The following is a 144,179-nucleotide window of genomic DNA, read 5'->3' on the forward strand; positions in this document are numbered from 1 at the left end:
ACTTATCCTGCTTCTTCTCAACTCCCATCTGTTCTACTAGACTCCCCGTATCACATTTCTTGTACCAGTGTCCAGTTCTGCTTCCCATCTGCTGCAAAAGAACAAGTTGTAGAATCTTTTTCTATAAATTGTAAGGGAAAGGTTAAGCAGAGGACAAGACTTACGTTAAGGAGAGGGAGAACAGAAGATTTCTACCTGAAAAAGATGACAGGTAGACAGGACAGCGATGTCAAGTTATTGCTGCTTCTGAAGTCCATATCAATATATTTGAACTTTGATTGGTGTAACATGGCAAAGAGATGGAAATTAGTGAAAACATAAGGACATTACACTACAGGTTACCATAACTCCAGGCCCATTAGCTTATCTGAGAATGCAGATTCAAGGAAGAGATAACCTTCCCACAGTTTGAATCACATGACTATCAGCAGTGCTGGGAAAGCAAATCACTAGCCCAAAATCCAAACTCATAATGAAGCCTTCATAAAGCACTCAGATTGTACCACTTCCTTGAGATGGAAGGCTGATGAAGAAAAGGCTAAAACATTTGTTAAATTGAAATACTGATGGGCTCTGGCAAGTTGTACTATTCATGGTAGACTTCTGCATCTAAAAGTCCATTGGCCTAAGATCATAAGAGGCCTGATAGAAAAATCCTTTTTTTTTTTTTTCCACCAATTATTCTCACAGGCAGTAGGCCGAGCTGCTACTGAGTTATAAATGGTTGTGTTTATTTTTTTTCCCCAAACCAAAGTTACAGTTTTATAAAATCCTAGAACTACTACAGTCAATTGTGTGTGTGTGCGTTCAGACACCTTCAAAATTAGGGGGATTAAAAGAAATTATACTTGCACAATAGATACCTTCTATGGGCCTAGTCTTTGATTTGTGACAGTAAATACTGGTCAAAGAGGAAGAATTATTTGAACATGGAAGATAAATTTGACAGGAAACTGAAGGTGTTTGGCAGCAGCAAAGAAACTAAGAATGAAGCAGTAACAAATAATGAAAAGCATATGAAATGCAGTGTACCTACACAACATTTATCAAATTACCCAAACAAAGAAAATTACAACAAGGACAATATGTACAACAAGGACTATATGTAGCAACAAATAATGTAGCCTCCTTTCAACAGGATGGGGAACACCTTCCCAGGAAACAGTAACTGGAAGAATTACAGCAGTTAATCAGCTGAATACGAACTGGCAGTGGTCAAAGGACTAACGTAATCTCTGAATGTGTAACCAAATATATCTAACTGAGAAGCTATATTACTTGAGTATTTGACACTGGGGTCACTCATACTGAAATAGTGTTGCTAGTCTGATAATCACAATTCAAACAGGACACTGGTAAAATGGGGAGGATTCACAGAACACACTTTAAGTATAATTAAATCACTGGAAAACAGGCCTGACAGTGAAAAAAGTAAATCTGTTCTGTTTACCAAAGAGAAGATTATAGAACGATTTAACCACAGTCTGTAAGTACCCAAATGCAGGGCAGAAGCTTAACAATAGTATTTTATTCCTCCCTCCCTATCTCTAAGAAAGGCATAACATCCCGGAAAGCTGAAGCAAGACAAATTCAGATTAGAATATAGAGACAAGGATTGAACACTGAATTGCCATCTACTATACCAGGTTACAGAGGGCTACAATGGATTTTCCATCACTGGAAGTTTTCCCTCCCTTTATCCACCCCCCTTCAGTGAGATCAGCTGTTTTTCTAAAAGATAGGACTTAGTCCAATCTTCACTGGCCTTAAAGCAGAAACTGAAGAAGTCCTCAGCACAAAGGAAGTCATACCCAAAGATTACAGTAGCTCTTTACAGGCTTAAAGGCTGCTAATGTAGGACAAGAGCTCAAACTTCTTTTAATCCTTTATGCCTTCAAGATACACTCATTGCTAAGAAGCACCTGTCACGGACCAAGACTTAGCTCTACTTGGTGCTGTACAAACAGAACAAATAGGTAATCCCTGCATCAGAAAGCTGAACTTCTAAACACATGACACAAGACAAAACAGGTGGATTCAGAGGGGGAAGGAGAGAAAACAATGAAACAGTATGGGTCAGCACAAAAGGCAGGAGCCCTCATATCAGCAGTCCATCCATTGTCGTATTTTCTTCAGGCAACACAGCAAGGGAGAGTTTTAATGAGGGTTCTGAAGTTGGACGGATATAGACCAAAAACAATTTTTAGTAGTGAGGAAAATTACCAGTAGAGCAAGTTACTAAGGGCTGTCATGGGATCTCCATCACAAGTATGTCAAACCAGTGATGATTTTTTTTTCCCCTGAAAGATACGCTCTACTTCAAATAGGAATTAATTCCTGAAGTTGTTATATAGGTACTATTATGCTGAAGATCCAACTGGATGATCACAGTGGTCTCTTCTGGCTTCACAAAACATGTTTTCCAAGTAATTCTCATCCCTTAAAAATGTATCATTACTTCATGTTAAACAAAATTATCAAGAACAGTTAATGGAGTCCCACAAAAACAATAAAAGTACTTATAAGATGACAGAACCATTCAAGCACTCTTTTGCACTTTTGTTTTGTTTTGGACACAAACTAAGTAAAGACAGAGAGAAGTAGACTTCACTAAGTCCGTGCACCCGCTGTGTGCATTTCCACGCTTGAATGAATTGTCAAGCTCCCTAAAGAAAATCATAAATTATTGGGAGAAAAAAATGACAATATCTCACTCTTACTACACAACTTATTTTGCCTTAGAGAAATGCAATAAAACACATCGAAAGATAACCAAAGTCTAGAATACTGACAAAGGAGGAAATCTGCAATCCTTCCATTCATAAAAGATGGAGACCATTTGCTATCAGACTACAATAACAAATATATCTAACAGGAAGGAGCATAAAGAAAGACTCATACTGTCTGTGTTAAAACATCAGTTGAGTTCTCAAGCTAGCAAGAGAGCCTCAACCATGCCAAAGAGCTTTTAGGCAGTACTTGGTCAGTCACAAAATCACAGAGTAAGTGAGGTCAGCAAGGACTGCAGTAGGTCCCTAGTCCAGTCCCCAGCTCAAAGCAGGCTCAGCTATGAGATCAGACCAGGTTACTCAGGACTATCAAGGGGTCAAGAATTTAATACTCAGCTGAGGAAAAGACAACTTAACATTCCTGATAGAATGACCACAGAAACCTCATTAAGCATACAAGCAAATAGGTTTGTTACAAAATAATTAGTTTTTACCATCTGCTCATTGACGTGTTTGAAAAAAACAATGTGAGCATCCTAAAGCTATCAAGTGGGGAAGGCTTTAGTCAGTCAAAATACTCCCTTTCAAATACTACTATATGTATGATTGCACACAGGTTTCTTTTAAGACAAAACTTACATTGTTGGCTAAATTTCAAAATGATTTCAACAATATGACTTCGAGCATTGCAGTGCCTATCTTTCCAATAGCAAAACATTGAATTAATCAGACATGGTTGGCATCTATGAAATCCCCAGAATGTAAAAAAAAAAAAAAAAAAATTGGTAAATAAAAAAGTCTGTAAGATAATGTTTTGTATGACAGATGTTTTATAAAGTGTTTTAACCAACTGAAAAGGCATTCATTCTGATAAACAACACGTGAAGAGAAGAATAATGGGCAAGGTAAAAATATAACAGGAAAATTAAGTCCTGGACAAATAGTTTAAAAGAAAATGGAAGGTACCCTATTGCATTTGCATAAAAATCCACATTTCACTAGAAATATAGATTTCCTAATAGAGCACCATATTGCAAGCATAACAATTTAGCATTCCAAGGTGTACTCTGTAGGTCAAAACAGAAATCGTCTTGGACTACTTTTAAAGTTTCTTTTGCATTTTCACTAACACAGACATAAAATATAATAATACAATTAAAGTTGATATGGTCAACCAACCCTTGTAATGCTCTTCCAAAACATTTTTGAGGCTGCTTTGTCAATATATACATTTGTCTTGTGACCAGAAATACACTCTAAAGAGCTTTTACCTTCTTAACATTTGTAGAGAATTAGAGAATGCACACCATTCCTCATGGTTGGCATGTGTCTGTATAGACAAGTTTGTTTAGTTGTTTTCAGTTTTTAAAAATCTTAAGATAGGCATCTTGAAGTATTAAGGAAGACAGAGGAAGGTGGCAAGTGAACACATACATGGACTACATACCTGAAAAATCAGTAAGAGTCAGCTTTTCATCTTTAGAGTAATAAACCACAACCACATCAATCATATCATTGGTGATACCTAAGAGTAACCTAAAACCATTTATTCTGAGGTAAATACGAAGAGTCTTTCACCTAAGCAAAACTCCTTAATTGTTATACAAACACATCAGCTCTGGATGCCTTTGAAATTGTGTGACGTTTACTAAGATTCGTACCGGATTCCAGGTAATCTGTGATGAAATGTCATTGATACAGATATTTGACAGTGACCTATTGACATATCTTGGGCCAGAACTCAGATTAAAAAATCGTATTTGTGGCTACCACAGAACTTTGGCTCAATTAGCAATTTTAAGACTCTGCACAGAGATAGCTACTTTGTATCTGTGGCACAGTCTTGGGATCCACCTGAAGAGACTCATCTCATCTACACACACACACACTCACAAAAACTATCAAAAAAAAACTTCTTATGTTGAGGGAGTAAAGAAGTCTGCATGAAAGTATGGAACTTTGGAGAAGGGAAAAGGAAAAAGTTAAAATAATTTCCAGATTACAGAAAGTATTAGAGACCTTTTTTTTTTTTTTTGAAAGAATACTATACTGAGAATATATATGTATCTGCCAATCTCTTAGTAGAAGAGCATTCTTGCGACCAAGAATGGTAATTTCTGAATATAACCATCTGTACATATAAACACAGGTCTTTAACATGAGGCTGAACAGTAGGATAGCTTTCCCAGGCACGTTGTAAACTCTCCATACTTCCAGATATTCAAGTTCTGACTGGTTAAGGTCTGGGGCAACCAACAGCCTTGCTTTAGAAGGGTGGGTGGACTGCAGGATGTTCAGATGTCCCTTTCAGTCTCAACTATTTTGTGAACTTCATGGTAGAGCGCTAAAAGAAACTAAAGGCTTTAAGCTCAGGTATCCTAAGTACTAGACTTGCAACCATTTGTGGAATTGACTTAATATCTCAACCACATATTTAGGGAATCTAATGAATTGAAATGTCGGTTGGTATTACTGGTAAGTAGACCAGGCTCAAACTTGCAAGAAATCTTGAGTAACTCACCTATGAGCTACTGAAGACTGTTTGGGACAGAAGTCTGCTTCAGATGAATAGATGAGAACAGTAGACTGGAAAGACTGTCCATTTCACCAGTCTGTCCTGGAGAGGTGTCTGCTACTGATGTTCCCTCCAGTGAAGAGAGTCACCTAGCATTCAGAATGTAAGGCAATGAGACTCACACTGACTTTTGGCATACTCCCAGAATTCTGTATTAGCAGATCCTCAAGGAGAGGCAGCAATCTCCAATTATTTGATGTAATGTTATTCATCTTTGTATCAAAATTGTCTACACTATCCCAAGTGACTGATCACCATAGCTCTTCCTACTTTACCACTAGAACATTTACAGGGACAGGGAAAATGTATATATCATTTTAGCTGCCCAAAGAAATAAGAACAAATACAACAGAGAATAACACCATCCAGAAAAGGCTTGAAGGAACAAAACCTTTTGATACTGTCTGAATTAAGTCACTGAAAAACACTGAAAAATTTCTCCCAGGGATATCAGACAGAAGTCTCCCGCCCATTAATGGTGCCTCAGGGTGAACTGACTCAGCTCATTGGGCAATATGATCAGGACACCTCACAGGTAGTACCAAACACCTTGTTCTAATACCTTGTACACCACTGCACCATTTGAAGAACTTAACTACTTCCTAGAAAACAGAACTCATAATAACTTGCCATAGTACACCTGACAGTTTCTCACTTGCACATGAATGGGATGGCCTTGAGGAACAGGAATGAAACTTCTTGCAAGCATGCTGACTTGAGCTCCACGATCCCTGAAATACTGTCCATCCAAGTGGAGAAGAAGAAAATGCTTTTACTTAGAAAGAAATCTGAATGGGAAAGGAGATATGAAAGGGCACCTTCCAAAAGGCACTGGAATTAAGTAGTAATATTTAATCTGGAAGCATGGTTACCCTTAGACTACTGTGTTCAGTTTTGGGCCCCTCGCTACAAGAAGGACATCGAGGTGCTCGAGCGAGTCCAGAGAAGGGCAACGAAGCTGGTGAGGGGTCTGGAGAACAAGTCTTACGAGGAGCGGCTGAGGGAGCTGGGATTGTTCAGCCTGGAGAAGGCTGAGGGGCGACCTTACCACACTCCACAGGTACCTTAAAGGAGGCTGTAGCGAGGTGGGGGTTGGTCTATTCTCCCACGTGCCTGGTGACAGGACGAGGGGGAATGGGCTAAAGTTGTGCCATGGGAGGTTTAGGTTGGATGTTAGGAAGATCTTCTTTACTGAAAGAGTTGTTAGGCATTGGAATGGGCTGCCCAGGGAAGTGGTTGAGTCACCATCCCTGGAGGTCTTTGAAAGACGTTTAGATGTAGAGCTTAGTGATATGGTTTAGTGGAGGACTTGTTAGTGTTAGGTCAGAGGTTGGACTAGGTGATCTTGGAGGTCTCTTCCAACCTAGATGATTCTGTGATTATCTTCATAGATAGCATCCCAGTCTAGTATACATGTCCACATGTTTTTAGTGGCAAAGTCTGGTATGATGCATTCTAGTGCTGCCATGTATTGTCAGGACTTTGCAAGGGAGAAATACAGTCCAACAGTTGAGTCCCCCATGACTAGAAGTGCAGCCTTAGCAATTGTCAGGTGATAAGCATATTCAATAGAGTACAGATGAATTCAGTTTCTTCTTAAGCAGAGTCAAGAAGATTTTGAAGTCCACTTTATGAGAGTCTCAGGAACAGGAAAGATGAAAGAATTTCTTTTTAAAATAAGCAAAGAATATAGCCTTAGGTAAAAATCAATCACTGAAAAACCTTCAGGGATGACATTTGAGAGTCTTTGAGCTCTAGGAGGTCAGGAGAGAAGATCCAGGAAAGTGATCTGTATTTGTCATTTTTCCTGAGACTTCACTAAAATGATAAAAACAAGATGTTTTAAAGAAGGAAGGACAACCATGCCATCTGGGTATCTGGCACAGAAGGTGGCTTACCAGTACTGGGTAGTAGACTGACAGTCTTCAGGATTATATAAATATATATATTCCAGAAACAGAGAGGACAAGAAAAGGAAATTGATCAAGTGTAACTCTGTATCTCCTCTTTTTTTTAAGTCTCATGGATCTCCACACATCAAGAAGAAATATCTAAATGAGAGACCACAATAGTGGGGTTGCCTCAGGAGAAGCTGATATCCTTTTTCCACTATACTTTTTTGGCTACTAAGAGCAGAATAACTTACTCAAAAGAGGTTTGGTCCAGTTTCCATGCCAATTACTTTGAGTGACTTCTATTCTGTTCAATTTTGAGTACCCCAAAGTACTGATGAATTTAAAATATTGCCAGGAAGTTAGGTTATAAAAGAAGAGACTAGAAATGAATGTTGGAATGAATTACGTAAGTGCACAGATTGGTTACACCATGATCTGTCAAGAATATGGTAATAATCACCTACTCCTTCCAGTTGCACAGAAAATACCAAAGAGAAAAAAAAAAGGAAAAAAGAAAAAAAAGGAAAAAAAAAAAGAAAAAAAAAAGAAAAAAAAAGCTATTTAGGTTTGTTGAAGCTTGTAGCTAACTACAGGAAGATCAATCAAAGGAGGAATTTAAAGGCAGTACTCCCATACATATAAAACAACAAAGAAAAAAATGAGTCTAAGCAGTCCCAGGATAATATTAACATTGAAGAAGGCACTTTATCAGAAAATAGGCTCAGGAAACTACTGAAGAATTAAACCTGTATTTGAATTAAACAAACAAAATGATTTTTGAAAGGTTCTCATAGATTCCATCTACAAGTTTTCACAGTACTGTGTGACAAGGAAGCACAGAGGTTTTGCAGATCTAGCTAAGCAAAAAAGATGGGCACAGGATCGGAAGAAACATTCTGAGTTGCCATGTGTAATCTTTTGCTATTTAAAGCAATTGTATCATGCCAATTTTGTTGAGACACTTCTCAGAGCCCCTCTCTGAAATCTCCTGCCATCTCCCTCACTTGAATGCTTGGTTCTGTCTTGAATGCTCTGTCTTCCAGCCAAAATTTATCCAGGGCTTGTTTACACTCATTTGTAGGTGTTCTAACAATGTCCCTTAGCTTAAACAGATATTTTCTCTCCCTGATGTCTTCTCTGCCTTTCTGTAACATACTTAGAAATATGAAAGAGAAATCATATCCTCTCTCAGTTTTTGTTTCATTAAGCTAAACATGTCACAGTTTCTTAGTCTCATCTTACAAGATAAGCTTTCCATTTCCTGATCACCCTCGCAGCCCATCTCTGTTGCTGTTCCAATATTAATTCATTTTTCTTGGAGGGAAAAAAAAAGTGTTAAGGCTAATAGCCTGTTTGTCCCTCCCAGTTCATGACTATCCTCATCATTCTTCTGTGTAATGTCCCCAGAGTTACAGTACAAATTAAGGTAGTGTCTTCTTTACACTAAAGTTATAAAAAATAATAATCATAATAATTGCAGATTACATAATTTATAAATACTGATTTTGGGAAACAAACACACAGTGCTCATTTGTATTATATGCCTAAGTACTAGGCAATCTTTCACAATCAAGTGACCAGCATGAAATTAAAGCCTACTTCTTAGCACTAAAATAAAACATATTCATTCTAGTAACCCACACATTTTTATCTGCAAAGATGCTGTGAACTAAATTTTCTGACTGCATATACGTATGCATTCCAAGAAACAGATTCAAGCTCTCACCATAGATTGTTTAGCTCTGTTACTTAAAGCAGATCTTAAATAACAAGCTGACCTGAACCAAAACTTGTTTCAACAATTTAATTTATGTCACATTACTTTCAAAATGAGCAAAGAAAGAGTTTGAAGTGTGACAGCGGACAGCAGTCATGTTTACTGCACGTTCCTCACTACAACCAAGCTCTACAACTAAAACATGTTGGGCATTGGAAAGAATGCACATGCAGGTACCTTTGCTTGTTCCCTTTCTTCTCTGGGAAGTTTCTCTTTAATTTCTCATAACTGCCACACAAAGAAAGTCACAGCAAATCCCCAAAGATGAGGCAAGGGTATTACCTTAATGGCAGCGTCTTACACTGACAGTCCAGAGAGAAGTACCCTGTCTACAGTTTGAAGAATTCAGGCATCTAACTTTCATTTCCCTTCCTGGTGTCACCTACTACCAACAACCATATAAGCAGCTCCTGACTCAGTAGAGACAAACATTCATACCATGCAAAATCAATAGCATCCACATACAAACCTGTGTAAAATACTAATTTACACAGTTTCAACCCCTGTCAATTTTAATAGATCACTAAAGAGTTAAGAGTTGCTTAGAAAAGTGATAGTATCATTGCTCAAAACAATAAATATCCTCCAACTAATTACTGAAATGAATTACATGTCCAAAAGTCTGGAGTCCTGAATATAAATGATGTTTAAACATTTAAGACTTGCAACAAGCATCACATCTCATACTTGCATGTATATGAATATTACTAAACCTTACCCTCCCCCAAAACAAGATCCTTATTACGACAAAATACTTAGTCTTTGTTTGAAACAGACTTTTAGAAGACAATGTTGTACCCTCTGAATATTTGCAGTTACAAAAAATAAAAAAAAAACAAGATGCTGTTCTACACACACACTCAGAGAGTTATGAAGATATTCATCCATTAGCTTGAGCAGGAGCAGACACGTAACAAAAGCAAGTTGCTCAACTCTGTACAGGCTATGCCCTCAATCTTACTGCTGGTAGTGAATATGCTTGCTGAAATAGTAGTTATTAACTGATTCACAGATCAGATAACAACCCATCTGTTTACCTCCAGATGTTCTATCTAGAAAGCGCTCCATGAAGAGAAAACTCACTAAAAAAAAAAAAAAGTAAACAGTCCCTTTCTGAAAGCTTTCTAACTCTCAGATAGAGCTGTACAGATCGACACAAGCTTATGTGTATTACTATTACATTACACTCCAGTGAGATTTTTTTTCAGTCACTTATTACACACTCTTGTTTTTTAAACTCATGAGAAAGAAAACACTTCTATATAAATTATATTCTTCCTAACCATAACCAGTATATTTCAGCTTCCAGCATGACAGCTTTCATCAGCTAAATATGAAAACTGGGCCCAAAAATCATAATTCATAGCACAAATAATTACAGAACTTATGATTCACCCAATACAGAATGTGATTTTTATCACCATAAATACAATAGTTTAAAACAACAAAACAGCTTTTCAATTATTATTTTCAAAAAAACATAAAGGACAAAATTAACTCAACAGTAATGCTTCAGAACTAATAAGTCTAATTTTTAAGTGTATTGAAGCAAATGGATACTTTTGTACTGATGTGAGTAATTAAAGTACAAGAGCTTCACAGACTCAGAGATGTAATGCAGCCCTTTTATCAAAAGCAGTCACTCTATCGCGGCCTGACAGTTAACAGCATATGATCTGGTAAACAAATACTTTCACACAGTACAAAAGTGCCATTAAAGGCCAGAACTGTCAACACAAATTCCATTCTTACAAGAGAAAAAAATATATAAACTGTTGATCACCTCTGGTTGCCTTAACTAGCATGGAGGTTGTCATGGAAACATTTCTGCGAAGTTCACAGTGATGAAACACAAACACTTCCAGTTTAATTGCTATTAGGTTTAGCATACCAGAGTTTATTTATACTCAAAGAGCATTATGATAAAATGCAGTAGAAAGTAAAGCTAGTAATGATCTGGCATAGCAAAGCCAACAGATTTAAAAGAAAAAAAAAATAAGGAAAATAAAGCCAAATATAGAAGACTTTTATTAGACTGAAACAAGACCCCAAAAAAAATGAATTATCCTTTTCCCAAAAATATTAACAGAACTTTCAGCTAGAACGTGACTTGCCCATGACAGTTTTAATGCAACTATATTAACATACTGATGTGTGAAAATACTAAAGAAACAAAACATTTTCAAAGCTCATTTGAGCTACCAAATACAGCAGTATCTATTATACAAATTCAGAACAGATTCTTAATAAAAATTACAGCATATTAACTTTTGTAGCACCCTTCTATCATGTGAATATTCTATTTTTCAGATAGAATAGATCTAGTCCTGCTATTTTCTTACCAGCAGAGCTCCCACAGCATAAATGACAATTCTGTTGTCCTTACAGACAAATTGAGCCCAATGAGATTTCAAGTTATAGTGCTGACTGACTACATGAATACAAGTCAGGAACAGCTTAGTTTTATTCCATTACAGTTAATGGAGATTCACTTTTATTTTATTAGAATTAAACAAAATTTATACAGATGCATGGAAGTTACTAACCAAAATCTGCAGGTTCCTTTCATTATAATCCGATTTCATTTTTTAATAATACTACATTCATTCTTAGTGTATGAGTTAAGTTAATGCAAAGCTTTAATAAATTCCAGTGACTTTTTATCTGTTTTCATTAGCAGAAGTTTACTCAACTCTGCTGACAGCCTGCAACACTCAGAAGCTGAGCAGAGGTCAGGGGGTTGGAAGAGGGAATGGAACCAGTTTGTGCGTGAAGCGCGCAAGGCACAAGTACAGAACAAGGATTCAGACGGGGTGCTGCCGGAGTCTGCTACACACAGACGGGGAGCGGGAAAAAGAAATCAAGTGGGATACATTGTGCTTACTTTACAGACACCGCCAAATTCCCGGCTGCTGACTCTGGCATACAAGTATAAGAACACAATCTATGGCCCACAACCTGCTATTAATTTCTTCATTCATATGAGTTATGTTTTGAACAAAGGTATGCAAAGGAAAATATATCATCTATAACACAATAACTATATTTTAATCATTTTCCATTATCTGGTTGTTATGCCTAATCTCAAAGTAAAAATGCATTCATCTTTATGATTACCATATTTATGCCTCTTAATTCTTTTTTTTTTTTTTCCTTTTCACATTTGCCCATCTCACATTTATTCATTCTCTACTTCCCCTCTTGCTGATGTTCCTGCCAATCCTCATTCTCCCCTTCCCAGCCACTGAAGCTGCAATAAATTAAATTGTTAATGCTGAATTTTAAAATCCACCATTAAGTTTAGAATGAGTACCTTAAAAAGGATTAATGAAGAAAGAAGAAAATGGAATAAGGATAGACTTAGTGTGTTCCAGATTACTAGCAGACTCAGGAAAATAACACTAACAAGTTTACATTCTCAAGATTATAATTATTACTGCTACAGGAATATATGGATTTGAATATATGCTTAAATCAGGAGCAATTTGAAGAGCACCACATTTTTGTCAAGTAGCCCCACATTCATCACGTGATTTCTTTCACTCTACTTTTTTTTTTTTTAGCTAGCAATATTTCATCTCAAACTACGTAATTTACCATCTAATATTCTACTTCCTGTTTATTAATAATATGCTTCTGATCTAAATGAACATAGTTTTTGTGACAGTTACTGGAAGACAGCAGCTTCTTTAACCCCGATGCATGGTTCTGCAGTATCACCATGGTCATTACTGCAGAATCTGAATGTACCCAGTACTGTCACTGTAATGTATTTTTCTTCTGGTCCTCTTCCCACAAGGGAGAAATATGCAAACGAGTGCCCTGTTTTGTTAAAGCCCTTTTCTACTTCTCTGAGTTATTTTGTCCTGAGGGCTATTAGAAAGTTAGTTTGTTCTGTGAAAACACATAGAAATAAGTGTATTCGTGACAAAGAAAAAAATAACTATTTTAAAAGTCTTGGGATTAGAAGTGAAATAGGATGCAATTTACGATGTTCTTCAGTTCCTCTTTCTCCAAGGCTTGGACGTATCCCTGAACAAGGTCCCTACTCTGCACAGAGGATCTTCAGCCTTCCTGACACAGGGAGCTCCCCTTCTCTGGAGAAGCGCAATGAACGCAGGCTTCATTCCCAAGCTCGTGTGGAACCAGGCCAAGAACACTGAAAATAAATACTAAGACACCAAACGACTTCCAAAGTCCTGTGAGGATATGGCAGACAAATCAGAAGACAGATATATTTAACTAAAGACAGCATGTACTTCAACATTTTCAATTTCTACATCTTCACATCCTGTTGTACCATAACGGTGGTACTAAACCAACAGCTAACAAAAAGATACAAATAATGATAATTTTATCACCCGTCAAGACAGTGAAGACTAGCTTACAGAAAGTCTTACAATCAGATAATTCCCCATGCAAAGATACTTTCTGGAAATTTTATGCATCCATTGAACAAGTGTGTCAAAACTGTTTGCAATGCTTCACAAGATTTATGAGATTTTATCATTATTCCAAGTGATACTGAGGTGAAACCATCTGAACCTGGTGTTTTGGGAGTGACAGGACATAAAATCTATGATTATTTCAATCCCACCTTCATCAGTGAGACACCTTCTCATGCAGTTTTCTTAGCTGAAGCTCGTTCAGAAGAGGTTAAGCAAATGCCATTATGTTTTCAGTTCCACCTGGAAGCACACGGTGGGAGATCACAATGCCATTTAGTCTCAAATACACCCTACCCAAAAGCAGGCTCATTCTGTTGGCAGCAGGTCTTGCAGTAATGAGCATCAATGCTCCTTCACATTGCTTTGTGCTGTCTGCCATGCCTCTGGCTGATGTAGTGCTTTCTTGTACTGAAGATTTCAAATTTGGCTTCTTCTGGTCACTTTCTTTATTTCCTTGTGTTGTTCTTCCCAATTCAAAATAAGGCAACTAGTGGAACAGATGGCATCTAGAAAGAGCTGGATGGGAAGATATCTCTCTCTTAGCCTTGGGCAATGTCAGGTGAAAGTCTGGTGAGCTGATGAACTGACCTTGGGGAGCTGTAATCATATTGATTACTAAAGTGAGGGTAGCTGAACCAGCAGCGTGACAGTGACATGTTTCAGTAATGACAGAAACAAATGAAGGAACGAATGAACACAACAGGAACAAAAGCGAAAAGAAGACCCATTGCAGTCTTTGGTAGCCCATTTACCTGAAACAAGCTGTCCATGCTGCCACATCCTCCTGGATGCCATTCTCTGTTTTGACTGGAGAAAGCAAGGAAAAAGGAAAGGAGGAACAACCAAACACTAAGCAGTGAGTTAGACCTGCAGCATAACTTCCTGATGAAGAGGCCATGCAAGTCAAGAGGAGCGGGGCTGGGAGTCCAGGTCTTTTCATGAGAGCATTGCTCCCTGACAGCTTTCTACTTGGTGGTCCCTGTGAGAAAGGTGAAGGAGCTACGGGGGAAACCCCACCTCCCTCTCAGTCTTTGATAACCTTTCTCTTTTCTCTTTCCAGTTCCTCAACAACAAAATATGAACCTGGGTGCACCAACACCGCATCTTTTCTAGAACAAAAGGGTCACTCTGAGCCAAACCCAGAGCTCCAAGTACCCTCAGCAATGTAGAAGAAAGGAGCAAGAAGAAGAGAGAAAAAATCCTTCTACCAACTCTCAAGATCCCTGGTTATTTCCTTGCTTGGTAATAAAAAAGAAAATGAGATACACTGAAGATCAAAGAGGAGCATCAGACACACTCCAGTATGCGAAGCCTTAAATATGCTTCAGTACAAATGAGAAAGAAAAAAAATCACACTACAGTAGTACTGTCTAGAGCCTTGTATCACTGTCCCCAAGTGATTCAAAGCCATCAAACTTCAGGCATTTGTTTCCCAAGAGATTACACATGTAACAGCACAAAAGCTGTTAACATTATGACTGTTTACTTCATTGGTGGCAGCATCTTCACAGGTGACAAACACTTGCACTTAAATTCATTCTCTCTCTCAGTAGAATGACATCACAGAAGAGAGAGGATGGCATCTTTTATTTGTTTATTTTCCTTTTTTAAAAAATAAAATCTGCACAATAGCAGTCAGTTAATGGCAGTCCCAAGAAATAAAATAAAGGGAAAAAAAAAAAAAGAAAGAAAATAAAACTCTGAGAAAAGAAAACATTGCATTGATAAATTTAAAAATAAAAATTAAAAAAATTGCAATGCTGTTAAATTGGCAAAGAGATAGTAGGAAGTTTACAGCTGATGTGTTCCAGGCTACACCAAAATTATGTATGTGTAAAATGTTCATAATAGAGTATAAAAAGTCTAAAATTTATTAAGGTTTCATGCTGATCCTTCAGTCTGGCAAATGTTTGTAAAAAGAAAAAAAAAAAAAGCAGTGTTAAGTAAACATTTCAGACCTCAACCTTCTTTATATGCCTTTGAACCTTCGCTTTCATGTGCAATACCTGACAGCCCACTGAGAATAAATGCTGAAAGCCCCAAAGATGGGTAAAACAGAATTTCTGACTCAGGAAATAAAGATCAGCTGAATATGATTCCCATATGGCAAACCAGATCAATGGAAAGCAAGACCAAAATTTACAATATCTATACTGTGCAGTACAACATGGAGGTTGTCTTTTATTGCTGGTAGTGAAACTCCCAGTGGCCGAGAATAAAAGCAGACACAAAGATTATACATCCACTAATGGTGAACTCTAAAAATACACATTGATACATTTTGGAGAAAAAAAAAAAAAAAGGGAAAATAAAAAATGTTGAACCTTTATTTAATATTACTGAATACCTAACAGCAATTAGAGCAATCAACTTCCAGCACAAAATCCAGGATTATTAATATAAAGGCATGTTTTCAAAGCCAAGAGAAAAAGAAAAAAAAAAAAAAAGAACAGCAGATCGGATTACCTGATATGAAAAGAAACACTCTTTGCTGTAAAACTAAAACAGCTTCAAGGCTACTTTTGTGATAGCATGTGTGGCTGAATGTGAGAAAATGTATAACAATATTATTACTTTTATTTCAAGATTTCCTGTAAAACCTCAGGTCATGCTCATGAAGACTTCCTTAAAAAGCAATGATAAATCTGATGAACAATTTTTAGAACTTGAAAGAAGGACAATTGGAAGGGGGGAGGTAATCAAGCGGACCTCAACAACGGAACCGACACAGCAACACTGACTTGTGTTAGCAGGGCTTCTCTGCCAGGAATCCCAAAGCAATGCACCTAGCTATCTCTGGTGGTGTCTCAGAGGGCACGTATAGTAAGAAGTCTGTAAGTAAAGGAAAAAAACTCAACTTCTCGGATTCTTCTAATACAGTTCAGATGGAAATACATAAAAGGGAAGAAAAGAAGCTGACAATTCATTTAGTAAATATAAACTGACCAAATTAAGAAGACATAAATCAGCTTTCAAACTTGAGGAAAATATTTGCTCTATTCTAGTAGCAAAGTCTCAACAAAATAAAACTCCTCTACGGGGCTAATAAGCTCTCTCCTTACCTTCTTTCTTGGGCAACATTACCATTAGTTTAGGCCAATAATTCAGGCATCATCTTTGACTCATTCTTCACACACGAGCACCTCGGCGCTGTAGACTCACATATTTACAAAAGTTTTATATGTAAGTATTATAGGATCTTTACAAACCCCATTCTTAAGGTATGTCTCTCCTCTCAAACCATACAGCTAATATTCCCATCCCTCTTATTTCACATCTTGTTCCTCTCTTTTGTTCTAATCTTGACAAATGCAATCTCGTTCCACTGACATAAATCCAGTATCCCATTATATATTAATCACTTATCTTCCATGTCAAAGCCTACCTATCATCTCTCATTCCGTATCTAGAAGTAAACTCCCTTCTCCTTTAGGTCCAGGCTGCCAGCTTCCATCATCTATGTGTTATTTTTTCAATTAAGTGTCTTTAGGCTTTAGGCTTTTTATCCAGGCTGACACCTCACAGATCTGTGAATGTCCACAAGGCTAACTGATTAGCGTCTTCCAAATTGCTTTGGCAGGAGACCTATGGAAAATTTTAAAACAGATTATTTGCTGATATGCTACAATAACTCCTTGTTTTCTTGTTCTTCCTTGTCTGATTCTACCTGCCGTGTCCACTTAAATATTTAAATTGTCCAGTTTCTGGGGTGGGATTCACAGTTGTTCTGTGTTTGTACAGTACCTAGTAGTGGTGTTACGGTCCATCCCTGAGACTCTAAAGGAGTGTCAAAGGACAAATATGGAACTAATGAATACTGATATGCCAATAAGCACACTAAGCACCCTCCTGCTTCCTTCAAAGGAAAAATCAGTGGTCAAACTAACATTCATATATATCATGGTTGTAAGGGATTGCTGGCATAATTCCTTCACCAAACTTGAGCATGTGTTAGAAAAGCCCTTAAATCATAATTTAAAGTTTCCCAGTGAAAGCTACTTTGAAGTCCTTAATAATGTCTTTTTGTGAACAACTACTCTCAGTGTTAAAAACTGCTCTTCTCCTACTGGACTTTGTTATGCCTTTATAAAGTAAACTGGAAACTCTCTATTATCAAGTTTCTCCTCTATATGTAGTCCTATTTTCCTTTTTTTTTTTCAGAAAGTATCCAGAAACTTTTCTTTTTTTTTTTCTATCCAGAAACTTTTTTCTTTTCCTGATGCCAAAAAAAGAAGGAAGGAATTTAGGCAGAAACATCTAGCTTTGTTATTCCCATTTAAGATTTATTTGTTTATACACCCCAGAGTATAAATTCCCAATTTAAATTTAAAACATCCATACTCATCTGATCAGCCAGCATAAATGTCCATGTCTTTTCCAGAGTCACAACTCTCCTCTCTGGATACAGACCCCAATATTGAAAGCAAAGCCTGTAACATTGTCTCTAATTGTATGACCTTGTATTTGCGTGTACTTAGATACTCTCTTACTATATTTGATCTGGGCTCATTTGCTGATCACATTGCTAAGTATCATTCTCTGTCCTCTTAAATTGATATATTTACTCTCCTTTATTTTTTTTTAATTTCACAGAACTAGCAAATTACAAATATTCATGACACCTCCAAGCTATCAAAAAAAAAATTCCTCAGAAATATCAGACCATTCTTTCCACCTCTCATTATTCTGTATTACTTTCTTATAATTTTAAAAAATATTTTCCTAAAATCAAAGTTGTTGGAGGAAATAAAGCAGTAACACTCAACAGAAGTAAAAGACAAAGCAAGAAAACTGTTATCATGTAACACACAACTATTCAACTCTCACTTATGAATCAGATCTTCAGAGATTTCCAATACCTGAAAATACAGTACATGCTTCTCTTGTATTTTTATCCCTTTGATATAAAAATAAAAATAAAGGCAAATTAAAGACACATCTCCAAACTATAAACTGAGCTTGCTTTCTGTCCCTCTCGCTCGTTCACAAGCAGAATTGTGTTGCTACCAAACCAGCTTCCCGCACAGCATGCAAGATCAGTGCGGCTCTAGCGTCTTCCCTGATGAGCCCCAGCTGTGGAGGATGGAAATCTTGCACGCTGCAGAACATATGGGGTACCAAGTTTTAATAGCCTGATTCTGCAACACTCAGTTCAGGAAGTTTTTACACATCCTATTAATTATAATAATATCAGTGAGGCTTACCCAGCAAACAAGCCAAAGCAGCTGAGCTCTGCAAGAAGTTTTTCAAAGGTATAATGGAGTTAACCAAAGGGCATTAGTAAGTACTGAAGGAAAAGGAGGGGAGATAATAAAAACAGGCAATCAGCTACAAAACATGAGATGAGACTTGAAGGCTACTATTCCCTCTTTCAAGCATAAGATTGATTTTCTACTGCATCCCTAAGCAAATTACTTGAATCTTTAGCCTCACAGAAATCAGGTTCCACTTTAACTTTCTCCTGATACATCTGACATTTCAGCTGACATGAAGCACTTTCCATACAACGATTTCGGTAAAAATGTGATGGTTTCTTGTGCCACCACTGTATTTTATGCAGCTTCTTCACCTTGCAGTATTCCTCTAGTTAGATACAAGTTTTAGGATCCTTCTTCTTCGATGAAATCATTTTTTCTTAGAATCATCTCCTCCATTGCTAGGATCAACTTTAAATAGGCATGAGAGGAAAGAAAACTGAAAAAAAAAAATCATAATATTTTGCAAGCAAAAGCAACCAGAACAATTTCAGAGCTACGGTCTCCAGAATTAGTGGTGCTGTTGAAAACTTCCAAAAGGAAAGATTAGAACGGAGGATTATGGTGGAGGAAAGTTTTCTCTGTCCCATATTCTGGCCTCCAGAAGTAAGCATCTCAGCACAATCACAGGGGCACGCTCGCTTAGCACCTCAGCCCTGACACGCCGTGGCCGCAGCTCTTGTCCAGAGCTCTGTCCCTGCCATCCAGAGAGCTACAGACAGAACCCTAATGCTCTTGTTTCTCCAAGACCCTAATATTTACAGCTGAACACGAGATGAGTTAAAGCATTTTGGAAAGCTAGGAAGCAAGTTATGCTGTCTGAATAGATATAACCCTTGTATTTTCTGAGAGTTCTGTAGCAAAGAGAATACACTGTAATCCCAGAAGCTCAAAAACCATAACTAGTCTCCTTTAAAAATGGGGAGGAATGGAAGTTTTCCTCCTCTCTTCATCTCTTCACTATCAGCAGCATTATTTCCTTTTTTGTTTGTTTTTTAATTTGTACGTATTTTTTATTTGTCTGAAGATTTCAGAACTCTTCTGTCTGTCCATTATGCATGCACGTGAAAATTATTACTCTGCCATCCACAGCAGGCAACTGATACGTTTTCCTTTATATGGACAAATTCACACATAGCGGCAGCACACGCTTTTTCAGTCAACCACTTAACTATTTGTGAGAAAGTAGAGGAATGCAAGGCACTAGGACTCCTAGTTTCTATTTCTAAGAGTCACACACTTCCAAAGATGAACGAAAGCAGCATCTTCCTTGGCATCATCTGCAATGACTGGGTTCCACCCTGCACATGGAAATCATGGGCTCCTACTTTGGCCAAGTTAACCAAGTCAATTATCATTAAAACACTAATCCCTTGTAGAGAGGGTCACATTGCATTAATGTGACTTACCCAACCACTCAGAGGGGTGTACGCTTTCTGAAACACAATGTGGCAAAGCAGATGACCCATACGTCTCCTAGACTACGGATCCGAATTTCAGATTTTTTATGAAGTGACTTTAGTGCCAACATTCATCCATTCACTTTCCATATAAGATAACTGAGAGTTATCTCCACTAAAGAAAGAGTAGTTAGCCTTAATGAATAGTAATTATCAGAGAAGGCATACTCACTTTAACAACACCCAATATAACAGATAGGCCTATTCTTGTTTCTATCTAAATCTGCCTTAAATAAAAAAAATACTTAAATGAAAACAAGATGATCATCTTCTTTTTCTAAATAAATAAAACCACATAAAAGCAAGAGCTTCCACAGCAGAGTCTACAGGAGGTGCAGAAATCATGCTTCACGAAATAAATTTGCACTACTTAGCCTTTGTCTCAGTTTGCAGTGGTTTGTTATTGTTTTGAATCTTATTTATTTGTTTATAAAATACTTAAGTTATTAGTGGTCAAATCTACCATCCCATACAAACATGCAACCATCAACAGAAGATTAAACTAAAAAAAAAGAGTCTGCATGAGATTATACTGAACTGCAAACAGTGGCAAAAGCAATTAATCAACCTTAAGCGAGCAAAAGCCCTAGATCAACAATAGTGCTTAAAACAAATTAAAACTTTGCAAATGGTCACAGAAATGGTCTTTTTTATATCAAGTATATCAAACTTTTAGGAGGCTTCAAACTGTTTAAATTGCAAACCAAAGACAGAAACTTTGCTTCTGTAGTCACTATATATATACATATTGCTAGATTATTTTTTAACTTCTTCTCACTAACAACAAAAATGCAGGCCTTAAATGAAGTTTGAAGTTCTGGAAGAAAAAATGCCTTTGATGTCATACTGCAATAAACAAATTGGTCAAGTCAAGAAAACATTTCAGAAAATGTTGATTTGTGGTACAGCTACCAATTAGCCATTTTTTGTTTGTTTTTACTTTTGTAAAGTTCACTAAAACTGTATTTACTGCCAGTACTAGAGATTTGCCAAGTGGAAATCAAAAGGTATGGTTTTAATTTCTGCAAAACATGTTATGTGGGAAACGGATGCTAGAGCTGGAAGTAGTTTAAGCACAATCACTAGCTATTTTACACAGGCCTTATTACAAGATGCACACACACGTGTGTGTGAAATAAATTTAAATTACAGAATTTTCTTTAGAGCATTATAAAACTCCAGTATGAATTATGAATACTTATCTAATAGCTAATTCACTTTCTCTCAGATCTTCTATGACAAACTGAACAGTACAAACTACTGCCGCTGTACCCAAAATGTCCAGAACGCTTTGCAATAATGGAATCTAGTTGATCCACTTCAGCAATGGTAAGACTTCATCTTGTAAATATCACATTCACATTAAGCCTCTAGATGCAGGGTAAAAAATATCGAGAAGACAAGTCTCTTACAGGAGGTTTTAAGAGGCCCATTCTCACCTTTCCGTAACTGATGCAAAAAGTGATTTGGGGGCTAATTCAACAAGAACTGTTTTCTGAATACTCATAATCACTCATTTTTTTTCATTCAGGATTTTCTTTTGCTGGATATGCATGGTAATTTCACCTTGAACTAAAACCCAAAACAGTAACGCAAGAGCAGGAAAGAGGCTCACTCAGCACCTGACTTCAATGCTTCACAAGGAGGAAGAAGAGGAGCTCATGCTCTCTTACCCCAAGAGAGTCCCTACCAGCCAGTTGGAGAGGCCGGGGAGGATGCTTCTAGCTGCTCCCCTGGCTGCAGCTGGGCCACAGCAAGAGAAGCACAGGGAACACCCATCAGGAAGCTGAGTATGGAGCTCACCTGTACCTAAGCACTGGCAGATGTCAGGGAGAGGCCCTGAGCCTTTCTCCAGAGATCACTGGCACAACATACTCATGTCCACGGACAGAGTGTATGAAACAGCACCAGACCAGGAGAGACAGACTGAATCCAAGACCTCTGCCTGTCACAAAGCTTCTCCAGTTACGTTACTGTATTTCTTGTCCACCTCCATCGTGACTCGAGTCCATTTTACAGCTCAAAGGATTACACTACAGTTGAGATAGTATTAAGCAAATTAACAGAATGCAGTGCTTTAGATAAAGAATACCCTACACAAAGAAATAACCTACTGAGAAAAAATACTGACATAACCTTAAAGTAAGTCAGAATATATTTTCACATGTATTTCCATTCTTAAGAGCTCAGGTTAAGAGTGTAAAATGAACACTTTCCTCATACAGTTAAAATACCCTTTTTTAGAAAAGGCTAATTTCAGAGGTATCTAATTTCTCTCAGAAATAGTTTCTGCACATATTTAAATAATTCATAAGAAAAAATCACTGTCTAGTGAGAGAATTATAACGTTGGCTTAGACCAACTAAAGCCAGGTTTGAGCAATACTGCACCACCACCAAAAGAGATGGTTTTGGTTAATTCTTCTCATTTGGACAGGATCTCTTTCATTAGGTCATTAGATTCTTCATTTTTCTTCTGCCTAAGTGTAAGGGCCACCACAAGCCGGTACAGAATCCAGGCAGTTAGTAAGAAACAAAATTATCTCTGAACATGAGAGGCAACACAAAAACCTGCTTCTGCTATCCTTTGTCCATACAGTCTTAACTTGCATTGAGGATATTTTTTCCCTTCTAAGAACACGACTCAGTTCACGCAGTTGCTATGCCTAGAGTAGGACTAATTTCTCAGTCTTGAAAGCCTTTCAGCAATGGAATGGGAAGCGGTAGATAGATTAAATTAGAAGATCAGAGTTTACAGTCATTGAGCTTCAGAAAGCAATTTACTGGCATTCTCTATTTAATTATCTCAACACCTCATAACCATTAATGAATTTATCTTTACTGCACTGAGATTAAGCAACTCTACCCTAAAGTTCCACGAGAAGTCTATATCTGAGCCAAGAATTACACTTATAAATTTTAGGATAGCACTTTGTCTATATCACCATCATTCTTCCCAATGCTAAAAGCAGTTAATTTCAGCCTCATGAGCCGTGACTGCTGCCCCCCTCCCCCACCTACTTAAGATAAAAAATAATGTTTGTTTCTCTTAGGGCCATTCTTGCCCACTCCATCCCTACTGCTGTGCTCACCCCGACAACAGTTTATTGAACCTAAGAAAAGCAAGTATTTCTCAGTTATAGGCTGATAGCCTGATGTGCAGAACTTGCTCCCCCTCTCCAACCCACAATGCCCCCTTGAGGCAAAAGGGAAGGGAAATGAAAAAGTTATTTTTTAAAAAATAAATAAATTGAAAAAAAAAAAAAAAGCTGAACTGCAGTAAAAGAGCAAACCGGGGAAAAAGAAAATTGAAAACCACAAAGGCTGTCCACACTTATGACACTCATCTTATCTTCCTCTGCTTAAGCAGCCTTTTTTTTTTTTTTCATGACCTCTTTTCTGGTGTGAAACTTCATCCTCTTCACTACTGTTTAGAGCAGTTTAAAGAAGGTTGCAGTTCTGAAATCCTTTTCACGTGCCCTAAATGCTACATGCACACTTAGGTATCTGGTAAAAATAATTGGAGAAATACTTTATTTTAACTTAACTCTAATTAAACACACATTTCTATAAGGCAAACAAATGCAGGGAAGTGAATAGCCATAGGTATAAGAAAAAGTACTAACTTTTGTTGTTTAGAAAATTTAATCTTTAAATCTGATATAGTCCAGTGATCCCCTACAGATCCCCAATAGGCATGGCTCATCCCTGTATATCAAGAGCTAAACAAGAAAGTAAAGATTTCTGGTGGGCTTTCAAGTTTGTGCCTGAAGTCTTCCGTTTAGTTAGCTCTAACTGAAGTGTAAAAAAGAAAGAATTGTAGTCTATCTGCTGTACCTGATACTTCTGATACTTATTTTTTTTTTGTATTTTTGTATACATCAGAAGTACAAAAACCTTCTGGAGTCAATGATTTGCATGAGGTTAATAAATACTGGTAGGAAAGGTAGTGGAGAACAAATCCAATTCTCTCAATATACTCTACCATCTTCTGTTAGCAGGCACATACAAAACACAATGAGAACAAATTACATTCAGATGGTACCAGTGTTCAGGATTTTAATATCGCTCTCCTCACTACAACTATATAAAACTCTCTGCATAAAGGTTACCTCTAACACATCTTCCAACTCTTAAACACATTAAAAAACACCCTTATTACACTGTACATTTAACCACAACACAAGAAAAGGTTAGTTCCCAATAATAACCTTATAAAGAAAGTACGGTATCAGTTAAATGGATTTTAAGTAAGGGTCCAAGATCATATTAGGCAGCAATTATAAGCTACAAATTGTATTTCATATCTTCAGCAAGAGTTAGCACAAGTCTTGCTGAGTCAAATCTCTGCTATAAAGCAAAGCCCCTTGACGTGTTTTAAATGCTGCAAGCAGCTGAGCCCTGAGGGGTTAAAGCTAATGCTAAAGCTAGGCTTGAAGAGTTGACCAGGTAGCTCGTGGCCATAGATCTAAGCATGTCAGTCACAGGCAAGTGTACTGTGCTCTGGTCACGAGTGAAGGCCAGAAGTAATAGATCAAGTTCATCAGCTGCTGCGGAGCCTACCAGAGCAGCAGCAGGGCGAAACATTAGTTTCACTGAGCCTACAGCCATCTGAACAGTAAAGGTGACACTGGATGGTGACTCATTATTTCCAACTGTCAAATGAAAGTAAATGTATTAAAAGAGTTTCTCCCAAATAGTACATCCTGGCAAAGACCCTCTCAGTGTCAGGAGTAAAAAGAAACAAAACACAGGACAAAAGAGCCCATCCCCAGCAGAAGACCTCAGAGGAGAAGCAATCTGTTACCGCATCGCCTCAGTGTAGCAAAACAGTAGCCTTTGCAGCCTGACCCAAGGCATCACCTACAAAAACCACAAACCACCACTCTCTGCAGCCATGCTCTAAGCACTCACCTTGCCTCATCTCCCCGCTTTTCCAGGAAAGTCCCCCTGGCCCACAACAGAGCAGGGAAACCTAGAGGACATGCATCGTGTGTGTCGGGGACTTCCCCGCTGAAAGAGGTCCCTACGAGGAGCAGCTTCCTCCCTCCCAGCTATGCCACCCAAGGCTTGGGTCTGTGTTTTGTTTTGCTACCGAAGCATTCCAGTGTGTGTCAGTTTGGATTGCAACATAAATATTGTGCAACTGCAGACTCGTTAGTTCCAATTATGGTAATATTGCAGGTGACAACGAGAAAGATTTTTTTTATAGTCTGTGGTCATATTCTGCTCCCAGTCATCTATGACTTAGATGAAGAGAAATTCAGCTGGAGAAACTGTTGTTAGTAGCTGAATTTAGATAAAAGTGTACGCCTAGCATTGACTTGAAAAACCGGCAGCTTCCCCATTCTGGTAATAATTTAGTCATAACAACAAAGAACTAAAGAGCAGTCACTGGGTATAGAAAAAATATTTATAAAACTGTATTTAAATGATACATAGGTATAATTAGAGGTTTTTATATAAGCACCATTGATTCACAAAATGAACAGGCGTCTACATATAAAACAGTGAGCAGTTAAAGTTTAAAGTTTTATTCTAGCTACTGAAGACATGTACTGAGTAAGAGGTTAAAACAGCACTGTAGTTAAGTCCAGGACAGTAGGTTCCATTTTTACACACAATCACATAATTATAATTGTATTCTTTTACTGAGTCACACATGAAGATTTAAAGTATGAGTGCCCAGTCTGCAACCTGGGAGGCCCAGTCAAGCATCATGCAGTTTGCACCACCCACCACTTTTCTCAGACCTTACAGCAGCTCTCCTCTCACACAACAAGCAAATGGCAAGTAGGGGAACTCGCAACAAATGGCAGTAAGGAGGTACCACCAGAACACTGCCCCACTGCCTGCTCCTTTTCTGCTCTGGAGAAGCCTGAAAGAACAAGGTGCCTCTTGGAGAGGACGAAACAAAATGTATAGGCAGTCCAACCAACCTATAGCAATACCCTTCCTAGATAAATACCTAGGGAATTACAGTTGTTCAACCACTACATTGCTCGAGAAGCACGGACATAGCTTCTGGGAACTTACTGAACAGATCCCATAGTAGCACAGATCACACAGCACACAACACAGCAGCACCATGCAGGGCTACCACGCTTCACTGAAAAGGATGGACACCACTGATTTAAAAGAAGCATATGTGTTCATTTTTTAAGGAGCATCTTCCTCGTATGTCTGGATCTTCACCAATGATGTACCTAACTGCTGCACTTTTTCGGATTCATTTAATGAACAAATGGAAGTGAACCCTTGAAAGTGTTTAAATATAAAAAAATCACTTTGAATAGGTGATTTTCGTCTTAGTGGTAACTTGATCAGAGCATATAGGTCCAAGAACTTGTATTTAAAGAAAAACCAAAAACACTTGGACTTGGCAATTTTCACTGGTAACGTAAAGATCATCTCTGGGTTGTGTTTTGAAACTTGCTTTGTCATCACGATTTGTCCCTCTCTTTTGCGGGAGTAGTGGAGACAACACTATTTTGGTAAGTGTCACCAGGATTTTTGATACTGCAAAAATTAAGAAAAAAAAAAAAGAAGCCAGCAAGACACACAGTCTTTTGGATAAACAGGCAACTGACAAGGAGCAGTCTAAGGAGTCACCGTTATCTGTTTCTTGAGACCTGTCATCGGAGTCCAGACAAAAAGGGATAGGGGACAGGAAGTTGAATTCATAATTAAATATTCAGTTGTGGAAAAACTATGGGATTAAAAATAATACTCCCTCAGGAAAGAAAAAAGTCTTCCTTGCTAATTTGTGGAATCTTGCTTTCCTTTGCACTGGTATGGCTTAGCCACACATAAGTAATCTGTCACCAGTCTCATCCTAGGCAGTTCTGAAGAGCAACCAAGTAGCCTCAGAAAAACCTCAGACACTTGTTTTGCACATGAACATACAAATACATCTGAAGTATCAACAAATCTCCATGTCTAAGCTGAAACTCTGAGTAAACACAGGCAGTCTTCATATCAACTTCAGAAAATTTTGGATGCATGCTTCTTTAGAATGTTTTCTGTCCCATAAACTGAGGTTCAATAAATCTACCCAATGGATTTTCCCTTTGAAGCCTGTAGCTTTCTTCCTGGGAAGCTGTTGATGGATGTGGGTGCAGATGCAGACACACGCCACTCCCAAAGATGCACAGCTCCACACCCACCACAGACACTTTTCAACCATCATCAATTTCCCCACCAGTGTCCTACAAGAATACACGAGTATTTTGGCTATGTTACCATTCTCCTGGCTACTCAGTGATCACTTGAAGATCCCAGATGAACGAATGAACGAACGAACGAACGAATGAACAAAAGAAAGAAAGAAAGAAAGAAAGAAAGAAAGAAAGAAAGAAAGAAAGAAAGAAAAACAAAGAAAGAAAAAACGAACGAACTTACATTTTTTTAAAACTTGCCATGTGAAAGTTCAAAAGATATAAAATTCCAGTTGCTCTGGTACACTTCACACCCTTTCCAGATCAATCATAAACAGAGGCCCAGGAACAGACTGGTCAACACTTCCAAGGTTAAACACATCTCCCACAAAACTCTTCCACAAGACATCATTCACTTAAAATAGAATTAAATACCAAATATGTCCAAGTTTCTGTCACAATACGCTTTAATTCCTTCTTATTAAGCACAAGAATGTGCAAGGATTTATGACATTGTGTGAAACTTCTTCTGCATATTCAACATAGTTATCTTATGAACTACTGACCACATATATTCTTCAATGTACACTGACAGTTACTGTGTACTGAAAACAATTTACAGGCATCATCACAACATTAAAAGTAATTTAAATGCATTCAAGACTGGTAACAAATGAGTCTGAGTGAATTTCTGGGCAAAACATTACATGATCTTTAGCAAAACAACATCCTAATATTTACACAGCTTTAGCACCCGTATATTCCACAAATTCATTTTCAATTGAAGAATCATTTTTACCACATACCTGGGAGTCTTCAGCACTCTGTCTCTTATGTTTACTGTGCTGTACATAGGATAATAGTTTATTCCTTATCTGAATTAAGTATCTGCTTACACTAAGACGAAAACATATTGACACAAGTGGAAAACATAACAGTTCATCAGCTATGCGCATCTCTGCAGTCTGTGCACACCTGACTGCATTAGGTTTTTGTGTTTTCATTTTTAGGTCATGAGAATACTGTAAGTACTGTAATGAAACCACAATTCCGTCTGTGTTCTCTCACTGAGTAGTGCCTTGAATCATAAATATTTCAATTACTGTGTTTTAGACTCCAAAAGATACTAGCCTCTGTTTTCTATATACTTTTCTTCCCCTTTATCTTCAGAAGAGCTCTGCCACACCGGGAAAGTGATGCTTAGCACTGCACTAATTAAACATCAACTTCCAGCACAACAACTAATAAATAAGTTTTCAAAGACACACACTGTAACACACACTGTAAATGACAAAACCTAAGTATTTTTTGAAATAGCTTACAGCACTCTTAAGGCCCAAGCTTTGACGAGCGTCAACTGACATAACTCCTCTGTGCCTGCTAAAACTGCGCCTGACTGCATGCAGAACGCTGCCATGGAGAAAGTTGGTTGCTCCTTCTCTTAGATGTAGTTACGGTGAAAAATGCATTTCAGATATTGGCCATCAGATAAAAATCACGCTGCCTTTTCTCCTGCAAAACCACACTTTCCTAGCGGCTCCCCCCTCACCACGCTGGCTGGCTCTGTCCCAATCACTTGTTTTCTCTGGCCGCTTTCCACAGCACTCCCAAATCTTCATTGTTTTTGTGTTGTCACTCTCCTTTCCAAAGCCCTTCGTGGCTTCCCACAGCTACCCCTTAAAATTTCCTTTACATTATTTGTAAGTGGTAAAACTTGACAGTTTCTGATCTAATTTCCAAGCAGATAAACGTCAACTGCAGGTTTTACTGCATATGATTACCCACAGCTTTTTTTTTTTTAACCAGGTGGGTTACAATGCCAGAAGAACATCGAGCCTCCTAAATATTAACAGTAAGAGTTACAGAAAGAGAAATCGACAAAATAATTGACAGCAACTTTTTTTACAACAAGATTTAGCTTTGATTGAATGCTGGGGTTTAAATGGTGTTTAGGGATATATTCACCTTTTAGCTTTTCTCAGCCGTTCCTGGGCAAATTAAAATTCAACATCTGATAGATCCTTAGCACAATATTATGCTTGAAATAACTCAGCAGCTCGGAGACTACCCCTATGAACACAGGTTCCTTAGTTTGCAGACAAGAGTTATCCAACTTGGCCTTGTGGGAGAAGCGGTGCAGCACACGGAGCTCGTACAGCCATTCCCCTTCCTTCCCCCAGAGGACAGACCACCAAAATAATAGTGGTTACTTCTGTTAAGATCACAATGTTTTAACGCCTGCATGTGTCAGATACATAATTTGTCAAATTATCTCAAACACACAAATTCAAACTACCTCAAATACACAATCCACATTTTTAAAATATGCACCATGCTGTTTTAGGCTGAAACCCAGAAGCTGGATAATTTAATAAATCGGTATTTAAATTTTTGAGAAATTCTGATCAAAGTTGCAAAATACGCATCACGTTGTGAGAGCAAAAACAAGTGACTTTCAATAGGACTGTTCATATTCCTTCAGCAAAACATCAGTCTTATGAGGTACAGGCAATTTTTCATAAAAATGTAAATACTTACCCGAAGAAGCAACGTGCTTAGAAAAAAAACTTCCTAGTTATATATAATGATATATCATCTAGCCTCAAAATGTCACTCTTCAAACGCATTTCCAGTTTGGGGCCCAACAGCAGAGAGGACAGGCTACCTCCCAGGGGGACGGAGCTGGCACGGGCCTGCTGCAGTTGCGCCTTCCTCACAACATCCTGCAGGCAAACTAGCTTAAACGGGGCTGAACTGAGCAATTTGTCGAAATGCTTAATTTGATGCAATTTGCAGCCATGGTCTGGGGCATGCAAAGGTCCAAGGGCACGCTGAGCAAAGGGTCTGCGGCCACCAGTGGACCAGAAACTTCTCTCTCACTACAGGGGGTGGGTGGGGGGACGGGGAAGCAAACACCCCTCCCGCCTGCTGAATGAAGTGGCTGCCCATCACTTCAACCTACCTGCCCGTTCCCACGCACAGCCCCATCAGTCAGAAAGTCACCTCTGTTATCTACAGCCCCAGCAAAGCCCTCTGCCGCCGTCGGTGACAGGCATCCAAACTTCGGGCCCGTCGAGCGTGCTGCTCACGGCATCCAAGGGCTCGGCTCAGCCCGCAGCAGCAAGCCTGACTAGCGCACATATTTCAATGTGAAACCAACTGCAGCGAAACCCTTTCCAGCTGCAGCTGTAAGGAGGAGGACGTGTGATTACTATTTGCAGGAAGACGATATAGCTAAGTGAATGGATAAAAAGTTAAGCCTACAACGCTCTCGTTCCCCCTTCTGAACAACCTTTACAATTCACTAAAAATGCTTAATATAGTCGGTAGTATAATACAACGTGCTTAACATTTCAATTTAATTTGCCTTAGAATGGGAACTGAAAACATGATATTAAATGCCATTCCACGCATAACTCACTCTTCGGAGCTCAAACTTTACTTTCTAGCATTACCCCAAACTACATTTTGGTGCACCGGTGAACGTTGAAGCAACTGTTCATTAAAAAGATTATTTTCAGCTACTTCACTGATGACAGCACAGACGAGCTATTGCTGGCACTTTTAAATCCAGCTTCCTGACACAAAACATTGTCTTGCCCTTAAAATGCAAATATAGCAGAAATGGAAAGAAAAAAAAAATAGCAAGCAGAAAAGCCAAAACAGATGCAAATCTTGCATCAAAGGATACAGATGCCTCTTATAATTTGAAGTATACATCTTGGAAGATTTAAAAAGGTAGTAAGTGTCATTAAAAAGGAGAAGAAAAGATTATCAGTGTTAAATGATACTTGTGGGACTGCTCCTTGTTTTTATGCCAATCTAGCAGTTTTGAAATTTGAGTTTAAAACTAGCCTTGGAAACACTCGCACTAAGGTAAGTATGTTCATTCTGTGACAGAGCGAATGTGGAAGCAAACCTCCAAACAAATAACGCTGAACTATGATACTGAGGTTACTTTACTGTAGCTAACCTGTTCTATAATTTCATTTTTTTTTTACTCAGTTTTTCTGGTGCCACTAATTTACACATGCAAACAAGAAAGATTTCAGATCAAAATAGGATGGATAACGGGAATCTAAATGACAAGCATTCCTTTTAATGAGGATTAGTTGAGAGGTATGCTACAGTGGCAGCGAAAAAATAGATAATTCGCATTACTTCTAAACCCACTAGCTGCCACGAAGTTTAAAAAGAGTAATCACTTGAACTGTACCAAAAATTAGTATTTCATAACCATGTTGATAGCATTTTTGAGTTTCAGGGTGATTTGCAGTTTTCTCCAGTCAAAATCACTCCATAAGTACTTCTCAGTGACCTATGTCCTAAATCATTTTCAATCCCTACAAGCAAGTGACCTCTTCATGATCTGACTCACAAAGAAAAAACATGGTGACTCCCACCAACCATTCTTTTTTAAACCACTATCGGAACTAAATTTTTCCAAAATAAACCTGGCAAAAAAAGAAATGGAAAAAAAGGGCCCTCAGAATTCAAGAAATATTAATTAATCACACTATCAGAAAGATAGATAAATACCAGTCCTCACATTTTGACGATGAAAAACAAAGAGGCTAAGTGACATTTTCAATGACACATAGCAAAACACTGCCACAGCACGGATCAGATCTCAGAAGTTTTCTATTGTTTTCAGCCCACTAGCCTTGAATAACTCCTGTGCATGCAATGCTGAATCAGGTATATTCAGAATATAAAAAGCTTATTCTAGTTCATGTAAACCAGTCCAGAAAACAAAGCCTATGCTACAGTAATATTTTAAAATACATTAAAGTCCATGAAGAACATTTCTGAGAAAATATAGCCTTAATCTTAAAATGATAGTTTTGGTGCATCTTATTACAGAAATCTTAAAAATGTATTAAGCAACAGATGATTACTAAAAAAAAAAAGCAGTCACTTCAAAAATCTCTATAACTCAACACCTAGCTATGGTACAGACCCTACTGAGGTTTAAAAATAGTGCCATGGATTGATTAATTAAAATAGCCCAAGCTCAACATACTTGCTTTACTCTTCCTCACACTCTGTAAACACTAATTAGGTTGCTCCTTACAGAACCTTTGGTAATTTTACACAAATTTACACTAAAGAGAAAGCTACAAAACATTTAATTTTTCTCCTCTCCCAAATGTTACCAACACTTTACTCAAACATAGGTCTTGTGACAAAACCTAAGAATCCCTGAGGTTAAACTAAAAACAAAGAAATACCCAAATATTTATACAATTGATTCTGCTCAAGCTTGCAGGTTAATGTTCCTGTTACATCTTACAGCCTACACTAGTAAGGCCGCACATGAAGCAGCCTATTTCAGGTCCTAGGTATTAAAATAAATCAGAATAGCTAATTATGCATCACTTTGTATGTCACTAAGTGACCTATGAATTGGCATGAAGGTTACTTTATGTATTTTGGGAATGCTCTGTTTGAAACACTGTTTCCTTTCCCTCAACTGTTTAGTAATTTACTATTCCAAACAGTTAAACAAATGATTTAAGTATACAAAAATGCTACAGAACACTACTGTTTTGAAAGAATAACATTAAAACAGTGCTTAAGTGCAAAATAGGCATATTTTCTATATCTATACTAAATATGAACAAATTACAGTCAGGGAAAGCCTTAAATTAAAAATAAATACTAATTTGAACACTAAAATCTATATCTCACTCGAAAGGGTTTAGTGTAGCATTAGAGAAGCGGATTTAATAATTAATCATATTTTCTTTAGAGTAATATTACTAGCAGTAATGTTTTTCCTTAATGGTTTTAAATTACCTAGCACAGGAAAAAAAAAATGTGTCAAAATCTCTTAAACTTTATCTGACTTCTTTTTTTCCCCCCCACAAATTAACATGGGAGCACAGACAGAGCGCACAACTTCCTAGTCCCACATTGGTAACGAAATTTGCAAGGGCCTGATCCAAGGGCATCGAGGCAACGAAGTGATTCCCACTGATGTCAACAGAAAGCTTCCTGCTGACTCGAGGGAGTTTTGGATAGGGGCTTTCATGCAGGGAAAAGACCAGGGGAAATCCTCTTTGGAAGGGGACTGTCCTGGTTCCAGTTAGGACAGAGTTAAGTAGCTCATAGTAGCTGGTAGGGTGCTATGTTTTGGATTAGGATGAGAAGAGCGCTGATAACATGCTGATGTTTTAATTGTTGCAGAGCAGTGTTTACACCAGGCCAAGGACTTTTCGGCTTCTCGCTCTGTCCTGCCAGCGAGCAGGCTGGGGGTGCAGCAGGAGCTGGGAGGGGACAGACCCAGGACAGCTGACCCAAACTGGCCAAAGGGGTATTCCATACCATCTGACGTCATGCTAAACAATATATAGGGGTGGCTGGCCGGGGTGGGGGGGCCGGCTGCTCGGGAATAGGCTGGGCATCGGTCAGCGGGTGGTGAGCAATTGCATTGTGCATCACTTGTTTCTTACACATTATTATTGTTAATACTATTACCATTATCACTATTATTATTATTATTGTTATTATTATTTTCCTGTCTTAATAAACCGTCTTTATCTCAACTCACAGGCTTCACTTTCCCGTTTCTCTCCCCCCATCCCAGAGAGGGAGGGGGGAGGGTGAGCGAACGGCTGTGTGGTGTTTAGCTGCCAGCCGGGTTAAACCACAACAGGGACCTTCTGTGTTTTTTCTCTTTAAGAAAGTATATAAACAAATGAGGCTTTGTCAAAATAGAAGCGATTCCCAGGTAGCGATTACCGCGTGTGCTTCCATCTGCGGCTCTGCACTATGTACGTACAGACGATGATAGAATAAATTTAGGGACTTTTGAGATTATTTTTCCCCTGGGAATAGAGCAGCCGCGCGCCTTCTCTCCGGACTGCTCTTGCGAGGTCTGAATGAACGCTCTCCTGCCAACAAACCCTGCCCGCACACAACCCAGCCTGCACCCCATGCCAGCAACCCCATCCTGGGACCTCACCAGCGCCCAGCCAGGGGCTGCGCTGGGAAACGGGCCCGCAGCCTCCTGAACCTGACATCTGCGGGGTGAAAAAAAAAAAAAAAAAAAAAAAGTCGCCTAGCGGGCTGTCTTTACCTTTGCCATGCAAGAGCAGCTGGGTGGCAGCGGCTTTGCGGGCAGAGGCCGAGCGCTCCGCGGGGCGCGCAAGCAGCGCGCTGCGGGGCAGGGGCAGGCGGCGGGGCGGGCACGGCGCTCGCCTCTCCCTCCCCTCCTCGTCCTTACCCCGGCGCTCCCGACTTGAAAAGCAAACACCTCAGGGCATGCCTCACCGCCGCGGTCTCCCTTCTCCGAAAAAAAAAAATAAATAAATAAATAAAATAAAAAATTAAACTTTCAAAACTTTCCAGGTCCCGCGGACCTCTTGAATTTCAAGAGCCAATTTCAAGGCAAGGCCCCCACGCACCAGCCACGGAGGCCGCCTGCGGAACTCCGCAGCTCCAGGAGCATTATTTATTAATCCTTGGTTTTAGGCTTTTTTTTTTTTTTTTGTCTTTTTTTTTTGGGGGGGTGTATAAGGGGAGGGGGCGAAAGCCGTCGGCAGGCGCAGGAGGCCCCGCGGTTCCCCACCCGAGCCAGCGGGGGCGCCCCGGGGTAGCCCCGAGGGGGCGGCCGGCTCCGGGAGGGGGGCCCCGGCCTCCCCTCCGCGCTCAGAGGACGGGAGGGAGGCGGCGGAGCGGGGGGGGGGAGGCTGTTCGCTTCTCCCTCCGGCAGGCAGGCAGCACACAAAGGAGAAACGTGACACGTTTCTTCACCCCGGCTGTCTGCTGGGGAGGTCTTTTAAAAAAAAAAAGGGGGGGAAAGAGGAAAAAAAAAAAAAAAAAAGAAAAACAACACAAACGGGGAAGCGAGGCGAGGACGGCCGAGCCTCCCCTGGAAACGCTCCCTGGGAAGCCCGGCCCCGAGCCCTCCCTGCCTTGCACTTCTGGCCCCGCACGGGAAGGCTACAGGTTGTTTGGTTTTAATTACGCAGGGGGGGCGGCCGGGGGGGCGCGGGTGCGGAGCAGCGGCGGTGCTCGGCCCCGCAGCCCCGGGAGATTTGGGGAAAGTGGGGCTGAGACCGGAGGGGGGGTGCAGAGAAAGGGACCCGGGCGCAGCCCAAACTCCGGCTCAGCCCAAACTCCGGCCGGGGCAGCGGCAACCCCCCCCCCCCCCGCGGCTCAGCGCCCCCCCCGCATGCGGTGCGTTTTCGGGAGCGGTGCCCCCGGGCGCCGGGGGAGCTGACACATGTCACCGGCCAAACTTTCCCGCGGCAAGTGAGTGAGCAACGGAGCCTGGGGGTGGGGGGGTGGGGGGGAGAGAGAGCGGGGGGAAGCAGCGAGTCACACCGGATTGCGGGGGGAGGAGGGGACGGGTGTGTGCGGGGGGTTGGCGGGGGGTGGGGGGGGGAATACTTACCGGGAGGAGACACCGTGCAGGGCGTCCCGACGAGCTGACACCGAGAGAAAAAGGGCGAGCGGAGCCGCGCACACGGGCGCGCACATGCAAAGTCTCTGCGGGCGGAGCCGCCGCTGCCGCCGCCGGGCCGAGCGGGCCGGGAGGTGGGGGGGCGGCCGGGGGGGCCCCTCCGCGGGTGCGGTGCCTGGCGCCCCTCCCGCAGGCTGGCGCTGCCTGCCGCTGCCTCGCTCCCTCCCTCCCCCGGCGTGCGGGGGTCTGGCTGTGTGCGGAGTGTGCCGCCTGTGTGTATGTGTTTTGTTGGGAATGCAAAAAAAAAAAAAAAAAAAAAGGGAAAGGAAAAAAAAAAAAAAAACCGCCGCACACACACACCGACTCCTTCGGAGAGAAAAAGAGGAGTGAAGAGGGAGCCCTCACATGATCGCGAAGTGGCCTGCACAGGAGTGCTAATAATGCGCGGGGTGGTGGTGGGAGGAAAGGGGGGGGGGGGGGGGGGGAGATGGCAACAGCCAAAAGTGCGGCGGGACGAGACGGGACGGGACGCGCTGCGCCCTGCCCTGCCCTGCCCTGCCCCGGCCGCCGCGCCCCGCTCCGCTCCGCGCCTCCCCCGGCCGGGCCCCGGCGGCGCGGTCGCTGCGAGCCGCCCTCCGCCGTCGGGTCCACCTGCTGTGTAAACAAACCGTCGGGGAAGTTGTTTGCTCTCCCCTCCCCGCCCCCTCTCCCCCCTCCCTCCCTCTCTCCCTCCCTCCTCCTTCTCCTCTCCCCCCCCCCCCCTCTTTTTTGCTCCGTTAGACACAACGAGTTTAGCAGACGGGGAGAAAACAAAGCCGGGTGTTGTGCTGGCAGTGCCGAGTGGCTGCAGCCTGCTGGCAGCCCTCGACGTGCCGCGGGCCGAGCACGGGGGTAGGGATCCGCGTGGGAGGCGCCGTGGAGGGGAGGAGGGATGAGGATGCGGGTGGGGGTCCCCCCCATTGCCGCCGCACCCCCCCCGCATCCTCGCCCCTCCGCTTCCCGAAACTTTCTCTCCCCTCCCGACGGGCCGCGGCAAGGTGCAAGAGCCCCCCACCCCCACCCCCCCCGAGGGAACCGGCCGCCCCCGGGATCCCAAGGGCGTCCCCGCGCTTTGGGCGAGGATGGGGTTTGGGGGGCGGACACCAGTTGGCAGCGTGGCCAGAAGCGGGAGGAGTGCTGCGGGCCCCCGCGATTGCCGGGCACTCGATGCCGGGCACTTAATCCCGCTGCCGGCCCGCAGGTACATCAGCAAATTAACAAAGCGGGCTGCGCTGTAATTCAAGCATCCTCCCGCTCCCAGCGCCCTAACCTCCGCCCGGCACTTTTCGCATTCGAAAAGCTCTCCTGCGTGCACCGCCGCTCGGCGTTAACCGCGGGACGAATTAAAAAAAAAGAATTATTATAATAACTTCGCTTCGGCTGCTCGCTCCCGGCCGGCCCCACCGGGGGCACTGCGCCCCCCCACCCCCGGGCTCCCGCACGGCCGCTACCGCGGGGGCGGAGCCGCCGCAACTTCGGCAACTCCGCGGGGGCCCCCCGCGAACGGGGCCGCCCCGGCTCCCTCCCGGCCCCGGCCCCGCCGCCGGGAGGGGGCCGGGGCGGCTGCGGGGGGGCCCGTGCGGGGCGGCGGCGGGGCCGGCCAATGGGGCGAGCTCGGGTTCGGGAGGTGAAAGTTCACCGCCGGGGCAGGCTGCCGCGGGGGCGCGGCGCTGCCGATGGGTGGTCGTAAAATATATTTATTTGCTACTTGCAACTCTTTTGTCTCCCCCCCCACCTCCCGCTTCCCACTCTCCCTTACCCCCCCCCCCCCCCCCCCCCGCCCTCAGCCCTATCTCACGCACACCTCGCCCGCCGCCGTTGCCGCTAAACCCCGGCCGCTTTTATTTCTCGCCAGTTTGCCAGCGCAACGGTTGCGGGGGGGCGCCCGCCGTGCCCCCCGAGGAGCTGGGGGCTGCGGAGCGGGGTGGTCGCGGGCAGCATCCCTCCGCGGCCCCGGGACGGTGCGGGGCGGGGGGGACCCGTGCGGGGCGCTCCGCCGCGCTCCCCGGCGCCTGCAAACGAAATCGCCCCCCGCGGGCTCCGCTTGCCGGTGGGATGAACCGGCTCGGCCGCGGGGCTCCGCGGAGGCGCAAGTTGCGCGGGCCCAAAGCCGACACCCCCTTCCCTGAGGCGGCGGGCGGGCGCCTTGCGGTCCCCGTGGGGAGCCGGGCGGGTTTCCCCGCAGAACCGGCTGCGGGGGGCGTCCCAAGGCTGCGGCCGGAGAAAAGGGGCGGCGGGCACAGCGCTTGGCGGAGGGGAACCCGCGGGCGGCGGCGCGGCCCCGCAGCCGGGCGCCGACGGCTCCGTCGGGCGCCCCCGCGCCGCGGCTGCGGAGGGCCGGACGGGAGAGGAGGTGCACGGCGGCGCCGGGGCTGCCCCGGGTTGGGCTGCCCCAGGTCGGGATGCCCTGTTGTGCCCTGCTCTGCCCGGCCCTGCCTTGCTTTGCTCTGCCCTGCCCGGTCCCGGGCCGCCGCCGTCGAGCCGGGCTCCCTCCTCTCCCGCGAGCCGCGGTAGCTCCGCAGCCCCCGGCAGCTCTCCGCTTTGTTTCAAGGCGAGGTAAAAAATCCCCCCTCGTTCACACGGCCGCCGCTGACAGCCTCTCTGCCTAGCGGGTAATAACACGCGGGGAACAATACGACGCTTGGCTGCTTAAATTAGTCGGCGTTGCTCGGGTCTGAGCGGCTCGCAAGTGCCACGAAAAAGGAGGGCTCAACAAACAAACACTTCGCCGACTCTTTTATTTTTACGGCGGTGGTTACGGCGGAAAAAAAAAACACAACTTGGCTTTGTAATGAAAAAGGCTGGTGCGTTTTATTTGTTCCTGTTTACGGTTCGAGATTTCATCTGCACAGTTGTATTGTATTTCTCGCTTCAAATAAACCGCTTTGAAACCGTCTTCCTTTAATTAATTTAATGTATTTTCTCTGTGCAGCTGGCAGCGTTAGGTGTCTATCAGATTGCCATTTTCAATTAGGATTGTTTATAAAGCGACCGAGAAAACAGGCTCCTCTTCTAAATAGGTTTGTTCCCCTTCCTCCCCGTGCACGGCTCCCGAGACGGTTTGGAAGGAGCAGAAAATGTTGGTTTTAACCGAAGTCCAATCGAGGAGAATCTGTATTACAACATCAAAGCGAAGGGAGACGTTACAAAATTGGTGGAGTTACACCACCATCTGTCGTTAAGCGTCGGGACTACAAAAGTTCAGACGTACAATAAATCCTAATGAGAGCTGGCAACTTTTTTTATATATATATTTTCCCCCTTTCCCTACGGCTCTCGCTTTCCCGGCGGGGCTGGAGCTGGGAGCCCCTCACCGTGGTGTCCGGCCTCTGCTGCTCGGCCTGGCCCCCGGCAGCCCAAGGATGGTGGCCCTTCCGAAGCGGCCCGGCACCCACACAGCTTCCAGTTTTCAGGAGAAAGTTCATCAGAAAGCTAATGTAAGCCAAAAAGGTTAAATTAAGTAAAAATAAAGAGTTCTTGTAGCTAGGTTGCCGGCTGTGGGATCCCAGTTCCGTTCTGCGCACCCATCCTGCGATGCTGGGTCCTGAGAAGGAACACAAAGAAAACGCACATAGAATAACATAACGGATGAGGCTGGTGTGTCCTAATGCTACCTCTCAGTCCTCCTACAATGTCAAGAGCTGTAAACAGATCCTCAGAGGAATCACAAAATGCTTTTGCATTACCCGGTGTAAGCACTGTACCTGCTTTGTGTGGCTGACCAGGTGAGAGCTGCCCTCACACTTCAGCCCTTTCTCAACTCTTCAGCTAACAGGCCTACAGAGTGCTCATTTGCCATCAGTAGTGAAGAACCAAGAAAGATGTGCTTCCTTTAGGATTTTCCAGGTATTCCTTGAGTTTCAGAGGTCAGTTGTTACTCAGAGTGGGGTAGGAAGGGACATGCAAGTGGGTGGTCACAGACCCCTGCGATGAAAACCATCAGGCTTATCATTATTTTACCACAGCTCCTATTTTAAAGCATGTGGCGTTTGGTAAGGATTGATCCAGGTGGGTTTCGGTATGGAGTGCTTTATCATTAAAAGTCAGCTTCCAGGTTGTTCTTCAGCTGTGGAAATTCGCGGCTTTTTGCCCGTCTTCAGCCTGACATTTTGCAAGTGCTCACCGGTTTTATCCTGTAATTAGCGGTCGGCATTTTCCAGTGCTGTGGCTATTGTTAGGGGGCGATGGCAGTTTAACACGCTCTTACAAATCTTGTTTCCCTGTCTGATTCCTCATCCCAGTGAAACTCAAATTTCCTCTGTCCTACCAGTAGCTGTTGATGCTCAGGATGAGGGTCCCCCCTTTAGCTTCTTGACGTGTTAAAAGAGCAAAACCCCTTTTCCTCTAAGGCTATATGTCCACTTTCTAGGCTATCATGAAACGTGGGATTACCCTGCAGGCAATAAACACTTTCAGTATTCCTTTGTCTAACAGCTATTTTCACATTATTCCGAAAAAAATACTTTCCACCTTCTCCGTAGTAAACTAAGCTCTCATAAGCAACTAAGCTCTTTGAGTCAACATTAAAGGCTAAGGTTTCTGAATTGGTGAGAGAAGTGTTTAACATTCCTCTGGCAGAAATAAATCCTGTGAAATGTTCTCTGCTTTGGGAAATGGCTGGGCCACTGCTACCAATTACTGATTTAGGAATGTTTGGTAAAAAACTTGTGTCCAAAAATTCGCAGATCATTTCAGTGTTTGCACTGCCTACAGCTTTAAGTGTGTTTTATTACAATTTCATTTTAAAGTTACTCAATAAGCATTAGAGCAACAACCAAAATTAAAAATAAAATAATTAGAGTTGCTGGAGAAAAGAAAAACAAAGCAGGATGCTGCCTTATGTATGCTGTCTTAACAGTGCTGCCCCAAAAGGAGGGGGTTGCACTGTGATAGTCTTCCCTGGATTCTTTGATACAGAAGAATCATAATAACAATAAGCTGTGCAAATCTTCAACCATTTCATGTATTGGAAAAACATGGCTGATTTTTTTTTTTTTTTACCTTATATTTCACATCTATATATAAAAGCTTGACCTACAGAACTTTGTGGTTTCTTTTCCTGTTTTGTGTGGCCAGGCATGGAGGAGAAATGTGCCACACTGACCTTTCAGGTAAAGGTCCCAGTCCCCAAAATTTAAGCGTGTATACAAAAGTATTATTCAGTCAAAGGTGAGGAAAGTTTTAAGACAGAGACAAGTTTCCAAAGGACAACCCTTGGAGCAGTATCACAAACAAGCATAAGCAATAGTTCTCAGTGTGTCCCACAAACAGCTCATGGCTTCTGGAAAATTTAGCATCTGACCTGTAAAGTTTAGATATTGTAAAAGGTGCTGCTAAAATGTAGGCTCCTAAATCCAAGCTGCAATCTTCAAAATCCTTCTTTAGCCCTCTGATGAGTTAGCATTGCTAAGGTGACACTAAAATCCCTTTGGCTCCTAAGATGCCACTTCTGCTCGAAATAACTGTCACAGTAGGGTTGAAAAGCTTGGCATGTTTCCTAAACCAAACCAACCTCCTAAAACTAGGCATCCTCTGTGCAGCTGAGCATTAATTTTTAATTAGGTAAAATGCCCAACCAGTCCTTAGAGCCTTGCCTGACCCTAGCCTCCCCTTTCCTCTGTAAGTGTCCTACCCACTGGGCTGTGTAATCACACTTCTCTCACTGCTCTTGTCCATCTTCAGCCTTTTTTTTTTTTCTGCAAAGTGACACTGCATCCCCACTTTGGGCCAGCTGAAAGCAAGTGCTTAGGTCACGGGAGCTGACTGATGGTTTATGCCTGAGGAAGGTCTAGGAAACAATTAGAATAACATAACTTATTTATTCTATTAAGATATATATATTGCAGCTACTGCAAAGATATTGCAAAACTGGAAGTTTTAAAACAGGTGAGAACACCTGCTGCTTTTATAAAACAGACCCCATGAGCACCATGTCCAAAAGAACACAACATAACAACATCTGAGTCACAACATAACAGGGTATGGCAATCCCAAGAAGGTCAGCAGTTGAGACAATACTGTCTATTCTGTCTCTCAGAAAAGTGACAGCTGCAGATTTCCCTGTGAGATCCCTGACTTCCTCGCCATGACGGCCAGGCAGCCCAGGCACCTCGCTCGAGGTATAGATTACGTGGGATTGCTTTTAGGATTCAGGTAAACAAAGTCAGCAAAAGCAGTCTCAGCAGTGACAATACAGTGCTGGCTATAAAGCACTGGGTCTTCACAAGTTCCACCAAGATCTGTGGTCTGGCCTTTCCTTTTCTATCTTGTGATCGTTTATCTGCATTTTTTTCCGTTCTTGGTTTCCTCAGAGCAAATCATAACACAGAGACTTGCAGGAATTTTTCATTAAAGCTGACAGAAGTCTTCCTAACAGGAAGATTTTCTGCTTTTATTTGTTGTGTTGCTTCCACTCTCCTCTTCCAGCATGCAAAAGTGTCCCTGCCCCAAGCTACAGGGCTGCGGGAAGTGTCACCTCCAGATGAACTGCTTCAGCCTCACTCAAAACAAAGTGCATGGGCTGGTAGAAGTAAATGAGCGGTAAGGCAGCACAAGGCCTCTTACACTTGTCCCATGATGTCTTCATGTAGCATGTATTTGTTGCCCATGGACTATGACTTGCTTTCACAGGGTGGAAATCCATCTGTCAGAACCTGAAGTTTGTGGAGGGAACACACTAGGTTCAGCTTCACAGAAGAAAACAGGATTGATTTTGTTTGCTCCCAACCCCAAATATGGTTTTCAGCACTGATATTAAACTATGATTTCATAATACCAAAAGAGCACAAAGTTTCTAGTTCTTTAAGAAAAAAAAAAAAAAAAAAAAGCAAACATTCTTATGTTTAAGGAAATATATTTAGTAACTAAACAGCAATTACAGCTGTATCAGGAAACTGCTTTACTTTGGTACCAGAGGCACAAGGACCACATTAAAGATGCAAAATTGCATTCAGTTTCATGGCATTTACACATCTGTAACAACATTCCTGGCATTCTGAAAATTTTGTCAGTATTTAGGGGTAGGGGACAGAGCTGTCTTTTTAGAAACCATTTCTATGTCATGCACACAAATTAACATGTATTAAGTAGTCATCTTTCCACCCACAAGCACTTGTGTAGAATTCACGGGTTTGTGAAGTAAATTGAAAGCAGACTGTGGATGTTAACAATATGGTTAGATACAGGAGTTTTACGCTAGTTGAACACTAAATAAACAAGCCCATTTTTTAGGTTTATTTAAGGAGATTGCAGGGACACAACCTTAGAATATATATTCTAAAGCAATAGAGTTACTGTCTTGTAGATGTGAATTATAGAGTTCTGTGATATAGAAGCAGTAAAGTAACTTGTTTTCCAAATTTGTACAAAACTATAATCAGATAAAAGACAAAATACTACTTTCTCCCTCGGCATCCTACTTGTCACTTTCCTTAAACAGCAAAACACGCTTTTTATTGCTACAGCTGCACAGCCAGTAGAGCTAGAAGGAGAATCAGAGAAATGTAGAATCACGCACAGTCAACACAATTGGATATCACAGCACTGCACTTTAGTCTGTCAGCTATTTTACTCATTGTGTAAGAAGCAAAGCAGTAGGCAAGGATAAGTGACTCAGAAAAAACAGCACTTTTTAGAACAAATGATTTGTGAAGAAATGAAGTGTTATCTGTAGCCTTGGACATTTGTATCGAGGCAAGAGGTTTAGCAATTTTATACCCAATCACTTAATAATTACAAAAAAAAATCTTTTAAAAGGAATTCTTTTTATTTACATGGTCTTTTTTTTTTTTTTTCTTTTCCAATATTAGACAACGTCTTTTCATGTTCTCAAACTGCAACTACTCCTAAATCATTTCAGTAACTCATGGATCCTGATTCCAGTTCAAGGCAGGAACGACACTAGCTCCGATGTTCCACATTTCCAAAGATGCGGCTCTAGCCGAAGCTTACTTGGACATGTGGAAAGCATGTTCCAGAGTCATCTGCTCAAACCATATGCATCTTCTTACCTCAGCCCAACCATCCAGCAGTTTCGTGTACATTCTCTGGAGTGCTTTGTTGGTGGTGAGAATCTTAGGCTTGGACATCTCATTAAACAAATGGCTCTTCTACTCATGAGTACCCTCTGTGTTAGATTTTCAGAAGTCACCAGAAAAATCACCTTTTAAAGGCATCAGATTATTGAAAATAATCTTGACAATAATCTTGGAAATCTGACAATTTTGTCTTTAAGAGTACTTAAATCAATGTTGACTTCTTAAAAAATTGTTCCAGTTATAGAATTATAGGTACTACACACATAAATTCTGGTATTTTTAGTTTGTCGAAAAAATAAATAAATAAATAAATAAAACCAACAAAATAACACACTTGATTTTGGGCCCATATATATCCATGCTGAAGAAGGCAAAAACAATAATTGTCTTTTTGAAGAATTACCTGTACTGCCCATATGTCTGCATTCTTCTTACTGTAATTTATTAAATTTAATATAACAGGTGAACTGGCACTACTTGCTGTAATAAAGGTTTAAGAGGGATTATTCTAGGAGATGATCTGCTAGTTTATCCGTGGATTTTAATAGGGCCTGCTCTGGTCCTAACATAAGCATTACCTGAAAGCTTACCAGACGCAAGTATTACCTAAAATCTACAGAAAGACTGCTGGTTGCACCGTGACTCTGACCAGCTAACTACAAAGTATATGGAGACTAAATAAATAAATATCAAGGTCTTTAATAAATAAGAGCAATAAATCAGCAAGATACATCTTGTATTCTTTATATGTGAAATTAAATTAATGTTACACTGCTATATGTTAATCCGTGTATCGCTGACCATTTACAAGGTGTAGCTACAGTCTAGAAATGGAGAAATAGTTTGGTGCTTCAAAAATGTAAAAACATCAAGGATTTTGTTGTTGATGTTGTTATTCTGAATTAAGATTTAGATTCCTTTGGGCCAGACAGGTCTGAAAGCACTTTAGAATATTGTGGAGAAACCTTAGAATACTGGTTAACCACCAAAACAACCCTGAACCGTTTGTGCATTGTCCATTGCTAGCATCTCCCTCTGTCTACACTGGTACCAACGGATATGTGAACAACTATACTATGAAACTTCATCAGTGAATTAACCCTCATATCGGAACAGAAACACTGAGTTTGTATGAAATTCAGGTATTGAAAGTAAAGCAAAAGACCAACATCTGTAAGTGTCTGTACATCAGTGTTGGTAGCCTGAATGCTAAAGAACAGAAATTGATACTGTTAATTTATGAGCTGAGTTTGCCTTAGCTGGGCTGAAATCTGATGGGAATGTGTATGTGTGATTGGATTATTAAAATGAGTGTTCTAATCTGCCCAGGAAAAGGCAGAGAGAAGCAGAAGTAAGAAGGAGAGAGGTAACCAAACAACTGAATTGTAGACACCTCCTTACACACATTTTATGAATGACATGGTTTCTTTAGGCTTCTCCCATCTTAGAAGAGACGGGAGATTCACATGGATACATTGAATCCCCTTGGTATCTTTCAACTGAGCACAGGGAATAAGAGAAAATAGCCTTCTAAATTAAAGACTTATTTTGGATAATATGTGCTATAAATACCCCCACTGACTAGAAGAATTACATCATCTGTTTCCACGTCACAACACTTTGCAAACAAACACTCATGCATGAATGCCCTCATGGAGGAATAGGGGGTGTCCAGAGCAGAATATCGAACTGTATCATTTGGCAATACCTTAACTACCTATCTGAAATGACAGAGGAAGGAAAATTGTGTTAAAATGAGGAAACTCAACCCAAACTTAATAAAATGGGTATTTAATATTGTCATTTCCTAACTCAAAGAGTTGCATCCACCAAAAAATGGAATTAGGTGGCAATATCATATAAGGAAAACCTGACAGCAGAATTAAAAATTATAAAGATAAAGCAGAATTTTTTGATCATAGACATAGTGAATAAATAGTTTTGAATTTTAGAGCAACAAAAGAGGACAATAAGCTGCAGTTACAAAAGCTAGAGTTTTTAAAATAAATAGACAGATAATTGACATTCAAGAGTCTTAAAAGAGTGGGATGCACTTCTTGCTTTACCATTAATATGGATTTCCAATAAATCTTGGAAAACAAAGCAAGTTCCAAAAAGAATGGAAGAATGCAAATGCTTTAACTGTATTTCTAAGTGGTAAACAAGACAGTGTGGATGGGCTTGTCAATCTGATATCAATCCCAAACAATGAATGAAATAGATGCTAAAATGATACATGGGAAAAGGGAATGCAAAACGTGCACTGGATACTTGTGCTGGGAGGAGCTGAGAGTGAGACAAAGGGCCTGTGTTGGAAAAAAAAAAATATCTTCTAAAAACCCACAGGGATCATGACAATCAACTGAGCAAAATCTTTGCTCAGTTCTCAGTGCAATGATCAGAAGAAATGTATGTCTACAGTTCAAGAGAGATGATTAAAACTTGGAAAAGGTTAATGGGAGAGTAACAAGAATTCAAACACATTTTAAAGCATGTATCACAATACCCACAAAGCAGTATATTTTGATAATAGAGGGGTCCTCACTGTTACAGACAAAGTATAACAGATTCCAGAGGATGGCATTTGCAATGAGACAAATTCAGACTACAATGCAGAGGAACATTTTTAACAATAAGACCATTCTCGAATAATTTCTTACATACTGTCATGGGTTCCTCATCACAGGAGTGAATATTTTCCTATGTATATACTATCATTAAGATAAAAATTAACCCAGGAAAAATTCATAGCATGTGCTGTATACGAGTTAAAGTTCCATGATCACAACAGCCAGGTCTGGCTATGAGCCCTGTTGAGGTCAGAATTGTAATCACGAGGCTTTTAACACCCCACGAAGACAAATGGGACCAACCACACCATTCCTTACAAGCTTCTGTTTCAGGCAGTTTAAAAATTCGGGAACACCACTGTATGGGATGGCATGTGGGAGGATGTATTCATAAACAGAAAGGAAATGTCACTAAAGGAAATGTCTTATAATTATTAATATTTAAGATTTCAGTTTCAATTGTAGTTAACACCTGCACATTGAGGACAGTGTTGTACCATGCATTGTAAAAAAAAAAAAAATCTATTTCAGTTAGTTTGCAATGGATCTTGCAGCCCAATTTGAGGACAACAGTAATTTGTAGCCAGGGAACAAGCATAGCCATAGCTGTTGACAGTATGCATCCTATTACTCTGAAGCACTGACTAATTCATGCTGGATGCACCACTTTATTATAGCATGGAAAAAATCTGGGTTCAAAGCTTAACTGGCTTCTGTCTTGTAAATATTGTTCCTCTTTTATCAATGTGCTGAAGCAAGTGTGAAACACAAGTATGAAAGCACTGACAGCACATTTTCAAGTACATTGTGTTTTGTTTAGCTAAAAAATACTCTAAGATGAAAAATGTACAATTTGGTTGCCCACAAAATATCTGCGTAGCAGATAGAAATCTGTTGTTTTCTTATTTGAGTTCTCCATAACATCATATATGAGAGGAAAATTTCACCATGAAACAGAGTCTAGCCTCTTTTGTAAAGGAAATTACCTTCCCCACAAGCGAAAAGTATTAGTATTAAAGAAATGTACATCTCTTCTTTTTCCTGTTCTTCTTTGATCAATTTTTGATTGAAAACTTGAGTACTTGGTGCAAAAATCTCAGTATGAAGAAATCTGAGCAATCTCTGTGTTCGCTTAATTGCTTTTCACCATCTTGTCCAAAGCACACGTTGTAAGGCATAGCTGCATGGACTATGATGTAATGAGATCTTGTTAGCTAAGCAAGACCAGACCTCAAGCTTAAGCAAAATAAATTCAGATAGGCTCTTTGCCCCTTGACCCAGCTGTTTTGCAGTCTTTGAACAGTAAAGAAACTTGGAATCTGGTCACAGATGCCAGTGTAGAAATTCCCCTGGCTGAAGTGAACTGTTGAATGGTATACAACCAGAGGAGCTGGTTCCCACTGCTTTCTGTCTTGTCCAAAAAAGCATGTTAAGCAAAAGAAAGATTGGGAAATTCAGAGGGAAGATGAACTGTGTCTTTATTGTGATGATTTCTGGCCAGCATATGGTCCCTTAGGGACCAAAGCCAGCTTCATAAATTAGAACCATATAGAGTTCACAAACTTATTTTATGTTCTAACTTCAGCTGAGGAGCAAAGCAAGACAGGACAGGGCAGGCTGAGAAAGAAGAAGCTGTAACTAGTTCTGACAACAATTCCTCTGAGCACATTTCAGAGGAGGGACAAATACGTCCTATTAAGCTTTGTGCAAAACCAGAATTGTTTGTCCTAAATATCTACAATAATCAATCTAATCTCTGAATAATACATAGAAAAACGAGGACTGCAAAATGGAATTAAAGAAGCACTTATCATATATGTAACATTTCTAATAAGAAGTGAAATTGACCTATCCTTTTCTGAAAGGGAAAATTCCACTGAAAATTCCTCTCTCTTCTCATTACTTAATGGTTTTTGCTAACTATTTATTACTTGAGAAGAGCTGGAGGGACAATGAGTCAGTGAAATCTTGAGATTATCTAGATTATCTAAAGTCTCCTTACTTTAAATAATAATAAATACCTACTGATTCTGTAAAATCTGTAATTCTTTGTAAGACTTGTTTACATAGCATCTTTGGCTAAATATTTGTTTCTTTCAACCAAACCTTATAGCTTTTTGTTTTGTTTTTGTTTTTTTTGTGACAGAGCTGTAAATTTTAGAGGTAGTTTTCAATTAAGACTCACCATATTATGCCATATTATGAATTTCTTTAGTTAAGAGGTAAGAAAGGATGTTCTAACCAGTAGCAGGGGGAAGGCTAGTGTTTTCACTGGCACCGATATTATATAGTTTAGAGAGATTTAACTGAAATTTTTAGCATTACAGAGATAATGTAAAAATACTTTACCCATTCTTTGCATATGTTCTCATAATACAAGAAAAATGTTAACACAGTATCAGTGCCAGGCTAATGTAAAACAAAGGAATGACAATTCATCTTCACTCAACAAGGTCTTCAACTGTGGTGGTGTTCTATACCAAAAGATGGTACTGAGCACCTTTATTTTAAAAGGTCTGGATAGTCTCTGTTCAACAGTAACTTGCACGTTTATATCTGGTGGATGAAAGGAGATCATCTTCCTTGCTTATCTCTGTTGAATTCAGAAAAGCATCTTAGCAAGTCCCAGTGGAGAATTATACAGTTCTCACAGGATCACATTTTGAAAGAGTCTTCCTCCATCAACTGGAACTTTAATCATTGACAATTGCTCCAGCTGGATCGCCAGAGATGAACCATCAGAGCCTATGTTTGTAAACATAAAAATGACTGGAGGACTCTGTCAACACAGAGGCTCATCACCAACAGAGAGTAATCAAATCTCTTCCAAACAGTATAAATATTAGTATGGTGAAATATATTTAAATAACTAAAAATCTAAGAAGTAGCATTTCAGCCTGTAATTAGATATTGTATCCTCTGTTCTCGAAAGCAATACTTCTCGAAAGAGTTGGGGATCAGAGTTCATAGTCATCTGCATATAATTTCCCAATATGACACAGTGCACCAAATGTCTAATATGAGTTTAATAAATAGGCATCAGAGGAATAATGAATGAAGATAGGTGTCGAGAGTTATTACACTGTTGTTGTATTTAGCGCTGATGAAATCATTATTGAAATATTTTGACCAGTCCTGGGGTCCATGGTTCAAGAATATTGTTGAAGAAGTTCAGAGAAAAGTCACAAGCATGACATGGGGACTGTTAATCATGCCTCAGGGTAAAAGACTCAAAGAGCTCAATCCGTTTATTTTATCAGTTTAGAGTATCACAGATTGATTTGAAACAACTTCTAAGCTGTTACCATGGGGAATTTTAAAGGTTCTGTTATGGACTCTTAAATCTAGCAAATATATTAAATTAACAATAATATGATGAAATAGGAAAATCTGGACAAATTCATGCCGGAAATGAGGATACATATTTCTGCCAGTTGGAGTGAGCTACTTCCTAACATCCTTAATAGCAATTGTAACATGCTTTTCTAAAAGACAGTTTGTAGCTCAAAGAATTAGTGTAGGCAACTCTAACAGTCTGCTCCATACAAGAAGCCGGACCATATGATTGTGGTGGTACTTCTGGTTTTATATTTTGCAAAGCTCTGAAATGACCAGGCTGAAACACTGAGCTTTAGGTACCTTGCAGCCATCTAAGCAAAAGACTCCAAATGCATCAGTACAAAACATTATGATCCTGAGTAATCAAAAGAGACCTTAGTAACGGTGTATCTTTCTCTGAACCAGGCTTGTAGGAGATAATGTATTAAATAAAATTCTGAAGAAACCATAGGTATACCATCGGAAGTTGTTTTACAAACACAACTAGTTTGTTAAGTGTACACTAGTATATAGGATACTAATAAGTGCATGAATAAAACTTGGCACTTTTATATTGCTTTCCAGCAAAAAGACTTGTAGCTTTTTACAAAAATTAATAAGTAGAATCACTCAAAAATCCTGTGAAGTCAGTGTTATTATTTCCTTTAAACAGAAGACAAATTGAGAGACAGGGAGTGCCCAAGTTCACAGAGGAATTCTATGAGTTGTCTGGGAATAAAAGAAAAGCCTTCAGAGAGCTGTTCCTGTGCTTTAATCTATTTATTTATTTATTTATTTATTTTAAACCAGGCACGCTGGAAAAATCCTGGCAGGTGACATTCCTGTTCTGGTGTCAGTATTGATCCAGCCCTGTGTCCAGTGCCAAAAGACACTGATGCTGAAAGCATTGTCTCTCTCCAATGACATATAGAAAGTTAAGTCTTACCCTGTGACTTATTCTTCATTGCATTGGTATAAGGAAGTGGTGATATTGATTTTAGTGTCTTGTCAAAATTCCAACTTGGGTAATTAGTTTATTCTTATCTAAACTCCTTGATTTTCTGTATAGATGGTACTTTTCATATGCCTCCCCGCAGAAAAGAGTGCCTGTACTATTGGAACAGAAAAGTTTGCAGTATTAAATGAACCAAACCAAAGAACAATATAGCATGTCTGCCACTTTATGAAATTTTTGTAAAGGATTCTGCAGTAAAACCAGTTAGGGGTGCACAATAATTTTAAAAGGGTATAAATAAACTTAATAAAATAAAATAAAATAAAATAAAATAAAATAAAATAAAATAAAATAAAATAAAATAAAATAAAATAAAATAAAAAAAGAATCTTAATGCAGAACTCTCCTTTGTTCTAAAACTAAGACTTTAAAAAACAAACAAACAAGCAAACAAACAAAAAACTGTTTTTAGAAAGTTTAGGAATTACCTTAATAATAGCAAATGCCCATTATTTGGATATGTTACGGGTGGAAGACATGATGAAGTTCAAAGAAAAATGGTGAAAATGGTACATATTAAGCAACAATTAGTTTACTGGACTTAAAGCAAGAAAAAAATGGACTTCTAGCAAAAAAAAAAAAAAAAAAGTTCCATCTGTTACCAGCATTGAACAAAATCAGCATAAAATGAGGCAACATTATTTTGGTCTTTGATCTCTTGGATGCTTTATGACAGAGGTCATAAATCATGTAATTATTATCTGATATCAAGACAGCTTGAATTAACCTCTTACATTCCTGAGGCAATGAGAGACCTCAACGCACGTCAAAGTCTGCTTGTGTGGAATAAGTGATGTTACTGGGGGAAACAAGTCCCTTTCCTCCCATTTTAGTCTAATCTGGACTTTTGAAAACTTTAGGGGGACAGAGACGGAAAATATCACACTGAAAGTCACTGGATCATAGACATGTCCTATTTGTTTCTGAAAGCTGCATCTCTGATTTGTAAATCACATCATCTCTTGGGTTCTGGCTTCTTTTAATTGTAGACTTCCTCTTTCCTTCTACTCGTCTTCATCAGGAGAGGTCAGCTCAAGATGCCTCTATGTTCTGGCTGCTAAGATCCAGGAAAATACAAAAGGCCTTTAATTCTGACATTTCATTCCTGCCATTGATATGAAACAGCCTGCATTTGACTAGCCCCAGAAAACATAGCAATGAATAGTATACATTTGGATTTTCTTTCCAGTTGGCAGTATTGAATGAGATTAGGGATTTTTTTGTTGTTGTTATTTTATTTTATTTTATTTTATTTTTTCCTCCTGTAATAGAAAATTTCCAGGAACACCAGTACTTCTTTTCTTCTTTTAAACTTTTTTTTTTAAACTTTTTTTTTTTTAATCTGTAAATTAGCCAGCAGGAATGATGGGCATATTATGATTAAAACACCTTATTTTTATGTATACAGCAGATAATCATTTGCAGTAGGTACCACACATATATATTGTGAAAAACAGGCACACAATAGAAGGTCTTTCACAAAAGAAATGTACTGTTCCAAAGGAGCGATATACCTGAAATACTTTATAACAAAAATACAGCAGCTAGACTAATAACATCAGAACCAGGTCACACAGAACCATGAGCAATAATTCAGCATTTCGAGTACCAGAAGAAGAAAAGAAGACAATATGTAAGCTTCATAATGAAAAACATAGCAGAATAAACAGAGAAGATTCTTTTAGTAGCAACACTTGGAGCTGAAAGGGAGATGGGCTGAGTTACATGCACATCCTCACAGGAAGGGCACTGGATTAGGTAGCCCATAAAATGATGTACTTGAAAAACAGTTATGTACCGCTTTGGCTCAGCCAGATGGCAGGTCCTGTTTTCAGGCTGCTCTTGCACTGGATTCCCCACTGCTGAAATGAAAAGTGCAAATTTGAGAATCAGTCTGGTTTTTTTTTTTTTTTTTTTCCTTGTAACATGCCACTTTCACTATGTCAGTGGCTTCTTGAAAGATTTAACCAATGTTACTATCAAGTGTGGCCACCCACTTCTTTGCTCCGCTCCAAGGAAAATGTTTGCTTTTCACTATGCATTTATGGTGCATCATTATTATTTCTCTATTCTTTTTAATTTTGGACTTATGGTAATAAAGATGACTGTTCAAATTTCTGAGTACTTAGCCGGGATTTTATGCAGATACAGCCATCTTGAAAATGATAGGCTCCCTGGGCTTCTGTCCGGTCAGATGCTACAAACAACCCAAACTGACACGTAAGCTGTGCAGGCTGAGCTCCCACAGGGACAAAAGCCTTGACTTAATATTTCAGTATAGGTATAACCAGAATCTGAGGTGCTTTGCAGTCAAGGCCTGAAAAAAACCTTTTCTGCAAATACCGTATTTGTCATTGCAAGGGACTTGTAAGATTTGAGGAAGGCTCCTTTTGCCCTTTTGTCCTGCATACACATGCAAAAGATAGGGACAGACACATTCAGTTTGCAAAGCATCCGGACTGCAAGGCATTGTGTAAGAATAATACATCTGATTACTTGTCTAGTGTATGTGCAAACAAAGACTTGCGCAAGTGAGCGGGCACAGTTCAGTATTTTGATAACAGAGATAGCAAAAGGTTTGGAGATTTTCCATGCTATTGAAAGCATTTTTTTTTTTACACTGATTTAAAAAGATAGTTCTGAAATGAAATTTGGAATCTTCGCTACTTCCTGACTTAGTGCTCCTTCCTCCTAACAAAGGAAGGGCAAGCCAAGGTGCAGTATGACATCGGATCAGGCATCAATCCTATACAGAGCTATTTCTTTGAGGATAAAGTTATATAAAGACAAACTGTACAAATTATACCATACTATATAGTTTATTATAACTAGTACTTAAATGGACTCACAAAAATACTGAAATCTTTTAGCAGGAATGAACAAAAAGATTTTTGAAAAATCCTACCAGCACCATTGTCTAGACAAGACTTAGCTCTTTTGAGCTAAGTCCACATTTGACATATCACTATAAATTAGGGTGAAATCCCCTGAAATCAGGAGAAAGATCCTTAAAATCTTCTGTAAAAGATAGGAAAATCCTATTTAGGAGTAGAGCCATGAGAGAATGTAGTAATAGCCATTTTGCCGTACCTATTAAATGTTCCAATCAGGCTAACATTTATTGGTGTAACATCTTCCTAAGTTCCCACAAATCTTCACAGGGTTGTTTGAAAGTTCTTAATTTTGCTATGCAGTCTATGATAGAAAAAAAATGCTTAGGCACTGTGTATTAGAGTCTGTGTAATGATAGATCTCACTGTGGAGTGTGATGCATGAGAAGCACATGGCTTTATGCCAGATTTATGTTCTCTTGAAATTGGGGTTGACCTGAGCTTCAAGTCAAAATAACTTATCCTTTATGTAAGTCGCATTTGGTATAGCTGTGAGTAAAAATGAGACTGAGAACTGCATTGCTTTCTGAAGAAAATAGTTTAGACTCTTATCTACCTACTCAGTAAATATATATATATATTTATATTGTGTAAACTAAGTTGCAAATATGCAGGAATTTCAAATCACTGCATGCTCTTCTAAAGAAGATAAACACAGGGCAGTCACTGTCTCACGATTAGAATAAATAATTACCTGAAAGCACAGTGTAAGGTCCATAGAAATCAACAGGAATCTATTGACTTTGTGGAATTTTAGACCAGACTCTTGAAGAAGTTGGGTAAATCACTCCTCCTGCACATCACTTCATTCATCTGCTCGGTGACTACAACATGCCTACACACTCTGTGACAAGTGAGAGTCTATTAAGTGACTCCCACAGCATTTTCTGCTTTCATCTGGGAAACTCCTTTATTAGTGATAAGCCTCTACACCCTGGCATACATGTACCAGTCGAGGGGAGGAACATGTTTGTAAACCAGATGCTTTGACGTAGCTGGAACTTAGAAGGGAGGCAGAAGTACTTGGCAAACAAACTTGTAATAAGTGCACTTTGCTCGAAATGTTTATAATTTGTTCTTGAAAAATATGCTGAGAAGATGGGCACTAGACAGTGCTTGACTTTGAAGTTCAAGTTTGAAGGTGGGGATCCTAAATACCTCCCAAGGAACATTTGAAAAAAAACAGCCTGGTGCTCCATAAAGTAAAGAATTTTCTTGAGGAGAGGGGATAGGGAGACTTAACAAGTCCTACCGTCCTTTCATCTGCAAAGAAATTATCAAGATCTGGAGAAAGACAGCTTCATTGTAAGCAGCAGTAAGTTCATGTGAAATCTTAATCTGCTGGTAGATTTTTGAAGAAAAGCACAGAGGTTTACCAAATACCTCCTCCAAACTGTGTTGATACTCTCAGTTTAGCAGCATATTAAAAAAAAAAAAAAAAAAAAGTCGAATACCTAAGTACAAAAAGGGGTCTTACTGACTACTTGATATTTTCTTAAAATAACTCATAAAGGAATTACTTTGCTCAGTTAGGATGTGTGTGATGCCTACTAATGATCCACAAAATGCTACTCCCAAGAAATCAACAGACACTAGAGTTCCTTGTGGAGACAGTCGGATCAGAGAGTTAAAAAAACAAGACCTCAGGTGCTCAGAATATGAGGACTAACCTAACAGTTTCCTCCCTGTGACATTCGATTGCATGACAGAGGAGAAATGAATGTAGAATTGTTGAACAGGAATGGAGGGTAAACAGAATGATTTTCAGAAATGAAGCTCAGCAATTTATTGACATTTAGAATTTCACTGAATAAAAAGGGAGAAGTTTTATGGTTTACATTTTTACAATCAAATAAATTCATCTCTGTTTTGATCTCAAGCTGGGAGGGATGCCACAACGTGAAGGGGAGCTGAGGGCGATTTCTTATCCTGTCTTCCCCATTTCTTTTCCCTCTCTGTGTCCCTTTTCTGCCTTGCTCTCCTCTCATATTAGACGAAATTTCTTTACTGTAAGACTGCCACAGTTGGTGGGGATCACTGAGGACAAGGAGGTAAGTAGTGTTTGCATGGAACTTGCATCTAGGCAGGAGCTACCTGCTTGGCAGGGAATTAAGTTTTTTGTAAAAGCTCTGGGCTGGGAACGGATCTTTATAGAATAGTTCAGGTGGAAGGGACCTTCAAAGATCATCTGGTACAACTGCCTGACCACTTCAGGGCTAACCAAAAGTTAAAGTTTATTATTGAGGGTGTTATCCAAATTCCTCTTGAACGCTGATAAGAATGGGGCATCAACCACCTTTCTAGGAAGCCTGTTCCAGTGTTTGACTGCCCTCACAGTAAAGAAAATTTTCCAAATAACCAGTCTGAACCTCCCCTGGCACAGCTTTGTACAGTTCCTGTGCATCCTGTCATCCATTACCAGGGAGCAGAGACCAGCACCTCCCTCTCCACTTGTCTTCCTCAGGACATTGCAGAGAGCAATGGGTTCACCTCTGAGCCTTCTTATCTCCAGACTAGACAACCCAAGTGTCCTCAGCCTCTCCTCACAGGACATGCCCTACATCCCTTTTACCGGCTTTGTGCTGGGGGAAGAACAGTCTTTGGGGGATGCTGTGAAGATTTGGTGGCCAGTGGAAGTCAGGAACCTGCCAGGAGCAAGGTGGTCTGGCTAAAGCTTGCTTGGTGAGCAAAGCAGTAAAGGAGTCCAGGGGGCTTCTGCTGGAAGGTTGGTGGCAGGATCTGGGGGAACTCAGGGACTGGGGCAGGTTACCTGTATCTTGGAATGGAGTTTTGGTGAGGAGAAATAAGCAGTACAGACACTTGTACTTGGGATGGTTGACATGGCTGGAGGTTGGGGACCTCAAATCCCACAGAAAAGATAGAAGGCAGAACTTAAATAGCTTGGAACTGCTGCCTGAGAGACTATGTCAAAAGGCAGGTAAAATGGGAAGAGCTAAGTAAAATAATACCCAGGGATTAAGTGTTGCATAAAAAGCAGTCATAATCTTACCAAATTTTGTCTGTGTTTAATTAAGCATGTGAATAGTTTCATTGATACCTAGAGGGAATACACATGAGTAAAGATAAACACACAAGATAGAAACCTGAAATACGAAATGGTGCATAAAACCAGGAATAATTAATACAGACTGGCAAGTGTTGAGAAAAAAAAGAAAAAAAAAGAGTGGAGAGGGGTAAATATTTTTTTTGAAAAGAAAGCAGAAGAGAACTATTTGATACTTTATTAATTATTTTCTGTTGATGGTTTAGATGTATGAAAACACATTGAATATTGATATTGCTCTTAAAAGCTCAACGTAGAATATATTAAAGAAAGTATATTCAGCTTTCTCGGATTAGTAAGCAGGCAAGATTTGCATTTAAAATAAGAGTCCAGATCGTGAACCCTCTCAGACAGGGTTAAACCAGACCAGAAAAAATTGCAGGGTCAGGGCCAAGGCAGCTGCCTGCATGCCTGTTATGTCTGCCATTGTTTGTTTTGTCTTTTTGGACTTGTAAGCTCTTCAGGCTAGGAGCACTCACCATGGGGCCCGACCAACCACCACTGGCTTCAGTGGGCACTGGGTAAGGCTTTGTCCAGCATTTAGTGCAGAGGTGTCAGGGCCCGACTGGGACTTAGTTATATACGTAATACAAAGCAACCATCTCTCAAGATCTACGTGGGCACTGCACTTAGATAGGGCAGTTCTTGAATATTTTTTTCTTATATTGGGACTGTGCAGACACGAAGTTGTGCCCAGATAGACCCAGTCGGAGGTTTCAGGTCTTAGAAATTGTTATGATCAGTGAAGGCAGTGTAAAAATAATAATAATAATAACTAAAAAAAAAAAAAAAGAAAGAAAGATGGAAAGGCAGCTTAAAAGCATTTCTTAAAAGCATCTATGTCTATTTTCATAGCAGTTGTGGCACAAATGGAGCAGCGCTCAAGAGACGGAGGGTTCCGGTGACTTTTCGGTGGACGCAGAAGACTTGCCGTCGTATTTCCACGTTCCGGGAACAACAACTATTACCGGGGCAGGCAAGAGCCGACCAGGTGCGAGCCGCGCCCTGGCAGCGCGCAGCGGGGCGCGCAGCGGGGCGCGCAGCGGGGCGCGCAGCGGGGCGCGCAGCGGGAGAAGAGCGGCGCTTTGGTGCCACCGCGTGGCTCAAGGAGGAGCAGGGCGGAGGGGGGGTCGCCCCCCCCCGCCCCCCCCGCCCCCCCCGGCCCGTTCCCGGTGTTTAATTACTCCTCGCTGTATTAAGGCAGCGGAGCGAGGCCGTGTTGTTTCCAGGATGAGGCTGTGCGAGACGCACGGGGAGAGTTTCCAGGATTCAATAGCACTTAACAAGAAGATTCTTTGTTTTTCGTGTAGAATTACATAAACCTTTGAAGAGCTGGGCTTGATAATGCCAGAGGAGGAGATGCGCTGGCTGCCGGTAATTGGATTTCAGCTTTACTTCAGCTGTAGCTGAAGTGCAGATTGGGTCATTGTGCAGCCCGCAGATAACGTGCCCCTCTCTATTCGCACGCAGATGAGCCACTGCCAGCAGTCACAGTTTCGAGTGGAGTTTGGGGTGGTTCACGATCCCTGGAACGCAGCACGTTGAAGTCTTCTTCGTTTCCCTCCTCCTCTCTGTTCCCCTCCCACCCCTCCTATTCCAAAATCCATCCACTTCTTTTTTGCAGACCAGATATTCGCAGGGTGCACTTCCCAGAATCATTGGGTGCTGCATTTCTCATAACGCTTTCACAGACATAATAGGCATCTTACACAACCGGAGAACCCAGAACAAATTCAGGGTAAACTTTTTGACTTCTGGAATTGGAAGAGTCTTGAGGTTAATCAGGTGTGTGACACCTCATAAGTGCTTCATCTGGAAGCCTCGAGCCAAATTTGGAGAGCATGTTAAAAGTGGTGTATTTTGGACTCTTTCTCTCCATTCCAAGGAAATCTACAATTTCAATAAAAAATGTCCAAATGAAGTTCAATGGAGAAACTAGGAGCAAACAATGCTGGGGAAGGAAGAGTGACCACTGATTTTATGAAGTCTTTCTACAAATAGTAGCAAAAGCTTCTCATAGTGCAGTCATTTACCTATTTGGTCTAGATCTTTCCTGTCCTTCCTGGCAATTAATGTCAAGGAGCAGCACTAACCATCTCTTCATGGTTAGGGTTTGCAGAAAATCCTGTGGACAAATGGTTAAAGGGCTATGGGGGCCCTGAATACTCTTTCTTACAGAATTTATTCTTGGACCTTCAGAGCTGAAATATAACATCTGGGTTCCTGCAGCTGAAAAGATACTTCAAGTGTTGCTTAGTGTGTGCAAATATTTACAATGCTACCTGTGACTCCAGGCTGCCTTGCTGCCTTTCCTAGTGATTTATTAGACTCTTTTTGGCTCTTTTTTTTTTTTTGGGGGGGGGGGGGGTAAGGGTGGGGGTGGGAGGGTGGGGAGCAGAATTCTTAAGGCTAAATCCAACAGTGCCTAGAAAAACTTGCAGTGAGTTCAGTGGCAAATTCCATTTGTGGCCAGGAAATTCCAATTGCATTGAACTCAATGGCAAAAGTTCTAGTGTTTTCAAGAGTGTTAGAGTTCCTCTCTATCCTTTGTTTATACAAAACTGCTCAGAGAGGGTGATAAATATTATAGCATTTCAAAGTTACTTCTGGAACTAAATTGACCAGAAATTCACAGGTGTTACATATGTTTAGTATGTTCCTCTGTATAATTTCAACATACAAATCACTTTTGAGATTAAAGAAAAGGCCTCTGCATCATCCTAAGGTTAAAATATACGGTAGTATAAAGATTATATCTTCTCAATCCATGTGTACATTTCTAGTTTATGAACAAAGCCACTTATATATATATATATCAATAGAAAAATGCATTAAAAGATTCGTATTGAAAACAAAATGCAAACACTGCAAGCCAAGCAAGAAAGACACTGATACCAAGTATTTCCTTCAAGTGAAAATTGAGGATCCATAGTATTTTGAAATTCAGTGATGACCCATCTTGTATATCAGTACATCTCCACAGTACTTAGAGTTGGCATTAGCTGAGTCACTTGCTACTTTCAGTTACAGCTCCCTCATAGAGAAGGTATATTAGAGAAATCAATAGAGAAATCAATACATTTTACCCAAGTTATCAGATGTGCCCCAGATGCTTAAGTTGTTAAATAGCATTTGATTCAAATAAAATATATCTCACACCCTTTGTACTGAAGTGAGAGTTGGCATATATTTCTCTTCCCTCCCCTCTCCATTCCCAGTTGAGTAGCATTTGCACTCTGGCACCAATTTATGTGGAATTTCAATGTGTGTTTGAAATAAAATTGATTAGCATTTTCTCTCCTGAAGAACTGTCTTAAGATCATCCCAAAATTTACAGGAAATTAGGTTGTATAAAAAAGCTTTTTAGTTTTATTTCCCAAATAAAGAAATAATGCAACATAATGAAAGGCTGTGCAAGAGAGAGCTCTAGGAGAACTTTAAAAAAGCAACAGTCAATGAAGTGGAAAAACGAGGGAACAAAGACTGGATTTCACAGTAAACTGTTTCCATTGGATTTCATCTCTAGATATTACATTGATATTTTATGTGCATACAAATTATATTCCAAGGGAACACTACAGGGTAAATTAACAGTGCATTGCACATAGATTAGACATGCAAATCACAAAAATGGGAGGTAAGTACGTAGAAAATGTATCCCTAAATCAGCATGTACTTAACTCATTGACAAACAGGAACACCAGGGAAGCATTTTAAGATGTACTACATTTTTCAGGAAGACACATCGCTTTTGGTAAAGATGTTGGTAGTACTCTTCTCAAATTCCCTCACAACAGCATTGTCTTTAACATGAGCATTATTTGCAAGCTAATTCTTAAAGTAATATGTGAAAAAAAAATCCAGAGGCTGCATGATTTCTTGGTGTTAGCAGAACCCATTGGTTCTTATCTGCAGGTTAGAATAACTCTTCAGTACCTATTTAGTGAACTTCCAGTGGGGTGGGAGGTTCAGCTGTTTCCAAAGCTTAACAACTACCAAAGAAACCTACTGCAAACTGCAATGTTGGTAGACTTTGTTGGCGGATTGTAGTGACTAAGATTTGAAGGAATGAGAACAATGACAAGATGCAAGTCTGGGGGAAAGAAGGTTATCCACATGTGTACTTTACCAGTGCAGTATAGATTGCATCTTTTTAAGCAGACTTGCATTCACCCAGTGTAATTGCAGTGTTGTAGCTGGCAGATAAGTCTGATATTTTTACTCCATTGGAGTAATCAGAAATTTCATCTTGAGTAAGTTAACTAGTACTGATGACTTTTGAGGTCATGTATTCGACGTAAACTACTAGCCTATCTTAACCAGTTTACCTGAATGATCTTCACTACTCCACCATCATGGTAGCTAGAAGATCTCATTAAGTGCTGGCTCATATCTGTGTATCACATCTGTATTTATGCTTCCAGTGAGAGCTCTTGGGGCATCTTGCAGCTCCTCACTTACTTTGTAAAAGTAAAGATAAAGATGTCATTCAGTTCAGAAGCCAAACATTTTGGAGGAAGAGTCTAAGAAAATATCAGTGCGTAGTCTTCACTGCAGTGTCATACAGCTCTATGATAGTATATAATTACTTTTTCAGCTGCATTGAAAAAAAGAGTGAAAAGATGTTCTGAGAGAAAGCTAAGGACTCGTCATGTCTGAGCAGTTAGACTGCTGTTGACACAGAATGGCAGCATCATCCAGTATGTTGTTTCAGACAGTCAATACACAAAAGGATTGTGTCCTCTGCTTCAGTCTTTTCTGTTGGTCTTGTATCACTTGCCTCCATCATGGACACCAGTATCAGGCACAATTTTGGATACCAGAATACTATTTATTCACCCAGACCCAACCAGGACCTCAAAAAGATTGACCTAGCATCCCCTTCCTTTAAAACTGTTGCCAACCAGCCTTCTGCCTCTGAAAATATCTCATTTTGAGATGAATGTAACTGCTGAGAGGTCTGAAGAGCATGATTGCACATGCTTTAATTAAAGGTCTTGAGTCTGACAGGCTGTGACGTTATCTAATATATAGCTTTTCTTTCAGAGCTGCAGATCACTGTTTTGTGAATTAGTACTTTTTCTGAGCACTGTCTCCAGTTTCCCAACTCACACCATTGACATGATGGACCCAAAGTAATGACAAAACTTCAGAGGAGCAATCAGTATCATTTGGTGTCATTTCAAGATTCTGTCCAGATCCGAAACATCTCCACGATGCTGGGACAACAAACAACTGTGAGCTGATCTTCACTGAACCAAGGCTAAAGCATTTTGAATCCTTTTATTCAAAGTAATTGTGTTGGCACTTTTAGGAAAATGGAGACGGGTTGTTTCAAGTGTCAGATCATATATTCTGCCAAAAAGTCAAGTATGTTGAATAAATCTCTTCCATACTGTTAAGAAAGTATACAGTTCTACACAGTGGGTACTTCAAACCCTTTATTTAGTCTGCTTCTCCTATGAGTCACAGAACATAAAAATTCATAAAAGAATATTTGAAATAAATGTCTTCACTCACATAGCCACCAAGGACCAGACTTCGTGTCATCACTGACATAAACCCTTCAGTAAAATCTTGGACACTGCTATTTTGCAAAGAATGAAGATTTGCATATGCACTTTGCTTGGAAGAGTCAATCCCTAATGTAAACACGTCTTAGGTATTTTTTAAGATACTATGGAGAAGTTTGCCATCCTGCAGTCAAATGGGTAATTTTGCTTTTCATAGTATCTGATGTAATAGCAGTTTTCAGGGAAAAATAATTTACTTTTAAAAAGCAATGTTCTTTTATTTTTTTTGGGATAGAATTAAAATCTTGTTTCTTCTTTCGGTATTTGTCCCCTGTAATCTACTATTTAAAGCACAGCATAAATTCACAGCAACATCCACTGGCCGTGCTAGGCAATATTTCTTCTTTGATCTTTCAAGTGAGAGGATTCTATTGAAGCACAGTTAGAAAAATTAACCTTTCCAGTTGCTTTTCACATGTATACATCAAACTGCCATTCTAGGGAACAATTCATTGGCCTGGCTTGTTGGATCTTGGAAACTTGTCTCTGCTTTTGTTTGCTAACAGATTACTTTGTTAATTCCAAAGCTTTAGCAAGCACCTTGTTTTTCCAACAGAATTTCATTCATCTGTTCTTGTTCTATATGAATAGATTTCTTCCGGTCACTGAGAGATAGGACTTTGCTTTCACATTCATACATTTTCCCCTGGCTAATTATTTGAAATGTTTGACACCCCAGATGTACAAACAGTCATTGGCCTCTGTGGAGTTTGTTGGGCTGCACATTGGCGATGGATTTAAAAAATGCACTTGGACACGTATTGAATCCATAAAAGAATGTATTGACACTGCATATAGTTGGGCCTGAACTCTACTGCCCTTCATAGTCATTCACATTGGCACAAAAATCTGAACTGACTTCCAAAAGTTAAAGATCAATCTGTTAAAGATCATGCTACAAAAGAAAAAAAATTAATTATAATTTGACAAATGGAATTCCAGTTTGTATTTTCAGACTTACCATGATTTTTTTTTTATTTTTTTATTTTTTTTTGGGGGGGGGAAAGGTGAGGAGTGGGGAGGGATGAAGGTTGTTGGTGGTGGGGTTTTAATTTTCTTTTGCTTAGATTTAGGTCCCTGGAAGATTAGAAGATTGTCTTCAAAGTGGTCTGTTTTGATGGCAGTCTGAAACAATCGAAGAGGGAAGAGAATCAGAAAACGGACAAGAATGAGTGAGCATCTGGCTTTGTGAGTACATTTGTGAAACTCCTCTGAGAGGCAGAGGAAGATCTCTTCTCCAGTCCCTGATCTACTCTGTGTTCAGAGTTAACAGTGAAGGACGTGCTGCAGCAGAGACTGCATTTCAAATTTCTGTCCATGCAGGAAGCTGCTCCTTGCCTCTGGACTGTAAGAACATACAATATCTGGTTGAGCTCTTTGTTGCATAGCTTGGCAATGGGAGAAGGAACAGCTTCAGAAGGGAGATCAGCATGCCTGAGGAATATCCCATTACCTGTTGGGTAGTGCATGTTACTCTAAACTGAGGTTCAAATCTTCTAGAAATAGGAGGAATGCAGTTAAAGGCTTTGAAATCAGTAGAACCCGAATTTTGACTTCACATTTAAATAAATATACACTAAAAATTACACTGTTTTCCCAGCTTTAAGATACATCAGGTTTACCTAAGTCTCTATGCTTCTTATGCAGAGTAGTCATCAAGCTGGCTGCTGAATTATTTCCTTATAAGATCATTTAACTTCAAAACTTCATACTATACAGGTCACATGTTCTGGTGATATTCAGAAGGGAATTGTCACTTTCAGACAACTAATATCAGTCATTCTGCTATCTATATTTGGATTGCAGGCTCAGGAAAGTGTGATGGCAGTTATTAACTGCTCTCAAGAAATCCACTTGCAAGATGGATTTATTTCTTGATTAATGATGGAGATATTCAAGTATTAATTCCAGTTTTTTATATCACAAACTTGATATCATCCTTGTTCTCTCCACCCTTAAAATTACTATGATTACTCTAATTGTTAGAAAGCTATTATTTGATTCAGATTTGCAAAGTAATTATCAGCTAGTAGCACATCTGCCATTTCTTACTAAATTTTGGTATGTATTGTTGTATCTCAATTAACAAAAGATCTACTAACTGAAGCACTGCTACATGAATTCTAGTAAGGCTTTCAAGCATGACATAAATTTTGTACTGATTGATTCTGACTTACTGTGTGCTGTTTAATTTGTTGCTTTGCATTTCAGAACTGTTCTGTGAACCCAGTGCTTGACGGTTTTTACAGTGATTTTCTAGTCTGCAGCAATCAGATGTACATGTAAAGGTTTTAACTGATGGAGCATCCTTTATGACATTGTTTTTACTCTTGCTTTGTGAGATGTATTCTCATTACCTTCTTTCTTTGATTGTGTCACAGGCTACAGGGATTAAATAGAATTATAGTTTTTAATCTCATCTTTGAGATGGTACTACTAACATAATGGGATAATTATCTCCACATGTCTAGCTTCTCTTTCATGAATATGAGGAACAGTGGAGGCAGCAAACATACCAGCTATTAATACTGTAGCATCATTGATTTGCTTTTTACTCCAACCATACTTATATAAAGTTATTCAACTTGTTGCAAAATTATAAACCACTTAACAATTACAAGATTTTGAGCATTTGTAAATATGGAAACATGCTTGTGTGCACACAAACATACATATATATCACAAATGTCTGTTAGTGTTTCTATATTAAACAATTTCAATAACTCACTACTACACTCTTTAAGAAGCCTCTTGTTCTGAAAAAAGTACAAGTATACTAACAGTATAGTATATAGTATACAAGTACACAAGTATACAAATACACAAGTATACAAGTATACTAATAGTTCGGTTGATGTGTCATGCTGTTTTCTTAACACTGTAAGCACTTCTGGGCTATGAAGTTCAGATTGTGTGTGTTTTTTTGTGAAAATACTTTCATGATCTTTTTTAGAAACTATTGTCAGACAAAACCGATTTCCAAACATCTGCAGGCTTTTCTCAAACTCCTTCTACAGTCTCCAGATTTAGAACAATCTCTGCTTACAATGGTTTCCTTTTGCGACTTCTTCTAATTTCAGTAATTTATCTTACTGGTGGTACAAATAACTATAGCCATGGAAATATTATTAGAAAGTTAGAAAGAAAATTAGTTTAATTTGGGGAACCATATCTAAGATGGGAAGACTGGAGTATATGCTGCTTGTTTGTATGTAATGGCTGCTTATTTAGATACTTTTACTGTACTTGGTATTTACATGTACCATTATACCAGGAATCCTAGCATTCTGTATTAGAATTACTAAATAATTCTAAAAGTCTTGAACAGACTGGATTGTGATCCACAGATTTGGTATTTTATGGAAAAGGAACTAAGAAGGATGATAAAATTTTCTCCCATAGTGGAACAGTATATACCAGCCTACAGAGTTATTATTTTATTTTAATTGATATATAGACTTTTTATAATTTTTTAAAGCATAATAGGGTATACTAGTTGTATATTTTGATTTTTAATATGCATGCTTAAAAAGACTGAACCATATTTTATTTTTAATAATTCTTGTCTGAGCACATGTAGTTAATTCTAATCTGTTTACACTACAAAAATGCATACATATCTGTCAACATCAACACTAGAAGACTAGAGTATTGCTCGGAGTAGAATGCTGTAGCACTAATTATTCCCTTTTAGGCTTGCTGTGGAATTGGCTTCTACAACAGCAAATTGTAAACTGCTTGAATTACATGTTAAATCACTTTATTTAGGGTGAAATTCAGTTCCTATTTCTATTTCTCATGTCCAAAATTCTGGTGTGTCAGTAGAGTAATTCTGTGAAAGAGGAACCATGCTTTCCTGCGCATAGAGACCTGGACTTCCCTAAGCCAGCGTGGGGAAAGCTCTTGGGCGTCAGGAGTCTTTAATTTCATAGTACTGCACAACATTCAAGATCTGCAGCTTCTGTTACAAGTTGGGTGGCCTTGGGGGTCCCTTCCTTCCTTCAAGCTGTAAAATCAAATATATACAAGCTGATCCCTAGGGATTTATTTCTTCATGTAATTGTGACTTTGTTAAGAGTTGTATCTTTACTAAAGCTTTCTCTTGCACACACTTGGACTGTGTGGAAGCACGAAAACACTTTCCCAGCAGGCAGATTAATGCCTTTTGTCTTACTAATGAAAATGGGGAAGCTGTTCTGTTGCCATTCACTGCCTAAAAGAGCAAATGTCTCCTTCTCTAAAATGAACCTAGTACTCTGTAAAAGAAGCTCATTCAACTGTCTGTTGATGGGCTTCCAGCCTCAGTCTGAAGCACAGTTACCAGGATATTTTTCACTATAACTTCAGACTTATTGGATGTTTTTTCCTGATGCTGAGGATGCCCCCATTCCCTTTCTATTCTTTCACTTACAGGGAGGCAGCCATTTTAAAAACAAAACAAAACAAAACAAAAAGCTGGCCAGGAACTTTGGCTTGTTCCTACCTGTTAAGATGGTCCTTCTCAGCTCCAGACATGCCAGACCTTAGAAGGACTAATACGTCACAAGTGTAGTATAAACCACGCACTGTCTTCAAAGAACCCAAGTAGGTAAGCTCTATGTGCTGAAAGCACAATATTAAATCAAATGTCAAAACTGCCTAAAATGCTGCTGAAACTGTTGAAAGCTCCAAGAGGTTTTTTGAAGAGCTGACAGCTCTATCTGAAGATAAGATTTAACAGAACTTCCCAGGAGCAAGTCCTTTAACTGAGGCTTTGTTTGCTGAGCTATCAGGTTGACTCACGTCTACTACATACTCTGCCGAGAAGTCTGTTAGGCACACAGGAAAACTGGTATGGAATGGTCTTATGACAGAAATAAAGTCTGCAAGCATTCCTCTGGAGCTTGGATGCACCTGGTCCAAGCAAGTCCATGTTGGCAAAAAGGTTCAAAGCTCGGTTTATGGTACAAAAATTATGCATTTTAAGCCATGTCCACATGACCCATTTGGCACAAACCCATACCTTAATAACATGGATGGAATTACATTTGTAAGCAATTATGACTGTTTGGCATATAATATATGGCATATAAAATAAAGGATGTTACAATTGTTGCATATTGGTAACATACCCAGGACAGATAACATAAACTCAGGAAGGTTCTAGTTAAAGTTACACTTCAGAGAAATTCAATGATTTAGGTACAGAAGAGCACATTTAAATGACACCAAGCTGGGAGGAAGTGTCGATCTGATGGAGGGTAGGAAGGCCCTGCAGAGGGGCCTGGACAGGATGGGTTGATTGGCAGACGACAATGGGATGAAGTTCAATATGGCTAAGTGCCAGGTCCTGCACTTTGGCCACAACAGCTCCATGCAGCGCTACAGGCTTGGGGGGGAGAGTGTCTTGAAAGCTGTGCAGAGGAAGAGGATCTGGGGGTGCTAACCAATGCTTGCTTGAACATGAGCTGACAGTGTACCCAGGTGGCCAAGAACGCCAATGGCATCCTGGTTTGTATCAGGAATAGTGTAGCCAGCAGGACCAGGGAGGAGATCGTCCCCCTGTACTCTGCACTGGTGAGGCCTCATCTAGAGTACTGTGTTCAGCTTTGGGCCCCTCACTACAAGAAGGACATCGAGACCCTGGAACGTGTCCAGAGAAGAGTTATGAAGCTGGTGAAGGGCCTGGAACACAAGTCCTGTGAGGACTGACTGAGGGCACTGGGGTTGTTTAGTCTGGAGAAGAGGAGGCTCAGGGGAGACCTTATTGCTCTCTCCAACAAGGAAGCTGTGGGGAGATGGGGATTGGCCTCTTCTCACAGGTAACTAGTGACAGGACTAGAGAGAATGGCCTCAAGTTGCTCCAGGGGAGATTCAGGTTGGAAATTAGGAGACATTTCTTCTTAGAAAGGGCAGTCAGGCATTGGAACAGGTTACCCAGGGAGGTGGTGGAGTCACCGTCCCTGGGGGTGTTTAAGGAAATGTTGGACATGTTGCTTAAGGACATGATTTAGTGGGTGACATTGGTAGTAGGGTGATGGTTGGACCAGATGATCTTGAAAGTCTTTTCCAACCTTAATGATTCTATGATTCTATGATTCTACAAATCAACCACAGCTGTGTCCTATAGTGTGATACCATCTAGTTAATTGTGGTTGGGGTTGGGGTATTCTCACAATTTGAGCTTACATTGACTCTCCAAGAGACTTTCAATATTTCCTTTTTTTTTTTTTTTCTTCTCATGGTGTCCCTGTAGGCCAAACCTGACATATATGGATACATATCATATATATATCATGGAAATGTATCCAAGTCCCACCAGGCTGGAAGAAGTGTTTGTGCTTTGCAACCTCCAAAGGGGAATTGTCTTCCATGAACTGTGTCAGGGAGTGCAAGAAATGGATAACTGCTGGGTGAGCATAAATTACTGTGCATAGGTGTGAGTGGCTATACAGTTTAGAGGCTTCTTTTTCTACAGAGCTTTTGTTTGTGCCTCTGGGCAGGTTATGGTTATTTTCCATATGAAAGAAGATAAGTCTAAGAGTCAGAAGTTGTGCTGCACAGCAAATGTATCAGAAATTAAACTGTATGCTAACTTTCCGGGCTTTATAGGCTTAGATATATCACTGAACTTTTAAAATAAATATTTGTATTAACTGGTGAAGATCAACTGCAAAATGAATGTTATTATTTGCCTTGATATGATTACCCATAAACTGTTGTTAATAAAACGTTCTTGTGCTCAGGCCTAGTTTTCTTACCACTCAGATACACCACTTAAGATACTTAAGATACACTTACCACTTAACATACAGTTTATTGAAAATGTTAGGAAATGTATGATTCAAACATACCTCCATTATGTAGAAGTCATTTTCTTTAGTGCAAAAAAAGAAGAGAGCAATTGCACTATTTATTTATGAGGGCGTATGTGACCTCTATTCCAGCTATTTATGTCGTATACTGGCATTTCATCTGTGTACTCTCAAAGTAGATCAGCTTTAAAAAGATGACCTCTGTCTTATTTATGGGCAGAACAGGGGTGACAATGGTCAAAATGCTGAGATTATGATTTCCTGACATTTTTATCAACCTCGGTAATGCATTTCAGCTGGAAAATGCTGAAGTTGACAATATGTAATTTTTGGATACTGTGTTAATATCATATTTTCTGTAATTCAGCAATTGTAACCGTTGTTTTCACTTCTAAGGGAGTCTTTTACACCACATGTACTGCCTCAGACATTCCTGCACAAGCATATAATTCATCCGTTTAATTTTCAAGAACATTTCTGTCTTCTCATTAAATGGTAATTTCCTGTATCAGAAATTTAATGTCCTCTCTAATTGTAGGGTGATCAAAATCAGAAAATTATGTATTTTTATATGCTAAGTGGATTTTGGGTTTTGGAATTCATGTAAAATATATAACTTGATTTGTTTCTCATTGCTTTTAAATTTTGAATTCAGGTTGTTTGCAAATTAGTACTTTGACATTTTCATCACAAAATGACATACTAACCCTACCCCTTCAGCTGTGATGAAAAACATTATTAAGATCGCAATGTCAGGCTTTCACAGGCTAGGGAAAGAAATTGGCATCTTGTCTAAATTGTGCTTTCCTAACTTGGCCCTTACCTCAGTTGAAGGCATTACAATATGATCTTTAATTATATGAAAAGTCTATTTTTTTCTTGCCTTATTTAATATCCAAAGTAGATCTATTTTGTAGATGAATTAGAATTGCATAATGAAGAAATACTGGGTTTTGCTGAGGAATTTGGAAGGTATTTAGCAAGCTGGGTTAGGGATTCCAGGAAGAAAAATGATTTTCTATATTATAGCAGTCGAAGTTTACCTTGAAGAGACGAATTCCTCTCTTTCATCTGTTACAATATTTCTGGACAAGTTAAATCAAACTTTTCACAGATGGTCACTGTTTTCCTTGTTGCTTGAGTTCATTGCAAATGTTCTGAACACTCAGAGCTAAAAATCAGGGCACTGGGAGCTGGGCTTTGAGCACATAAAGTGCTATACAATGATTTCACAAATGTGATGTCCAAAGTGAGCATGTACATTTGACCTCAGTCTTTTTAAGCCTACGTTCCAAGACACTCCTCATATCTCAGGATATTTAAAAGTAGATTGTGTTATGGCTTTGAAAGATAATAAAAAAATAGTCAATGGGTATTTTGTCCCTGGGTCAGTGTTTAAACTATGCACAGTATGTAAGCCACAGATACACATTAAATGATGAGGAGAAAAAAAATAGTTGTTCATTACATGAGTAGAATCCTCCTCCACTGGGGTGTGCAGGTGCTATACAAACAAGCAAAAGTTAAAACGTATTGGAAAAAAACATAAGAAAGTATACTGACAGCTAGATAATCAGACTGGAAATATCTAAGATGGGAGTTCCCAGGCTACGGTATGTGTACTACTAGTGGTACGAAAACTATTTCAAAGTGATTTTCAAATAAGATCTGAGCGTCTAGGCAGAAGAATGTCTCCTCCTGCACATAAATTCCTTGTATTACATTTCCACAGGAAACTGGGGCATAGATCTAGAAGCATGTGTATGGTTTAATGCATGCTTCAGTTCCACCACCATCACTAACGTGGTAAAATGCAGTTCTCTTTCCAAAGCAAAATAATAGTTATTCTAAGCTTAAAGGATGTCCTGTTAAGCAACAGGTCACATTAGCTCAAGCAAATTACTATTTTATATGCTCATTCCTCACCTCCAACTCTTGTTTAGCATGGAAAATGAAGTTAAATGGCATTGTGTCCTTCTAGGAATATCCTCAGGTGCACTTCACAAGCTTTTGCCAAGTGAGTTAATGGAGCAAGTGAGGACAGGAGTAGCTTGTTGTCTTGTGTAATTTTAAAGTCATTTTCTGACAGCTTAAGAATTGAGTATTACGTTCCATCCCAGGCATCCTAGCATATGAACTAGTAGGCAGAGACTTTTCACCTGCTACTCCTTAAACCTGCCCCGACTTTTCTTATCCCTGGCTTTCATTTTCATCTGATTAAAATTGCCTGGTATTCACAGTTTGTATTCCTCAAACTTCTCAGAGGTCCTGCCTCCCTGCACAGTGAGTCTAGGCTCAATGTCTCAACACTAGTTATCTCCTTCCTTTCCTCAGTCCAGTCTCGCTAGCTGGACATCCCTGAACTCCACCTTCCCCCATCATTTTCCAAGTCTCAAGTTTTGTACACATGTTAGGGCTCTTTATGACTTCCTCACAGCAGAGTTTTTAGAGCTTTACTACTCAATTTCACATTTTCAGTGAAAAAATATTTCAAAGCAAGATTTTCTGAAAGTTTATAACTTAGAAAAAGCTGGATATTTTCACTGGAATGATTGCTACACTTTTCTGATTAAAAAGTTCTTCATTAGCAATTTTTGTGTGCTGCTCCTATAATACATGCCCATGAGTATGCTCATTTCCACTCTCATTGCCCATGTGGTTCTCAAAGAGTTGAAACATTTCAGATGAAATTAAGAAAAGAAAATAAAGAAGAAAGGAAACAGAAATAAAATCAGCAGAAGGCAAATATTTTAAAGTACAGCCATATGTCAAGCAACTGAAAATAAAATAACCATCCATAAAACCAGAAGCACCTTTAATCAAAGTGAACTCCCATATAATATAGGATAAGTCCTTTCAACATGCATCTCAAGCAGCCTTAAGTATAAAACTACTTTCTGTGCTTTAAAATGTCCATTTTATTATAATTTTCCTGTTACAATGAGGTTGCTGGGTAGATATATACATTAAACGAATATATATTTGAGTGAGTACTTTATATCATCATATACTCTACAACTATGTAAGCACCCATGTCAATATATATGACTATGTAAACTAAAAGCATAGATATAAGCTTGAGCAATTTCGCGTAGCTGACATTATCTGAAGAGTGAAAATTTCTTAAATGGATTGTACCCAACTAATGGGCAAAGTAGTAATTAGTCATGCTGTCATTAACTATTCATTTAAGCAGGTTAATTGACATGTGGCCATGCATTTGAGAACCAGACTTGAACTTAAATACATATTTAAAATAATATTGCAATACTATTTCATTTGAAATATTTATTGATCTGAACATTTATTCAAACAGCAGCAAGTATACATTTAATTGATAAAAATACATAAATGTACAATGATTCTTGGATCAATACAATATGTTGGAAATAATAGTGCCAAGTGAGTCCCAACCAATGTATAAAATTAAAAGATTAGAAGAATAACTCACTTAGTATTTCCAACAGTGTGATAGGTGACAGGTAGCATTTCCAAGACATTCACAACTGACAAAGGAAAAATGTATTAATGCTTCCTATTCGATATGAATGTAATGTATGGGTGTGTATGTTTGAGTATATTGTTATACATATGCATGCATACAATCTAATTTGAAACTAATAGAGCTGCAGTATACAACAATATGATTAATACAGGACAATTTAAAAATAATTTTATTGGGCAATTAGTGCTAATGGATTTACTCACACTTCATAATCCATGTGCTGTCATTGACTAGTAGAATTATTAAAACTAGTATTAATTGTTATCATTTCAAAGCTAATACTCTTAGGTAGCAATCATTGGTAATCACTGGCTTACATGACTAAGTAAGCTCATTTGCTGTCTTTAAACATATACGAACATTCAAAACTGTGCAATATGTATTAATATATTGTATATTGACAGGGTCCCAAACAGAGCTGCCCATGAAGTTACTGCACTTCAAGTACTTTCTAGTACTTACAGATGTGTCTGAATGCTTAACTTCACTGCAGCTTCTAAGAAGAGAAGAAAAGAGAATTAGGCAATGCCTGTTGGAAATTTAAGAAAATATTCTGCTGCATTGCTGAAGTAGCAGGAGATACATAAAACCAGTCCACAGAAATGCTCTGTAGTTTATTAGGCTGTAGTGGAGGTAAAAACTTCCCCATGATTAAATCACTGTTTGCATTCCATTTTTGGTATTCAGGCATAAATTGCAGTCTGTCAGCATACAATATTTTCCACAGAGGATCCAGAAAACAATGTGTATGGTAAAACAAACTTGGTGCTGGGTAGGAGGGATAGTGTCCCCATGGCATGAAATTATTCACAGTAAGGCAATGCTCTAGCTCCTTTTGACGTCCTCGCTTTCGTGACCGTCGATGTTGCCTGAAGTCCCCATGAACAAAGTCATCTAAGTTTGATGGGTGGATACTCCAGTAGTTCCCCTTGCCATCCTCACATCTCCCCACTTTGACGAAACAATCATTTAGTGAAAGGTTGTGCCTTACACTGTTTCTCCAGCCTCGACTTTTGTTCCTGTAGAAAGGAAAGTTATCTTCAATATATTTGTAGATAGCAGCTAAATTCAATTTATTTGTAGGGGAAGAAAGAATTGCCTTTGCAATCAAGGCTATGTAAGATAGGGGTGGTTTTTCCAGAAATCTTCCTTCATCCACATGCACAGAAAGACCATTTTTGGTGCATATATGAGAGCTGGAAATTCGTGGTGGAATCCTCTGAAACACTTTTCTTTCTTCTCCTCCTACAGTATGGATGGATGGACTTCCTTCATTGTTTTGAGAAAGGTCTTCAGTCATTATAGCAGCATGAAGTATAGCATTTATTTTATTTCAAATGTTCTGATAATTTACTGCAAGTAGTCAGTTGAATATTGGTCTGCTGAATATGAGCAGCAGGAGAAAAGGAAGCAGGACTTTAAATATGCTGCTCTCACGTACCCAGATTCCTATTTTATACTTTGTTAAGTCAACATTCTTAACAATGAAAACAGAACTGCCAATGTTTACAAAAGTCAAGGTACGAGTCCTAGCTGAATGAAAAAAATAGAAAATAATTATACTATGTTAAGTATGAAGATAAACAGACCATGACGTTAGCCTTTTACTTCAGTATAATCTGAGAAAACACCCTTCAGTGTTCTCCATTGAAACGTAATGATTAATGAAAAAATGGTTGTGGCTAGATAGCGTTGTGAAAGGATTAGACCCTCCACTGATATGCAGAACAAATTGAAATCAGCATGTTGGTTCCTGTGTTGTACACCTAGTCAAGCATGTTGTATTTAGTACAATAAACATTTGCTTTACGCCCTAAGAGAAAGTACCGCGTGACACTTGCTATCAAATTTGGTAGCTGCAGGTTACCTATTCTTGGTGAAATTGAATTAAATACACACACACACACAAAACCAAATTACTCCCCATTTATTTTCTTAACTCTCTGGTCCCAATTGTGCAACTAGTTTTCAAGCTGAGTATGCATGTGACTGGTCCTACTGACCCAAGAAACCACTTGAGGGAGCAAGTACCACTCAGAGCAAGTGAGTACTGTGCACTGGGACTCCCAACGCTTGAACTATTACTTGAACTTTGACATAGCCCTCAGAGTCCTGAGCTCTGACACTATCAAGGACAAGATAATCATGTCATGTGATTAGTCAAGGAAATTAATTAAACATGTTTAAATATGTTCTGAAGCAAAACAAAACAAAATGGTAGAACCTTTGAAAGAAAAATGTGCTCCTCAAGGGAATTTTTCTCTCTGGTATTGTATTCTTTTGGGTCACTTTTGATGTACAAGATATGTATTCCCAAACGAGATCAGAGTTTCAAGGCATCAACAGCAGCCATGAAGATTCAATCTTATGAAGATGAAGTTGATGTTATTCAGAATCACAGAATCACAGAATTGTAGGGGTTGGAAGGGACCTCAAGAGATCATCCGGTCCAACCCCCTTAGAGCAGGCTGCCCAGGTAGGCTCCCAGATGGGCCTTGAATATCTCCAGAGAAGGAGACTCCAAAAGCTCCCTGGGCAGCCTGTTCCAGTGCTCCGTCACCCTCACCGTGAAGTTCTTTCTCATGTTGGTGTGGAACTTCCTGTGCTCCATCTTGGGGCCATTACCCCTTGTCCTGTCCCCACAAACCACTGAAAAGAGGTTGGCCAAATCCCTCTGTCTCCCACACCTCAGCTATTTATACACATTGATAAGATCCTCTCTCAGTCTTCTTTTCTCCAGGCTGAACAGACCCAGGTCTCTCAGCCTTTCCTCATAGGGAAGATGCTCCAGGCCCCGTATCAACTTTGTGGCCCTCCGCTGGACTCTTTCCAGGAGATCCCTGTCTTTTTTGTACCGGGGAGCCCAGAACTGGACACAGTACTCCAGGTGAGGCCTGACCGGGGTAGAGTAGAGGGGGAGGATCACCTCCCTTGACCTGCTGGCCACGCTCCTTTTAATGCACGCCAGGATCCCATTGGCCCTCTTGGCCACAAGGGCACACTGCTGGCTCATGGTCAACGTGTCATCCACCAGGACCCCCAGGTCCTTCTCCTCAGAGATCCTCTCCAGCAGGTCGTCCCCCGTCTTGTACTGATACGTGCGGTTGTTCCTTCCCAGGTGCAGGACTCTACACTTGCTCTTATTAAACCTCGTTTGGTTTCTTACTGCCCATCTCTCCAGCCTGTCCAGGTCTCGCTGAATGGCAGCACAGCCTTTTGGCATGTCAGCCACTTCTCCCAGCTTTGTGTCGTCGGCGTACTTGCTGAGGGCAGACACTATTCCCCTGTCAAGGTCTTCGATGAAGATGTTGAACAGGACTGGACCCAGCACCGACCCCTGGGGAACATCCATCAGAGTCTGAAGGAAGCAACACTTGGTTGCTTCCTTAAAGTGCTTATTCTGGCAAAAAGGAGACAGTGAGGGATTAGACCACACATTAAACCAATCCTATTCCCTTAGACCTCAGCGTTCACACTTTAGTTGACTATCTTGATTGTACATTTGCAAGCTTTTTCTGAGGTTCTCAAATCCACCAGCCTATGATACAGTTGGTAGCCATAATTGTTTTAGATCAGGAAACAAGACTCAAAATGTAATGCTATTGTTCATACTGGTCTCAGTAATGCCTTCTTCTGAAGGCATTCATTTGCCTCGTTCTATCCCTGCTAGAAATTTTCTGCCTGGCACATCCCTAAGATGCCAACATCTTTCCATCATACTGGTGGCTTTTCATAACCTTCTTGTATGTTTTTTATCCATTTTATTCTCCTCCTCTCTTATTTGCAGCTGAACAGTTGCCAGGTCATGGCAGAAGCTGTTGAGGCTAATTAGCTCCAGAGCGTGTGACCTGGCACTTTTGGCTGTTTGATCACCCCATTTCTGTTGCTGCAACTGTAATCAGATTAGGCCCGAAGGGGTTCCTACAATAATAACATCAAATGTTTGATTTCATTCAATTCAAAATACTGGATTTCCTATAGATTATTTTGTGATTTCTGCTGAGATATGGGTCTTTATGGAACAGTTGCAGGCTGAAGAACAAATGCCTCACTGTGACAAGGACTACATATTGCTTCCCCTACATTTCTAACAAAGAAGCACAAAATCAAACACATGTTCTGCTAATTTAGTACCCACTTTGTAAATGGAGAGAATTTTAGAGAAGGATTAGACATGGAGACCAGACATTGAGGGCCTACAAATACTCTAATTACATCAAGAATAAGCAAAACTATCTTATTAAGGTTTTCAGATCTAAAGACAAGCTTTCAGAAACTGAGGAAACTGAGGTTATTAAAGGGAGCCAGACTGAAGTGTTCAGGAATTCAAGTGCAGTAAAGACTCAAAAATCAAAAGCACAGAAGTTGAACTCAATCCTAAGCAAGAAGAAAAAATATGTAGGAAAGGGCTCCGTACACGAACAGATGAACAGTCCTTTCAGTAGATAATGTAAGGAAAGAACAATTCTATAGGGAATGAAAGATAAAAAGGTGAACAAAAGAGAGACATTTTGAGGGGCTGAAAGCCCTGATCTCCAATGTAAAAATTTTATTTTATTTTTTCGTATATGCCTGCAAAGAAAATATTCATCCCATACTTCTGGGCATATTGTTTGTTTCTCCTTTCTCCATGTTATTTCTGGAATTATTTTTGTTTTCCTCTGAGTTCTCCCTTTAAAAGTGAAAGGGTGAAAATCTCTCTCTTTCCCAAAATCAAGGTTTCTTACACAAAATGTAAGGCAAATTCCCTGTTTTATCCTTATCCTTTGTGGGAGTCTTGTCACTGCCTGAAATGTCTGCAAAGCTTTGACATTAGGGTGAGAACTACCCTCACTTGCTCAATATCCAGTTTTATCTGAAAAGAAGAATCAAAGACAGAGAAAACATACTGTCTACTCTTCCTATACAGACTTTCTCCAACCTGGGGAAGCAGATTCTTCTTCAAATATTGACACATACCTTATTAAAGCACCATTTTTGTTACTGCATTCTTTACAATGTTAATAAAACATTGCATTCTTAGAAATCTGAGATTTCCTGAAAAACAATATAAAAATATCAAATTGCTTTATCAAATTGCTTTTCATTATGATTTGTCATAAATTAAACGTTCTTGAAAAGATGAACCTGGAAACCAGTGTATCTGGAAATTCTGTTACAGTAATATAATCTGTTCTGAATTTTCACTGTGCAAAGTTTGTCTTGATTGTCTTTTCCTCTGTCGGTGTTTTGTTCTGTGTCATCAGTCTAGGTTAACAAGAGTTTTGTCAGGGATTTAGCTGTAATTGTATGAATGGAGGCTATCCCCTTAAAATAGTACTAATATTCTTCATAAATATATATATATATTTATATTCTTAAAAAGACTGCAATTTTTCCACTTGACACTGTGAAAATATCACAAATTTTTAAGAGTGAGCTGGTTTCTTCTCTGGGCCACAAATTAATAAAGTTGATACCAGCTGCAGTCAGTTCAAAGTCATAGGACAAAGTTTTGTAAAAATATTCTGACAGTCCATACAATCCATAGCAAAGATCAGAAAACAATTGAGGGCAGCATTTGTCCTCACGCAGCCTTTATTACTGATATTTAGCTTCAATTGTGGAATTTAGACAGAATACCTTTCTTAAATGAGATGTTCTTTCTTCCTTAGTTCTACATACTTTGAGAATGAATTGCTGTTTCAAAATGCCTCTCACAATATGCCAGCAATGTTTTTTTGTTGTCCTTTTTTTTTTTTTTTTTTAACCTAAAGGATATAACCTTTTAAATCTTTCTTTTCTTCTTCTACCTCTTCTACCTCTTGTTCAGCACTTTTGACCATTCAACAGTCAGCTGGAATAGTGTTCTCTGCAAGGAGAAAATGTTTTTATGTCTCAACCTAATAGATTTATTTAATAGAAGAGAAGTAAGAACATCTCATACTCTCAGCTGAAGAAGCGCAGTTTCCTAGGGCACTAGGGAATACACTGTTAGGAAGCCAAGTGGAACCAGATTTTTTGCTGCTCATCTTTAGCTGATGCTTAAGACATAATTGTTTTTCAGTTGACACAGAAAGGTATATTCTCTCTCCTTCCAGAAAAGGCCAAGAAAGATCAGCTGGCCAGTGCTAATAATAGACATGCCAAAAACATAGGCCAGAGCAACTATTTTTTAATTAAAGGTCTATTTGGCTATTGCTTTCTGTGCTCTGCTGTTTGTTTAATTAAGTCCCAAGCCTGCTGCCTCTGTGATGTTCTCCCCTATAACATTTACTATGCTGTTAACTAAAGAAGTTACCCCTGTTTAAGTATTTAATATTAAGCCATGTTATTTTCTACAGATTCTTACTCTATTCTATTTGCTATTTCCATTGTTACTTAAACAGTATTTAACAACACCTGGAAAACACTTGTTTTGATTCAACATTTAAATTTGGTGTGTAGAAAAACAGTAAGGAAGATGAGGCTTTAAAAAAGAAGTGATTAGGGAAGTTACCCCATGAAGACATTTTGAATTTACCTATTGGTAGTATAGTATGAAAGGAAATACTCTGTTGTCTGATTAAGGGGTTTTTGGGCACTGTATTGTAAGATGCAGAGAACAAAAAAGATATTATTTTTCATTACAATTATTTTCAGCATGTTAATGCAATTCCTATATGTGTAATTATACTTGCTTTTGTGTACCTGGTTGAAACCATGCAACCTGTATGTGGTTACAGTATCACAGATTTCTAGGTTGGAAGAGACCTCAAGATCATCGAGTCCAACCTCCGACCTAACACTAAGTACTCCACTAAACCATATCCCTAAGCTCTACATCTAAACGTCTTTTAAAGACCTCCAGGGATGGTGACTCCACCACCTCCCTGGGCAGCCCATTCCAATGCTTAATAACCCTTTCGGTAAAGAAGTACTTCCTAACATCCAACCTAAAACTCCCCTGTCGCAACTTTCGCCCATTCCCCCTCGTCCTGTCACCAGGCACGTAGGAGAACAGACCAACCCCCACCTCTCTACAGCCTCCTTTAAGGTACCTGTAGAGAGCGATAAGGTCGCCCCTGAGCCTCCTCTTCTCCAGGCTGAACAAGCCCAGCTCCCTCAGCCGCTCCTCATAAGACTGGTTGAAACCCTCATAAAAAGTCTAACACAGCACAAACTGTCCAGGCATATGCTAGATCAGGTGGAGGAAGAGGCATAAATCTCCATCCCTCTGCACTGAAGAAGATGAGGCTTGTGGATAGGACATCCACAGTTTCTCTGGGCAACGTGTTCTAGTGCCTCACCACCCTCTGAGTGAAGAATTTCCTCCTAAAATCTAATCTAAATCTCCCCTCTTTTAGTTTAAAACTGTTCACCTTTTCATATCACTATTTGCCTGTGTAAAAAGTCACTCTTCTATTTTATAAGCCCCCTTTAAGTACTGAAAGGCTGCAATGAAGTCTCTACAGAGCCTTCTCTTCTTCAGGCTGAGCAACCCCAGCCCTCTCTGCCTGTCTTCACAGGACGGGTGCTCCAGCCTCTGATCGTCTTTGTGGCCCTCCTCTGGACAGGATCTAACAGCCCCACATCATTCTTGTGCTGGGGGCCCCAGACCTGGAAGCAGCACTCCAAGTGGGGCCTCACTAGGGCAGAGCAGAGGGGCACAATCACCTCCCTTGCCCTGCTGGCCATACCTCTGTTGACGCAGCCCAGGATGCAGTTGTCCTTCTGGGCTGCAAGTGCACACTGACAGCTCATGTCAACCTTTGTGTCCACCAGAACCCCCAAGTCCTTCTCTGCAGGGCTGCTCTCAATGAGTTCTTCTCCCAGTTTGTACTCCTGCCTGGGACTGCCCTGACCTAGGTGCAACACCTTAGACTTCGACCTGTTGAACCTCATTAGGTTCATGTGGGCCCACTTCTCAAGCTTGTCCAAGTCCCTTTGGATGGCATCACTTTCTTCTGTCACATCAGCTGGACCACTCAGCTTGGTGTTCTTGAAACAGAAACAGGTGTATCTATTAGGAGTAATAAATAAGTTCTCCTTGTTTGCATAATTACACGGTAGTATTTTCTTAGATTACATTGACTTAAGAAATAGAGTTGCCATTAGAGCAAGAAGCCTCATTTTCCAAAATGCACCTTATTTGCATGGTGCAAAGGCAAAATATGCATACATCAAGTCAGCTGTGCAGCTATGTGCAAGGCAGTACACAGGAGCATGTAGAAGTGATGCTTCTGGGATTTCAGTGAGTGAAAGTCTGGACTCTTTCATGAAAGGAGCTCTGGAGATCTCACTCCCTTCTTAGGCCCTCATGAATACATGGCTGGATAGCACTACCATCTGTCTTTAAAAAATAAGTCTTCAATGCTTTCACTGTTAGCCCTTGTTGAAAAATACAGCATTGTACAGTGCTGGTTCAATATCAATAATATTCCAGAAATTTACAGGCTGTGGTAGGAGTTATTTAGTTTATAGAAAGCTATTTTGTGACTCTCTCCTTTGTGTCTTGTGGAACAGCTGTCCAGAGATTAAGGTGGAGGAGCATTAGAAAGAGCTGGAGATGCTCTCATGGTGTAGGATTAAAATTACCTATAACAACAGGAGAAAGGATTCAAGACAGCCAGCAAGACCTGAGCCATTTGAAAGTGCAAATGATGAGTTAGGTTTCTGGCCTGTTCCAAGATCCATGATGATGCCACTAATGCTGTCAGTCTCTGAATCGGTTAATTCAAAGCAAGCCCTGTCATATTTATTAGCTTGTACTACACCATTAGATTATAGTGTAGGTTTGCCCTTTGAGAGAAACTCAAGGAAAACAGATTAAGTAATATGAAGCAAAAATGTGTCATTTTGATTTCATGATCTTTGTCCCACAAACACTGCATTTTTCCATGCATGGTATGCCATAAAAGTAGAAGCTAAATGTTAACTGATTAAGTTGATTGAGAGTTTCATTTAATATCGTGGGAAGGTACCCTGTACAAAGGTTGAAAACCGTTTAAACAGTGAAGTGTGTTTCTTCCTCCTGTTTATAGCTGTTGTGCACAGGGTTTGCATTTCAGGGTTGGCTGCACAAGTTAATTTTGTGACGTGCTTTTCTCTCCATTTGGCTGGATGATGCTATATGCAGTCTAGCACTAGATAATTTCATAATATAATTAGTCGCAAATTCAGTCATATTTACAATGGTGTATTACAAGTTCATCTCCAGTGTACTCACTTCAATGTTTTATAGCATTCCTGGTTCATTTAAGTTTTGATGTCTAATCCTTAGCTAGAAATATCTGATATAGTCCTAGGATCTGGCCCACTGATTTAGCATGGTTGGAGGTCAAGGAAGGATGTGGCATTGTACTTATATGCCTTTAAACATTGTAAAAAAGGAGGCCTTGAAAACATATACAGGAATAATTGAAAATATAGAAACTATTTGCCTGATACATACTAATCAGAGATTAATAGCTCCTTATTTGTGGAACATGATCAATTTATCGTGCAGCATAAGATGATCAATCACCTAAAGATAGCTGTTTGTGCAGTTAGATTTTAAGTATTATTTTTCTTCATAGCACACAGAGCCATATAAAAATAGGGAATGCAATATTTGAAATGTATAATTGAAATTATAACACCTAATACTATCAGATGGAGGACAGAAGAACATAGCTAACACACCACAGCATCTATTAATAGGTCTGACTCCCTTTTGCAATGTCAACTGTAACATTAATCCTTGTTTTAAATCACAGTGTCTCAAATATCAGCTGTTACTAGTTGTACAGTTCTCTTTCAGTTTATATCAGAGAGCCCAATGGAGTCTTTTGAAGGACCTAGTAGGGTTAGCAAGGCTAACTTATTAGAAGTCCCTACTGTGAATGATTTCTCTTCTGAAGATGAAGATGTTAAACCTGACATTAAACATCGTTTCTCTCCACTTCCCCGAAGGCGGAATTCTGCTTCTTCAGAGGAAGAGGAGGCAGATACCCCCACCACCATTGCAAGAAAAGTTTCGTTTGCTGATGCATTTGGGTTTGATCTTGTGTCTGTTAAAGAGTTTGATACATGGGAAGTTCCAAATACAGCACAAAATAATGACTTAGAAGATGAAGTGTTCCCTCAGGAGGAATTTTTTTTATCTCAGCTGTTTACGTTACCTGCTTCCCAAGAAGAACTTTTGCAAAAAGTGCGAGAGCAGAAAGTACTGCTGGAGTCAATTGTGTTCCTGCCTGGGATTACCTGTATGAACGGTATTATAAGAGTCCTCAATGTATCTTTTGAAAAGCAGGTATATGTTCGAATGACACTGGATGACTGGGTCAGTTATTACGATATCCTAGCAGAATTCATGCCTAATTCTTGTGGCAGTGAAACTGACCAATTCTGCTTTAAGATTTCTTTAGTGCCTCCTTATCAGAGAGATGGAGCCAAAGTGGAGTTCTGTATACGATATGAGACATCAATTGGTACTTTCTGGGCAAACAACGATGACAAAAACTACACTCTGATTTGTCACAAGAAAGAAAATGTGTCCAAGCTGGATAATAAACCACACAGAGAAGCTACTGATAGACATCTTAAAGGCTGCTTAAAGACAACACCAAGCAGGTGAGGTTACATCTTCCCTTTTGTTAACTTACAAAATAGCTGGCTAATTCTAACTTTCTAACTTGCTGAAGCCAATATTCCCATGTTGACTGTTGTTGTTGTTGTTTAAATAATAAATCAGACCAAAACTTGTTTTCAATAAAGCTCTTGCATATATCAGACAGTAGTTTTCTGCAGACGGTTGGAATCAAACATCGTAGTTTTAATATATGGCATGCATGCCACTCATATGAAAAGTAATGTGAGGGTCTACAAATTATGTGCTGTGTACTGATTTTGATCTCTGTAGCATATAAACTGAGCTGACATCAGTGGTCTGGTGAGCCTACTTTGCTCTAGACTGAAGTAGCTGTACGCTTAAAGCACTTCACATTCAGTTCCTTGGTAAGTCAACAAGAATTAAAAAGATAAAAAAATCCTGGATTTTCACATAATTTATTTCATATTTCATATTTCATTCTCTATGTGCAGCTACTAAAACAGAAATGGCAACAGTGGGTCAGGAAGCTGGTAACTCAGGGAAGGGTCCTGTTGCAATTAGAATAGCTGGTACAAACTTTTCTGCAATTGGCTGGGCTGTTCTGCAAGGTGCATCTTAGAGTAACAAATCCTTCTCCCTGCCATTGGTTGATGTTTTGTTTCACAACCGGTGAAATGAGTAACGATTTATAAGGCAGAATTGGTATCATAATAAAAACAATAAAATGTATTCAATATACATTGTTCTGATTAAATGTAGGCAAGTATTCTGTTGATTATAAAGTGGCAGTAGTTAACTTATAGCTTAACCCTATATGAAGAGAGAAACGCAGGAACAGTAACTTTTAGCTTCCTACTCTGTTTTTAACTCCCCTTGTTTCTGTAAGTAAAACAATGTTGCCCATGTAAATCTAATTCTCAGGTTTTTGTTTAGTAAAATTCCTCTAAATCCATAGAAATTCTGCAGAACCAAATCTATATTTTACCTGCAGCATCCTCTGCAATACTTAGATCTCTGAACTGTTTTCTTCCAAGAAAAGAAAGTTTCCAAGAAACTTCCTGTTTTCTTGCCAAGTAAGATGGTGTTGTTTGATTTCCCAGGTTTTAACTGCCTGCACTCTTCCACTGAACAGAACTGGTGGAGAAGCAGGAACAAACCTGTGGCAGTGGCTGGAGCTGAAAGAGAAGGGAATCCTCCAAGGCTTCCCCTAGCAGAGCCTCTCTGTTCTGTCTCCTCCTGTAGCCCAGGCTCACTGTGCTGAGAACCTCTGGCAGCTCTAAGTGCATGAGTCCTGTGAGGGGATGTGTGAAATACAACTTAGTGCCTGCACCACCAACATGGTGTAAGAGCAGTCCCCAGGGATAACCCAAGGTCCAGTTCATAGACAGTCCAGAGAGCTCTCCTGGCAAGCATCTCTAGGGCCAGCCCTGAGTCAGCTCACTGGTGCTTCCACAGGGAATGTTCTTGTACGTAAGAGCAGAGGGTTCAACGCATTTGTCTGCTGTGTGGTCAGATCCTGACATTTGTGCCTGGTTCTGTACGTTGTATCTGTCCTTCAAGAAGTGTCACATGACTCATTCTGGGTAAATAAGATAGCCTGAGGTATTCTGTAGAAGGGCCTTGATATCAGATAGCACAGGCATATGCAGGCAGTGTGATTTCAGGCTGAGTTCAGGTAGCCTGCATGGAGGAGATGGACACGGAGAGCTGAGTCTTAATTTAGGGAGCCCTGGGCTTCCAGCTGTGTTTGGGACTGACCTGCAAATTTAGATACAATTGGGCAGTTGAGGTTAAGTGACAAAAAATAGTTTAATTCCCTGAAAACCCTGCAGTGATATATCTGGTGCTGGTATAAATTGTAGAAACATTTAATCTGGGGAATGCTCTTTTGCATGTATATGCTGAATATATTATAGATACCTCAGCCACAAACATATATTAGAAAGTGGAAGGAAGATAACATGTCTACTTCCTAACACCAAATTACCTTGTCCCTTATCGGAGATGTGAAGTTGTATCCCTCCATATCAGTACGTACCAGAATGCATATATGTATATGTGTGTGTGTCTGTGTGCACATATAAATGTGTATATATATATACATATGTAAGCATACATATGTATGCACACACATACATATTTGTTCATGTATACACATGTACACACATAACAATTTCTGACATTAAAAACAAAGTGATCAGGTTCTTGTTTACATTAAGATCTGTTACACATTTTTGGCAAACAGTTACCTACATGCACTTTCAAGACACTTTTTAGTGGCAGAAGGATGTAAAGAGTCCTTACATTAAGTGAAAAAAATGTGCTACAAGTATTTCTGGAATACCGTTTCAGTGGTCTCTATGGCTGCTGAAAGACAGTGCTGGCAGATTGTAATCCAGGACCAATTTTATGCTACAGGGACTTCATTGACTTCACAGGAGTTACAGCTTTCACCAGTGTAAATGAGGTCACCATCAGGGCCTTTCGTTTCAAAAGAACTAAGATGCCAACCTCCATTGCTCACTTGTTTTTCAAAGTGTCTTTGTACATGTTGCCCCTTTGAGTGAGGAGGAACACCCTGCAGACATCTGCAAAAGTACCTCATTATTCTCCTTCAGACCCTCATTAAAACTCTTTTGCTTTGATGTCTATAAAAAATCTCAAGAAAAACAAACCCCCCAAAATTGGCAAAGTGAGGCTGATGATGTGCTGTGACTACTTCATATCATGTTGAACAGTGCCGTCTGTTTCCCTGCTCTCCTTGACAAGCACCCCCCCTTCTTTTTCTCTCTTTCTCCTCTTGTTTTATGCTCAAATTATAAACTCTACATATAAATTATAAACTCTACATATATGTGCCGTGCTGTATGTATACAGAGTATTTAGCAAAGTGGGGTCCTGGACCATAACTAGGTTGTCCTAGAAGCTGCAGAAATGCAAACAGATATACAGAGAATTAGTAACAATTTTACCTATGGATCACACAGGTAAGTAATATTGTTATCTATGTCCACAAACTGGACATCTTAAATTGATGATTTCTTTATAGCAACCTAAATATAATGATATTTAAAAAGGGCACTTATTTAAGCCCCTAGTTCAAATTCAGAAAACTGTTATCATTTTATTTTTTAAATCTTGGCTCTAAGATATTTATACTTTCTCTTAAAATGTGCAATTTACCTTTCCAGTTAAAAAATAAGACTGTTAAAGAATTATGTTTTTTAAGCAGATAGTCTGATCCACTCTAGGGCATACTTGTGTGGCTCATTAAATGTCATTAGCGAGGATTATTTGCGTTAGTTAAGTGAAAGTAATAATATGCACTTTCAGAGGAAGTTACTGAGGAAAAACAATATGACTGTATCATGTTACCCTTAAGAATATGAACCAGGACAAAGTTGTGTGAATAAGGCCAATGAGATGGCTACCGACATCATTATTAAAAAATAAAATCAAAATGGACTCAACCCTCAAAAATCACACCTGAAAAATATGGTAGCAAAAGGCAAAGCTGCATGGAATAATTAATGTTGAAAACTATCTGGATTCGGATGATCAAAACCACATGCCTATTCATTCCATGTTTTACATGCTTTTGCTTCTATGCCTAGACAAGAAAAAATAGTCTTCTCCCAAACTTTCATAAAATATTCGCTTCCAACTGTATTTTTCCATGCAAAAATTCTCTCCAATATAAATTTTAACAATTTTTATTGTTTTTCGAAAAACTTGAAGATTCATAGGAACAAAGTATAATTTGAAACAATAGTGTCTGAATTAATTACTTTAAGTCTATCTGAAAGTGTGCATTTAACTTGTACATACTCATATTTTTGGGGAAAAAATGACTCCTAAAAATGTGAAGGTTGCCACTGGAAAAAAGAAAAAAAAAAAAGAAAAAAATAAGAAAGAAAAAAAAGAGAGCTCATGTCAGAAAACAGTCCTCATTTCCATCATATATACAAACATCTAAACATCAAGAAAAATGTAATTGAATTGTATCAGCTCCAGTTTTTCCTCTTTTTGTTTGGCTTTTGATTTTGGGACATGGATAATGATTCTGAACACAAATTTCTCCTGGTCCTCAGGTTTGGACCACGTGATTTTGTTGTGGACCCCAGGCACCTGCATCGGTCTGATGAGACAGGGACTGGTTGTGTGTTGCATGAGGCAAAATCCCGTAGATCATGGTGCACGGCGCAGTGATAACGACCTGCAAACCTTTCCCCCCCCTGTGGCCAGTCACTGGTGAGGCTGTACCTTATTTCTGTGCTTGGTCCTGATTTGCCATCTGTCAAGAGAGCAATTGGAACAGCAACAAGAGGAAAATGGCTGATAAGAATGAGAAATGTTTCTCAAAAGGCTAAAATGTATTTGGACTCCTGTCCTCTGACAAGGAAAGGGAAGCTAATATGTTTGTCATAACTGTTAGTTATCCCACTCTTAACTCTCTAAGCCCACAAATGTATCACTCTGAAATGATGTTGATCCTGTGTTTTTCTGGTAATTGCTGGACGTTCTTTTCTCTGAATGGCAGTACATCAATTTATTTCCCTCCATGATGTCTCTCAAAAAGAACACAAAATAGGTGATGTCTCATACAAGAGCTGCTCTATGTAAAATGTGTGATGAGAAGGAAGAGATTAAAAAAAATCTGGTCTGTGGGTCACCAATGCCAATTTTCATCAGCATAAATACTGAATAATCTTAATGCAACTGTCAGTGAATTTCTTCTGTGCATGAGTACTCTCCTGTCTTCAGCTCCAGTCTCATCCACTTTCTGATGGAAGGCAAAGTAAGTACGTTGCTGAAGACACGTGAACCAAAAATGTCCCCTTGCCACAAAGAAGGCCAATGATATTCTGGGCTGTGTTAAGCAAAGTATTGCCAACAGGTTGAGGGAGGTGTTCCTTCTCTTTACTCAGCCCTAGTGAGGCCACACCTGTGTCCAGTTCTGGGCTCCCCAGTACAAGAATGACATGAACATAACGGAGAGACCAAAGAAGGTCTATGAAGATGATAAAGGGCTTGGAGCATTTCTCCCAATAAGGAAAGGCTGGGAGGGGCTGGGAAAGGCTGGTTCATCCTGAAGAAGAGGTGGCTCAGGGGGATCATATCTGTGTGTACAATTACCTGAAAGTAGAAAGCAAAGAGAATGGAGCCAGGCTCTTTTCAGTAGTGCCCAGTGAAAGAACAAGAGGCAATGGGCACAAACTGGAACACAGAATGTTCCCTTTGAGCATCAGGAAGAGCTTCTTTCCTCTGTGGGTCACTGAGCACTGCACAGGTTGTCCAGAGAGGTTGCGGAGTCTCTACCCTTGGAGATCTTCACAAGCTGTTCTGGGCAACCTGCTCTAGGTGGCCCTGACTGAGAAGGAGTGTTGGACCAGATGACCTCCAGAGGTCCCTTCCAACTTCAGTTGTTCTGTGATTCTGTGTTATGTTCTGGCAGGACTGCAGTGTGCTCAGTCTTCCACAGGTGGATGGCAAACCTGAGCCTAGTTGTGCTGATAAATGCAGTTCTGCATCACCTCCTCTTGGTCTTTCCCACAAACCATTTAAAAAACGAGGACTTCTGAGGAAGATGTTTAGTTTTGCATATACTTTGCTAGGAGGAAAAACTGTATTATTCCCAGCCGGTTCATCTAAAATACGACATTTAAATTATATTCCCTTTTAATCCTTGTTCTTTTGATTATTTCACATCATAATCAGAAAGGGAAAAGGAGAGCTGAAAAGGTGTTAAAATATACATCTTCTTTGTGTACTACTATTTAATCTCAAGGTTGTTTCTGGCATCTCAAGTCACAAGTTACACCTTGATCAGCATACAGATATGGGATTTGACTAAAGTTTATTACTATTATTAGCAAGTGACTGCAGTCACTGTTTTTACCAGCAGAGCAGCTGCTAGAGAAGCTATCCATTCACAGGGAGCCAGCTAAAAGCAGCACTCCTCTGCTGCTGACTCTAACCTGGTATTCCCAGCCCTTCTCCTGCCTCCTGGTCAATGCCAGTCTTTGCCAGTTGTAGAAGTAGGTAGGCATCAAAATAACACTTCTCCAGGTACTTCAAGAGTGTGATTATTGGGGAGACAATTTAAGGTGGTCTAAAATATAATTTTCAGACAAGTGGGGTAAAAACAAGCTGTGGAACTAAGGCTGAATGTTAGGAAGTGTTTCTTAATAGTGACGGTAGAATTATCTTCTGAGGAAATTGCTATAGCCTTAGTCTCCAAAGTCAATTAAAATAAGCTAAGATAAACCACTTAAAATATTCTGCAGGGAACAATCCTACTTGGACAGGTACTACACTCAGTGGTTTAATTTGTCTTTTTTCTATTTATCTAATCACAATATTTCAAAATCCAGACACACTTAATATTTTAAATATGAAATATCTTAAAGACCCTAAGGATGGATATCTAAGCTAATGGCATAAGGCTTTGAAAGCTATCACAGAAATGCCAAAAAAACAGGTGGAATTTATGGATGAGAATGGCATACACATATCAAATAGACACTTGCTAACCATACTCGTGACATACCTTTGGACAAATAGAAATACATTGCTCCTGTATTCTATTGTTTAATGACTCTTCTGTTTAGTTAGATACCTGTTTAGCAAGTTGACCCGAGCTGGTAAGGAATATTTCAATATTCTGTCTCCTGTCCACTGTCCAGTTATTGCAGTTTCTAAATGTTCATTTAGAAAAAAATGTTCTATTACATTCATCTTGACTTGGCTAAATGTTAGTCCTGAAAAGATATTTAAAGTCAGTGAGACGTTAACTGAGAGCACTAGAGGCATTTTTAATCAATGCATTCACTACCTGTGTCATCTGAGCTGTTTATTCTGATTAGGAACTTTAAGCTATGATCCAGCCATAGCTCTGCAGCTCTGAAAATTGAAGCAATTGACTCAATGACAGTGTAACTCCAGAGAACCGATCGTCTATCATATTTTTAACATAAACTGTTGATGGTTTATTTTCTCAGTTACATAAAATAGAAAAATATGTCCAAACAAATACTTTTCAAGCTAAATACAGTCCCTACCTCAGGGCAAAGGAAGAGCTAAGACCTTTTAAACACTGAGGGAATATGTTAGAAGTGGCTATTTGATCCCTAGGCCTTCAGTGACACACACAAAAATATTAGTTGATATGCCAAGGCATAATGGGGGGCTTGGTTTTCTGGCTGTCTCTCCAGTCTCCTTCTCCTGATCTGTAGAGCCAGCTGATACTCTGACACTAAACCCAAAGATTTATTACTGCTGGTTACTAATAACAGCCCTAAAGAGCACTGAAGAGCACTGAAATATGCAATTGAATGTAGTGCTACTGTGAAGAGTCCATGTGAGCTAGGTAAAGCTGGCAGTTTTTTTCTTATCTGGCACTTGGGTGCACCAAGTGAACTTGCCTTTAAATTTTTAATTGACACATAGTAGTTGTTCCTACAATAACATTTATGGCTTCTAGTAGTGTAAGATGTTCAAGCCTTTCATGTTGTGATAGTTGTGGAGTTTGTCAGTCTTTCTCTCTCCCCAGTTACTTCAGTAAATTTGCACCAGTATCCCTGAGGTTATTTTTTAGGTTAGATTTTCTTCATAGAAATATTCATTTACATAGTCAGATGTTATTCACAGTGTTCAAATTGCTTAAACATAGGTGCAACCATTTTGAACATTGACAAACCAAGTGAGAAATATTGATATTTATCACAGTGACCTTCTTGCTATGTAAGAGTAAGGTAGTGTATGGGGAAAAAGTTATAAATGTCTCTTCTCATGGTGATAACACCTGGAAATTTCAGATGTTAAGATATTTACTGAGTTTAGAAGTGCCTTCCAAATTTTAGACTAGATTTGTCCTCTCTTGAGAATGACTGCCTAGGGATTTTTGTGGTCACCCATTCTGTTCTTCTGGTATCTGTGCTTTAGTCTCACCTGACTGCCATCCGTCTATCTCTAAGGCATCTGTCATCTTCCTGTGTACGTGCCTCAGCATACTGCAGTCAGCCTCTAGGAAATGACTGTCCCCTGACATGCTGGTAGAGGACTGTTCCTTTTTTTTTTTTTTTTTTTTTTTTTCCTCCAGCTAAGTTCCAAGGAAAGACCAGGTGCCACACAGCCTAAGGACTTTTTCTTCTCAGATCTACCCAAAATATGTCCAGCTTGGAGGAATTGCAAGACCTGTTGATGGTACTTGCTTTTCTCTCCTACGTCTTTTAAAACAATGGGAGAAAAAAGCAAGAGAAAAACAAAAGCCCTCCACCCCCAACTCCTTTCTACAACATCATTTTGATATTTTACCATGTCCCTTCCAGACAAAATAGCAACCAGAGAAAGTTCTCCTCTGACCTCAGACTGAGCTTATTGCTTAGGAAACTTGACTCCTGGAGATAGGCACCCCAGCAGTAAGATGTTGCACCCCTAATTGACAATGGAGTTGTTGATAGATCTTCTAGCTTTTTCCAAGGGAATCTTTCCCTAAAAAACTTCCTTGTTGCTGAAGTAGCTAGCCCAATCTGTCAAGGGACTTAAGCAGATTTCTGACACTTCCATGTACAAAACAGTGGTGTAACAAGACTTCTGACCTGTTTTCTTTTCAACATTTTTATGTAGATATCATAACAAGGTACCACAGTCATGACGGGCTATAAGAAAGCCTGACAAAAGTTGCAGTCTGCCTTTTCATAGTTACTTAGTTCATAGTTCATAGTTTCAGATTGATTTGAGACTTTTTTTTTCTTTTTTTTTTTTTCTGTGTGTGTGCGTGTGTGTGTTCTTTATATCTATAATAATGAGATTTGGGGATAGACAAGGCTATGTTAAAGGTTAGAACCTGGCACCAAATTGGATTGTGCTCCCTTTTCAGACACACAGGCACTAAAATCTTCAAAAGGACAGATATGCATCTGTATTAAAAAAAATAAATAAATGTATGAATGTTTTGGCATTAAAACTCAAGGTCTTTTTTAATGAGCTAGAAAATAAAGACTAATTTCTTGGGACTCTGTTTGCTTTGAGGCAGTGATTATTCTCATCCCAAACCAGGCCAATGCATTTTGTTCTGTGCCACCTATGTCCCTGCTTCAATCATAAACTAGGACTGAAAAATGAAAATATTAGTAATTGGAAAATATAATCCCCTGGATAGCACCAATCCAATAATCTTAATAAAAATAGGTTTATTACAAACATTGCCTGAACCCTTCTGGGAATTATCTTTTCAGAAAAAAACACTCAAATTCCCTCACAGCTGCTCTCTTGATCAATTGTTCCCCTCGATACTATTAATCATCATACTATATACTGCTTATTCTTAGCATCTTTTTCCACTCCACTTTCCAAACTTCCTTTCCAATTTCTCCTTGTTTAGAAGCTACTGACAGTCTTTTATTTGTCCTTTCGCAGGCCCACCTTTTGCTCTTTTCTGGTTTCAGCCCTTTTCTGGGTCATGAGATGACCCAAACTAACAGGTATTTCCTGTATTTTCCAGGTAGGGGAATACCACAAGTTAATATTCTCTTTCTCAGATTTCAAACGCTTAAAGAGAGGTTCTTTTAGACTCTATTTTTGTGCAAACTGCTTGTGAATGTTGCTAAACTGATTCTCCTGATAACGCAGTCTTCTGTTCACAGCATAGTTTCAAAATGGTAGCTTCGGTGCAGACCTCCATTGCTGTGCCAGTGTGCAAATATCCTCACCTACCACTCTAACGATGAGCGGGTCACTGTCTCCATGCTTCTATCCTCTGTGTCCTGACTATCAACAAGGGAGCTAATTAGTGTCAGTCCCATTTGTTTGGTGACACCTATTTACTAAGGACTAGATGGAGCCTTCTCTAACATTTCTGGTAGTTGAAGGTCATATAAGAAAATCAATGCTGCCTAGATTTGTAATAAAGGTTCTGATTTTACATACAGCTTCATTCTAATAGGATCACTTGTAACAGCATAATATTTTTTAAAAACTATTCAGTATTTTCTACTTAATGTTCACATGGCCATTCATTTATATCTGTTGATAATTTTTTTTTCCAGTTTTTGCTTTAATTTCTGTAACTCTTTCTGTGTGGTCTCAATTATTTAGAATCTAACAATGTAATTTAAACAATTGTTTTCCACATTGTTTAAATTATTTTCCTGTTGTGTTTGTGTTTTTCAAATACCTTCTTAAAAAATGTAGACACAAATAAAAAGCAATGGTACTGCCACAGGTGGCACATGCACATTGCACTGACATGAAACAGAAACTTTGTGGTTCTGGCACACACAGCATCTCTACAACGTGGAATCATCTGAAGCTGAAAACTCTTAGGTAGGAATCAGCCATATTTTCAAGTGGAGTAGTCGTATAAGTAGAAATTCAGATGTGTGTTAGGAGTGTAAACTAAAAGACCAGAAATAAGAAATGGTGTTAGCCGAGCTTCAGTATCATTTGATCACTATATGACATGGCTGTGATGCTCCTAACTTGAGCACAACCACTAAGAACAGCCCTTCTTAAGTAAAGCCTTATAAGTAAAAGCCTTAAAATTACTTAGAACATTTCCCTGAAAGGTGGTACAGCTGAGCACTTAGTTTCTTGCAACTTTCTTTCAGAGCCACTTTAACTGATTTTTTTTTCCCCTACTAATGGATTTGGTACTTCAGAGATCATATATGCTGCAGTGTTGACACTGACTGCCTTTTGCTGTTTGCTGTCTTTGTTCTGCTGCTCACTTTGTCCTCTCCTCGCAAACCAGGGACAGACACTCTGTCCAGTTTTGATCGTGCATGCCCAGGTTCTCTGCCTTCTTGGTCAATCATAATTGTCCAGTTGGCTAGCACTCTCCATAGGGAACAATATTTGAATTTTATCCCTATGTCGTCTCTTAAAAAAGCAGAGGACCCTTTAATTATCTCAGGTAGTAATGTTTCTTTTCTTATATTTTTTTCACATCTACCAATGTCTATCGCAATGTGTCTTCTCATACAGCGCACATCTTTTTTACTGCACCCTAATATTTATTTGATGCAAATCTTGTTTGAATGATTGAAATTCTTTAGTAATCGTAGGAAAAAAAAAAAAAAGCGTCTTATTCTGTATTTAGATGATTCCTCAGGAAAAATGTATTCCCTTAATTTCTAGCAAATTCTTATCAATACCATTATATACAAATTGTTACAAAGATAAGCTATTCTTATCTAACGGTTTTTAGGAGTTTGAGACAGTCTCAGCAGGAGTTGCTGAGGGATGAAACTTCTAATGATGATTTAAAGCAGTGAAGTGTGTAGGCTGAAACTGAAATAATTATTGCTGTAACCCTCTAAGCACTCTAAGTTCCTCAAGAGAAAATACTTTGTTCAGAATAGACCCTGAACAACAAAATGCTAAAAAAGTAAAAGAAAGTTAAAAAAAAAAAAAAGAAAAAAAAAAGAAAACCCTTGGAGCAGGATGATAATTTAGAACTAGGATCAGTCTAATGTGAGGATGTTCTCAACAACTACTCGCAAATGCATCAGACATCACAATTAAAAAGGAATAATAATTACAGTCCCATTCTAAAGTATGTAATATTCTATTCCATTCAGTAAGCCATGAACACTTTAAAACCATCAGTGTAATCCACAAACCTATATTTACAACATTAAACTGGATGTTCTGCCTTTTCAATAACTGTCATCTCATCTCTATTATTTTCACCTCAGACTCTAATTGTTTCTTTTATAGGAGCTAACCTACCAGTGTCCTTGGCAGTACAGTTTATGGCTCATGCATTTACAGTAATTGTTTGGGCAATTTGCCACACAGTATAACAATCTTCACATCACAATCAGTTTTTATAATAAACAGCATTAGTTGTGAAAAATACAAGTGATGCATGATTCTTATGGTAGATAAAGGGCACTGAAGATGCCCTTTAGAAAAAGAAAGGAAAATGCTCAAGCCTTGAACTGCTTGAGAAAAATACTGATGTCACAATAGAGCTAATTAATTTGATGGTACAAACAAGAGGGGGAAAGGGCCTTGCATTCATTAGTGTCAATTCCAAATGAGAGCATACCGTTCATAAAAATAATATTCTGCCTTCATTTAGACAAAACGTGCAGGTAAACAAACGAGATATAAGCACCAGTTCCTGCAATAACAATGATTTCTCTCCTTAGCTTTATCAAGACTCTTTCCGTTTATCTGCAGGGAGCTCAACTCCTGGGTAGGTACAACTTGCAGGCAGACCTGGAGAATGAGGCCAGGTCCTGCTGCCCACCAGCCTGGCGGGCTCCAATGTGGCCAGCACTGCCAGGTGCAGCTACCAGGCACGGTATGGTATGCTCCTGGGAAGCAGAGCACTTCAGGACTCCTCTCCACCACAGAGAGGTTGTTGCACATGAGGATACCCTGCTGCATACAGCTCTGCTGCAGGCATTTTGTAGCCTCTTGACTTTCAGGTGCCTGGAAATAACGGGTGAAGCACTGTGCTATGGGAAGGCTGTTTGGCAGACCTCCAACAGGCACAGCCTCCTGGAATAGAAATTCTCTAGAGTAGGAATAAGGTAAATACCCTCTTACGCTGGTGTAGCAACAGGCATGGGAAGGTAATCCTCAGCCTCCCTGTCATCTCCATGCCATCTGACAGGCTCCGCTTGTGCTCAGGCACAGTGAAGCCAGGCCCCAGGGAGCACAAAGGTGGCTTCAAGCCAAGGTGGTGCCTCCCCTTCTTGAGCTATGCTGTGAATTCTCTGGCAGCACCAGAGCTTGGGACTAGTATTTATAGGGTGTTGGAAACATGTGTGATAAGAAATCCTCGAGAGGTTATATTATAAGACTATAACTTCAACAATTGATAACATGGTCATCAATCTTAAGCAGTAGGAGACTTGTCCCTATGGCGAATTTTGGACTGAGCCTTATGGAGGCAAGGAATGAGTTTATCTTTATTCGTTAAATACTCGTTTCATATAGTCAGTGAGGGAAATAGAATTGAAATAATTATGGAGAGCCCACCACTCGAAAGTGCACACTTCAGAGATCCATGTACTGGGATTCTTGGTAGATGTTAAAACCCTTTCACAAGTTGTACATAGACAGACAGGCCAGGACATGATTTTCATCTAGATCCCAAAGGGTGGCTGGGATGTACCTTCAGTGGTAGTCTCACCATAATGAGACCAGAATCAAGCTTATGTTTTTACTTACAAATAAAGCATTTTCTTCTCTGCATGATTTGGTTTTGTTAGTATTTTCTCCTCTGTTGCACTGGTATTTTAAGGCCAGTAATAGAGGAAGGTTTTCAATGTAATTTTCCAGTAAGCCAAAAGTTTACAGGGTTTATATCAGTAAAAAAAAAAAAAAAAAAAAAAAAAAAAAAAAAAAAAAGAGAGAGAGAGAGAGATTTTTACTCTACTGTGTCATACAAACAAATTAATACAATATTAAAGCTCTGTTAAGAACTTCATGCGTACTTAGTTTTCCTACTTCTTTCCAAAATTCCTTCTTCCTTAGAAATTTGTTTTTGTTATAAGCTTGTGGGTTTTGAATGACATTGCCTATGATACTACCGATGTTCAGAATTACATGTGAAAAATCCTGATGTAAAGAAACTATTTGGTTTCTCAGAACTGCTATTTTAACCTAACTCCTTCAAGCATTTTGCAGTCTTTATGCTTCCTATGCACACATAAAATTTTTAAAATATTTTTTATTGCTGTTTGATTTTTTTTTTTGTTTTTAACATAAATGTAGCTGTTTCATTTTCTACTTCATTCTGCTTCTAATACAACACAAACCAAGCCAAACCAACAGATCTTCCCTCCTCAATCCTTCCACTTCTCCTTAGGTCTGAGGGATTACAGTTCTGCAGGATCACTGTTGGTCTCCAGTGACATCTCAAACCTAACCACTTACTTGCATGGATTTGCTTATTCCTCTCCTGGTTCTCAATAAAATATTACCAACACATTTAACTACTTCTTTTCAAGAATCTCATATGTTGTTTACATCACAGTGGAATAATTCTTTAGCAAGCCTGGCTATTTTCAGCACTAGATACAAAAGGACCAATTGTATTGAATATTGATAGTACATTGGGCTTCTCTTAGGTTTAGAAATTAGACCTGATATTAAAACAGAATTACTGTATAGTTAACACTTAAGTCTTGCCAAGTCCTCTTATTTTAGCTTCAGCTCAGCTTCAGAAGAAGGATCATTTTGATTTTGAGTACGCCTTGAAGTAAAATCCAGAAGCATGAAAGATTCTGTGATGGTCTAATCTTATCTGGATTTTAAAATAAAATAATATCCCCAATTTTTCTCTCTTATATATATTTTTAACTAATTATTTGAGAAATATATATTTTTAAATATCTTAACATCACCATACCTCCTTACATTTCAGACTGAATAAAATATTTCCACATTTAAATATAAGATGGTATAAAATTATTCGTTACATTAATTTAAATAAATTGACAGGTAACCTTTTATCTTTCCATACTCTATATTCTGACAATGTTAGTTTTCTCTCATATTCTGTAAAATAAATATCTTGTAATTTAAGTGTAAAGGTACAACATAAATGGATATAACACAGAACAATGCAAACTGTGTGGCAGGTTATACAAACATACAGACACAATTTCTGCCAAATATTTGTGTGAATTAAAACCTTGACAAGCTATAAGAACTCCACCCATTATGAAGAGATTAGTAGCTCCTGGCTATAGGCCCAATCCTTGTGTAGCCTAGACCAAAGCACCTGCTGTTATGATGAAATGAGCACTAACTCTCAGGGCATATAGCTACGAAGGAGAGTATAATATAGGGCTGGACTGGGACTGGGGGACCATGAAGTCTTATCCGCTGGGAAACCTGTTGTACAAGCCTATTCACAAAAGTGTGTTTCCTTGACGAGACCTTCTCAATTGCTTGCATCTGGTACTTGCACTGAAAAATTGGTCCAGGATGTGCTTTTCTAATGCTTACAAATCTTTTAAGTTTCCACAACAAATGTTCTTGGCAACTCTTTCTATTAATATATTAACAGAGTCTTGCTGCTTAATATCTTTTCTGCCCTCTCAGTATTTACCTCTTTGCTATTTAAATAGAGGACATTTATTTCTCCTCTCCTTTCTATATTTTGCTAAACTAAAAATAGAAATACTGTTTGCCTCCTTGGTTATGATTTTCATCCCGCTCGTCTTCTTGTAGTTCTCTTCTGCACCTGTTCCAGTCTGAAATAATCTTTCTTGAAATTCTTGAACTGGTAAGGAGTTCTTACCAGTGCCTGGTGCTGGGACATGAGCATTTCCTGGAAATCTTTTGTTACTGGGACACATTACTCTCTGACATATTACTGCAGAACCCTGCTCACTGTGTTGCTACAGCCAGCTCACACTTGGAAATGTTGGCTTGGAAATGTTGTCTGACAAAAACAATCTCAGATTTTTCTTATTCGTCTGTTTCTTCCGATTTGTGAACTCTCATTTTGTAGCAGAAACTCTTTCTAGTCCCTAAATGTATAACCCAGCACTTTATAATTTTGAATTGCATCCCATATCTATTATTCTTATCCTCCAGGCCACCCATTTCTTTCAATCCTCCTCTGTGTTGGTGACGTCTCCCAACTTCCTATCTGCCACAGATTTAATTTAACTTTGACTTTTTGTGCCGTGGTCTGTAATAAAATGACTGAGTGATCACACGGCTGGTCCTCTCGAATTCCAGGGTGATGTCTGCCAGCTCGGCACAGCCTGTCTTGCAGGGCCCTGCTTGGCATCAAGCCTCTCTCCCACCTCTGAGCTCCTGCTCTGATCTCCCTCCTCTCCAGTTTAATTAATAAATTTCCCATGTGGCTGCATAACAAATGCTTTAATGAAGTCCAGATAGATCAGATAACTGATTTTTAGACAAGGGAAATACAGTAATCTTATCAAAGACAGATATTATCAGGTGAGTCTGTCATTTTTATGTCATTTGCCATTTATCTGTATTTATTCTCTCCTTTTAAGTTTTATTCTAAGTCTATTGTGAAAACTTTTTGGAGATACCTGGGCCTGTAGTTGCCCAGACACTACTTCTCTCCTTTTTCCTTAATATAGCTAATACTTTTCCTAGTCTTCCAATACTGTTACAATAGTATCAGTACCAGTCTGATGGATTTGAGTAGCAAAGAATTTCAACTTCTGCGTTTTTTCCTCTTTTGGGTCTGTCAGTATTTGGGGTTGGGGATTATCTACTTCTCTTAATTGGAACATATCTAAACAAGTTCTGCTCCCAGACTGAATTAAATAATATCATTTTTCTAAGTCTGTGTTCCCATCAATTATACCCTAATCATCATGTTCTTCTGAATGAGGTTCTGCCCCATTAGCAGCAGTGGGGTAGAAAATTTTCAGAGAAGTCTTTTGATTGGGGAGTTATACATCGATTATCTGAAATCTTGATCAAAACTTACTTCTAAAAAAAAATCCTATTTGACTCAAAAAGGCCAATTCCAAAGCCTTGATGTATCCTACTGTATCCCAACCCCTTCTGAAGTCAAAACAATGCTTTTTATTAACTATTTTTTTTCCCCCATTCACTCATACATTCTCTACCTAATCTTCACATCTTTAGGTGATCATCTTTATGGTTCAAGTTTATATTTTTGTCTGTTTGGGATGCAAACAGAGCAACTTTGAGATTTCTGAACTCCACATAATGTCCATAACTTTTCATAATGTCCATCAACTTTTCAGTCCTCTCAGTCCTACTAACTAGGCCCTGATCTTTTCATTTGTTCTCTCTAAATGCGAAATTATAGTGATAACCTATTCTCATTCCTGCTTTCTTTTTATCACTCAGTCCAAGTGAATGGTAGTTCCATCAAGAATGAATCATATGAGCATAAGTATTTTTTGAAGCTGGTAGAAATTCTTAAGTTCCTGATATACTTTATGAAGATGTACTCCATTCACCTGAAGGAGAAAAAGCAACTGAGCTTCTACAGGTACAAAGGTATTTATTTTGGAGGGGAACTGCATTGGCTGATATCATTATTTTATCTAGCCTGAATTTTTTATCAGAATATCTGGTTTCACTTAAAAATAAAAATAAAGATTTTAAAACTGAACACAAATTTTGTGTCTCTCAATACACAATGTACGTACATTTAGATCCTCCCAAACCACAGTGAAATAATTAACTTAGAAAATAACAGATGAATTATTACAATTAAGAAAAAAAAAATCTGCTCATGGAATTCTTATAGTGAGCTAGGTGCATTTTGAAAAATACAGAGAAAAAACTGTAACTAAACAAACATCTTTCATAAAAAAACAAGGGGAAAGGACACTCTTGAAAAGCATTATTGTCAAATGATTAAATATTTGGTAGTAGAGATTTTATCCCATCTAACTGTCACTGCTTGTTAAAGGGGCTAATATTTATGGGCTTTGGGGAAATATTTCTCTCTTTAAGGTGTACATACATTTCTGAGATTGTTCTGTGATTATACCACCCTGTAGACTCAACATCTTCATACAACTTCTTAGATTAAAGAAGTGCTGTTAAATTGCTATTGTTTTATGTGCATTGTGATCCTCAAAGACAGTAGTGTTAACATCCTCAATTTAGGATAATTTCAGATTTCCCACTACAATTCATTACCTGAAGATAGATATTTCTGATCTAGAAGTAAAATAAAGAAAATATTGAATTTCCTCCACTGAATTTCCCTTCAGCCAGGCAGTGGCAGGACAGCGGTGTACAAATTATGGGCTACAAACTTACAATCTTTATAAAATTCAATGCAACAAGCAGGTTAGTTAGAAACAAGTCATGTTAGAAGTCCTGAAGTGGTGCATCTTTTGCTGTGGATCCAGGCTGTAAGGCTGTATTATTGTTGATATTTATTACCTTTATTGCAGCTATGAAAAGAAACTTGTGGTCCAGGGCTCTATATGCTACCAGAATAAGAGTTAAGGACAAATACAGCTCTAGTCACAACAGAAGAAAAACTGGGTTGCTCAGGTCACACATGGTATGGTACAGCCCCAGCTGCTAAAACTCATTAGCTATGTTCTGGTTTGAATTTGAAGTCACATTGTGGGATTCACTTCAGCTAATTTTTGTTACCTAAAACATATGGTTCCAGCCTAAGTCAGTCACTGTAGTCTTTTCCAGAGGCAGAAAAGCTCCTTCAAAGGATATTTCTCTTCATCTTGTGAGAAAAATTTCAATAATTTTTTCAGACAGGGTCTTCTGTGAAGCTATTTTATTCATGATTGCAATGGCAGGCGTCCTGCAAGCAGGAGCACATGGTAAAAGTTTATCATAACCTTATATTCCTATTACCCGACACCTGATTTCTCCCGTTTCCTCATTGGCTGAGTACTACAGGTTTACAACATACTCAACACCCATACCATATATGTACAATTTTATCTGACCAACCGTTATTTTCTCCTTTTCCTCTTTTGTTCCTTCTTCTCTCGTGACTAGAGGGCCTGTGATTTTTATTTTTACTGATTTTGCACTGCTCATCCTGTTTTTCTTAGCTATCCTCCTTATTTTGGGACAGTGGGACCTTCCCCTTATCTTCTTAACATACTCCCCGCTGCTATGCTACTGTCATGCCTGCACAATCACTTTTGAATATGCAAGGTTAGTGGAATTTTACACTGCAAAAACACCTTCTATTGCAAAAACACAACTTTATTTCTCACAATCTCACTGGTGATGTCCAAGATAGAGGGAAAGAATCTCTCCTCAGAAGTGTTAGTCTCTCATCAGTGATGATATGGGTAAAGTACACAATTGCCTGAACACAGGTGCTTAGAAAATTAAGGCTAGATGAGGTAAAACCCATTCTAGCATGTCTATAAGCATACAGCTTCAAGCAGCTTTATTCTTATACATTTAAATGTTCAGAAAAGAGGTGCTCCTTTTTAACAACCTTATTCAAAGACCGTGTCTATATTTACACAGATTTTTTTTTTTTAAACAAAAACAAACAAATCCGCCCTCCAGTTTTTCACAAAATGGTCTACACCCTGGTAGTTTGGGTACTTTTTGGATGTGTATGCAGTGTGTTTTTTAATCTCCTCAGGCTGTGATAGAAGCTGAATGTACCACTGCATCTTGTATGTAAGCTCCAGCTGCCAGTAGGCTATTACATCAGATAGGGGAATCCCTTCTTCTGGGAGTGCTTCTTGAAGGACAAGAGTGGGTCAAACTCCATTTCTCTAAGGAACAAGTGAGGGCCCTTTCTAGCAGAAAAAGATGCCATCCCTACTTCCTGAGAGTTACGTCTACATAGCTGAAAGCCGCATGAGGCCAGTTGTATTCAAACAAAGACTTTGAAAAACCTTTTTTTTTTTTTTTTTTTTAACACCAGACAATAATAAGTGGTTCTCTGCTGAGTCCATGTGGTTCAGGATCATTATTTTTGGGTGACTAACTCAGCTCACGTGTTATACAGAGTTTTGGCCCCTAATTTTGCTTTTGTAGATAGACCATTAGTACGTAAGCTCTTGTATGAGTCTATCTCATGGTCAACCCCCAACTTGCTCACTGTCTAGGCTTATGGAGACAGGTGGCTGAAAAAGATGCAAAGAGGCAGAATGAAACTGGGGACTAGGTGTAACACTAAGAGAAGCATTTGAATATCACAAAAAATAATGACGAATAAATAATAAGGAGTGATGCTTTACCTTAAAAACCCCACAGATTTCCTGAAAATAAAGGCCTTGCTCTGCCAGCCTTTTCAGGAAGAAATGCAGATTATTCTGATTATAGCAACTGTTGGCAGAGGAAAGTACAACTTGGTGTGAGTAGGAGAATGAGAAATATGCGGAGGCTATGCATATAGCAGAACTCAAAAATGACATGACATTCATATGAATATCAAGAATATTCAGTATTATCGCAATTAATGGTGAAAAAGAACTGTTGAAAGAGTGTTAAATCTTGTGCCTCAAGGACAACCTCTAACAACAAAAACCCAAGAGGACATTTAATAGGGCAATGCAGATTATCCCATGTCTTTTCCTACAAGAACTTTACATCTTCCCCTGAAGTACCTGATGGTGACCAGTATCAGAGATCAGATGCTAAACTGGAAGGATATTCTGTCTGCTTCTGTCTGGCAATCCCTGGAAAGGCTGTATTTTAAAAAGTTGGTGACAGCTGATGTCTAGGTTCTTTTAATGAAGTATAAATTTAGAAACCTCCTTCTGAATTAAGCATTTTAGGTGGCAGAGTTAATGTTATATCAATTTGAATGAAAGAACCTAGAATAAAATAGAAAGGGAAAAGATTAATATTTGAAAATTAGAAAGTAATTTTCAGTAACACAGGTGGACGACTGGTTGAAAAATGTATAAATTAAGACCTGCAGGAAAAAAAAATCTACCTCGTAAAGAAAGCATTAGAAATGATATAATAATTTACATTTTACATAAGTGACATTCTTTTTAGATTTTCCCCCCGTTATACTAAAGGTTACATCCCTATAAGCACACAATTCCAACTGCTATCACTTTGCATTGATATTGATGAGGACTGCAGGCACTCAGCATCTCTCTGTAGGTGTTTGTCGTGTTGGACCTGGCCTTTGTTTTCACAGCCAGCAAAGCAACAGAAAAAATTGCACCAGCTGCAGGGAAGCAGAATTCATTCCTATCGGCCAGCCATAGCTTAGCAACAGGATTTATACTGCATGCATGCAGGGAGAATCTTTTGATTTATTTCAGGTAAAAAAAGATGTCTTTTTTCCAGAAATCTCTGTATACAAATATTTGAAAAATATAAGCAAGAGAGAGGCCCGGTCTCCTAAGCACATACATCCTTCCAGACCCTTGTCTGACCCCAAAGGTACTCTCTCCTGTCACTGACCCATCTAATCACCTTTGTGCTGCTTTCTCAGAAAAGGCCTGGGAAAACCCATCAGCTTTGCAATGTAATCTGAAGGTCAACGCATTTTCATTTTCTTGACCAATTCTTTCTTTGACCAAGACTTAATATCAGGTCATTCAAAAAAGCTACATTTGATAAAGCAGTTATCTTCAGAATTTCAAACAGCTTTCAAAATATTGTGTAATTAACCATCTGTCTTTATAGCTGAGTCTAAGAGGAATTAGAACAAATTTTTTGTACAGAATAACACAAGAAGTTTATTTTTGTTTAACAGCAAAGAAGAAATATTGGCAACATCTGATGATGACACATGGAATAATTCAAGGACTTCAGGTACAACACCTGGTTTAATTAGTTTTCCTTACTGCTCTTGTTAATTAAAAACATACTGTAACAAACAATCCCATGGAAATTATTCAAGTATGTTTTTGTTAACTCTTCAGACAAAAACATCCCAGAGATTGTTTATTCGCAAGCAGAAGACAAAGAGACTGAACGAGCTAATGAAAATATAAAAGATAAAAATGCAGAATACAACCAGGGTGATCATGAAGATGATGAAAAAGAATTAGAGTTGCTGGTAAGTGTTATACAATTATATCTACAGTTTTAAATGATATGAATCCATTTACTCTTCAAAGCTGGTGAAATGCCCCCTTTTAACAGAGCTGACTGATGTACTAATTTACAAATGTAAAGCCTTGGTCTGTACTTTCATTGAATCTCTAACTGATTCAACAATAGAAGGTGCTTTGATTTCAGCATAGTGCATCAACTTTTTCTGGTCTTAAATTAATGACTTCTCCCTTTTACTTCTTTACCAGAGGCTCTAAGTGACAGTTTGAAGGAATTAGACAACTAATATTTCAAAGATCTCTCATCCTAGTCTCTAGGATGGGTATATTCTTACATAAATGCTTTATACTTGGTATAATTCTTTTATTTATGGTACCGTTAGCCTTTTATTTTTTTTCAACAGATATCTATGTAATGTGCTATATGAACAAAATACATATATATATATTTTATATAACAGATTTTTCTATATCAGTATTTGGCATTAAATTTGTTATAATAAATTTCACACTCAGTGAACATTCAATCTATTTGGATTTGTGTGTGTGCATGTGTGTAGTTTGGCTTGCATTTTTCAGTACGAAAGAAAAAAATGGCAATAAATGAGACATACAGCAATCTATTATTCTCAGTGTCTGTTCTCAGCTCATATCATTTGGGTGCATAGATTCATAATCATAGATTATAATAGCTATCACCTGTGAAAATGTGAATGTTGAATCAGGAGAGGAAGATGAGAACCATCCTTTTTTTTTTTCCTTATTGATATATAGAGAATAAATTTGTCTTATATGAATATATTTTTCTTGCCTTTTCTCAAAAAAAAAGTTCCAAATTGTTGCCTATTGTGGGACATTTCACTGCCTGAAAGTCAATCTTTCTCTCTCTCTCTCTCTCTCTTTTTCTTTTCTGATGAAACATAAAAAAGGAGGACCTCTAAAATCCCTTGTTGTTCTCAGTCCACTCTGTTACAAAAAGCAGGATCAAATATAACCGTTTGTTTATCAATTGCCAGGATTGTCTGTACAATAAATGAAGGGGGAGCTATAATTTAGATGTTAATTTGCACTATGCGCTCTTTAATGAATTAAACAATGAAGGCTTATAATAGATGGAAATACAACCAAATCTTTGAAACGCACAGGCATTGGCTCACAAGACAGCTGTGCAGTTGACAAGTAACATGAGCCTTATGTGAGAAGAAGGGGAAATCGTAAGATTTGCATATAATTATTGAGATCATGCAAATGTCAGTTATGAAGAGGGGAAAAAAACACAGGCATCTCACTGTTAAATCCTGACAGTTGGCATCACCGAAGAACTCAAATACACTTGAGCACCGGTTGGCAGAGGGTCATTAAAACAGAATTTGCAGAGACATTAGCTCCCTCACTTTTCTTTGAGTGACGTTTTACTATTAATAGTTTGCAGAGGCTTTGCAGAAAACATATTAATAAGAGAAACTGTAATGGGGGTATCTACAGCAAGTGCAAATGCATAAAGGGGTGCCCAAGAAGCTAGCCTCTAATTGATCAGCTAGTGCTATCACTGTGACTATGCTAAAGTGAGGAGAGAGTGCAATGACAAGCAGGCATAGCTGAATAATACAATATGGTATTTGGAAGCTGGGAGGGAGAGTGATTAGTTTCTGGCCTTTTACTTTGCTAATCTCATTTCCAACTCATGTCTTACTAGATTGTCTAAAAACAGTCTGGTTGAAGCCTATAAAATGGTCCCTGAGAGAAATGAAGCAAAGATAATCCTTACAGTATTTGTCAGTGTGAAATATGTCTTTGTTTTACTGGACAATACTGTACATTACCAGGCTTTGATGTACTGTATCAATGCCCTCATTTAAGCACCAGTCCTCCCCCCTCCAATGCCTCCCTCTCTCCAAACCTAGAACCGAATGTGCAGAGAATGAATTAGCTTCCCTTTAAGGGAATATTCTCTTCAGATTTAATTTGTATAAAATGCACTAGCAGCTTACTGAACTCATGAATAAAGAGAGAGGGTTCTGAATTCTATTTTATTTCCTGCTCCTTTCAACACCACCATAAAGCTCATTACCTATGTTAAAAAATACATACAATGCAAATTTTGCAAACAGTTTGGAACATGTTCCATAAAAGCTTTTTTACTGAAAACAAAACTTTCAATAATAAAATCCTGCCTCATTCATTTGGCATATTTTTGTAAAGCGCTTTTTGATCATTCTTTTCTATTCTATTGTTTCAGCTAAATCAGCACTTCACAGGAGCTAAAGGTACCTCTACCAGAGATGAAAGGAATTTAGACACAACAGAACCAGTTAATTTTCCAAGTGAAACTGAAAGATTGGAGAAAAAGCTAACCTGTAGAGAAAGAAGCAGTGACTTGCTGAGGCACCCTGTGCCTATCGGTTCCTCATCTGAAAATACTTCACAAGAGATAGGAAAAGAATTAAAAGATAATGCCAAGTATTCCATAAGAGATTATAATAGTCAGCCATTAGGAAAGGAAGTCACTGCTGGCTCGGCAAACAGCAGCAAGCAGTCTTGGGATCATACTGGTACCAGTGATTCCCTTTCATCAGCAAAATATTTTCCTGGAACAGAGCAGAATGAGGCTATTGATATTGTGGCTACCATCTCAAGCCGACAAGGAAAGAGCCACACAGATATTTCAAGAGGTGAAACAGATAGTGCCTCAGGAAGTAAGATGATGGAGAGGTTATTCATCAGTGAGGATGCTGCTGATACCTCGAAAGAGGCCTGTGAAATGAGACCAGAAACCATTTCTTCAGTGCATGATGAATCCATGCAATTAAATACGTGCATAACAGAAACGCTGGATGGCAATGCTAATCCAGCTCCAGAGCACCAGGCGCTGCAAACGACTCACCAAACTCTGGATTCATTGTTGTCAGCCACTGACAAAAATGAAGGAAAAATCAAGATGATTGAAAGCAAAGTTCGGGTACATTTAAAAGGAGATTTATATGCCGACACTTCTGCAAATGCTGATGTCTCAATAGATTCCACAAAAAGCCAATACACACACACAAAAGGAGCTGGTGAAATGTCAGAAAAGAACTATAGCACTGATACAGAGAAGGAGAAGAAAGTCATCGAAGTAGCAGACTTAGCACTAATCGGAGAGGAGGAAGCACCCAAATTTTTCAAATCACAGAGAAAACATACTACTAAAACCTTCAACACATCGTCCCTGCCTGCTGAAGACAACAAGCATGCACCCGGGCCTGAACAAGCAGATCCCAGGGCTTGCTCCCCGGGGGATGAAAGCAGAGCTGAAGACACTCAGGAACACAGAGGATTCACAAGGTTAAAAGACAGAGGAAAGTCAGACAACAGAAATAAGGGAAGACTGATAGGGAAGGAAAGTGAAGCAAATGCCACAGAACAGGCATGGAAACGAGCAGATAGTGGGGTTCGGTGGGACGCGGGGGGTGATGCAAGGTCTCAGAGTACAGCTTACACAAAAGAGCTGTTTACCTGCCAAGAGACAGAGAGTTGTGAAAAGTCTCCTGTCTCTGAGCATGGTATTACAGGGAAAGCAGAGGCAGGTACAGCTTATATAATTAAAACAACATCAGAAAGTGCTCCAGAAAAAATGTCTGCCAGTGAAAAAGCAGTAATTGCTAAGCTACCTCAAGAGACTGCACTAAGTGACAGGCCCACAGAGGAAAAGGAAACAGCGTTTGATACACATGAAGGGAGAAATGATGGTTCACATTATGCTCTTTGTCAACTCAACACAGTGGGTGTATTATATGACACCGAATTTGAAAAGGAATCAGTTTTAGATATTTATAATGCACGCGTACATGAAACACTGCAAAGAGAAATGATGTCTGTATGCAATAGCAGGGAAAAACGTGCCAAAGCAAAATCAGACATTGGCAATATTCTACCTGTAGGAGAAGCCATAAAGGCTTCTGCTATGGGAAAGAAAGATGGCTTGGGGCAGGGTTTATATTCAGAAGAAGTATCTAAATGTTCCTTGAGCACCCAAAAGCACCTATACGGAGAGGAAGTGGAAGAGTTCTATAGGGAAGAAAGCTACCTTGGAACACCTTCCTATCTGCACGCTAAAGCTGAAACAAAAATGTCACCTTCTGGTACAAACACTATGCCCAATTACCACTATAAAAGCTCTTCAGTGGCATCTTCTGAAGGGTCCACTGTGGCAGGAGACAAGGACCATCCATATATTCACTCTGATTTCAAAGTCATTGAAAAGGTTTTTGCTGAGTCAGGATGTGATTTAAGTCTACCAAATGAAATGACATGTATTAACAAAAACCTCTCTCCTGAAGCTGGAAGAAAAGAAGTACCTTCCACTTCAGACACAGCCATTTCTAGGGAAGAAAGAGGGAAGAATATAGGTCAATGTTTCCATCAAGCAGAATTCAAACAAGAGAAGTCATTGAGGCCAGAAATTTCAATTAGTGAGCCTACCAAAGAAGTTGGCAGGAAGGGCTCTGATTCTGACCGTTTAATAACTGAGGGGAAAACACTAAATTGGCTTGATGACTCACAGAATGAAAAGCAGCATATTTCTCATTCTGCAGATATTTCTGACCAGAAAAGTGAAGCACATATGCTGCCTAGTGAATCTCCAGGTTTAAAACATATTGGTTGCAAAATCTTTTATTTCTTCTTCTTTCTTGTGTTTGCTGCAACGCTCTATCACTATGATTTGATGGTTTGTCTTGCACTCTACCTGTTCTCCTTGTATTGGTTATACTGGGAAGGAGGAAGAAGCAAGGAGTCTGTCAAGAAGGAATAACATTCTTTGATTGTCAGCTGTGCTCAGGATCCATAGTCAATAGTCTCCAACTCCTCCAAAACATTTTCACTATTAAAGAGCTTATTCATTGTTAGAACCAAAGCAAGGTTTCCACTGAAGCATCTTTTTAAAAAGATTACATATGAAGTTGAGCCTTCATATAAGTAATTATACTATATAGGACCATTATGTTTGGATCATTAAATACCTATATGAATATGAGATCTGAAGCACGTCAAGTTAAAATGAAGTACAGCTGTTGCTCCTTAGCAGGCTATGAAAAGGCAATGCTTCATATCTCTTTAGTACTTAAAAACACCATTTTCTTGCATTAATTTCTTTTGCAGTAAAGCTTCATATTTTTTCTGTGATTTTTTTTTCCTAAGGTTTTGTGTAGTACATAACACAGGAAAAGGTGTAATAACTAACTCAGTATTTTGGTACTGTTATTGCAGTTGATAATCTGTTAGTGTAATTAAGCAATACTCTAAGAAATATGACATCTGCTGATAGGTTATTTTCTTCTCCCAGATTTTTATTTAATTGTTTTGACTTAGTGCTACAGTGATACCCCTGTTTGAAAAATGTAAAGTTAGACTTTAGTTACATCATGCAACTTTCTGGATATACCTGTGTAGAGAAATGGACACATTTCCACCCTGAAGAGATAGAAGGTCACAGCCAGAGGCCTCTTACCATTCATGCATTTGCACAAACATTTTTGTTTTATTTGTAAATGAAGATTGTGTAACACAATTGAGAATTTCACTGAACTGAGTGTTATGCCAGGCAAATGTTTTGAATGATATTTTTTTCACCAGTGTTGTTTGAGCATATCTAAAAAGCATTAAATAAATTTTACAAAGGAGTGCTATGACTGTGTTGAGCATGTCTGAATTAGGCTTATTGCTTTTTTCTATGGCTTGTTACCTAAATCATGCACCAAGAGAAAATTCAGGGAACAGTCCTGGTGTTTAGTGTGATTTAGGTGAGACATAAAAACCTGGTGTCTGCCCTAAGAAGAGCCCAGAGAGACAGACCTCACACAGCAGGCATCCTGTAGGCTCCTGTTTACTGCAGATATGCCTGAGGCTCCACTGCTCCAACATCACTGGTCTCTCATGCGGAGTCATGCCCAAAGTTTGTCTGGAAGGAAAGGATGGACAGGTTATTTTGCACTACAGCCAGATGATGGCCACAAATGCCATGATAGGCATTTAAAAACTTATTAAAACAAGCACCAAGGCTGTATAATGTTACTGGAACCCTAGAATTTAAGAAGGAAAGGGATGTTTTAAGCTTTTTTTTTTTTTTCCTCTCCTTGGCTCAATACTCCCAGTGTGAAATTATTGCCAGTGTGAAATATCACATTGACTGCGAAAGTCTTGGTTGTAATACATGGCTGAAGATCCATAATAATCAAGTTATTTAGTTGTTAGCTCTGAAACAAATCTTTTAAAGTTGGTTTAAACTTATTTACATGTTTCAGGATGTTAGGAGACTCTGATACAGGAGGGACCTTGACATTCTTGTTCTCAAGGCAGGTAAAATTTTGGAGCATTGTGGGAATGATGCATTCAGTGGGAGTGAGCAAATGTGTGGGTGATCTATTGCTGATGTGCACGCTGACAGCTGGATGCCTTGACAACTTTTGATAGCAATCCATAAATGAGTTTTAGTGATGGGCTGGAGGCACTGAGGGGGTACGCAGAAGTCTGTAATACTAGTCTAGATCTTCAAATGCATATAGAAGCCAAATGCTCATTGAGATAAAGAAATTAATTCAATAAGTATTAGGAGCTAGATCCAATAAAAAGTTTAGGCTTAGAGTTAAAGCAGGATTGAGGTTGAATCTGTGTAAATCCAAAATAATGATCTCAAACTCTTCTTTACCTGGAGACCACAAACATTGAAAGAATCTAGCCTTTTTATGATGAACATAGGCACTTTTTAAAAGAGCATGACATTCCCTTACTTTTGGCGGTTGCTCTCTGCAGTTTGACAGGTCCCTGGTCTAAGTGGTTCAGCATTTAAGCCTCACTGGGGTAGAGAACTCTGGTATTACTTTACTTCCCAGTACATTGGGAACTCTCAGGTAGTGCCTAATATATTCTGACAGGATCAAGGTTCTCAGTTGGAGGGTTAAAAAGTTGAAGAAAACACCCTGCATCTGTCATGCGGAAATTGTCACTTAGCAGTCAAGTACCAGACCCCTGGGGCTTGAGAGACCAAGAACACAAGAAAAATCACAGTCTAATAGTTAAAACAACCAGACCAGAAGAAAGACTCCTTAGTTTCAGTTCCCAGTTCAAAGCCTTTCTCAAACTAATTTACCCTATAACATTTTAAAAAAATTTCAGAAAATTCGGAGTGAGGACCAAAACCCAGGTTCCTGTCCTGTTAGGTAAATGTAGTCTACTAAACTGCAGGATTCAAACCTGTGTTTGAATATCTTTAGTTTTACCAAATTTATGCCTTCCACCCGTCAGGATGTACTTTGACGATGAGACTACTATCTTTTTTAAGAGGAATCTGGTCCCCAGGGCTTGGAAGTATCCATATGCATAGGTGGGCTCTTACTTTTTCAAATGAATTAGCTCAAAGTGGTTCCCTGGCCAAAATTATAGCTACCATTGGCTTTCCATTTGAGGCTAGAGAATTTGCAGCCCACATTCTGAGAGAGTTTTCTTCTCAGAGCTTTGGTCCTAAAAGAGATCTGTAATATGTAAGATCTGATTTTTAGAAAAATCTAAATCAGACCTACAAATGCCTGAGAGACCTAAATAACCTTGAACACCTGGGACACAGGCCTTATTGCAAGCAGAGCTGAGCAGCCCAGCCATCATGGAAGTGGACAAGCCTGCTTGTGATTTTTGTTGAATCTTGGGGAATCCAAGGAGTACATACTTTGGGGACTCTTGTGCACTTTGACCTGGGAGCCAAGATACCCTCGAGCTATGGGAACCTTTGTGTGGTAGTCTTTGTTTGTAGTATGGAAGTTGAAAGTGGTTTCTCATTTATTTCAGCCCAAATTATTCGGTTGTTTGACAAAGATTCAGCTCAACTGATTGGACAGCAATAAAAGAGGTCAGGGATAATTGATAGGTCCAGGAGTATGGGTAGAGGAAAGTTGTTTGATTGAGTCAGTGTCTAGATAACAGCAGAAAGATATTCTGGAGAGCCCAGGAAAATCAGCATGACCTGAAGAAAAGAATGTAGGTGATAAATAGAGAGGATATATTAGTACAGAAATTCTTTAAAAATTAGTGGGTTTCAACAATGTGTCATAATACATTTAAACCAGTTGCTAAATATTAGCTAAAGTTTAGCTAAGTTACTTCAATTTCTACAGAAAGCTAGCTCAAAATAGCTGTATTCCTGTGTCCAACAAGTTAGTCTGGGTCTGCCATTTTAACACGTACAGTCATTCAGAGTTGGAATTTAGGGTAAATATTTGAATGTTAGAATAAGCATATTTCACCTACGTACAAGTGGAATACTGTTAGCATTTCTCAGATTTGGAATGGGATTTTTATGTTCTATATTTAAGATATTTAGTCAGCATATCGTACTTTATGATTGCAAAACAGGACTCTAGACTGATCTGTGAACACAGGTGCCTGAACTTTTAAGTACTTATGTACTTAAAACAACAAAGCAAGTAATTTTATCTTTTTTTTTTAATTTTTATTTTTTTTTATTATTTGTCATTTGATAAGCTATCTTTTAAAAATCCTCTTACTTTTGTTTGTAGTATGAAAACAACACCTTTATGACATTGGCAAAATATTCATCTTTTATTTATTTCAGGGAAGTGATGTGTAGTTTTTTTTGCTGTGATTCATTTTGCTTGCCTACTAGGCCTCAGTAACATAGTTATAGTCAATAGTTTCATTTCTGGTAGTTTCTAGTTATTTCTTCAGGCTACACTACAGGAAGAAGTTATGATCCCATGTGACAGGCCCATGGCCATGAAAAGTTCAACCCTGATACAATATAGTGGAAAATTACTTGCTTTCATTGCTACAGGTATATGAGGTATATACATCCCATACCATGAGAATTATGTCCCATGACTATTATCTGAACTGTACATGTAACAAATAAATACATTTTCATATTGTGGCATCTATAATTTATTGAATTTACATAAATAGAAATATGGGGCAGCAGGGAAAGGAATGGGAAGAATGTCTATATCCACGTACATTGCTAGGAAATAGTGAGAACAAACTACATTAATTTCAAAAATATTTGATGTTAATTGCTTGCTGCTTCTTAGCCATCAGTAATTTTTGTCTTGACACTAAATAGGCTGCACAAACAAGCTATAGGCTTCTAAAGGTCAATGTAATATTGAAAATGAACAATAAGGTGGACAAAATATGAACTAGGTCCATAAAGGAAGGTTAGTATGGTAATCTTCTGTGTCACTATACTAATTTTTTGATACCTGAGTTGTATATACACTGCTGAAGTAAACATCTAAGCTCTCTAGTCATCAAACCTACGAATGAGAATCAAAATAAATATTGTGTTGGAAAGGAAGCAGCCAAAGTTATCTAATAGGAGAACCTGATAGCAGGGCTGGGTCTTACATCTTTGCCCTGTCAGAGGGTTTAGATACTTAATTCTGGGCTGCAGGGAAATGTTTTTATCAGATCAGGTTTCATATCCTGCAGCCTTCTTGTGCAGTGAGGTACCTAAACCGCTACTTTCATAGACAGAACACTTTGCAGAAAACAATCCCAGAGACTTGGGACTGGAGATATGAAAAGTTTAACTCTTTAAAGCATGCACTAGGACATTCATCTAAGAGGGAACATATGGACACAATCCTTGTTCCAAGAAAAACTCGAGCATTTTATGTGAAATTCTAATAAGATAAACAATAAGTACAAAACTGACACCAAGACTTTCACATATCCTCAGCCAGGTCCGCTTCTTCCTCAGATTATAAAATCACTCTTCCAGGCCTACACCAGTGCCTCATGAATCAGTACTGGAGAATTGTTCTAGTCATGAAGGTATCATAGAAAATGGGGTAACATCACCAATGGCTGAACCCATTGTGCTTTTTGAACACCTTGAGCTGGTATCTGTACTCTAAGGTGAGGCCTCTGATTGGACCAAGTAACTGACTGGTAAAATGCTTAAATGCCTCAAAAGATAAGTGGAATTTGTGGATTCCTCTTAAATCCCAACACAGGATTATATCTTCAGGCAACTATGTCCTTTTGTGGATCTCTGCTAAGCTTTCTAAAACTTGTAGTTTTTTCTGAAAGCACTGTCTGCAAAGCAAACCATAGAGATACATAGACAATGAGGGAACTCATGATGCTTTGCTGACCTAAGAGGTCTTGAAGCTGCTGAGAGTTCAGAATTGAGGTAGTCCAGAGTTCTGGTCTTTGGGTATAGGGGGGGAATTTCAGACCAAAACTAAAAGCTCAGATATACGTCTGAGTGAAGACAATATGTGTGAAACAGGGTGGGTAGGCTGAAGGGAACTGTTAGTTTCTGAGTTCTGAATAGACATGAAGTAGGTGAGTTGAGTCATTTAATGAGTGAGGTATGTATAACTTGGTGGTACATACAAGGTATGTGTGTGCATATGTGTAGGTGGCACTAGGACAAGTGGGTGGAAAGGTGAGAACTAGATTTCATGGGTGAGTGAAGAAGAAATAATAAACAGAATGGATAACTGTAAAGTTTCTGAACAGCCTCTTTAAAAACATGAGAGTTTAATAAGTTCTGAGTAGGTTGGACAGATAAATATGGTATTAGCTATATAGATTAAAGTACTAAAAATGAAAGTATATGCTAACTTCTTTCAGTAACTGTTATCAGTTACTACTTAATAGCATTGCAGTGGAGTATATCTTGCCCTTGAAGTTAATATTCAGTGATTTAAGATCAGAAAATGGCTCTGAGGACCAGAAGAAAAGACTCCTTCTCAGGATGCTGTAGCCCTCCATGAAGGGACTGCTGCCAGCTGAGCTGGAGTGGGAAACTTACCTTGTAGCCTTTTTCTCAGCTTAGTCCCCAATGACAAGAACCTATGGGTATTAGCAGTAAACAAGGAGCACATGGTACACATCAGACTATAAGAAACAAAAATGTCTTAAATAATTAAGCTTCTGCACTTCCTGTGTGGCCTTGTAAAGTTCGAGCCACCTAGGATTTTCTTTTTTTCCCCCTCTTTTCTTTTTTTTTTTGTTTGCTTGTTCGTTCATTTGTTTTTGTTTGTTTGTTTGTTTTGTTTGTTTTTGTTCTTTGGCTGCAGAAGGATATTCAGATTCCCAGGGACCACAGGGCATGAACATGGCTTGCATATCCTCTTATCTCTGACAGCAAGTAGATCATAGAATGTATAGTCTCATATGAGCCTCTATACCGGTAGTATTTTGGTGGAAATTTCTTCTCCTTTCCACCAGTGTAATCTCTCTGGGCCTGAGATTGCCAACTACTTGTGTTCCTGGCACTGTCTTCTCCAAGACAGAAGACTGCTCCATACTGCCATACTTCCCAAAAAACTCTGAAGGGGGAATGAGAACTGCCAAAGGATAGATAGTGAAGGAGCCATCTTACTAATTAAAGTTCCTTTATTCCAGGACAACCAGGGACAATTAGAAGCAGACAGAAATCTTTAAATACAGCAACAGTGATCTCTTTGGGGAAAAGCCCTGGTCAAGCTCCTTCATACAAGCTATATGCTTTTCTGTCCCTCTGTGTATTATGGATCAACCAAGATCCATGACTGACAGATGGCAAGAGTAGGAGGCCTCTTGTGTACGTTTCTTACCTCTTTGAATAGTCTAGGCTGTTGAATGGTTCAGGGACAGAGGGAATAAAGGAAGAGAGACAGAGAGAAAGCAAACAAGCTTGTCTGTACTGTTCCAGAGGAGGCAAGAGGTTCAGAAATAGGCAAATTATCTTCTGAGTTCGTTTGAGTTTGCAATCAACACATCACTGTTCTCAAAGACATGCTGCACTTTGGAAAAGGGCACAAAACCACACATGCCTTTTCATTTTCACTTCCAGCATACTAGTAATAACAAAAACATCATTAAAAGACAGCTAATTGATGAAGGCTGTGATCCTGGCTGTAAAGGCAATGCCTCTGTTAGCCTTACAGGCGAAAGGGACAGGCTGCCGTAAATGCAGAGCATTTGGATGGAGTGGCCAGGACGTGCTAACTGCCCATTTTGCTGGGATTCTGCTTCCATGTTTCACATACGCCCACTCATGTGACCATTATCAATCTCTTAAGTCACCTACGTCCTGGAGCACAGATGCTTGTTTTCAATCTTATGTTAATTTGCACGGTAAATTTCAAGTACAGTAATACACTGTTTTATTCATTACATGATATATAATTTGATATAAAGAAATGTTTAAATAATCTATTCATTGTCTTGAAATTGTAAAACATTGCAAGATATAAAGTACAAGAAACTCAACACTACGAACTGCTACTGCGACCTTTTAGACTAGCTGATCTGGACAGACTTACACCTGTAGCTGTACATCATCTTTTAGCATAGATATATCGAGTGAGAAGCAAACATAATGATTTTTTTTAAAAGTGTGTTGTCTGAAATTGCATAAAGCAATAGCATGACTTGCCATGTAATAAATGTATTTTCCTTTTACTTCTACAAACGTAAAGAACTTACAAATTCATTAAACACAGGTTATAAATTAATGACAACTGTAATCTCGTTAATACTAATTTTAATAAATCAGTGCTAAACCATGTTCTATTTTGGGGATGCAAAGCTACACATTTTACTATGTACAAGACATCACAATTTTCATATTTCTTTGATTTGTGGAATATTTAAGTCATATTTTTGTGGGCAAGTCTTCTTCACTGGCCAAAGGGCTGGACCCAGGAAAGGGCTCAGGTGGCTACCAACCAGGAGTGAAACCCCAGGTGTCTGTATAAGACCTTTGTGTTCTCTATGCAATGCAATGAAAAATTAAGCACTTCCGAATGACATCTTAGAAATCTGAGTATAGTTTCATTTCTAGTTTTGAAAAGAAAGTCATCTGGTGAGTCTAGACAAATTCTGAAACAGATAGAAGCCACAGGTGAGTGGACACAGTAGGGAAGATATCTTTCCCACTGATACCAAGATATCAATACTCTGCAGTCTTACCCCCTGTGAACTCCCTGCTCTGAACTTCAGGTGGGGCACTGGGCTGCCCCACCACTCCTTGCACATCTGTATTTCCTTCTCCAACGTCACAGGGAGGAAGAGACATCAGGTATATGTCAGGTCTCCTAACAGGGTTGACCAGGGCAGACTGTGGATCCTGCTTCACAGTCAAAAGCCGCCATGAGCCATTAAATAATGATTTTGGATTAACATAACTAAATTGCACCTAGTTCTTGTTTTAAGCACTTGAGACCTTTATAGAATATAGGCTAACATTATTCAGCCTCTTCAGTGCATGAGAAGACATAGTATTTTGGAATAGAGCTTTGGAATGTTACTTTTAAATAAGTTAGTAATAAAAAGTTGCAATTCCCCTTCAATACCTACCTTGTTTCTTTCCTGACAATATTTTGCCTCCTGTTTGGTATCAGAACTATAATTAAGAGAACTTTCTTATTAAGTGCCCTGTTCTTTAATACTTACGTCCTTTTAAACCTTCATATTCCACAAGTACTCTCGTTCAATTCAACCTTACGATTAGTGCATTTGTCTTTTTATACTTTTGATGAACACAAAGGCATACTAATTCAAAGATATAACAAATATTTTACTCATATGCAAATAAAAATAAAAAGATTATTTAATTTATTACCTTTACATTACTGGTAAGCAAATCATGACCCAAAGCAGACAGATGCCAAATAGGCTGGTGCTGGCAGTCAAACAGATAAAGCTCTGCCATGGAGAATATGAAAAGAAGGGACTGCAAACTAGTGAAGTCGAACTCCTGGCCCAGCAATTCTATTGAACAACTACTCTTCTAAAAGGACAGGGGCTCTTCTAGTACTACAGATGCTCAAGATTTCAGGGAGAACCTGTCTAACCACATCAAAAAAAATAAAATAAAATACAATCCTTCAAGTGTCTACCATGTTGTCTTCACAATATTTTTCACTTTAGTTAGCATCCATGGCAAAGAATATTATTCCTGCTATAATTTTGGCATGAAGAATCCTGCAGAGGCTGTGCTGTGACTGTAGGTATGTTTAAATAGTGCATTACTGATAGATGAAGACTTGGTCAGCATGGGGCTGCTCACCTGCAGAGCAAAAATTGTTAAACACTGCCAGTGTGACTAGTGAGCCCTTCCTGTGAAGAGTTACTCTGATCTACTGAGATGGGAAAGTGGTTTTTGGTTGTCTCAACGTATGGGACAACTAGCCCACATCTGTTTGGAGGGAAGGAAGAAATAGTTCATGAATTGACTGAGTAATGCTTAAGGTGTCTGGAGAGACTTAAAGTCACTGGAGGGATTTAAAGTCATCCAAACTAAATTATTTCACTGATCTCAGTCTGGAATATATATATATATATAAAAAAAAACTACTTTAGACAAATTCTTCACTTGGTTTTGCTTATAAAATCTTATTGAATTCATATAAATAATAAAAAAGTATAAATTATAGGTTGCATTGTGTCATTCTGTAGCTCAAGAAGTTGACGAAAATTTCACATTGTTAATTAATTCCCTTAAAGTATTAGTGGAACAACTTTCCCATAAAAATCTATGCATTGGACAGTGCTTATGAAAAAATGCTTAAAACAACATGCCTAGGACATGTTCTGTGGAGATTGTCTATGTTGCCCGACGTAGACTGGTAGGTCTGACAAATCACACTGTATTACTTTTTGGGTAATTTTGGCTACAGATTTTGTTACATTCTACAGCGATAACATATGTCATTACACAGTATTGACAACACCTCCTTGTTATTATCACTGGTGCTCTATGCATATTTTGGGCTGAATATTTTCCCATAACAAGATACTTAAAAACACAGCTGGATGTTCATCCCTTTAAAATTAATGGAAATTAAAAACACCAAACAAAATCACAGACACAACGAGGACATTTTTTGAGGATCCTGGCTGCCTGCTGGGAGCTACAGACACCTCCTTTGAGCTATGAAATGAGAAAAAAGCAGATGAGAGGGCAGAGGAAAAGCAGAAAGAAACCATTGTAGCACAATCCCCTTGTGCATGGGTGAATTTCCAGACAGCAATCCCTACCTGTCCTGCAAGTACTGATTAGGCTGGCAATAGCTCCTCTACTTACGTTCTATCCTCCTGCAGTGCCTGGAGAATGGGATTAGGGTGGGTTGGATTTGTGGGCCAAATCCTCAGGTGGCTGGTTCTGTCCTTTAGTGTGGGCATCCCCTGGGCTCCTGGGCCCTCTGGTTGTTTAAGACAGAGGAAGATCCAGTTCACACCTACAGCCAGAGCTGCAGGGGGGAATACTGAGGGTGGAAATGGGGAAAAGTCTGCACTGGAGTGGAACCTGGCTCACTCTTTTGCAGCAGGTATGTAAGCTATTCATGCCTTGGACAGCTTCTAATTCAGTGTTTGAACAATGCTTGGCATAACAAGGCCCAAATTTTTGAGCCTAAGGAGTAACAGCTGTGTTTTTAAAGGTATTAAGGTAGTGAAATCAATGAAAGGTGGTTAAATCACCTTTTAATTGGTCTCTTACCTCTTAATAAAAGATATTGGATACCTTTTTCTTTTGTAAAACATTTTCAGAGCATTTACTATATTATTTTTATTCTAACAAGTAAAGAGATTTTAAGGCCAGGTGGAAGTGTATAATAGGGGCAATGTGAGAGATGCTGGCCAAATGGGGAAAAATATCTCTAAAACTTGCTGGCTGTTTCATCTGCAGGAAAGAGGAATTGCAGGCTGATGGCAGCTGACAGGAGCCAGAGCTCAGGGATGTGGGATGTGAGTGTCCCAGGAGCCAAAATGTTCTTTGACATCTCTGGCAAAAAATGACCATCATTATTATGATCTCCTGCATAGCACAGATCATGGCACTTCAAATAGCGATCCCAGGATGAGACAGTGTCTTTTAAAAATGGACCAATTCTTGATTTAAGGAGGAAGAATGAGAATGTATTGTGTCCTTTGATAATCTGTTCCAGTGGTTAATTAATCTCACTGTCAAAAACGTGTCTTTTTTTTTTTCTTGTTTGGATGTATGCTAATTTCAAACAGGTGTTTGGTTTTATTGTGCAATTAAAACACTAGAGAAATCTACAAGGCACTTTAGACAAATGAAAATTCTGAAATGCTTTTTTATTATAAAACTTTTCAATAGTATAATTATGATAAAACAGTTTTTCACCTCTCCCTCTAACTGGCTTGTAATGATTTTGGAAAGAATTTGGCACTTTAAAGCTATAATTAGAAGGTAAAGATGTAAGACATTTTTATTTCTATAAAATGAATTTAGCTTTAATTTTAGTTGTGAAAAAAAAAGAAACATTTTCATTTAGTGTTTTTTACCATCTTAATTCTTATAAGAACACTCCTATAACATAAGGATTGTCTTCTGCAGTCAAAGTCAGACTGCATTAAGCGTGGGATAAACAACTCTGAACAAACCCCAAAACAAAATTATTCTCAGAGCCAAAGTGAACCTCACTTCTCAAAGAATGGGGAAAAAATGGAGCTACAACAGGGTAAGACCCATGTGCTCTTGTTGCACGGCCATTGCGTCCCATTTCGCTGCCTGAACAGAGTCACTACACGTGCCTAACCCCCCTCCCTATGGCCCACAATACTGCTTTCTCCTACCACCTCTAACATCCTACAGCACACCTGCAGCCACCCCACAGTCTGCCTTCCTTCTTGGAAGCACTTGGCAGCAGCACTGCTGCCTGCTCGTGCACACTGCCTGCAGCACGATGCGGCTGCATCCGGCACAGGGAAAAGAGGTAATTCACAGGGACATTGCCTAAGGATCAGAAGCAGTTGTGGAGATCAGCCACACCTGGTGGTGATGGTGGCGGTGGTTCAGACTAGAACCTGCACAAAGCTAGAGTAATGTGAGCCCACGTGATAGTAAATACATCTGCTGGTGGCAGTGTGGCATGGGATGCATTAGCCCCTGCCTTCTGCATGTTGTGGTTGGGGAGAGACTCACATTTGGTGTGCTGTTTGGTGTTTGTTTAGTACTATGGCATTTCTTGCCAAAGCTCTGCCTTATGTCCTCATATAGATAACTAGCAAATCTCATGTGAACGATCTGTGTGTATTTCCTCTCTTCTTCACATACATTATTAGCAATGAGAGTTTGTAACATCCCAGGGAAGAGCAGAATTTTCTTCTCTGGATTACAACCAGATCTTGATATACAAGGCACAGAGTTCTAACTCAGTATGATTTGCATAGCTCACTTCTTTCCTTGCAGTTCAGGAGGTAGAAGGGAACCAGCAACATGGGAAGCAATATGTCCTGCCGGGCCAGACATATTTCTTTTGTGAATCTAAGCAGCTCCTGTGGCAGATTAAATAAACTGAAATGCAAGCTCTTCAAGCAAACCATCAGGTGAAGATGTGACTTTAAGCTGGCCAGTAGGAAAAAATGATCAGGGAGGTCGCAAGTGAAATGTCAGGAAAGAGGCATACCATTTGGCATGTTAGTGAAGGTGCCTTGTGATTTTGGGTGCTTGCTTGAAATAGAATATGGGCCAGGCATCTTTGGATGGGCACAGGAGCTGCTTTTGGAAATATTAGCTGTGATGTCTCACACATGATGTAGTAACACCGTACTCAACAGGGCACTGGGGGTCATGACACAGTACAGAATTTGCACCTACAGTACATGCACAGAAGGGCCCATTGCTGCTTTTACACCTGTGTCAAGTGAGATCCTTTCCTAGAGTTAGGATGTTGACTTGCATAAAATTAGGACAAATAAGATCATGTACTGAATAGTTGTCATAAAAATCTTCAATAATTATAGTTTATATTAAGATATAAAAACATAAAGTGAAGTTTGTGTCACTGATTTCAAAGTTTGATGTTAGATATTTGTAATTGCAACTAAATCTGTAATAAACCAGGCTAAATGAGAATGAGATTTACAGAGGGTTAGTTTAAATGCTAATTTTTTCATTTATTGTTATTTTTATTTCCCAAAATGTTGTTGCATCCTACATTGCTCAGAAATTCATTTAATTTATTTTATAAAAGTATTATCTTGTTACTGTGAGATGTGCTTGTGAGTCACACTGCAGTGAGACAAACAATGTTATATTTGGCAGCCCAGCAGCACTGATGTAGCTATACAAAGGAGCTGTGTCCCAGGCAGTGCATGAATCTTTAACAAGGCTATCAGTACTCCACCTAGATGCTATAGTTATGGTCACATTAGGAATAACAGCTAAAACTGTGCAGATATGTGGTTTCCAAATCGTTACTGTTGATGCTTATGTACCAGATTTGGCAGAAAGAACACAAATTGAATTTCAAATGTCCAACGTGGCAAAGCTGAGCTGTCAATTGAGAAAAAAAATGCTTTTACTTTGTAAAGCGAGCACATTTTTTTTTTAACTGAATTTATTCAAATTCTGCATTTTAAAATATAATATGTACACCTATAGTTGCAAACTCTAAAAGTAAGAATGTAAGAGGAAACTACGAATGCCTGCTGTGTTAAATGGCACAAGTTTCTTAGCGTGCACAATCTCAGTACCATTAGTCTCAATCCTTTTTAGTCTACCACACCAGAGAAGTGAGCTAGACAAAGTGAGTAAGTGAATTCTCCATCATTCACTTCTTTATGTTATTGTGAGGATCAATAAGTATGCATTCAAAGGAACTGAGGTTAAGCCACTCATTAATCCTGCCTCCTAGAGATTCTAAAATATGATTTTCTTTTCTTTGTGATCACCTTTAAAGCATGCAAAACGAAGTTTATGAAAAGTGGGAATAATATGGAAAAGAACTTGATGGAAGATAAAGCAAGAATTTGCACTGGGAAAACTCAGTGTTCATTGAATAGGTCTTCTTGCAATCTGCTGTTTGGTCACTTGTAGTTCTTTTTTCTTAGTAATATTTTTGCTCTGGAAACTGTTTTCTATCCCTGTTTAGTTTTCGTTTTTCCAATATACAAGTGCTGCTTCACATTCAGAAAGCATGTTCTTGAATGTAAACGGCATTTGGACAACATTTTCAATATAATAAATTTGGAACGTCAACAAAGAAACTGTCAATGCATGAGACCAAATTCAATGAAAAGCTGCTTAGAACTGCCAGACAGCTCAGAATGGCTTTACTCATGCATCCCAATACTTTTACACCCTATAATTTTTATCTTCTTTTGTCTATCTTTTCAGTAAAGAGGGAATGACTGCCACTCAGGTTATACAGCAAGGTCCTCGAAACATCAAGGCATGTGACTGCTGCAATTCTTCTCTTTTGATCCCTGTATCCAAAATGTTTTACCTTGCAATACACATTGCCGTGCATTTATACTTTTCCACATGGAGTTTCTGAGTTGGGACTCACAGCAGCAGGTGCTCCATCTGTTTGAACAGTACTGTACAGACTGGTTATCAGGAAGGTCTGCTTCTGTTTGATTTTGTGTTTATTTTGGCAAAACACCTTAAGTTAAAGTTTATTATTCTGAAATAACTTTAAAACTTGCTTGGGACTGAATGATTTAGGGTTTGTACAAACAGATATATATCTGTGCTGAAATATACCTCTGGCTTGGAAACAGGGTAATTACATATGCCTGAACCTACTTTGGAATATGAATAAGGAAAACTTGATTTGGTTTGCATCCATCTGGTTAGACTTGACATAAATTGTCATTCAGATCAGTGTCTACCCAGAATGACAGAAAAAGTGATGTAACTAACCCCAGTTCACGGTACAAAAGGATGTTCCAATATGAAGAGAGGAAGAAAACATGCAGATGGGGCTATGGGGACAAGGTGACCCACCTTTCCAGCAGTAGTTTCCTCTAAAATCAACTGTAACATTTTAAAAATAAATGCATAACAGGCCTTAAAGAGAAATTATATTACTTTTTTTTTTTTTTTTTAATAAATGTTCTGGATTCTAACTTTCCTAGAGAAAGAATTTACATTTTATTTCTGTGAAAAGTTGGTGAATTTGTACAAAAGTCTAGTCACATACCCTGCATGAGTGATAGAGAAGTATATATAGAGCTTCTTGTCTAGGTAATTCATTGCAGTACCAACCTTATTCTGCAATGTTAATGGGATACTGTACAAGATTCCACAGTATAGGAAACCACTCTTAAATCCATTCGTCTCCTTTCCATCAGAACCACAGGAAGAGAAAGACAATGGCAGGATGGATTTTATGTCTATTCAGTCACATTTTGTACACAAAGAGGGTACCAACATATTGTTAGTCTTGCTCTTTATTAATTGCTTCACTGGCTATTGACTCAAGCTCAAGTGGTATATTTTTTAAAAGCATTAATAATCTCTTTGTGTTCCAGGCCAGTGTTCCTCTATCTTTTCAGGATGATGGCTCTTATTTCAAGTCAATATTACAACCATCCTTCCTACATTTATTGTAGAGTTAGAATAAAAAATGTTTACACACGATATCAGGGATGAGCTGCTTTAATCCAGTGTGTTTTGAAAGAATGACTCTGTCCATGTCTAAGAATAAACCATAAATAACATGTCTTAGGCTTCCACACCCTGGCTGCCCCAGACTGGGGCATGACGCATTCCTGAGGAGGTGTCCAGCTTCCCTATCCACATGGCAGGACAAGGCAGATGCCATGCCCCCAGCTCTTATCCCTGCTGAGACAAAAGAATAGATTTGCACCCACGATGGAGAGCTAGGAAGCACTATGCAGTTCAGCATTTTGATTCTAGCCAGAAGTCATTGGTCTTTTAAAGGTGAAGTCCTATAGGGACTGAAATAGCAGGGAAGGATCATTTGTGGTGGTTGAACGGAGCAGACCTCAGGTACCTTGAATGTTTTGACCCCCTGAGTTATTCTGGGACTCCTTTTCTTTGACATGGATGGTAGTCATATTTCCAGCTCTTTGCAACTCCCCTAATTTTGCAGTCAGTAATGAAGTATCATAGGGTAATGATGATCCTGCTTCTCCTGGCAGATGGTGGCTGCTGGCTGAGGAGGTGTCTGATATCCGATTCTGCAGATCTCCCCCTACTCACAGAGCCCAGCATTTTCTTTGGAAGCCACACACACATGTAGGCTCAGTCATGACCAGAGTACTTATTTCATTGCACCTTAGACTTCATTTGGCCTTTTTATTTTGTGGAATCCCATAAATTCTCCTCCTCCAAGCCAATACTTGGCAAACCAGGATGTTTTTCTGTACTTGAATCCTTCTCTCTTTTAAGCCATTACAGGGCAATTCAGTCAGCCTTTTAAAAGCACAGTAGCATTAATTCATCACAAAAGCATATCAGAGTAGAAACAGCTTTCCATACTTGAAATAATGGGCAGCTAATGCTGCTGTGTTGTATGAAAACTCCGATCACAAAGCTGAAGAGACTATAGACACTGCTGTCTGTGCAAGAAGGCTGTTGGGTCCAGCTAGGCCTTCTGATTCTGATTTGCAGAGGGACCTGGACAGGTTGGATTGGTGGGCAGAGGCCAATTGGATGAGGTTCAACAGGCTAAGTGCCGGATCCTGCACTTTGGCCATAACAACCCCATGCAGTGCTACAGGCTTGGGGCAGAGTGTCTGGAAAGCTGTGCAGAGGAAAAGGATCAGGGGGGGTTGGTCGATGCTCACCTGAACATGAGCCAGCAGTATGCCCAGGTGGCCAAGAAGGCCAACAGCATCCTGGCTTGTATCAGGGAGGTGATCGTCCCCCCTGTACTCTGCTCTGGTGAGGCCGCACCTTGAGTACTGTGTTCAGCTTTGGGCCCCTCACTACAAGAAGGACATCGAGGCCCTGGAGTGTGTCCAGAGAAGGGCTGCAAAGCTGGTGAAGGGCCTGGAGCACAAGTCCTGTGAGGGGTGGTTGAGGGCACTGGGGTTGTTTAGTCTGGAGAAGAGGGGGCTCAGGGAAGACCATTTTGCTTTCTACAGCTACCTGAAAGGAAGTTGTGGGGAGCTGGGGGTTGGCCTCTTCTCACAGATAACTAGTGATAGAACTAGAGGGAATGGCATCAAGTTGTGCCAGGGGAGGTTTAGGTTGGAAATGAGGAGACATTTCTTCCCCAAAAAAGCAGTCAGGCATTGGAATGGGTTGCCAAGGTTGATGGTGGAGTCACCGTCCCTGGGGGTGTTCAAGGAAAGGCTGGACGTGGTGCTTAGGGATATGGTCTAGTGGGTGACATTGGTGGTAGGGTGATGGTTGGACCAGATGATCTTGGAGGTCTTTTCCCACCTTAATGATTCTATGACTCTATGAAATTGAAGTTCTTGGAAATCTTCTGTTTATTATTTTTTCTTTCCTAGTCACAATCTAACTGGGGAAGAAACCTTTGCTAAAGGTGCTCTATGAATAAAAGGGGCATAGAATGAGCAACTATTATATGTGATTTCCTCACTCACATGGAAACCCCTATAACTCACTAATGAGATCACCACTTGTGAGTTACTAATGTCTCTTATTGGAAATAGGTTAGTCATATTTTAGGGTGAATTTAATGTATCCTCAATTCATGTATATTAGCATTTCATGTGTACATTACTGTGTTTATGGTCCAGTTCTTTATTTTGTTGCATTACAATTTTAAATATTCTGAAGGTCTTTTGGATACAGAAAATATGTCATCATAAGGCTAAAATTTACTGATTAAACACCCTTAAAGATTACTGAAAAATAAAAGTAATTATTTTAATTGTATTTTTTTCACTGTTGCTTTCAAATGCTTTTATCAGCTAATGTGAAGAGGCCTATCAAAAGGAAAAAAAAAATCATATATCTAATTTTATTTTGCTTTTCTAAAATCCCCTAGAGATGTAATGCAAACTGCAGCTTGGCTGATGTTTTCCAGAATGTGTTATGCTCTGACATGGCAACTATGCAAACTCTGTTGAAATAATACACTGCATACTGGTTTCAGACAAGCAATTTTCTGTAGCGTACAATTCTATTTTATTTTTTGGGACTCCATTCCTCAGTATGTACTTGTTACAGACAGTAAGAAATTCAGGAAGGGATTTTTTCAGTACTTTTTGCTTCATCTAATACAACAAAATTTTCATGCAAAAACATAATAACAATGTAACATTATATCATGAACTTTAGTTGGTGTTTCTGCACAGAAGATAACAATCATGAGGGAAATGTGACCTACCCACTTCAAGTGATTTTATCTGTCTTTTGACCCACTGCTATTTCACGGGCAGAAAATAAGTCTGAGTACAAATATTGCACATGAATCTGTACTTTTCCTTATCTTGGGAACACTGATATACTTTTTCACTGTATCTGAATTTGTTTTACACAGTACCATATTAGGTTTCCCTTACAGAGAGTAATACAGTGCTAAACTAAACATCTGACTTGATAAAAACTGGAATCACCTTCAAAGTCACACCCTATGCATCATGTTTCCAATTTAAAGTAGACGTTTGAAGTACTCTGATTCCTGGGTTAAATGTTCCTGAATACAAGTGAAACCTGTGTTACAGAATCGAAGACTATTTAAACACATTGTGAGCACAGTACTGCAAATGTACCTTTAGAGGCTTGCAAACTCTAACATTTCTGTCTGAGAGGCCAAGATAAGGAGTGCTTACTGCAGTTTCTAAAGGCAGTAGGTGGTAAATAAAGGCAAATACCCAGCAGTCAAAGATTGATTGCAATGGGTGTTTTGAAAGGTCAGAAACTTACCCTCCTGATGAGGAAGCACCTATTTTTGCCTAGGTGAAGGCCCACAGAGATAGAAGATTATATTCTACCCCACAGAAATGCCACCTGAAAAATTACAGCAGACTGATAGAAACAAGCGACGCCATCACACCTGAGTCCTTTGGACATATCAGGATGTAAACAGTAAGGGACAACTTAGTAAAATATGTTGGTGTATAAATTGTTTTGAGATAGTTGAATCCATGATGATAGGATTTTGGATGTGGTTTGTCCATGCCCTAGATGCAGATGACAGGTTAGGTGTGATAGATATGTGAGAGCATCCCTTCCCAGCACTAGCTTGGGGGGTCAGGAAGGGTTTGACTCCTTTTCATGTGGCTCAGAGGTAGAATGAACAAACCTAGCTGAGTCCAAGGATAATGAGCTCATGCAAATATTTCAGGCATTTTCAGAGCTGGGAACAATAAGAAACATCATAGCAAAACCCAGCTGATACCCCTGGAATCAAACTGGCTCCTGACAGATTTCTTTGCCTTGGTCTGGAAGAACCTGAACTGATTCCATGTTGCTCCACTAATTCTCCTCTCTCTCCACAGCCCAAAACTGAACACAGTACTTGAGGTGCAGCCTCACCAGAGCTGAGTATAGGGGGTGATCACATCAGTCCTGCTGGCTACACTATTCCTGATACAAGCCAGGATGCTGTTGGCCTTCTTGGCCACCTGGTCACACTGCCAGCTCATGTTCAGGTGAGCATCGACCAAAATCCTTTTCCTCTGCACAACTTTTCAGCCACTCTTCCCCCAGACACTCTGCCCTAAATTTCTTTGATTGTATAAGTTCTTCTTACTATAATGAAAATTTGTCGATACTAAAGTAAGAAAACTGAACCCCATCAACAACCAAACACCAACAAACATCCCAAAATCCCAAACCCTTGTAATTTTTAAGTGACCATAGAATCATGGAATGGTCTGAGTTGGGAAGCACCTTGAAGATCATCTATTCCAACTCCCTTATACATGGGCAGGGACACTTTCCACTAGACCAGGTTGCTCGAAGCCCCATCCAACCTGACTTTGAACACTTCCAGGGAAGGGGTATCCACAACTTCTCTGGACAACCTGTTCCAGCGCTTCACCAACCTTATAGTGAAGAATTTCTTCCTTATATCTAATGCAAACCTGCCTTCTTTTTTCTTTTTTCTTTTTTCTTTTTTCTTTTTTCTTTTTTCTTTTTTCTTTTTTCTTTTTTTTTCTTTTTTCTTTTTTCTTTTTTCTTTTTTCTTTTTTCTTTTTTCTTTTTTCTTTTTTCTTTTTTCTTTTTTCTTTTTTCTTTTTTCTTTTTTCTTTTTTCTTTTTTCTTTTTTCTTTTTTTTCTTTTTTCTTTTTTCTTTTTTCTTTTTCTTACCTATTGTCCTCTCAATAGGTAGATAAATAGAAAATATACTGTAGAAATCACTTTGTAAGGAAAACTCATTTGATGAGGACAAAAGCAACATGTCTGCGTAATGTCTCTGCAAGCTTTTTCACTATCAAGGTTTCAACTGCAAAGATAGACAAATATGACACTAAGACTAGGGTGTGAATCTACAGTATCAGTATTTTGGCAAAACTGAAATATAGATACAGATATAGATATATGTACTAAAAATATTATCCAATCAACAAAATCAAATAAATAATTAGATCTATTATTACTTTGGAATGAAGAACAGGACAAACATCTAGAAATACCTGGGAAGAGTTAGGGCTGTGAAAATACCTCTTAGCTGTCCCCCAGCTATGCTGAGTAAGGGCTCCTGGGTACAGCTAACATAAAAGTTGAGTTGACAACTAACAAGATGCTGAGAGATACTCCATTAGCTTACTCATCCGATTAACATCTGAAGTTGATTTTTTTCCCTCTAGGTTTAGTGGAAATATTTGCAAACAACAAAAAAGGGGACATAGTTTTGTAGTTTTTTTTTCTATATATGTTCATTCCATTACATTTTTGTGCCATGAAAAGCACTAAATGAGACCAATCAAATGTGGAAACTTCATACTGTTTTAATAGAATCAAAATGGAATCAAGAGCTGAATTAACATTTTTGGTACAAATCGGAGCAAGAGACTTCAACAAACAGTGAAATTCTTTTTGGAAAGATTCAGTTTTTGAAGACTGTTCATGTTCTGTATTTCATTGTTCTAAGATTTTCTAAAAAATGTCAGGGTACTTTTTTGAATATAAGCTGGGACAATTTTTCTTCAAATACAGTTTTTATTTTACTAATAACACCAATAGTATTAATATTCTCAAACCATTTTCACTACATGAATATATTGTTTTCCCTGAGTGTGAATACTAAAAAAATCTATGGTGTTTTGATAATGTTTAAACTTGAAATGCAGAGAAACATTTCACAATAAATCTCACATTACACCCTCAACAGGCAGGATACGGTTCGTGCTAGCTTACTCTACTCTTAATGGAGGCAAATGCTTTCTCCATGCAGTCCCTCTTCTCACATATCTGTCTTAAAAATAACAGCAATAAAGACGTGATATGCCGGTAACACTCATTAGGCCAGACCTGGAGCAATTCATACTGTGAGTTTCTAGATATTATGAAGTAATCTAAAATTCTGACACTAAGTAACACTCACGATAGCCTCATCATACTTGTATCTAAAATGTCCCACTAGAAGAACCGATGTGATTTGCTGGCTGATTCCCATCCTGATGGGCAATGTGCAAGCCATTCTGGTCCGTGAAAAAGATTGCTCAGCTTCAAGGAATATGTCTGGCTGTTTATATTCCATATTTTCCAGGAATGGAAAGCTTTTTTGCTTGATGAAGAAATTGATTCTGAAGTGGAAAAAAAATATAAAAATACACACCTGCTTTCTGAATGCCACTTTATATGAACAGTCTGGCACATTTTTTAAAATTTTAGCACATTTTCTGCAATACAGCATATACTACAGGGAAGGTAACATCCTTTTTCATATATAATCAATACTGTACCAACCCAGTTCAAAGGCAAGTCAGGCTAACAATACTTTGAGATGGCTGGCACATTATGCATTCTGAAAATTCTAATTTTATGTAAATTTGGGAAATGTATGCATGTGCCAGAGTTGCTCTTTGTTCATGCACTGTTTTAGCATGTCTAAGTAGGAGAGGCTGCCATACAACATGGGTTGCAAAACAGCAGATGGGGGTGATTTAGTCTCTGAGGAACTCTAATTTCCTCTGAAAAAGTACTCAGGTTTGTTATTTTATTACTGTGGGGAAATATATATTTTTAAATATATTAACAGTTAGTGCTTGTCTAGTTGGAAAATATCTCAGAATATCTTTAAGAAATAGTTCTCTGTGTGGACACTTAATTCCTCCATAGGAGTCCACTGTGAAAATGGATTAAGTTAAACTGGAAAAAAAAAAAAAAGATGTCTTAGTGTTGAAGAGCATCTACACAGACAGAACACAGCAGTTATTGTGCTTGAAATTCATTCCCTGTTGTATTTTGTTGTAGCTTCCCCATACAGTCAGACCCACACTTTATTACCTATATATGGACTAATGTTATGAAATGCTTCTATGTCTTTCTGCATTTACTGATAAAATTCTGTGGTGAAGACTGATTAGGGGTGACAAAACTTTGCAGTCAGAGGTTGAATAGTGCATCCCTGAAATACTTATTTTATGCAGATTTAGAAAATAAATACATTTACAATGGTTTTCTCTTTGTTCTGCCACTGTTCTGGCATGTCAGATTAGTGGTAGATGCCACACAGCAGGAGCTAGGAAATTCTGTCTGAAAAAGAGATGAGGTTTAGAGCCATTTTAGTTCCTGTCAAGACCAGAGTTCTCAAGCAAAGGGACACAGATTTAATACTGTTGTAATCAGGATATTTTCAACATTTAAAGGGTTCATGTTTGTGTTGTCAGATTATTCGCTGGAGTTTCAAACCCAAGCAAGTGTGTGCGTGTGGTGGGGGTGTAGGAAGAAAGGCAGCTTGTATTTACCGTGCTTTTTTCTACTACTTCAGCCTCAAGAAGATATAAGACTAGAACAACTTTGATGTAGCATGTCAAATTGATATTCCTGAAATCTTCATTTTGGTTATGATCTTTTAGATATGAAATGCAAAGTTGGCTCTAAGTCTTACTCGTGCTTGGATGAGGTCAACACACACAGAGCCTGATCCACCCCTCATTGGAGTTGGTGCTAAAGTTCCCACTGCTGTTAACTGCACAGAATCAGGATAGTTATCCTAAACTTCTGGTGTTTTGGAAAAGTGTGGTTAGATTATGGTGTCTGCAATCTATGGCTTTTCTACAACATCAAGATTTATTTGCCTGTAGAAATACCGTATTCAACTGAAAATCCATGGTTCGTCTGAGATTTTTTAACAAAAAAGTAGGTAACAGTAATCTGAAGAATCTATTATATTTATTTCAAAAATACTGGTTGCAGTACATCCCCCCCCCCCAACAAAAAAAATAAAAAATAAAAAAAGAAGCTAAATATTGTCCAGGGAACAATCACAAAATTCTCTGTGGTGATGATGAACCTTTAGTGATTAAAGACCCAATTACCATTCTGTTCAACTATGAAGAAATAAGTAAGCACACATTAGATCAGAGAGAGAGGGAGAGAGATTCAGCTTGTGGGTTGGGATATGGAAGTCTTTTCATTTTTATTTTTCATTGGAGAAGATTCTGTACCATCCTGTTTATCACTCCGTATAAATCATATCACAAATTTGAAATGTGAAGCTTGCTGTTGTTGGCATTCGAGCCTGATGTCAAAATGTTTTTTCTGCTTTACCTGTGAAGTATACAACTTCTATTGAATGTCCTTAGAACAGTCTTTTTGGTAGACTCTGACCATTTCACGCTGAGAAGTCTGGGTTCAGGTGTACAGGTAAACTAAATATTGTTAACATTCACTAGACCGCTTTCTCACCCATGAAGTTGGAGTTTCAAGTAGTACCTGTCAAATTACTAGTGGGAGAACATATGGAATAGCCTGAGTGTTCTTTCACAATTGTGTAGTCGTGTGCTTGAAATGAAAGAGGTGCAGAAGCTTTACTTGCCTAGTGGTGGCAGAAGCAACCCCTCAGCCTGCCTCATAAGTAAAAGCACAATCTGCCCCATGACTTTTTCACTAACTAGATCTTTCATGACACTTCAAATGCTAGTTTGCATAGTAACCAAATTGTTCTTTTGTATTTTCACAGTTGACATAGTCTTGAGTTTTGGATCCAGTCTTTTGTCCAGACCTGGCAAGTTTACCAGTGTTTAACCTCACTGTGTAGCTTTGCATGACTAAATATTGTCAACATGTTCAAAGGAACTGGGCTTCACATTAATTCAGGAACATGCATGACCCAAGTAGGCTCTGGAGAGCAGAACATCTGATTTTCCAGACTATGTGATTATATATAAATCCAAAATACATATCCTAGAACATAGAGGCAACATATAAAGCTAGTACATTGATATGACTGAAGCAACATAAGTATATATAGATAACCTTCCCATTTTAATAAAATATTTAGTTCCACTCAAACTGCTTATATTTATAGTTAGTATAAAATAAATAGAATTTTGTCTTGATACTTATATTTATCAACCTCTTATATTAGCCATATATGTATATATTTTTTTTTCCTTTGCATTTCTTTTTTCCCATGTATTAGAATTACATTTGAGCACTTATTGTGTCAGGCTACATCTACAGCTCACCTCTTTCCTTGATCCACTTATGAAGGGTGCATCCTTCAGTGACAAAACTCAGTGCAGGTTTGTCTTTGATATTTCAGCTCTCATAGTCATGTCCAGCCTCAAAGATTTATACCGCATGTGCTATTGATGTAATAACATTTGTATTTTTTTTTAATGTTTTCACTTAAAACTGCAGTGTACCCTCAGCAGGGTTTAGCTGATGCTTTATACTGCAATTGCACACTTGAAAACTGAGATTTTGAGGAGACGGACTGAGAGTTTTTGTACCCAGCACCAAAACTTGCTGCATTCAAGCTCTGCTTGTCTTCTCAGATGAAAACTGCAAAGAAGGGGTGACGGGAATATGTGGGTGTAATTGTATAATTAGGTGCATACTGCTGTATTTTAGCATATACTGTCCCCTGCTGGGAATAATCATATTACTGCTAAAAGTAGTTTTTAAGTACAAGTATGTGTTCATCCTCCATTCAGAAAGGTAGGCTGATAAAGCCTTCCTTGCCTTTCTCTCTCAGACAAAGGTACAGCCGCCCTGCCCCTTCTCTCGATCACCACCATGCCAAGAATGCAAGCATTTCCCTTTGCTGAGGATTTCAGCCCTTCAGAGGGGATTGCTGTAGGCAGGATGCACTGTAGGTGCTCCTTCAGGTGGGAAATGTCATAGTTTGATGCTTCTGTAGGATGGGGTGCCATGTCTGACCTCTGGGCTGGTTGCTCTAGGGAAAATCTCATGGTGTCAGTGATTGCCTGCTGGCTGCTCCACACAGCCCTCACTGAGCTTCAGAACCATTTTATTTTTCCAGAAGATGCCAAATGGAAAGGAGGACTCTCAGCAACCAATCCTTGTTTTATTGGAGAAATGAAAGATGAATGACACTGGAAGTTCCTGGCCAATAGCCTGTGAGGTTATTTCAGTGTCCACGTTCTCTGTAGCTACACATCAATGCAGTCCTTCAGTGAACAAGACTGGAGTCATTGATATAAAGCTGACACTGTGGAATCAGCTGGAGTTTTTTGTACTGCATGATTTTGTCCAGGCTCCTCCTTTTATTTCTCTTTAAAGTTTCACTCAGATCTATGCACTAGGTAAATTTGTGCCATTAATTTCTACCTTGCAGAGACAACATGAGGAGTTTGAGGGACTGAAGACCCTCAGTCAGTGAAGGACCCATCCTTCATTGACTAGTTTTCCACTTTGAAGGCTGAATTTCTAACACCCATGTGACATTTTATATAAAACTTAGGAATGCATCAAACACAATGACTGTCTGCTAAAGGTCTTAAAAAAATATGCATATTTTGAAAGTCAAGCAGCCTGTGTGTGATTTTCAGTAACCAAGAATGATTTTTGTTAGCTGCATTTTATGTTGATGTCCCTCTGTTTGTTAATTACCATTTTGTTTTATCTTTCTCAGCAGCTGTTTGTCTTCACTTTTAGAGGGTAAGCTGTATCACAGACTCAATGTGCTACCAAATATTTGTTTTTCTTGGAATCTCAGAACTGAGTGTTTTGGATAAGAGCATTTTTCACTGTGAACTTCTCTGTTCAGATTTTTTTTTCAACACATTGTGTAGCTAATGTTAATAAAACTATAAAATAATGTGAGTAGGAATCCTCAGTATTATCTATTCCCTTGCTTAGAAATATAGTCATAAATGAGAAAAAAAATAGATGCTCTGTAAGACTGTCCTTATGGCAACTCAATTTATTAGACAAAATATCCATTCAAAACATATTTCTATTATTTAACTAAAATTTATTTTTTATTTTTTATTTTTCATTCTCTAAAATATTAAGGTTTGATATAAATGATTTCAACATCCACCACGTTCACAGGAGAAATGTGAACCACAGATAACTGCTTCACAGAGCTGATGGCTTCAGTGCTGTATCCTTAATTTACTGGTGCTTACCCACCTTGCTCTCAGCTCCACTTGTGAGAAAACTACAAGCTAGAAGTGTAATTTTTGAAACTAAAAATCTAAGTTAAATTCACAAAGGAAAGTGGGCTTTGTGTAACATAGGGCACAGCCACATGAGACGTGGGACCAGGCTGAGCTCCTGTCCCTACTCAATGCTGCTGGAAAGGGGCCAGATCCAGGCTGAAACCTCTATTGCAAAGGTGACACTGTCCCCATGTTAATAAACTGAAAGGGAGGTCATATTAGTGTGGGTGCTTTGCTTTTTTATGTTCTGGAGTTGGTTCATTCTGGGAGAAGTGTTGAAGTTTCACTATAAAATACCCTAGGCCCTGGTGTTGAAGTGTTCTCCTAGAAAGTCAGAGATGTCAGTACAAGTTTCTTCAACAATGAGCTAAAAGCTCCTGTTCTACAGCCCCCAGCACAGTCACAGAATTTGCTGAATTGGGGAGAAACTGTGAAAGCTAATGAAAGCAAATTTCTCTTCCCATTTCCCCCAGCTATGTTTAATAAAAGGCTGACATAGGGACCAAACACAAGAAGAGAGTCCAGGCTGATTATCAATGTTAGGAAATGTTTTCTGTGGGATTTCTGAGTGGATTTAGGATGCTGGGGTAAGCTCCTCAAGTTTGGTACCATACGAACTTCACTGGTGAAAGTGACGGATATCTACAATATCTCAAAATATAATCCCAAGCCCCTTCACCCTACATCCCCTACAGTCTGTGTTTCTGTGTTGCTTGGACAAAAAGAAAAAAGAAAAAAAAAAGTATTTTTGTCAGAATAGGTAGTTTGGTGTCTAAATCTTGTGATGAATTTTGTATAGAGCTATCCTATATTCCCACAATATGTAGACATGGTATTTCATTCTTGATTTACATGCTCCCCGGGTTGGTCCCTAACATACAGGATAGGGTACTCAAACACCTACAAAATTAAGAGTTAATTGAGTTGAAGTTTTGAAGATGTAAGCTGGAATTTAGGGTATAAATTGTAAGTTCAGCAAAATGGACATCTTTTCTGGTAGTAACAAGGTGCAATAAATCTATAATCCTTGAAAACCCACTCTTAAGAGAAGCAAGCTGTGGGTAGCAAGAAAATACCTTTGCTATCATTTAGTGATATTGAAATATTAGGACAAACTTCAAAAGTATAGTCAGAAGCTAGATACTTAGCCGTCACTTGAGGCCTTACAGCCCTTTTCTTTTGATGAGCAATTGTCTTTAGGACAGCCAAGAGACTGGGTCTCCCTCACAGCAAATGCTCAGGATTTAGGCAGAGGACAAGAGAGGCAACATGAGGTGAGTCATTTCTATATCCCAGCTGCCTAACCTCTTTATTTCTATTGCAAGTGAATATGTCTGTCTGAGAGAGCCATGGCAAGCACTGTCTAGGATTTGGTTGGTGACTTACAACAGGAGAGTTGACACTGTTCTGTCCTGCTTGACTTTCCCTGTTGAAGTCAAAGCTTAAAGAAAGCATGTGTTTTTTTTACATCTATTCTGAACCTACAGCTTTTTGAAGAAAAAAATGCCAACATGAAATAATAGAAAAAATGTTTCCTTTGCAGTAGTTTTGTTTTGATTTAAACTAGACCAGAAAGCATGAGAAATCAGTTATAGGAGAGGTATCACACCATAGCTACTCTCTTGTGCTGCTCTTACTGAAGATTTTTATCAAGAAATGTCTGCTATGTTTAGTTGTTCACAGCAACACTTCTCAATCTTAATCTTACGCTATAAAATAACGCTGATGTCTGTCTTCCTAAGCACTGTATTGATTAATACAATGACATCTATATAATTAAATACGCAGAAGGGTGTTTTAAATTAAGTTTAAAAACATTTTGAGTTGCGGTAATTCAACCAAATTCACTATGTAAACAATATCAAACCATCTTTACAAGGTAATTATTTTGATATTGAAACCGTACACTCTGAACCTTTTGTCTCTCAGTACAACATGCAGCAGTGGCATTATGCTCATGTTCTTCCATTGCCACGTGTATGGCAGAGGTTGATGAGTTGCAGAAACTGTTGAGGTTGTCAGAAAAAAATCAGCTTTGCTCTGGGGTTCATGTTGACTTAATAGAAAGAAATAATTTTAAATTGTTTTTTATTTATGTTCAGGTCAATAAAAATCCAGAAAGGAAACAAATGGCTCTCAGAGTAACTGGAGTTTTTTCTCCTGGTTTGGATAAGCATATGTTTGTATAAACCATCTGAATTATCTGAACTTCTTTGTCGTGTATATTAGGACAGAAACTATAAAAGTATGGTTTTCCATAGGGAAATTTATCACTTTTGCCCTTTTTCAGAGCTGAATAGAAAATATATGTCATGCTGTGTTATCTGGAGGGTTAAAAAGAAATACTCTTATTTACCCTAATAAAGATTTCAGCTTACACTTATTTCATGGGTGAACAGTGATGCCAAGCCAGTCTTTTCAGTCATCTCTTAAAAACAATGCATACAGAAATAGTCATTGGATTAAAAAATTAATGCTTATATCAGAGAAAAATAATGTATTTGTGTACATAGATATATTAGGCTTTGTAAGAATGTAATACTTCCAGATGTGGCCAGTTCTAATTATTAGTTTTACAGAAAGTCAACTATACTTTGCAAAGTATGGAATCTTAATGAAGCTAGATAAAACTTCATTGGATCCAGCACATTTTGGCTCATATTGAGCTGTCTGATTTAGGTCTTGCAGGGTGCAGTGCTACCTTGCTTGGTGAGCTGAATAATTATTTATGTCTCAGTGAACACTAATATCACCCCTTATCTAACTTTACTCAGGCTGTCAAGTTAGCTGTTCCTTAAGGGATCGTTCTGCAGGACAATGTTGTCCCACATAGTGGGTCAGGGTCCAGCTGCCCTTTTCTCATTCTGTGGGGATGGCTCGAAAGTGCTGGAACAATGGTTTTACACCACATTGATTTTATAATCCCTAATCTAATGTCTCCAGGGGGGACTATAATTTTATGTAAAAGGCATAAAATGAAGAGATAAATGTTAAAGTTCCAAATGAAAATGAAGGCATCAAGGACCCACAGAGGATCTCTGTATTTATTTTCAGGATAGTGATTCATGCTAGTTAGGTAAATTATTTTTGAAAAAGCATGTTTCTTAGAATGGTGCAGTACAAATAATGTATGTAGGATGGTGCCAAGGTTTGTCAAGTTGCTAAATTGAACCCCCATTGATTCCACATTAATCGAGTTTATACAATTTAGTGATGCTGTGCAGTAGGCCTTTATGAAAGAGTATTTATACCTAAGGTATGCACTGAGGCAGTGAGGCATAAGGCTGAATTTATGCTATTTAGCATCACATACTCCTACAGATATAGTCTAGAGAGTCTTATTTTGACTTAGACTGCAAAATTATTAAAGATGAAGAAAATTATCTGAAGTGTCAATTCATAAAACACTCCTGGCTTTTGTCTACAACTCCACAGTTGTTTCAGTGTACAGAAATAGTGGATGTTTCTGTTTTGTATTGGAAGCATGCACAACTCCAATAAAAGGCCTGGATGAGAATAAAATTATGATTTTAATAGTAATAACGATGAACTTTAAAAAGTGGACACTGAACTCTGTTAAAACAGCATTACAATCATTTTTCCAATTTTTGGAAATTCTCTTAAATTCCTGCTCCTGTCCTCTGGTATCCTTATAGCATGTCCAGCATGATGCAGTCTGCAGGTTAATAAACAGCCTTTCTTCTCCATTATCCAGGTCACTTATGAAAATACTGAAAAGTAACAAAACAAGACAGACCCCTGCGGAAGCCCACTCTGAGGGTCCTCTTAGTCCTGACAGTGAACCACTAATAAGTACTCTCTGAGTATAGTTTTTCACTCTTCACATAGCAGTTCCAAGAAAATAATATTCTCCTGTCTGTCTTTTAAGATTGTTATGTGAGGTAAATTTCAAAAAGCTGTGCTAAAGTCAAGATATATGACACCCACTCTTCTCTGCCATACCCTGTTATTTTGTGCTGTCATACAGGGCAATTAGGAGGGGTTGATTTGATTTGCTTTGACAAATCCATACTAGCTGTTACTGACCTTAATTTTTTTCAGAAGTTTACTCATCATTTGGTTCCATATTTGTGCCTACAACTTTTTTATTCCCTAAAGGAAAACTAATAGTTTCTTACTAATCTTCTAACTTCACAACTTCCTTGCCTTCTTTTTAAAGATGGTCACTACAGCTGTAATCTTCTAGTCTTCTGGGACTTCCCTTGGGTTCTGAAAGTTTCCAGAAATAACAGCTCTACTGTTGTTTCATCTGGTACTCTCAAGTGTATGAATTTTATTTGGCTCATCTGGTTGGAAAATACTGAACATATCCACATATCCTCTAACTTCACCTTTTGAGGAGTAAATGCAACACTGCCCTAGTTTGCAGCTCTCACTAACTTTTGGCATTTCCTGTCCTCATAACAGGGATGTCAAAGGGGAATATTTGCTCGCATTTTGGACAGTCTAGCATGTGGTCCAGTGTATTAGTTTAGATCATAAATTAAGGTAAGCTTGCGCTGTCGTCATTCAGGACAGTGAACTACAGTGTCTGAGGTTTGGAACATGCACCTATTTCTTTCTAAATGACTATGGGGTAGTTAATTTTGGTAAAAGAGTAGGCAGACAGTAGGGGGAAGAAACATATTCAATTGCTTCCTTCAGTGCTTGGGGCAGAATGATGCCACAAAGCAGAACTGCAGGCTTCAAGTGACCAGGTGAACTAGAAGATGTAGTTCAGCAGGTTTGTTTTTCTGTTGCAAACTCAAAAAAAAAACAAAACTTTTTTAAATTATTTTTTTCTAACATTTCTCCTGTATTGTGGTATTTGGCGTTTTTGTATGCATGCTCATGTCAGTGAGCCTGCAGAATTATAGAGGCTGCAGTTGTTGGCATGGACCTGTCCCAGGCTCTGCCTCAGAACTGCTGGCTGAAAAACTGTGTTTGAACTAGGAAATCCAAATTCAGGAAACTCAGAGTCTATGCTCTGAACTAGTGCAAGTTTCATTGTCCTTTTGTACTTCAGTTCCCCAGCTGCAAAGTGAAGGTACTGATACTTTGCCTCCTTTTAATGTCTAAGATCTACAGATAAAATTATCATATAAGACAAGTCTGTGCAGACTATTTGGCTAGAAGCTTATTTTGCTCTTCTGTTGGATCTATATCTTGTATGATTGCCTGACACTCAGCTGATCCCTCTGATTTTAGTGTATTACTATCTTGGTTTAACATTCGGGAGTCCTGAACCTTGCCGTTCTTTATAAGTACATTTAAAGAAATTTATATTGTAAACCTATATATCCATACCTTTTACCTGCAATGCAGTCACAGATTGAGCATACTAACATGAAAATGGCTAGTTGAGCATAAAAGATGAACGAGCAAGAAAAAAAAATCAAATATTTTCTTAAATATTTAAATCTGAGGAGATTTGAGAATTAAAAGAAAAAATAATTTCTGAAAGAGCATTGAACATTTCTTGACATTGAACTTTGTAGCTATCAGGAGTGGCAATGGAGTAAAACAGTTAACTGGCATCCTTTCATCCTCACAGTAAGAGAAACTGTTATGCTTTGTATGGAACAGCTAAGTGCTCATCAGACAAATGAGAGAATGATACTTGGTGGACACACAGCTCCCTGATGAAGTCCAGCCACAGCAGGCCCAGGAACACATCCACAGAAATTGAGCAAAGATGATGCTCTTATGTTTGAGCTGTAGTACAGAGCCTGGTCTCTGACTAGTTTTGTCCTCTTTGGGCATGTGCAACGTGGATGTCTGCAGCTACATGCATATTGATGCCCCAAAAAAAAAAAAAAAAAAAAAGTCCGTCCCCCCCCCAAAAAAAAGGCCAAAGGGTCCATGTTGATTACTCAGCCTAACGGCTGAAGTCTAAGCTTAAAATATCTCCCAAAATTCCTCCATGAAGCTCATGGTTGTTCACTATCTGCACATCTTTTATTGAATGTTAATGGCTTTTCAGAGTCAGCCTGAAGACTCTGAACAGGCTCTGAACATTTGAAGGAGTTTCCACAAAGAAACAGTTTTCCTTTCCTATTTTCTCTGTTTTCAGAAGATGCTACAGGATCATTGAACAACACAGCTTAATGAGGAACTAATTCTTCTTGCAAATCTACCAGCTGTGGTGTAACCTCAGCTAATGACTCAGGAATATCCAGTCCTGCTAAAAATACCCAGTGGTGGAGATTTTGCTTCGTAAATTCTTTTCCTTTGTAAGAGGTGAAAGGCAGGTGCTTTTAAGACCACCATTTCTGATGTGCTCAAGATTCCTGGTAACAAACAGGAAGTGTCTACATTCTAGCAACCTCTCATGGAAGTTCTAAACTCTGTAATTCTCTCTGGTCTCATCCTTTTCCCTACCTTCATCTTTGCAAATATGCCTCCAGACATCTGTTTTGTGCCTGTATGCTGCAGGGCAACGAGCGTGATGAGGACTTCTAATGCTGCTCCAGATACTTTATGTAATAAATAAAGGCAGGGACAGAATCTCATGGTTTATTCACACAATTCAAAATAATAAATTATAGTAAGTTTGATTTCTCTTTAACTCAAAAACCTTTATCCTGTTATCATGTTAGTCACTGAAAACGCCTTTAATGATGAAAATGCAAAAGTTAGCAAGAAATACCATGCATTACTCTAAAATATAGGTAACTAACTTTTGAAATATAAAAATAATTGCAAACTTAAGAGCAATTAAAGTACATTTGAATCCTTCAAGCTACATAATGAACAGGCTCAAAACATAATAATGCACGAAAATATATTTAAATTGATTTCATAGTGCAGTTATAACAAAACTCAAAAGCAATATTAAATAAATAATACATAAACTGAAGTATATACATATATCTCCTATAGGAAACATGACTAGAAATTAAATTTCTTGAATTTCCTTTTCAAAAATGTGGAAGAAAATGTACAAGAAAACAAAATATTAAATGAACATAAAAAGTGAACCAAAACCAAAAGAACAGTATTTCATTGTGTCCACTGCACATATAGGTCTGTGTAAAATAATTCCTAAAATCAGTGCACATGTATTTGACCCTCAAATTCATCTATATTATGACATAAAAAAGGTTCCTTTGGGAAAAGTTTTCACTAATTATTCTTTATGGCAACAAATCACTTTTCAGGGTCAAGCATTCCAGACTCTGCATTTCAGTTTTTAACAACAGAATTTACAAGATAGAATAATTTGAGGTTAGTCATAGAAGTGTTGAAAGATCAAGTTATTGGGAATGACTATGCATTTCATATTATAATACTTCTTTCAGAAAATGCAATTTGTTTTCTGCAATAAAAATAATTACTGAAAGCTTAAAATAGCACTGCATTTAAAAATTGTGTAAGAAATTAAAGAAGAAGTTACATCAAATAACATTCACAGACCCAACAGACTCTCTAAGCCTAGCAGGTTGCTTCTCATCCAAAGCCTACGTGCAGTGTGAGTGGATAGGAGGTAAGTACACATCATCCATGTGATAAGCAACATCCTGTGGTAAGCCATGGTTGCCAGGTGGTCAAATAACTGATGCATGATCTACTGTATGACGCAGGCAGTTCACAGCACAAGTCCCTTGGGTATCCAGCCTGAGTAACTTTCCCAGGTAGGAATTTGGGCACGGCTATTCTAGACAGCACTGCATAGGCACTCCTAGTGAAAGAAGCATGTGATTATACACTGCACATCAATGAAAAGTGAGGGTCTTAAAAGTCAGACGTATCTAAAAGGTGTAAGAACACTCTGCAGCAGGGAACATGGGTCTGTCCCTGTTCTATTTTTCATGGTGACTTGGCCATGACTCGACTGCCTATAAGGTGAGAAATCATGCATAAAAAAAAAAAAAAAGGCGGATGTCTCACACCTGCAAAGCAAAAGTGATTCAAATCTTTTCAAGGGAATAAGTAGTAGGACGCAGAAAACTGTATTTCACAGGAAAAAAACACTGTATTTCACAGAAAAAAGTATTTCAGTGTGGCTTTTTATATTAAAGTTCAAAGGAAATTCTTCAGAATTGCACATTGACATGAAAATGTGTCAGCCATCACAAAGTTCGAGTTTGACTTTTCTCCCCAAATGTTCAGCTGAACACCATAGAAATCATAACCTCTCCACTGAGCTGAACTTTCTAATTAACAAACAATCATTTAAGTAAACAGTGCATAAATAAGTATACCTACTTTGCTGGAAAACAAGTTCAGGAAAGATTTCTAGAATGCATTTTTTTGTTTCTTCATTCACCTGTTACTGTCTTTTCTTCTTTCCATTCTTTCAAGTGTAAATTATATTTAGACTAGCATGGCAACATGTAATTACATGCATTTTCATTATCTCATAATTTGGCTTGGGAATCTATACT

General features: G+C 39.1%; 2 protein-coding genes and 1 long non-coding RNA gene across 14 annotated transcripts in view; 2 read left to right on the top strand and 1 right to left on the bottom strand.

Annotated features, from left to right (window-relative positions):
• Nucleotides 1-36,424, bottom strand: part of FOXP2 (forkhead box P2) — a 440,428-nt gene extending 404,004 nt beyond the window's left edge. For 3 of the 11 annotated variants that reach the window (XM_083820632.1, XM_083820631.1, XM_083820630.1), the window contains exon 1: nucleotides 35,697-36,414. The gene's annotated coding sequence lies outside the window, so the exon portion shown is untranslated. Of the gene's footprint in view, nucleotides 1-35,696 lie in introns of all 11 variants that reach the window. The other 8 variants (XM_083820642.1, XM_083820629.1, XR_014578258.1 and 5 more) reach the window with 7 other exon arrangements.
• LOC310892629 lies at nucleotides 14,031-27,493 on the top strand. The gene is made up of 2 exons (XR_014578265.1): nucleotides 14,031-14,280; nucleotides 14,485-27,493. It is a non-coding gene; the product is annotated as an uncharacterized lncRNA (long non-coding RNA).
• Nucleotides 36,425-54,805: 18,381 nt separating the features above from the next.
• Nucleotides 54,806-118,940, top strand: PPP1R3A (protein phosphatase 1 regulatory subunit 3A). 2 transcript variants are annotated; one of them, XM_083820627.1, is made up of 9 exons: nucleotides 54,806-54,889; nucleotides 55,568-55,625; nucleotides 57,494-57,629; nucleotides 61,673-61,875; nucleotides 63,279-63,399; nucleotides 82,423-83,082; nucleotides 104,223-104,281; nucleotides 104,392-104,528; nucleotides 106,763-118,940. In XM_083820627.1, exons 5-9 carry the CDS (start codon nucleotides 63,380-63,382, stop codon nucleotides 109,313-109,315), a joined length of 3,429 nt encoding a protein of 1,142 aa, XP_083676753.1. In that variant the 5' UTR covers nucleotides 54,806-54,889; nucleotides 55,568-55,625; nucleotides 57,494-57,629; nucleotides 61,673-61,875; nucleotides 63,279-63,379; the 3' UTR covers nucleotides 109,316-118,940. The 2 variants fall into 2 exon arrangements, with proteins under 2 accessions (XP_083676753.1, XP_083676752.1); XM_083820626.1 differs by lacking the exons at nucleotides 54,806-54,889; nucleotides 55,568-55,625; nucleotides 57,494-57,629; nucleotides 61,673-61,875; nucleotides 63,279-63,399 and having other exon boundaries at nucleotides 82,010-83,082.
• The last annotated feature ends 25,239 nt before the right edge of the window (nucleotides 118,941-144,179 follow it).

This window comes from Anser anser (assembly GCF_964211835.1).
Source record: "Anser anser genome assembly, chromosome: 1".
NCBI lineage: Eukaryota > Metazoa > Chordata > Aves > Anseriformes > Anatidae > Anser > Anser anser.

Coding starts and splice junctions, on each gene's coding strand:
- PPP1R3A (XM_083820626.1), top strand. CDS start 82,289: ATGGAGTCTTTTGAAGGACCTAGTAGGGTTAGCAAGGCTAACTTATTA. Junction 104,282..104,391: donor GAATAATTCAAGGACTTCAG/GTACAACACCTG, acceptor TTAACTCTTCAG/ACAAAAACATCCCAGAGATT. Junction 104,529..106,762: donor AAAAAGAATTAGAGTTGCTG/GTAAGTGTTATA, acceptor CTATTGTTTCAG/CTAAATCAGCACTTCACAGG.